This window comes from Macaca thibetana, chromosome 15, assembly GCF_024542745.1.
Source record: "Macaca thibetana thibetana isolate TM-01 chromosome 15, ASM2454274v1, whole genome shotgun sequence".
Lineage (NCBI taxonomy): Eukaryota > Metazoa > Chordata > Mammalia > Primates > Cercopithecidae > Macaca > Macaca thibetana.
In genome coordinates, this window is record NC_065592.1 from 24872047 (window position 1) to 25016225 (window position 144179).

The window sequence follows — 144179 nt, forward strand, 5'->3', positions numbered from 1 at the left end:
GTCCATGCAGAAAGGCTCCCAGGAAGGGCAAGGAAGGGTGGGAGGAGGGGCTGCAGGGATAAACAGAAGCTATCAAACACACCACTCATTCTTAGGTAGACAATCTGATTATTCTTCCTCATACATACCAACCTATTTTTTTTTTCTTCTTAGTAGTCAATAACATTTTTACTTCTACATTTATCTTTTTGTTTATGTCTATATAAGCACCCTCAGATTGTCAATTCCATGGCTATGAAGACAGAAACCTTATTTGGCGAGTTCACTGAAGCATTCACAGAATGTAGCATATAACAGATGTTGAATAAATACTTGCTAGTAAATGAGTGAACACACGGATCCATCAGATATGTAGACATGTGTCAATATGTGTGCGACACATATAATAATGCACACATACATCTCAGTTTCAAAGGAACAAACCTCCTCTGCAGAATTAAGAAATGCCAGAACATTTCACAACTAAATCAGTTAAATGAAAACAAAATGCTGCCTAGCATAGAGACTCAAATTCTAACTTCAAAGAGAGCTGATCACTTTCTGAGATGAGAAAACCTTTCCCATTAACCTCCTGTGAAACACGCTGAGCCAGACTAGATAAGCTATCACTGTATTATACAAAATTGCTATCTTCCCCAATACACATTGCAAATTTAAATGAGGTTAAGTGGGAGTATTCTCCTTAAACTCTGTTCTTTAAAAATCCTCAGTAGCTCCCATACCCAACTTTTTAGCTTCAAAAGATGGAAAGTACTAGCAAAACCTGAGTCCCATTCTCTTGAAACTGGGGTTTTACACATCTTCCAAAAGCCTACATTTCTCTGAGATCTTGCAGTAACATTACAAGGAATCCAGACACAACTTCTTTAAATCAAATTTTCCATAAGTTCATATTACATGGTAAGTATATTTTATAGACTGTTACATTTAACATTCAAACACAAACTTCCACATTTCCTTCTCTCCTCCCTCCCCAACACATTCTCACTTTGATGGGAAAGGAGGAAGTCTTTTTCCTTTAGCATTGTACACAGCATAATTCCAAATATTTTCCTTCAGTTCCTCAAATGTGTTATATGCCATGTCTTCTCCAACCACAGGGTCTTTGTACTTGTTCCTTTTTGGTAGGAGATGCAACTCTCTTTTCTCCAGCTAGTTTTGTCTTTAAACAAACAAACAAACAAAAAAACAGAAAGGGAGTAATATTAATAACTAGATTGTAGAATGACTGTAATGCAAACTTGTGCAACCCATAGCCTGCAGACCACATGCAGCCCAGGATGGTTTTGAATGCAGCCCAACACAAATTTGTAAACTTTCTTAAAACTACGAGGTATTTTGCAATTTTTCAGCTCATCAGCAATCGCTAGTGTTAGCATATTTTATGCGTGACCCAAGACAATTCTTCCAGTGTGGCCCAGGGAAGTCAAAAGATTGGACACCCCTGCTGTATGAAATAATCAAGATAATACATGCAAGGCTCATAAAACAGAGCCTGACACATAGTAAGGTCTCAATAAATGCCATCATCATTATCGTCATCAACCACATCATCAATTATTACTTTACTTCCAAATTATCTTTCAGATCTCTAAGCTAATGTTACTTGCTCCAGGAAGTTTTTACATACCCCAAATTGGATTGGATGCCCCGATCATGCCCATTCATATGACTAGTACCTTTTCTTCATAGCACTAATTATAACCCATAATTAAGTATTATTCAAATAAACACAAAAATAATGTATATGTTGTCAACTAAGAGAAAAAATTCCTTGAGGATGTGTGCAGCAAGCATGTTTGTTATTGTCCACCCTTGTGTCTCTAGTTCTAGAATAATGTCTTGCATTTAGTGCTCAAAAAATGTGTTAAATGAATGAACAGACAACCACTCTCCCTTTGTGCCACAGTAATCACTTTTCATAAATTTCACAACCATTTTCATAAATTTCCTTCATCCTCCTTATTTCAAGAGCTCTAAAGGTAGGCATTTCAAGAGGCTGGTGCATCAGGAAGACACATAACCAGAAGTCCCAGCTCCCAGATTCACAGGTGGGCCACAACCCAAATGTGCATAGTTCCAGTTGCAGAGTATCCTGGGCATAGGAAAGAAATGAAAGAAGCTATCTGTTGTGGACTGTATGCTTGTGTCCCCCCAAAATATATATGTTGAAGCCCTAACCTCCACTGTGATGATATCTGGAGGTAGGACCTTTGGGAGTAATTAGATTTACATGAGGTTGTAAGGGGAAGGTTCTTGTGTTGGCATTAGTTCCCTTACAAGAAGAGACCAGAGAGCTTGCTCCCTCTCATTCCACCATGTAGGATGCAGCAAGAAGGCAGCCATCTGCAAGCCATGAAGAGGGCCCTCATTAGAACTTGACCCTGCTGGCACTCTGATCTCTGACTTCCCAGTCTCCAAAACTGTGAGAAATAAATGTCTGTTGTTTAAGCACCCAGTCTAGGGTATTTTATTATAGCAGCCCAAGAAGACTAATGCAGTCTCCTACAGTGGATGGGAGTGGGGGTGGGGGACACTTTGCTGCACTCATGGATACTTCAATCTTACTTATATAGTTTCTTACACAATTGTTAAAGCATAGTTCTGAAAAGGTGTGCAAAGAAAATGCTTTATGTCCACCACATCATTTCCTCTTCCTGGACACACAAGAAGGACCACATTTCCCTTACCTGTACTTGGATGCAGGTCACATGACTGAATCCTGATTAATAGAATGCAGACAGCAGTGCTAGAGAGAGAAAGATTTTATATATATGTCATTCCCATGCCTGATCCAGAAAATACTCCATGTGCAATATTCCAGTCTTCCCCTCCATTACCACCCTGTAGGTACCAGGGCTACTTGTCACCTATTATACTTCAAACAAGTGAGAAATACATTTTTATTTTATTAAGTCCCTGATATTTCATGGATTATTTGTCACTGCTGCATATCCTAGTATTTTCCTGACTAATGCAAAGGGGTAGAGTGGAACAATGGAAAAAGAAAGAGATCAAGGGTTTGAGGCCTGGTTCAACCATCGGCTTGTGATGTGACATTGGAACATCATCTCCTCTGTAGCCCTGAATTTTCTTATTCATACTAATCAAATGTGAATAGATCACCATGAACGGTCTCTGATTTTGCCCATATCTACCTAGCAGCCAGATTCGATGCTTCATTATACCCCTTCCTCCCACACATACACACAGTTCTAAACACAGTGATAAATCACATTGCTTTTCACTGAAGAATTTCTTGAATGATAACAACAGGGATTATAGCTAGAATGACCTTATATGTCATGGTTTGGCTAGGAAAATCTCCATTTATGCCTATTGTCTCAGTGTAATTCATTGTGGTTATTAATAAAAGAGGCCCCTCTTTACCTCTTATATATCCTGGCTTAAACAATAAATTATAGGGTTAAGCTAGTTATATCATACACAATTCTTACCAGATACCTCTCTGCTCATTCTATTGTTCTCCCTTCACCTTGAGGCTTCATCATCCCCAAAAGTCTTCCCTGGAGTCCTTTACTAAGTAAAGTTTACTGGATCATCTGCCTGCAGCCATCTAGCTAGCTGAGAAATTGCTCAGAGAAATACCTAACTCACAACCACATTCCATGGCCTCAAACTGGCCACATGGCCTCACTCTAACTGCAAGGGAGACGGGTTACTGTAGACTTCCTGGTGGCTTTGTGTGCTCACGAACTTAAAACAAATTGGTATATGTAAAGTTTTTGTTTTGTTTTGTTATTATTATTATTATATTTTATTTTCTTGCTATAAAGACATAGGTATAAGTCAAGTTTTAATAAAATGCCTTTGCTTTCTCTGTAGGAAAATGACTATGGGGTAACCTTACAGCACTATTCCCTGGAAGCTAGTCCCTGATAAAGGTGGAATGGCATTGTTAATGAGGAAAATGACATCTGATTGATAAACTGATTCTACACCGGGCAAACTGTGAATGAATATGAATACCTGGAGGGAAGACATAGATTGAGGCTTCCCACAGTGCAAGAACTGGATGCTGTTATAACAGATATTGGTTCCTTTGGAGCTTTGAGTTTTTAAGCTAGGATGGTTCCCATATTTAATCCTGTAGTCTTTACAACAACACCACCTGTGTTGTTGGTGGGAGAAGGAGCCTGGCCCTTGGACTGCCATGAAGACTCACACCAAAAAGATGATATGCTTGATGCTGCCGTCTTGGCCTGCTGTGTTTCCTCTGGAACACTCTTCTAAGTGAAATTGACCACTGTGGTCATGTGACTTTGATTACCTTTCCTTGCTATTCAAAGTACACATCTTGGAGAAGCAGCATCAGCATTCTCCCAGGACTTGTGAGAAACACAGTCAACCTCCTCCCTACAGACCTTCTAAATTATAATCTACAGTTTAACAAGGTCTCCACGTGACTCTTATGTACAGTTAAAGTTTGAGAGGCAGCAGTATGAATGAACCAGGACTGTGGCTAATCAATTAGCCTCCAGTCCCAACACAGCCTAGACAACAATTTCCCTCAATGTTTTAAGTGTATTAACATTTAGGCTTTATTACCATCCCTCAAAAATGTTTACCAAGCTCCATCACATGAAAGAAAGAGAAAAAGACAATAAGAGAAAATCCATGTAGACTAGAACACAGGGCTCCCCTGGTCCCATGAAGTCCAGAAGAGCTGGGCCAGTTTTGCTCAGCCTGGATCCTCCAATAAACATCCACAGGGAAATTTAAAGGCAGGACTTCATGGGAGAAGCTCAAGGCCAAGAGAGTCCTTCCTGCTTTTCCAGCCATGCATGGGTTCCAGCACTCTGAGAGCAGAGGAACTCTCTTCTATAGTGCCGCCAAATTGGCACAGTGAGCCCTTCAGACTGATACTTTATTCTCTCCCAGTTCCCATTCTATCCAGCTGTTCATCAGCTACACTAACATTTTTTGAAGTGAAGAACCGAATGGGCTATGCCGGAAAGCAACTTTTTGGAGAACACAGAAAAGGGCACACAGGGCTGGGTCAACTAATCCGTGAGCTGGCTTCAGAGGGAGAAATTTAATTTTATTTTTATATATTCCACATTCCCTGGAAAGAGGTAGTGAGAAGTCATACATGGTATTTCGATAAGGAAATACTAGATTTTCCTACGAGAAATAGGAAACCACAGGTATTAAAAATGAAAACAACAGTACAACATATATTCCGTATGGTCCCAAGATGTTACTTATGTCTTCTCTATGGGTAAGGATTAGAGTTGTTTCCAGTACCTTCTTTATAAAAAAACACATAATACAATATAATGCATTGTGTTATAAAAATAATACAATCATACATTTTTCATTTGAAATGAAAATATATAAAATGTGAAAACAAAAGAGATAAATACAAGAGGTCTTCAAAAATTTATGAAAAATGCATATTGTGAACAAACTCCATGGAGTTCAAAAATGTTTTGCACCAAAATAAACTCATACTAACTTTTTTTTTTTTTTTTTTTTTTGAGACGGAGTCTTGCTCTGTCACCCAGGCTGGAGTGCAGTGGCCGGATCTCAGCTCACTGCAAGCTCCGCCTCCCGGGTTTACGCCGTTCTCCTGCCTCAGTCTCCCGAGTAGCTGGGACTACAGGCGCCCGCCACCTCGCCCGGCTAGTTTTTTTTTGTATTTTTTAGTAGAGACGGGGTTTCACCGTGTTAGCCGGGATCGTCTCTCGATCTCCTGATCTCGTGATCCGCCCGTCTCGGCCTCCCAAAGTGCTGGGATTACAGGCTTGAGCCACGGCGCCCGGCCTACTAACTTGTTATAACATGTCTGAAACAGATTTAGTTTGAGGCACTAAAAAGGAAATACAGTTTGAAAAGCTCCCATATCAGAATGAAGTAAATTCTGCTAGAATTGAAGCAAGAACAAACATCAAATTTTTGGTGAAGCTTGAGTGGAAGAATGGTGAAATCAATGACGCTTTACAAAAAGTTCATGCGGACAATGTCCCCAAAGAAATCAACAGCTTACAAATGGATAACTCAGAGTGTGGAAGATGGGAGAAAAGTGAAAAGATTATCTTGGGTGATTTGAGAAGAAAGAAGGAAGAGTTGTTCTTGTCTGGAGATGTAGCCCAGTGATTTATTTGGCTAGCTTGGAGTCTCACACTTCAAGTCAACATAAGAAAGGCTCACACCTGGCCAGGTGTGGTGGCTTACATCTGTAATACTAGCACTTTAGGAGGCCAAGGCAGGAGGATTGCTTAAGCCCAGGAGTTCAAGACCAGACTGGGCAACATAGCAAGACCTCCTCTCTACAAAAAATGTATTTTTAATTAGCCAGACATAGTGGCACATGCCTGCAATCCTAGCTACTTAGGGGACTGAGATGGGAGGATGGCTTGAGCCCGGGAGGTCAAGGCTGCAGTGATCATGCCACTGTACTCCAGTTTGGGCAACAGAACAAGGCCCTGCCTCAGAAAAAAAAGAAAAGGAAAAACAAACAGAAAAGGCTCAGATCCTTTCAACAAATGTAAATTAAGTGCCCGCTATGTATTATACAAGGAGATGTTTTCAGGTGTTTTAAACACACAATATCCATCCTTTAACCACTCTAAACGTGAAAATGATTATTATCATGCTACCAGTGAAAACAACTGAGACTTGGGGTGACTAAGTGCCCCCCCTAAAGGCTGCAAGCACCTACCTTATTGCAGGGCTTCATAAATGTTTGGTTTGGAGTAGAAGGCGGAAGGGGAGTTGAAGTCAGATCTGCATTTCCTAGACACTTCTTTGAACTATTCTTCAAATATTCAGTCTTCTATAGCTTCACTGAATACAAATTTCCCAGAGAAATTTGCTCCACTCAAAGTCATTTTCAACACCTTTTGCATCCCCCACATTGACTATCCCCTCTCTGGCCCCTCTGCCCATGGGCATCAAGCAAACACCCACACGTGGGCAATTACTGTCTTCCAATCCTCCCTTTCTTTGCACAGCTGAAAGTTCAATGTTAAGAAGGCAAAGTAATTAAAAGTATAAAAAGAAAAAAAATCACTGAAAAATGAATTGGTGCTCTATGCTGTGGTTCACCTGTTTCTCCTTTGCTTGTCTTTTCACAACTGAATACATGCACCACTGCACAGCTAATGTACCTGTTCAATCTGATATAGCTTACTCAATTGCCCTATCCATGCAAAGATACATTGATTTTTACTTCAAAACCAACACCACCAAGCTTTCTATTTCATAGAAATTGAAAAAAAAGAAAATGTTAGCCCACTTTAAAGAGAAAAGGTCACTTCCTGATTTTGCTAACATCAGAAAACAAAGCTTTAGATCTTTCAGTACCTGCCTCCACCCCCAGCAAAGCCCATAAATCTAGCATAACCAGAGGACAGATGCCTGATTGATTGTACATGTGAAAATTTTCAGTAACTCAGAAATGAGCCATTCTTCTTTTCAAAAAACTTCAGATATTGAACTTCTAAAATGTACTCAGATTCAGATCTCTCTCTTTCTCTCTTTCTTTCTTTCTTGAAATAGCATTTGTTCATCCAAAGTTTATGCACACCGATTATGTTCCAGGAACCATTCCAAGAAGGCACCAGTCCCCAGTCCCCTGAGACATCTATGTGCAACATTTTCTGTCTACTTCTGTTTCAAAAACATGTGTGAGTACATGCACTTAGAGGCAAAAGGCAGGGTGGGGAGAGACAGATATTTGGAGGATGGAAGTCAGCAAGAGGGAACCACAGAAAAAGCCAGGCCTGAGCTGAGATCTCTTTTCTGGGATGGTCCTACGTTTTTGGATTTCTGTAAAATGAAAAAAAGAAAAAACCTTAAAACAAATCGTGTTTTTCCTGATATTTTGTATTTAAAATTACTAGGTAAATGTATAGTTTAAACATTTATTGGGAGCCTGCTAGGCATGAACATGTACAAACCACATGCTGTATTCTCAAGGTGCTACAGTGCATCTGGGGAGAGCCCTACATTGCTGCCTTAGAATACAGGTCATATAATTCCATAGTTGTCACAGCAACTTTCTCTGGAATCAGGCAGACCTGTGCAACAATGCCAACTCCATCGATTAGTAGCAGTAAAAACTTGGAAAACCCATTTTGCAACCCCAAGTCTCAGTTTCTTTATCTGCCAAATAAGAATAATAGCATTAATGGGAATATTGTAAAACTAAGTGAAATGAGCATCATGTGCTTAGCACATGAGATCATAATACGAGCTCCCTAAAGGTAGGCAGTTGTTGTAACCGTAAAATAATAATTAATACTCTCAGCCGGGCGCGGTGGCTCAAGCCTGTAATCCCAGCACTTTGGGAGGCCGAGACGGGCGGATCACGAGATCAGGAGATCGAGAGACGATCCCGGCTAACACGGTGAAACCCCGTCTCTACTAAAAAAAATACAAAAAAACTAGCCGGGCGAGGTGGCGGGCGCCTGTAGTCCCAGCTACTCGGGAGGCTGAGGCAGGAGAATGGCGTAAACCCGGGAGGCGGAGCTTGCAGTGAGCTGAGATCCGGCCACTGCACTCCAGCCTGGGTGACAGAGCAAGACTCCGTCTCAAAAAAAAAATAATAATAATAATAATAATTAATACTCTCATCATTATTGATTGCAGGTAGAAGCATGATATGAAACCCTACAGAGGAAAGAGGGATTTATTTCTTACTAGAAGTAGAGGGAGGAAGCACAGAAAAGAGGCAGTATATGAGCAGTAATTTGTTTTTCCTTTTTTAATGAAAGATGTAAGAAATGGCATTTGATGTCGCAGTGAGGATGCCGCCTGCACAGAAATGGAGTCCGGCATTGGGGTTGGAATAAAGAAGTGTGCCTGGAGTCGAGGGAATGGAATCAGAGGCTGAAAACAAAGCTTAGGGGAAGGCCAGGGAGGCCTTCCAAGGAAACATGACCAGGATTTTGCGGGCACGGGGAAATGTTAAAAGATTTTAAACTGGAAGAGGAAGGGTGAAATGACCTAGAAAGAGTTTGGGGTGGAGTCTTACTCATCAAGCTAGTGTAGAGGTAGAAGAGTTAACCTCAATGAAGTCCCCTAGAGAATGACAGATCAGCTTAAGATTTCCCTACTGTGTACACATAACACCATGAATTGGCTATTACTATAAATTACGTTATGTAATAATTATTTATTTAATTTCTTGTCTTACCCACCTTACTGTAAATTACATGAAAGCAGAGATGTTTGACTTGCTCATTGTTATATGGGCAGCGCCTAGCACATATTAAGCTCTCAAATACCCAGTGGATGTCTCTTCCCACATCCATTATTAATCGATATGGAAGGACTTTCCCCAGCTTTGCAAAGAATGCAGACTCATCTCTCTTCTTTGAAAGACAATGGAGTTATTAAGGACCATGTAACTAAAAGAGTTTTCTAGCCATTCAGCTATACTGGAAGCCCTCAGAAGCCAGAAAAGTGATGTTCTTTTTTATTTTTTCTTTCCTTGAATCTCCTACTTCCCTAGTATTAGTTTATCATTAGTTCTGCATCACTGAAAATCGTAAAATTACATTAAAAAAATTTCAGTATTTCCACTTGGTAAAATCTGCCATTATCCTAATTCATTGCAATGGCATGCTTTAAATTCATAGATTACATTCATCTGGCATTTTGGAATATGTTGTATATCTCAAAGCACTTATATAATCAGCAATGTATCCATTTCTCCTTTTAACCTCATCTGCTTTTTATGACCAAAGAGAGTTATGCAATCCAATGTATCTGCTTCTTTTCCCTGGTTACCCGGAAACTCATAAGTATACAGGTTATGCTTAACTAACAAAACTATTATCAGACAGGATTTCTTAATACATTCACTTTACTCTCTACTTTTATATCTTGACTCCTACCTTTTATCTTGTGTTAATGGTTACAGTATATACCTGTGCATTTATTTTACATTGTCTCAAAACTTTTTTAAGGTTGACAAGAAGATAGATAGATAGATAGATAGATAGATAGATAGATAGATAAAGAGATAGATGATAGATCAATAGATAGATAGATATGGTATGATTTCAACACACACGTATATATATCACCAATACTGGAAGTATATCTATCTAACTCCCAGATGGCTTCTGTCCCACCTTTCTATCAGCTCTGTCTTCTTCAGTAATCTATTTTTGTCATCCACCAACCAGAACACATAGCTTCTCTACAATTAGTGAATTCCAAAAAGAATCTCACATGAAGCATGAGTTAACAATTTAGACATTAGGGAAGATTTTATAGAGGTGTCTTTTTTTTTTATTTGAACAAATTTATGGGCCACATGTGAAATTTTGTTACATGTATATATCACATAGTGACAAAATCAGGGTATTTAGGGTGTCCATCTCCTGAGTAAAGTACATTTTTGTTTAAATATAGTCATACTACTGTGAATTTATTTTTTCTATCCTCTGTATATTCATACCCTTTAACCCACTTCTCTTTGTCTTCCCACTCCCCCAGCACTCATCCTTCGCAGTTTATGTTCTCCACCTTTCTACTCTCTACCTCCATGTGACACAATTTTTTAGCTGCCACTTGTAAATGAGAACACGTGATATTTGTCTTTTTGTGCCTGCTTATTTCACTTAAGATAATGATCTCCAGTTTCATCCATGTTGCTGCAAATGACATGGTTTTATTCTGTGTTTTGGCCAAATAGTATTTCACTGTGCATATATACCACATTTTCTGTATCCATTCATCTGCTTATGAGCAACTTAAGTTGATTCCACATCTTTGCTATTGTGAATAGTGCTGCAGTAAACATATGAGTGCAGGTATCTCTTTGATATACTGATTGTTTTCCTTTGGGTAGAGACCCAGTAGTGGGATTGCTGGATCAAATGGTAGTTCTATTTTCAGCTTTATGAAGACTCTTCGTACTGTTTTTCATGGTGGCTGTACTGGTTTACATTCCCACCAATAGGGAATGAGTTCCCTTTTCTCCGCATGAAAGTGTATTAGGAAATAAATTTCTGTTCTTTTTCCCAAATCTCTTTCGGTTATCCTGGCTTGGGTCTATTTTAATACTCTAAACCAAGGGTCAACAAGCTTTCTCTGTAAAGGTCTAAATAGCAAATATTTCAGACTTCACCAGCTATGAGGTCTGTTGAAACCACTCAGATTTGCTGTTGTAGTGGAATTGAAGCCATAGATGTACACACAGATGGACATGATTACATCTCAATAGAACTTCAATTACAAAAATAGGTGCCTGCCAGATTTGGCCTGTGGTTCAGTTTGCTAGCCCTGTTCCAAATCTTCCTCCCACTGTCCCTGTCCTCACCGGGCCCTCTCAGTGAAGTGTCACTGTGGCTCAACTCCAGCGTCCAATCTCTTCAAGTTAGCCCCAGTAAGACAAAGAGCTCTGAAGTTAAAGGGACAGGACACTCCCACCTCAAAAGGCCATTTAGTTACGTGTGTTATTGCTTGAATACACCCTGGGAGAGTCTGTCCTTGTCTCACATATACCCATAGTTAAAAATATATATATATTTCTACCATGTACAGTGATCACCAAAAGAGAACCTTAAATGAATAAAATTATTAAGTTACTTTTTTTTTTTTTTTTTTTTTTTGAGACGGAGTCTCGCTCTGTCGCCCAGGCTGGAGTGCAGTGGCGCGATCTCGGCTCACTGCAAGCTCCGCCTCCCGGGTTCACGCCATTCTCCTGCTTCAGCCTCCCGAGTAGCTGGGACTACAGGCGCCCACAACCGCGCCCGGCTAATTTTTTGTATTTTTAGTAGAGACGGGGTTTCACCGTGGTCTCGATCTCCTGACCTTGTGATCCGCCCGCCTCGGCCTCCCAAAGTGCTGGGATTACAGGCGTGAGCCACCGCGCCCGGCAAGTTACTTTTAATGGCAAAAACTGCAGTCACTTTTGCACCAACCTAATGATTTTAAATGCAATAAAATATCTCCATTCTACTCCAAATATATCTGCATTCCAGAAAGGTTCTGAAAGTATTTCTAGAGCCTGCAGACATAGTCAAGGTTAGAAAGAGAGTTCAATCAAGGGAGCAGAAAAACCAGTCTGTAAACCAACATGACCCAGCTATATGACGCCAGACAATAACTTTATTATGCCTCAGTTTCCCTACCTGCACAATGGAGGTGGTAGTTTACCTGCCCAAAGGCTAAATTTTGGACCAATGATCTCTTGGAGATTGTTTCCCTAAATCATTGTTTTTCAAATGGTCTCAGGCATCTGCATGCCCTGGAGTGCTTTGTTAAAACAGACTACCAGACCCCAGCCTGAGTTTCTGCATTAGAGTAGGTCTAGAGGGTCTTAAAGTGCCACCAAGTTCCCAGGTGCTATTGCTGCCACTGCTGGTGTGGGCTTACACCTGAGGGCCTCTAGTCTCTACGACAGAGATCTCCCAGTCCCTTATAGAGGAAAGCAATGTTGGAGGAATGGCTACTGCTGGCTTCTCTTTATTTTTCAAAATGGGGTTCCTTCTTGAAGGGATGAGAGGTTAGTTCTATTTTCCCACTGAGTCTTAGGCACTGCAGCCACACCTCAGAAGCAAATTCCAGGCTGAAATGAGGCTGGGGTGATCACTCTCATGGTGCCATTCTCTGGAGAAGGATAGAGACAAGGAGTACAGTTGAGAAGAGAGAGGCAAGAACGCCACCACACAATTTCTTTACATAAGCCATCCTTCCAGAACTTTCTCTTTCCATAAACACGAAGCACAGATTGAAGGTCAACCCTACATATATGCCCAGCAGCAAGAAATGCAAGTTGACATGCAAAGACTTAGAAGACTAGGAAAGTGCAGACGGCCCTCAGGGACTCTCATCTCATGAGCCAGGCAACATTTACATGTGTTTACACACTTGGGTTCCACATGGAAAGAAGTAGAAAATTAGACAATTAGGTTATGTGGCATGAAAATAGAGATGTTCCAGAGAGACCGTGTTGGTGGACTTGAGAGATCTGGGCAAGCATTCCTGGAGACAGTGAGGCAGGTTGGCAAAGGCTAGAAGGGAGAGGAAGAACGGGAGCAGTGGAAAGCCAAGCAAAACGTGAGAGGAAGCCTGGATGCACCTGGAATATTAGCAGAGCTGGCATGAGAATGAGCAGAGGGGGCCGGGCATGGTGGCTCATGTCTGTAATCCCAGCACTTTGGGAGGCTGAGACAGGGGGATCACGAGGTCAGGAGTTCAAGACCAGCCTGGCCAACATAGTGAAACCCCATCTCTACTAAAGATACAAAAAAAAAAAAAAAAGAAAGAATTAGCCAGGTGTGGATGTGTGTGCCTGTAATCCCAGCTACTCAGGAGGCTGAGCCAGGAAAATCACTTGAACCTAGGAGGCAGATGTTACAGTGAGTCAAGATTGCGCCACTGCACTGCAGCCTGGGCGACAGGGCGAGACTCAGTCAAAAGAAAAAAGAAAAGAAAAAGGAGAGAGAGAATGAGCAGAGGGGACTCTTACACCTGTCTCTCTCCCTGCTGGTGTGTACTTCCTTTAGTTGTTCCCATTTCTGTGTCCCAGTTTCCTCCTTTTGTGGACTGAGGGATTCCAGCCAAATTTTCTGAAGTTTCTAAATTTTGTTCACCTTGGAGAGACCCCATGCCAGAAAAGGGCGAATGAGCAGGTGAAGCTTAGCCCTTCTCTCTGTCCCACCTGTGCTTCAGCCAAAGCAACCCTGTTTTCTTATGTTTTTATATTCCTTGTACAGCTTTGCTTCCGAAAGGGTTTAAAACTTACTCAACAAGAAATTCTGCAAAGGCTCCTTCCATCTGCACATCGTATGGCTTGACTAGAAGACAGAAAGAAGCCAGTTAGCACAGGTCATGGATTTCTACGTTGGCCAGGCTAGGATATAGAACAGCTGGAAAGCAGAGAGGGGCTTAGAGCAATGGGGGTGGGAAATAGGGAGCCATTGAAGGTTTGTGAGTAAAGGAGTGCCACAGCAAAAGAAATGAATTGAGCCCACAAACTACTGTACTAGGAACTGATCTGAAAATCTCAACTGCTCAGAAAGTTGAGTAAAAACAAAGGGTGATTTTTCCCCCTTGTCAGCCTTCCCTCCCAGGACATTGTACTGTATGCAAAACGGGTAACTGTAAGACAAACATTTTTTTCCACTGCCCTTCTCAGCCCCAAAGGCCTTCAGGAAGACCTGAACTTCAAGCAAAGCCTTTTTATTTTTCAACACCCACAGCTTCCATTCAACAATCAGAAGTTTTCCGCTTTGATCAAAGGGGCTGAACAAGAGGGCCAAGGGAGCAACTGGTTCTCAGCAGCTCTGGGCAGACCACACAGCCCTTGCTACCCACTCACTGTCCATGCCCACCAGAGGACACAGCCTTCTCCTGAAATCAGCCAGGTACATGCCCCAGAAAACACTGGCTTGCCTCTTTCCCACCTTAATTACAAGACCAAATGAATGTGAACATGCTGTTTTCAAAACTAAACTCAACTTGGGATCACGGGGGTCTCGGTTTCCTTGACTGTAAAATGGGTATATCTCCCCTACTCTATTTAGCCCAGGAAAACAATTTATCTCTTGATGTATCTTTCGTCTCCAGGATCCATGCTTTTACAGACTCACTGGGAAGAAATGTCTAGACCAACTCCTAAAGCCTGACCTAATTTGGGAGATGCTCAGAAGTTTTGGTTCTATGCAAGAACAGCAGTGGTAATAATCTAAGTTCGGCTTTAGACACAGGATATTTCCTTAGGGCATCTGGGATCTCTGCTGGCTCAAAGTGATGCACTGCAGCCAAAAAGTGAGCAGAAAGGAAAGGAGGTGCTACGCAGAATGAGCTTCTTCCAGGGTGATACCAAATGGAGCTATCAAAGACCCCCATCTGGAGGCAGCAGCTATGTGGTGATTAACATTTTAAATGGTGTTTTGAAATGGAGATCATTAGTAACCACAGATGTGACCTAACTCCGTCCCCCAGATAATCTGTCTGTTGTATCTAAATTCCAGACCTGGCCCAGTAGACCACTTGGTATGTTTAACAGGAATTGTCCGACACCATCCCCAAATCTATTTTTATTCATGGAGTACTCTGACATCATCTCGCTTGGTCTTCCTGACGACTGTAATGCAGATAGGGAACAGAGAGAACTATAAAGACTTGGATGAGGGCCCAAGGCTAAGAAGGGAAAGGGCTGAGACCACACTTCAGGTTTTTAGCTTTCAGTTGCAGTGAAGATAGAATGACTTAGCACGAGCTTTCAGCCAGGCAGGCTGCAAAATGCACCCAAGTTCTTTCAGTGGTCAACACTTGAGACTTGGGTTGAGATAGTTTTCATCCTCCCTGAGCCTCAGTTTTCCCATCTGCAAAAAATAAATATTGCCTGCCTCGGAGGGTGGAGGTAGAAGTGGAGTGAAGCCACATGTAACTCCTAACGCTGTGCCTGAGACGGTAGAGGTTCAATTATAGTAGTCATATACACACACAACACATACACACACAACACACAACCCACCACACACAACACATACATACACAACCCACCACACACAACACATACATACACACCACACATGGCATGCATCGCAGATCACAAACGTACACCACACACACACTGCATACATATACCATACAGAACACACAACACATACACATACCCCATACCACAAATACACACACACCACATAGTACACCACGCAGAACACACACAGCCCCCACATTTCCACACCACACCACCTCACTGCCAATTCCTTCCCCTCTTCATGAGTTTTATCGCAGGCCCAGGTTCATCTGCCGGTTTAACAGATCCCAAATCATTCTGCAGGAGTGTTTGTTCAAAAGATCGATGTTTCCAGATTCCTGCTCTCTGACAGTATCTTTGAACCCCAAATTTCATACTGCCATGAGCCAGTCCCCCTTTGGAGAAATGTCTCCATTTGTGCGCCCCTTTTCCCCCAGGTAGCCTGCAGCAGGTCCCTTTTTCAGCAGGAGCCAATATGATCAAACCGAACCCTTTGGAGTTATTCCACTGCAGTCCGAGGGATCCGGCCTCCCTGAGACCCAGCAAGGACTCATTATCTGGGGAGAGCTTCTGAGGCGCAGGCCTCGCTGAAAGAAGGTGCAGATTCTTGAACAGGAAGGCGTTTTGTGGCCGAGTCTAAACTAAACAGAAGTTGCTTTGTGTGTGTGCGCGCACACACACACACACACACACACACACACACAGAGTAGGGGAACCGTCATTTTCCTACGCGCCCTCTGACATCAGCCACCTTCTCTGTAGCTAGTTTCTCTGCACACAACTTAATCCCTGGCAATGAAAAATGAACCTCTCCCCCACCCTTGCTGCCGCCTCTCGACTCACGCCCCCAGAGAAGAGTTTCTCCGCCAGGCAGCAGGTGAAGGTTTTTTTCCAAGTCACATGATTCAGGATTCAGGGGGAGAATCCTTCTTGGAACAGAGATGGGCCCAGGACCGAATCAGATGAAGAGAGATAAGGTGTGATGTGGGGAAGACTATATAAAGAATGGACCCAGGGCTGCAGCAAGCACTCAACGGAATGGCCCCTCCTGGAGACACAGCCACCCATGTGCCGGCGGGCTCCGTGGCCAGCCACCTGGAGACCACCAGCCGCAGCTATTTCTATTTCACCACAGCCACGCTGGCTCTGTGCCTCGTCTTCACGGTGGCCACCATTATGGTGTTGGTAGTTCAGAGGACGGTAAGTGGACTCCTCTTCCTCCCTTTCCTTTTCTTGTTGTTTTCCCTAGAGAAAGAGCCCTGGGAACAAACGATATTCGTTTGTTGGTTAAGAGCAAAAAAAAAAAAATTAAATAAATAAACTCTCTCTCTATATATATATATGTATACTATAGTATATACTGTATAGCACAATATATTTATGTTACATTATATATATGTTATACAGTGTGTGTGTGTATGAGAAAGGGAGAAACGAAAGAGGAACTTAACTCTCTAAAATAATTTGGCTTGTTGAGAGAAATGTTGTTAGACCATCATCATCTTAAAACTTTGCAGACCTGTCTGAGCAAAACTGTGGAGGGAAGCTATTGGCCTTTCAAAGTTAAGATTTAAATCTTAATGAGCCAGGGACCCATATCAAGGAAGGAAGCAATAAAGAAACCTGATAACACATTTGCACAAGTTGCTATCGTGTCTTCAAGGACTTCAGACTGGATTCTGAAGTTCCGTATCCTAAGTCCAAGTGTCCTGGAGGTTTCTGAGGCCTCACCCATTGCCAAGAGTTTTTGGTTTTGCTTTTGTTTTATATAGGTAGCTAAGTTTCAGAGGCCAGGGTCTAGAAGGGAAGGAGGCAAAAGAGAAGACCACGGCTTCTTAGAGCTTTGGACATTTTGGTGTTACAGCCAGCAAGACAAATCGAAAGCTTCTTCTTAAGCCACAACTTTGAAGAAGTTAGGGCGTCACAAAAAAACAGCACATAAAAGCAGAAAGTTGAAAGGTTTTTAGCACCTGTTCTCTCTGAGGTTCCTCACAATACTAAGCAATTGTTGGGTGCACGCTGTACAGGGTCAGACTGTCTTGGGAGTTTTACTTTGAAGTAAATGGTAAGATTTGTTTCTGAAAACAGAAGAGGAGGAGAAAGAGGAAGCTTCTTCATATTTTAGGAAATTGGTGTTTACAGAGAATCCACCAGTATGTATTATGTAGAAAATGCTGTAGTAATAGCATATATTGCTCGTGAATTTTTTTTGATGAAGTAAAGTTGTTAATTTGGGTAATTTAAGAACTGCACCCACCCACATGACCTGCCAAAGTGAGAATATTTCTGTTTCTTACTTCATAGCTCCTACTTTTCATGGTACTATAATCCTGCAGAATTTATTCTGGTTTTTCTTCAGTTTTCTTAGGCCAAATACTCTACAGCTAATCAATTGCTGGAAAGAACTAGGCTTTAAAAGGCTTTGATATCTATTTCTCAAGGGTCATCAAGCTTTGAAATTAAATGGAAGCTTTGAAGCTCATGTCTCTACAGAAGTGAAAAGAAGGAGTCACAAATATTTGATTTAGATAGTGGAATTCTTAAAACTCATAATTTAATGGGTTTATCTACATCTACTAAGTATAATAATCTTGAAAACACTTTAGGGCATCTTTTCTTCTGTAGGGGCTCTGCAATTTCGGTAATTTGAATTTGGAGTAAACCAAGGGTGTGTCATTTTATAGCAATGGCCAAAGAAAAGAAATTGAAGTGTCCTTTAAGAAGTTCCTGGCCGGGCGCGGTGGCTCAAGCCTGTAATCCCAGCACTTTGGGAGGCCGAGATGGGCGGATCACGAGGTCGGGAGATCGAGACCATCCTGGCTAACACGGTGAAACCCCGTCTCTACTAAAAAGTACAAAAAACTAACCGGGCGAGGTGGTGGGCGCCTGTAGTCCCAGCTACTCGGGAGGCTGAGGCAGGAGAATGGCGTGAACCCGGGAGGTGGAGCTTGCAGTGAGCTGAGATCCGGCCACTGCACTCCAGCCTGGGCGACAGAGTGAGACTCCGTCTCAAAAAAAAAAAAAAAAAAAAAAGTTCCTTAGTTAAAGGATCCAACTAAAACTGCTGAGAGAGAGATGGTGGAAAAATGGTTGGTGATGGTGATATATAAAGCTAGAGAGAGCTTCAGAGCTCATTCCTATCCAACTTTTAGTTGAATTGATTTCTTCTATAAAAGAACCAGAGCAGATCTTTCTGCCTCATTTTTGTAAATGTGGAAAATGAGGTGCAGAGAGGGAACAGGGCTTGAACTACGTCACCGTGAGAAAGTGGTAGAGCCAATACTGCTTGATTGTTTGATGCCAGCAGCATCCCCTTTGCCAACACAGACAGCCACAGAAGCACTAAGAAACATTGCACCCACTCTTCTCTTGGGAGCTTTATCTTCTCGTGCATCCATTTCCTTGACTTACCCCTCATGTTTGGATATGAAAAGATTCACTGCAAAATCTGATTGTACAGTTTGGTGTGCTGTGATTTCTTAGCCCAGGAAATATCAGTTGCTTCCTTAAAACTGAGGCCTGCCATGTTAATAGCAGCTGTGATATATTAAGTGTCAAATGCATTGCACATATCATTTTCAATAAATTCCTCAGACGTTAACTGTTGTAAGATCTAACAAGAAAAAAAAAGCATCATTCCCATTAACTTGAGTTATCAGTAAGGGTTTCCTATAGGAAGATGGAATGTAGACTGACTTGAAAACAGGAATAACTTAGACAAGTGAAGAGACTGTAAAAGAAACTCTAGGAAATAAATCAATAGAAGAAAGCCAGGGAGCTTAGATTCACATCCCCATTATCAAAAATGTAATGAGTTAATGGTCAGTTAGCACTCTGTATGTGATGGGAACAGGGGTGGAGAACCATAGAATGGTTTTACTGGCATAAGAAGTCACACAATTCTTATCCCAAGACACATGTATGGACAAAATTTAAAACAACTAAGTCATCATATATAATAAGTGATGAAAGGGATACCATGAGAGCACAAGTTAAGGAGAGAGTGTATTTTTCCAGACAGGTTTAAGAAAAACTTTCCTGGGGACTAGAGTTTCAGGTTGGCTTGAGAAATGTGAACTATTTCAAACAGGCAGGGAAGGGAAAGCAGAGGAGAGGCACTCCTAGCCAGTGGAACAGCATGAGCAAAGAGACAGAGGAGAGAAGATATAGAGAGTGTACGGAAATCGACAAAGCTTGCCTTGAGGTTTGACTTGAAGATCAGATAACTCCAAGCTTAAACTCCTTGGGAGAGACAAAGGAGGAACTTAGGTTTCTGTCTCACGTATTTATTAAATATCTACTGTGTGCAGGACATTGTTCCAAAGCCTTGAAAAAAAAACAACGAAATCCCTGTCTTTGAGTTACTATGGAACTTACTTTCCAGTGATATTTTTAAAGTCTCAGTGGTGGTTGTATTTTGTTTTGTTTACATTTAAGCCAGCATATTTGTAAAATAAATATTATTTTATATTATATAATAATATTACTTTATATTATAAAATAAATACTATTTTATATTATAAAATAAACACTTTATATTATAAATATTATATTATAAAATAAATATTTTATATGATAAATATCATATGATATAAAATATAAAATATATAATATGATATTATATATTATATAAAATAAACATTTTATATGAAAAATATTATCATATATACTATTATATGATTTATATAATCATATATATAATATTATATATATCATACAATATATGATAAATATGATATTATAAACATTTTATATGATAAATATGATATTATAAAATAAACATTTTATATTATAAATATATTATAAAATAAACATTTTATATTATAAATATATTATAAAATAATATTTATTATATGCTATTTAATATTTTATAATATAATATATTCATATATTTTATAATACATTATAAAATACTATACTCACATGGTTTAAGAAAAGTAACTAGCAAATAAGAGAAAAGGAAGTAAAAATCTTCACACTTTCCCCACCCACCCACTAATCCCTCTTCACCTAGATAACCACCATTGACAGATTCTTGTGTGTCCTTCCAAAAATCTGTGCATCTACAAATACACAGTACACACATCATTATAATAAACCCATTATTTTGCATCTTGCTTTATTCACTTGACAACACACTGTATATCTTAGAGATCCTTCCATCTCAGTACATAGAAGTTCATTTCATTCTTTTGAAGAGTCGCATAGTATGAAGTGTAAATGCTTCATAATTTATCAGTGTCTGGTGAGAGACATCAATGTTTTCTCTAGAATTTCTGCCCTCTGTGCATGTCTGCAAGTATATCTGGGGAATAAATTTTTAGTGATAGAAATGGAATGCGCGTTTTCTTTCTTTCTTTTTTTTTTTTTGAGACAGAGTCTCACTCTGTCACCCAGGCTGGAGTGCAGTGGCATGATCTCTGCTCACTGCAAGCTCCGCCTCCCAGGTTCACGCCATTCTCCTGCCCCAGCCTCCCTAGTAGCTGTGACTACAGGTGCCCACCACCACGCCCAGCTAATTTTTTTGTATTTTTAGTAGAGATGGGGTTTCACCGTGTTAGCTAGGAGCAATGTGCATTTTCATTTCAATAAATGTCAGTCTGTCTCCAAAGAGATTGTACTAGTATACCCCTGAGGAAGTAAAAGTCCTACCAACAGACTCCTCTTTACATCAATATGGAAAGAAAAAAATGATTTACTGTTGAGTAAGCACAAGAGTACATGCAAATAGGCAGCCTGCAACAGACTACAAAGTCAGGATGAAATTTCACACAATTCATCTAGCAAAGCAAAAGAACAAAAAATAAAACTTCTCTTATCTCTCAAAGGACAGGAGAATACATAAGGAGATAGACTCCTACGTTAACACCAGAGGTAGGTGTTCGCATTTCAAAAAGGCTCTGAGGCCCTTAACCTTAGAGACAGCTTTGTTTTGTAAACCAGGAGACTGGGCTTCACTAGCCCCAGGGAAGAACGTAAAGGGTTACATTCCGAAAGGTTAGCGTAAAGGGTTCATGATTGGTAGGCTTTCAAGAAAGCAGCTGCCTCTTTTCCCTTTATAAGCAAAGAAAATTCTTTAAAAAAATAATAATAATACTAATAATACTCTTTTTAAATTATTTCCACACACCAACAGTGGAGCTGAGCACCTGTTTAAGGGTAGTGATTATTGGTGGTTGTGTGGTATTTTGCTTTTATTTTTAAGCTCAGATACAAAATAGAAGTGTAGGGTAAACACACCTGATATAGCAATAACTGAAGCATACCCTTAGAATAACCATGTATGGCAGACACGTCTGAATGGGTGTTCCAAACGAGAGAATCCAGGAGTGATCAACCTGGAGACTCATTCCTTGTCTATGAGGAACATCTGAGTCCCCAGCCCATCCCGTGGAACTTGGGTTGTACAAGAGATTGAGGCCTGAGTACGAGAGATTGGCCGTGGAACTTGGGCCATACAAGAGATTGAGATTGAGGCCATTAAGGGGAGGCTGTTAAGTGAGCATGCTGTAGAAACTGCATGCTGTATGAAAAGTGGTTGTGGTTTTCCTGCCCAGCCCACTACCACTGGACTGTATATAAGGTGAATATGTCGTCCACCCTGCTGCCATGAGATCATTTCTGTCCATAAAGCAGTCTTCCTGTTCAGCTCGCTGCCACTGGACTCCTCCCCTCTATGTAAGCCCCCAATAAAACCCCCATGTCTTGTTTGCTGACTCTACACCTCTTCTTTAGCCTCTTGAACATGGTGCCTTCCCTGTTGAGGCTAATAGGAGTTCGGAACAAGAAGAAGTTATTTGGAATGCCCCATGACACTTCTCTCTACCCAAGGTACTCCCTCCACCTGATATTCATCCTATTTAGCAATCCAGAAAAATCCACTGTAAATCTTCCCAGGAGCGAGCCCTGTGTGAGGTTATGTGGAGAGTCCCAAGTGGACTGGGCAAGACCCTGTCTTCTGGGAACTCTGTTAAATTGAGCAGATGAAGCCCAAACACCAAGTTCTTGAATTCTGGGCAGAATGGCACAGAATGCCACAGAGCAAAGGAGAAGTCATTTCTGCTTGGGATGAAGGAGGGGTTTGCGGAAGAGCTAGAACAAAAGTCAGGCTTCCAAGAATTACAACAGTCATGGCTTATTCCCAAAGTCTTATTCTGAAAATGTTCAAACCTACAGAAAAGTAGAATGGCAAATGCTCATATAACCTTGCACCTAGATTGGTGTGTCAGTATCTTGCTGTATTTTTGCTCTCTCTAGATAAGGATATGAAAGTAAGCTGTAGGCAGCATGACCTTTCACTCACATGAACTTCAGTACTCATCTCTTAACTAACTGCAATGCCACTATCATAGCCAAGAGAGTTGATACTAATTCATTAATATCATCAAATAATAACAATATATGGTCCATATTTTAATTTCTTTACTTGTTCAAAAATGTCTTATATGTATGGCTGTTGTGTTTTCGTTTGTTTGAACAAATCTAAGGTCACATACTGTGTTATGATAATATCTGTTTTAATCTAGAACTTTGCTCTTTCAAGTGTGGTCCTGGGTCTTGTTAGAAATTCAAAATCTCGGCCCGGCGCGGTGGCACAAGCCTGTAATCCAGCACTTTGGGAGGCCGAGACGGGCAGATCACGAGGTCAGGAGATCGAGACCATCCTGGCTGACACGGTGAAACCCCGTCTCTACTAAAAAATACAAAAAAAAAAAACAAAAAAAACTAGCGGGTCGAGGTGGCAGGCGCCTGTAGTCCCAGCTACTTGGGAGGCTGAGGCAGGAGAATGGCGTGAACCCGGGAGGCAGAGCTTGCAGTGAGCTGAGATCCTGCCACTGCACTCCAGCCTGGGCGACAGAGCGAGACTCCGTCTCAAAAAAAAAAAAAAGAAAGAAAGAAAGAAATTCAAAATCTCAGGGCTCACCCCAGATCTTCTGAATCAGAATCTGCATTTTAACAAGCTCCCCAGGTGATCTGTATGCACATTAAAGTTTGAGAAGCACTGAGCTAAAATCTCCTTTGCCCTTTGGTGTTTGTTTTAAATAACATTGACCTTTTTTTAAGGGTCCAGACCAGTTCTGTTGTAGAAATCCATTCATAGCCTGGATTTGTATTGGTATTGACTTATGGTTATACTTAGATGAAACATTTTTGATAAGAATAGTATATAGGTAATTCTATACACTTCTTATTGTAGCACAGCTAGAGGCATATGTCAGGTTGTCCCATTTTTGATGACTATAGGTTTGATCACTTGATTAAGGTGGTGACCACCAACTATCGCCTTTGTAAAACATTTTTCTTTCTCATTAATAAGTAACCTGGCCAGGAGCAGTGGCTCATGCCTGTAACCCCAACACTTTGGAAGGCAAAGGTGAGTGGATCACTTGAGGCCAGGAGTTTAAGACCAGCCTGGCCAACATGGCAAAATCCTGTCTCTACAAAAAAGACTAAAATTAGCAGGATGTGGTGGCACACACCTGTAGTCCCAGCTACTGGGGAGGCTGAGGCAGGATAATCGCTTGAACCCAGGAGACCAAGGTTGCAGTGAACAGAGATGGCACCACTGCATCCCAGCCTGAGTGACAGAGTGACATTTCATCTAAAAAAAAAAAAAAACAAAAACAGAAAGGAAGGAAGGAAGGAAGGAAGGAAGGAAGGAAGGAAGGAAGGAAGGAGGAAAGAAAGGAAGGAAGAAAGGAAGGAAGGAAGGAAATCTATGTATGGGATAATACTCTGAAGACATAAATACCCTTCATTTGGTGGTTTTGCCATTTCTGAATGATCCTTGTCTGAATCAGCTAATGCACTGAGGGTTAAAGAAAGGGAATGCCTAAGTCTGTCACTTCTTCCAAATTTATTAGCTGTTATTGTTATTCTTCTGTAGAGAAGAGCTCACCATTGGAAAGATGGTAGCAGGAGGAGGAGGAGGAGCAGGATATTCCAGGTGAGGCGAAAAAAGAAAGCAGTGGAACAGCCCATAGGAAGGAAAGCCCAGGTGTGAGGAGAGGAGTGGTAGGGCCAGAAGTCAGTCCAGATTGTACAGAGGAGAAGAAATGGAACTAGGTGACAAAGAGATTTGATAGAAAAGACTGAGAGGACAGGATGCCACTGCCATGTTCAAACTAGGAAGATTTCCTAAGCCCATATCTGAGCCCAAATCTACACTCAGCCTCCTACAGCCATCTCTCAAGACCTCACGTGTTCTGATTGCCTACTGAGTAGTGTATTTAAGACCTTGTTACTCAAGGTGTGGTCCATGGCCTGGCAACATTGGCATCACCTGGAAGCTCATCAAAAATGAAAAACCTAACGGGCCCTCCCTATTGAGTCAGAATCTGCTTTTACCAAAATCACCAGATGCTGGTCAGTCTTTTAAAGTGGGAGAAGCACTGCTTTAAGCAACTGTGGTCCAATTCTCACTTTGGCAGACCATGTGCTCCCAGTAAAAATAGTCTTCCCCTGAGGATTTTCCATGACTTCTATTCACTTTTCCATGAAACTTCAGGAGATTTTGCTGCTCAGCTTTATCCTGCCCTCATCTAGAGAGGCAATGTAGCAGGACATTGAAGAGCAGTGCCTTCAAAGTCAGACTCACCTAAGTTTGAATCCCTTCTGTGCTATTCACCACCTGTGGGACCTTCTGTAAACATTATCACATTATGAAATCACTTCTCTAAGTCTTGATGAATCCCTAACTCTTGGGGTCAAGTTAAAGGCCAAATGAAATAATGCATATAGAGTAACCCTCATTAAGTGCTCAATGAGTTAGCTTGAAAATAAGAGGTATTCTTGGCAAAAGTCTCTGTGGGCCATGAGCCAGATCCCACCTTACAAGACTACGTGAGGGCAGCAAGGAAAGGAATGTGGACTTCCCCCTGTCATTTTCCAAACAGAGTTGCCTTTAATCATTTTTGGTCCAAGAGGGCATTTTGTGTCCAAAGCAAATTCGGGAGCTGATTGCATCTGCTGATCATTCCTCTGTGAAAAGAAACAAGTCTTTCAAGGTATTGAGGCAAATTAAGCACATCGTTAACATCAAGGCAGTGCTCAAAATAGCTATGCTTTTCAAGTACTTGCTAATACTTTATAATATCTTATGATGTCCACAATAACCCAGTGGAAAGATGGATTATTACCAATCTAATCACTGATTAAAGGAGAGGAAAACACTCCTAGGCAGGGAAGATGATTGGGATGGGGTTCATTTTACCTGGAGACAAATAGGTTAGACATGACCATTCCCCTCCTCCATACATGAAAAGAACTTTATTATTGTTGGGAATACTCATCAGACATCTACAGGGGCCAAAAAAAGAGGAAGTACACTTAAGAAGTGTAACTGGTTGATAATCACAGAGACAGTTTCCTGAGCTACTCAGTGGAGCTGAGAATGAAAACCTGGGAGAGTCCATTTGTTTGTGCCTGCATTCAGCCTAGGCACTACCTTACTCAAAGCCAAGTCATCGAGCAAGAGAGTTCACATTTCCAGAGCTAGGACCCAGATCCCCAGACAAGATTAGGGAGAGAATTCTAGAACTGGGGGACATCTTGCCAAAGAGGAGTTGGTGAACAACACTTAGTATAATACCTGTTTATGAACAGTCTTCATTGAATTTCAACAGTCATCATCTCCTTAGACCCTGCTTCTCCACCTCCAAATACAAGGACTGCTTATAGGAGAGAGGAGGAGGTAGGAATGAGCTCTTCTATCCTTGGTTTCTGGAAACAGCATCTTTCCTGGGTCAGTGGAAAGGACACCAGAGAATTTCAGTCCAAGATCTGCCTCTGACTCATGAGTGCCTTGGTTTCCTCCTCCATAAAATTAGCCTGATGGACTGAAAGATGTCTCAGTCTCCCTCTGGCTTTGATTGTCTAATCTTGACTACCATGGTAGCTAGGAAAAGCTGTAAAGACCCTGTCCCAAGAGCTCTTCAAAATAGGAATAGTCACGCTTCTGTCGTGGATTTCCTGGGCCCTCGGTGAAGGTTTAAGCGACAGGCTTCTTTCCTGTTTGAAGTGCTCTGCTTTTGACATCTGCTGTCTGAAATTAGGAAACCAGAAAGCATTCAAGTGTTAGAGAGAAAAGAGGCCTTCCTTGACCCCCATATAAATTAGGTCCTCCTCTCTGATATTACTTCTCTAGCTGTGCTATTCAAAGTGTGTTCTGTGGGCCATGAGTATCATCAGTATTACTCGAAAGCTGCCAGAAATACAGAATGTTGGCCGGGTGCAGTGGCTCACGCTTATAATCCCAGTAGTTTGGGAGGCCCAGTGGGGGAGATAACCTGAGTTCAAGACCAGTCTGGTCAACATAGCGAAACCCTGTCTCTACTAAAAATACAAAAATTAGCCGGGGGTGGTGGTAGGCCCCTTTAGTCCCAGCTACTGGGGAGGCTGAGCCAGGGGAATTGCTTGAACCCAGGAGATGGAGGCTACAGTGAGCAGAGATTGCGCCACTGCACTCCAGCCTGGGTGACATCTCAAAAAGAAAGAAAGAAATACAGAATGTCAAACCCTCCCCAAATCTGCAGAATCAGAATTTGCATTTTAACGAGACTCCCAGGTGATTCGTATGCACGTTGAAGTTCCAACAGCATTACCTTAAAGCACCATGATTCTTTTCCTCCATAGCTCTTGCCACAACCTGCAATTCTAATTACACATTTATTTATATTTTTTAAAAGGCTGCCTTAATGACTAAAGCATAAAATCCATAGGATGTCTTTTAATGACTAACATAGTTCCTACCACAGACCAGGTGCTCATCCAAGGTGTGCTGCATGAATGATTCTCTAGGACTTCCCGAACTGCTAGCAGCCTCTGCAATGATGGCTCTACCAGGTTTGCTATTCTAACCTTTCTCACTGCCCCTGTATATGTCCCTGGGCAGCTGATGAATTTGATGGTTGTGGTAAGACATTTCAGTGCATATATTTTTCTTAGTGCATTTGCACATCACACTAATCAATGGTCACGCTTGGCAGTAAGTTGTTTATTAAATTTTAAAATGTTGTGTGTTGTCTCACAAGAGCAACATAAAGGGGAATTTTGTGATATCAAGTTTTCCTGCAAACTGCATGCATAACTGAAAGACTACAAAAACTTACAGCTTTGTTAGGTTAAAAGCTTTCAACTAAGGCAACAAAGTCATAGACTATTACAGTAGGAAGGGCCTTGCAGGACAAGTTTGCCTCCCTTCCCTTGAGAAGCTGGGGCCCAAATGTTTAAACTGACTTCCCCCATCTCCAGATTGGTGCTGTGCCAGGGCTTTGCCTTCAGGAGAAGTCCTTGACTCACTACCATCCTCTTGCACTAGAGAAGAGATCCATGCATAAGAAAACAAGCTTTCAGCGGAAGGCAAAGGACAGAGCTCCCAGGGAAATGTTACAATAGTAGGGGAACTCCAGATGGTCCTAGTGTTCATACAGAACACTAAGAAAATAAGCTGTGGGCAGCTGCTAATTTCTTGCTTTGGTAGAGGTTAGGAAGTTGGTTTTTTCGCATACACATGCTCACACCTCTCTAGGTCTTTATTAATATTTTAATTCAATGCAATACAGGAGATTCCAACCTGGGCAGGTCAAAAGATGAATAAGATACTTTATTCCTTCTCGGCAGAATGTTGTATGGATGTCTTCATGGCTGGGGAGAAAGGGGAGGGAGAATCAGGGTGCAAGTCAGTCTCTGAAGAATTTATTAGGGGGAAAGAACTGTGCCTCTCTGCTTCTGTTAACTCCTTGTTGAGAGCCCTTGAACTAGAACCTCCCTTAAATCACCTTCAATCCCCAGCCCAAGATTCCCTCCTTCGAAAGACAATCTGTTTCTCTCAACCTCTTATTTGTGTAAATATTTACATATATATTTGTTTGTTGCAGAATAAATAATACATAATCTAATGTAAATGTTTAAATGTATAATATGCATTTGTATGTATGTATATTACATGTATATACATATTTGTATATTTAAATATAAACTTGTAATAAATCCATAAGGGTGGGGACCCAATTTAATTATGGTGTCCTCGCAATGCTTAGCGTATAAACACACAACTAATTCAGAATTTCCAACCACAGGACAGATAGAGATGTACCTTCCCAAGTATGTTTACAACATACGTTCACAGATGAATCGAACATGGAAAAAAAAACCACATATACTTTTATAATATACTTGATTATTCTCATGTTGACCAAAAGGAAAAAGAAAAAGAAAAAAAAAAACCCCAAACGTGTGGAGAGGGGAAAAGCACCAGATTGGGAGTTGAGTCCCAGCTCTAGCCAAGTGATAGCTCACACCTGAAATCCCAGCACTTTGGGAGGCCGAGGCAGGTGGATCACAAGGTCAGGAGTTTGAGACCAGCCTCACCAATATGGCGAAACCCTATGTCTGCTAAAAATACAAAACTTAGCTGGGCGTGATGGCGGATGCCTGTAGTCCCAGCTACTCTGGAGACTGAGGCAGGAAAATCACCTGAAACTGGGAGGTGGCAGTTGCAGTGAGCCAAGATAGTGCCACTGCACTCCAGTCTGGCAACAGAGCAAGACTCCTTTTATAAGACTCCGCTGAATGTAGTGGTGTGCACCTGTACTCCCAGCTACTCAGGAAGCTGAGGCCAGAGGATCGCTTGAGCTCAGGAGGATGAAGCTGCAGTGACCCATGTTCATGCCACTGCACTCCAGCATGGGTGACAGAGTAAAACTCTGTCTCAAAAAAAAAAAAAATAGAGTCCCAGCTCTGGTCCCTGATCTTCTATAAATTAACTTTGTGGCCCTGGGCAAGTCATTTAATCTCACTCAACCCCATGTCTCTTGCCTGTGAAACAAGGACAGTATTGCATCTTGCATTTCTAGTAGTCAGACTGTCAAACAAGTGAACAGAAAGCCCATTGGAAACCACATCAGTGAATTAATTTTTAAAATTTAAGAGGCAGGCAGAGGGTAAATGGTAAATTGCACAGTACTCTAAGGACAACAAAATGAAAAAGAAAAAAAAAATTGTTTCAACTGAATGGCACACCTCATGTTGCTTTTTTCTTTCTTCTCTTCCAGGACTCCATTCCCAACTCACCTGACAACATCCCCCTCAGAGGAGGTAAGATCTTGGAATTCGGTGTAAATGAGTAGTAAGTCATCTAAATGAATGCCATAAAGTGTGAAACCTGATTATCAACCAGAAACAACTCTATGACATGGCCCAACAGTAAAGTGTGTAGGGATGGAGGCAAGGGCAGCTCAGGACTGAGGTGATGCACCTGAATTCATCTTAGTAGCTCCTGAACTCATCCCCACAAGTCTCCTACCAGCCCTTGACACTCCCACTAATGAAAATTCTACCTCTGACATAGGCAGGACTGCAAGGCAGTGTTTTGTTAAAAGCTTGAAACCTGAAATCAGATAACTGGGGTAATGAATCTTGGCTTGACTTCCCACCTGGGAGCCTCAACTCCTCATCTATTTAATGGGAATAATAATACTCACCTCATCAAGGTATTGGAGAAGCCATTCAGATCTCATCTGTAAATTGCTTGCCATGGCAACCAGCACATAGTAATCATTAAATAACTAATAATAACTAAAATGTATAATGAAGTCAAGGACTTGTGAAAACAGACTTCCTCCTCACTCCTATATTTCCAGTCATTGAAGTCACTAATTAACACGTCGTCTCTACTAGCCTCAGAGGGATGATATGCTGAGTTCAGTTAACATCAATGATGAGAAATTTTCAGATGACCTGATTAATGTTTTTATTGCTCAGAGAAGGAAAAGGAAGACCCAGAGAGGGAAAGTGAAGCATCTTGTCCAAGGTCATACAAAACCAAGCCTAGAACCCAGATGTCCTCATCTCTAATACAGTGTCTTTTCCACCCAAGAACACCAACCCCCATCTCAGTCCTATAACCTTTAGAACCTAGATGGCAAACACAGCTGGATAACCAGAAAGCTCAGAGCAAAAAGTAAGGAAGTGAGTTGATGTAGACACCAGGGTAAGGGCACAAGAGTGTCTTTGAGTCCAGAGGAAACAGATGAGTGGACACAGCTCCTCACACTCACAGCATCACACTTGGAGCATCCTTCAAGTTTCCCTTGGCCATGCCTTTCCTGTGGTTTATCACCCAGAGACTTCAAAAGTAGGGGCAAAAGTCCCCAAAATACAAGAATTCTGGATCTTTCAAGGCAGACTAATAATCACAGCCTTGTCAACAATCTCTCATTTTGGCTGGAATGACTTAGCATGTGACCTCAATTCCAATCATGTCTATGCAGACAGTCACATTAAGATTAAAAGGAGCATGGTAGAATGCAGGGGTAGGCAGACTTTTTCTACAAAGGGCCAGATAGTAAACGTTTAGGCTTTGGGGGCCACTATGTCTCTGTTGCAATTTGTCAGCTCTGCTGTTGTAGTGCTGAGCCCGCCTGAGTACATGCAAATAAGTAGCCACAGCTGCATTTCCATAAAACCGTATTTATCAAATGAGGTGGTGGGCTGGATTTGGCTTATGAATTGGAGGAGTCACTGCAGGCTTTGGAGTCAGATGTTTCAGTTAAACACGTAATGCATGTTCACACGGAGCTTTGGAAAAACCAAAAGACTCTGAGTGAACATAAACTTGCCCCTCCCCACTCCCACTGTTCCACCACCACCTCCACCCAGACTTTCCAAGAAAGATGGAAACTTTTCGTTTTTTGACAGGGAGAAGGGATTTTTAACACAAACACGGTCTCAGTGACTTGGATAGTTTTGATTAGGTAATAGGACCTTAGCCATTCTGGATCTCAGTTTCCTCGCCTAAAGAGCACTTCAATACAAAGTTGCCAAGTGCAGGGGCTCTAACTAATATTCTGGTCCCATAATAAAGTTGATAAAGTTTTCATCAGTCCAAAATGGAGTACAAAAAATAAGGACACAGTAGCCTCCTTTTCACAGGGCCAACTATATCTAATGTTAGAGGCACTCTTCCTCTGAGATGGTCCTTCAGTTTTGTGTGTCAAAATGTCCTTTCTTTTACAACATGAAGTTGATATAGACAGGAGTTAAGTTGGCTTGCTTTTTGCCAGAGTTATTTTATTTTGTTTGAATGATCACAATGGGCAAAATAAAAAGCTGTCCACTCCATATTGGCCTCTGAATTTTCACTTTGGGGACAAATTTCCTGGGTCTATAAAGTCCAAACTTTTGAGAACCATGGACTAAATTACTTATCAGATTTCTTCTTATCTGGACCGTGAATGGGAATATCAGAACACAAAGTAATCAAAACCAACCTCAGTTTACAATTCAATGTTTCCACAACCAGATTTTTTTAAATGCTAATAATATTAGGTTGGTGCAAAAGACATTGCAGCTTTTGCCATTATGTTCAATGGCAAAAACTATGATAACTGTTGCACCAACTCAATAATCCCCACTGGGACCGTGAAACTTTTGTTAAAGACCTTCCCTCACCTCCTTTGGATTCATTCTCACCTCAACCCTGTGAGCAAGCCACAGCAATGTGGGGAAGAGTCTTCCCATTTTGCAGATGAGGAGCTGAGGCCCAAAGAAGCCAGGTGATTTGCCCTAGGTTATACAAGGAGGGAATGGCCAAGTGAGAATCCAGGGCTCCTCCCTCTTCTCCCTGCATGACGGGCTTCCACCATGAGATGCCAGTGACCTGCTGGAGGTGGTACCTGACTTTCTCTTGCTTTTAATGCAAGTCGACATCCCTTTAACTCAGCAATCTGCAGACACTGCAGTAGGGTGAGGTAGAAAAAAATATTCCTGGGCTCCAGAACTCCACACCAACAAGTCTTTTCTCCTCTCTGAGTCTCATCTGTAATATAACAGCAACGTACTAAATGCCCTGGAGGAGTCTTTCCAGCTTTGACGCTTTATGAGACTATAATTCTCTTTTATTTATTTATTTATTTATTTATTATTATACTTTAAGTTCTAGGGTACATGTGCATAACGTGCAGGTTTGTTACATATGTATACTTGTGCCATGTTGGTGTGCTGCACCCATCAACTCGTCAGCACCCATCAACTCGTCATTTACATCAGGTATAACTCCCAGTGCAATCCCTCCCCCCTCCCCCCTCCCCGTGATAGGCCCCGGTGTGTGATGTTCCTTGTCCAATATGTAAAAATAGAAGAAAAAAAGCCTAACAAAAATCTCAAGGAAATCTGAAGCCACAGCTTCCTTCCCCAACGAACCCAGCTTAAACAGGCACAGAAGCAGTAAATTGTCCCTTTTGAAAAAAGCCATTGCAAGACATTCCAGGCAGAGGGGAAGCATCTTCCAGGTACTCTTGGGAGGAAGCTTCAGGGACAGCATGTGGTTTGTCACTAGACAGGAAAAGGGCAGAAGCCAGACACCTTCTAGGGAGCCAAAAATCTTCCACCGTCAGCAGAAAATCAGCAGTGGCTCAGAGCCTGGGATGTAGAGCTATGTGCCCACGCTAAAGAGAAACACAAGATACACTTCTCTACAGAGGAACCACTGAAAACCAAGTCCTTTTTGGTAATGAAAGGATTTCTAAGTCCTATCACAAGCTTCCCATTCCTGGCCAGGATAGCCCCCAGCCAACTACCACCTCACAGGCAGTAAACCAGGAAAAGCGCCTGGGAGGAGAACCTTTCCCCACACCCTCTCCTGTCTGGGTTTTAGTTTTCTCACCCAGAAGACAGAGTTAATAATGACTCTTGCATGAAGCCACCATGAGGATGAAATGGAACAGTAAATGTGACCCTCATCTGATACCTAGTTGAACCTATGTCCTTTGGGCATAGGATCTACTCTATTCTTTCATATGTAGATAAAATGTTCCCATCTCATTTCACAAATGGCATGGAACCAAGGAGAATGGTGTAAAGAGAGTGAAGCTCATCTTTCTCCTCATCACTCCTTGTTTCACTTTTCTGCTTCCACCAAATTTTGAATCTCATGTCTGCACATGGTTTGTGGCTTATTTGCCCAAATCAGAGAAGACAGCCACTTTTGCCTTGATTTCACAAGTTTGAATAGTAACCCACATTTATGAATAGCGACATCTACAGAAGGATTTGGGGTATGCAGAGAAGCTGGTAGGGCAGTGTAGCACATCCCAGTGCAGCCCAGCAGATGACGCAGAATTGAATATTAGGTCCCTCTGTTCTTGCAAGGCCTCAGCTATTACTGTCACTGGGAATTTCTCAAGGCCCAGCTCTCCTCCCTGGGATTCAGCCCTCCGACACCTGAGCTGACTCACTCTCCTTCCTATCTGTTTTAATGTCCTTCTCCCATTTCCCCTCCGCTTTCCACTTCCCTCACAAACTCTGCAGAAATTCAAATTGTACTGACTTTAATTTGCAGAATGATTCTGGTCCTTTGGTCTCACCTCTGGGCCTTCTCAACATACCCTGGTCCTTTTTATAATAAATCATCCCACCAAATGATAGCTCTTACCTGCACTAGAAGAATTATGTGGGCAGTGTTCTTTCTTATACTCCCTCGTTGCATCCATATAAGGCCATGGCAGAGTGAGAATAACGAACATTGACAGGTATCACTATGTGCCAAGAATTGGCTGAGTACTTAATAATTCACTCATGCAGTTCTCACAATAAGCCCCCAGGAATCATAATTAGCCCTATTTTATAGGTAAGGAAACTGGAGCACAGAGAGGCTTGTTGCCTTGCCTAAAATTTCAGAGCTGGTAAGGAGGGGCAAGACCTCAAATCCAGCGTATCCACCTTGCAGCCCTTACGCTTAGCTGGAATTGTATTGTAGACCATCTGAGAAAACTCACTAATGAGCATCCTTGCAGTGCCCCTACCTGGTGGTCCAGTCTAGGGACCCTTCCAGGGCTCTTTCAGCTCTATCACTTCCTCAGCACCTGCTGCCCCCAGCTCTTGGCTTTCATGTCTCAGAAGTGTACTCTCTGTTACCAAGCTCAGGGTCACAGAGGGCCACTTGTGGGGGGGCCACATGCATGGGTTTGAATGAGGTGAAGTGCTGAGGGGAAACATGGCCCATGGCGAGGGTTCTAGAGGCTGAATTTCAGCTCTGGCTTTGCAGCTGAAGGGTCATGTGCCTTGGGACAGTTCCTTCCCCACTGCCTACCAGTTAAAACAGATCTGCCTTTCCTACAAATGTAATGTAGCCTCCAATACCCAGAGGTTCCCGGAGGAAGTTGGAACAGTGGATAGACCTTGTGTGGGTCCTAACAACTCCACCCTCACCTGAATTCAGTCTCCAGCCAAAGTTGGGGTACCAAATGCAGAGGACCGGCCAGGAATTTGGAATGCTGACATTCAAGTCTTGGGACTTGAAGCAATTCACTTTCCCTCTCAGGGCCTTGGGTTTCCTGTTTTGTAAAATATCAGAAGTGAGGGAAACAAGCCAGATGTCCTAACCCTGAGATGGATTTTGCTTTGATTATAGCGTTCCATGAATCAAACAAATATCTTAGGATACTTTGACTACCTTAACATTCTAACATTTGCAATTTTATAAGGTGTAGCAGGCTACCCTCCTTCCCCCTCCCCTTGCTAAAAAGAAAATGGCATTAAAGAAGATGAAGTGAGGTTGGTTCTCTAATTTTACCAAATGAACCCACCCCAAAGAAACAATAAAAGCTGTGCCTTGAAGGCGGTGACACTAAACCAAGACTAGGTCCTCACCAAGACCCAACTATCCCTCATGTCCCATGGTCACAATGCAGACAACAGCAGCCCTAGCGGAACACCACGCTGGAAGCAGTCAAGAGGCAACATGCACTTTGGGAGGCCAAGGCAGGTGGATCACGAAGTCAAGAGATCGAGACCATTCTGGCCAATATGGTGAAACCCCATCTTTCACAAAAATACAAAAATTAGCTGGGCATGGTGGCACACGCCTGTAGTCCCAGCTACTCAGGAGGCTGAGGCAGGAGAATCGCTTGAACCCTGGAATCGGAGGTTGACGTGAGCCGAGATCAGGCCGCTGCACTCCAGCCTGGCAACAGAGTGAGACTCTGTCTCTTCCTGACAGCTCCTTCCCCTAGAAAGACAAAAACTAGCAAGCAGAAACATTTCTGGATCTAGAATGCCCAGTTCATCTCTCTCTCTCTCTCTCTCTCTCTCTCTCTCTCTCTCTCTCTCTCTTTCTTCACAGCAAGAGAGAGTGCTCCTGCTCAGAGGGAAAACTACTTTTCAGATAAGTCACAGGTTTCAAAAGCCTATTTGCTTCTCCATTTACTTTACACTCACTCAAAATCTACTCTTAAACTCACTTTTTCTTAAAGCAGAGCTAACAGGAATCAGAAATCTCTCACGAAAAGAAAAGAGAAGGAAGGAGTGAAGGAAGGGAGGGAGGAAAGAAGGAAGGAAGGAAGGAGGGAAGGAAGGAAGGAAGGAAGGAAGGAAGGAAGGAAGGAAGGAAGGAAGGAAGGAAGGAAGGAAGGAAGGAGGGAGGGAGGGAGGGAGGGAGGGAGGAAGGAAGGAGGGAGGAGAGGGAGGGAGGGAGGGAGGGAGGGAGGGAAGGAAGGAAGGAAGGAAGGAAGGAAGGAAGGAAGGAAGGAAGGAAGGAAGGAAGGAAGGAAGGAAGGAAGAAAGGAAGGAAGGAACTAGACAATGAGCTACTCAAAATAAAGTGGAATGGGATCCTGGAGAAGCCTTCAGAGTTCTAAAGCCATCTGCCCCTAATCCCCACATCCCTGCGACCAAGAGAAGAGAAGAGAGAGAAGAAGAGAGGAGGTGCAGGGGAGGGGAGAGAGCAAGAATAAAGAAAAGGAAAAAAATAAATCACTGAGTTACATGTGAAAATTTATACTTGAATTTAGCACATATAAATCACAAGTCTTTGAATCCAGAGGAAATTTCAGAGTTCCTCACAATTCAGATAACACTTTGGAGAAGGAGGGAGAAAAGGAAGAAAAGAAGGAGGGAGGGAGTAAAGGAAGGGAGGGAGGGAGGAAAGAAAGGAAAGGAATGGAAGGAAGGAGAGAGGGAGGGAGGAAGGGAGGGAGAGAGAGAGGGAGAAAGGGAAGGGAAAGAAAGCAGGCCCATTCCTTGAAATTTTTTTGTTATGCATTTCATTCAAACTATCTAGACACAACATGTGTTGGCTTAAGTTTCTACATTTCAAGCAGCACAAACCATGGACTAGGGCATAGGACTCAACCATTGTTTGGTATACTTTGGGTGGTAGACACCAGGCTCATTTTTATGCATTATCTCATTTAATCCTCCCAACAACTCTCCATGATAGTTATTTTATTATTCTCACTTTTAGGAAGAAAAAAGGACAATTCAAAGAGGCTGCATGGATTTTGCAAAGCCACACAGCTAGTAATGGCAGAGGTAGAGTTTGAACCCAAGTCTGTCTAACTTTTTTTTTTTTTTTTTTTTTTGAGATGGAGTCTTGCTCTGTCGCCCAGGCTGGAGTGCAGTGGTGCGATCTCGGCTCACTGCAAGCTCTGGCTTCCGGGTTCATGCCATTCTCCTGCCTCAGCCTACCAAGTAGCTGGGACTACAGGCATCCACCACCACGCCTAGCTAATTTTTTTTTTTTTTTTTTTTTGTATTTTTAGTAGAGATGGGGTTTCACCGTGTTAGCCAGGATGGTCTCAATCTCCTGACCTCGTGATCCACCTGCCTTGGCCTCCCAAAGTGCTGGGATTACAGGTGTGAGCCACTGCGCCCGGCCAAGTCTGTCTAACTTTGTAAACTTGATTTGAACCCAAAACTAACTTTCTAAAATTGCTGCCATACTTTTGCATTTTGAACAACTAGGGAGTGTTTTTTTTTTTTAAGATTATTAAAATGTTAGTGGATTTTATCCTATGTCTCCAGATTCAGCTTTCCCTTTAAATTATAGACTTTAAAGGTGCTTCTTACTTACCCACCGTAATGTCAATTCAACCTGTGTTTAGTATAAATGAATTCCAAGGAAATGCCCATAGAGTCAGATAGGTTTACTGACTGTTGCAGATACACTGAAACAAGTCAGGACTGAAAAGACCTTAACATCCCAAGGAAACTAGGTGGGGTGGAGGTGGAAGGGGGAAGGCAGGATTTAAATTATTTAAATTAATTCCAACTTGATCTTAATTTTATTTACTGATCACTTCCTATGTGCTCAGTCAGCACTAAGCATGCTCATATAGGCATTCCTCAAATCCTTTTGGAAATCAGGATCACCTAGTCATCCTTAGTTTAACAAAAGGTCCGTCCTGCAGTTTATCTCTCCATTACCAGTTGGCTTAGTGATATCAAGGAAATGGTCAAAAGCCTCAATTACTTTTGTACCAACCTAATAGTTGAAATTACCCTTGCTCAGGTTAAGGACTCACTTTGAATCCAAATTTTATCCAGAGAGGAGAGACTGTCCTCTAGATGTCACTGTTGGGACTCTCCTAGATATTCTCCCTGAAGCCACAAACAAAGAAGCCAGGGCATGGCAGATGCAGAGTCATTAGGATAATCCCTTTCCTTCTTGGAAGGATTAAAACATTTTTCAACAAATGTAAAGAGGATTCAGCACACATTCCTGGAAGCATCAGATAGACTTAAACACTTAGGTACTTAATTGAGAAGCTCGCATCCATCAGATAATGTCATGAGCTTCATTTTAATGAACATTTCATCTGCCAATTCACTCTGCTAAGTGGCATTGCTAAACTGTGCCACTATAACAACAAAGAAAAGAGGAGTAAGGCAGAAAGAATCTACTTTACTGAGTGTCTCTTCTAGCCACAGGCCACACTGATCACTTGATATCCACAGTCTCATTGCATCTTCATGACATCCATACATTTAGGTTGATTGTTTTAATTCTCACTTAATGGATATGGCAACTGAGGCTCAGTAAGGGGAAATGACAGACCCAGAGCTAAAAGCTCTGACCAGAACTCAGGTACTCTTTTTGCGATGCATCGTGTCTTCCTTGTTCTTATATCTAAGGTGCTGTACATCTGGAAGGTACCTGGCACTCAAACCACATACCATCTGGCCAGGATGGTTGGCTTGGTTTGTTTTGCTATGGTAGAGCCGCCTTGAGCATACTTGCTTCTTTACATGCCCATGTTGTAACTTGGCAGTGTTCAGTACATGGACCTGAAGTTATCTGCTGGCATTCTCCCACAAGATGGAACCCAGGAGCTCATTAGTACTTGTTTTCTCAGCACCTCCAGCTGTCTTGTCAGTTTTCAGTTCCAGTGTCTGTAGTGGCTGCAAACCCACTTCTTCCTGCATTTAGCCCTTCCTATTCCACAGGAAGACTGAAAGTCAGAGAAGAGTTCTGGATTAGGAGTCAGAAGCCCTGTGTTCTGAAGCCAGCTCCACCATTTACTTACTGTGGGGTCTTGGGCCAGACTCTAGTCTCTCTGGGTTCAGTCTCACCACTCCTAAAACTAAGATCTCTGTTAGCATGGCATTTAATGACCCTTTCTATCCAATGCTGTGAAATCTCAAGGTGAAAGCTAGTCTTAAGGTTGCCATAATCTTGACCTTCTAGAATATGGTCCTTTCAACCGCCTCGAGCAACCTCTCTTTCTCTCTCTTTCCTCTGTGTGAAACTGGCCAGGAGGGTTTTGTTGGCACATCTTTCTCTTCACCCTCTCAAACAAAACCACAGAAAGTCCCATGATCTTCCTAGAAGAGGCTAAAGCTTGGAAAGATGATTTACAAAGCCGATGCATCTGAAGGCTTTGGTCCTCAGGGAAGTTCACGCAGTGCTAGGGTTGTCTGAAAGATAGACTGCCCTACAGAAGGAGTAAGGAGTCCTGGTCTCTGGTCCTCTCTCTCACTAACTCTCTGGATGACCTAGGGCCAGCCTGCCATAGGGGCAACACTGAGGAGCACATGAGTTATGTGTTTACCAAGCCTGAACCAGGCGATCTCAGGGAACTTTCATTTCTCCAAACTATGCAAGTCCTTACAGAACCAGACTATTCATAACTTAGATTGTCCTCAGAGCTAAAATGTTCTGTTCTAGTACTGCAGGTGTCTGAAAACCTGAATGTGTGAAGACATAGTTTCCTACCTTGAGTAATGCAACATGCCCACAAAGATAGACAGGTGCAGCTGGGACTGACTCCCCATCCCAAACCTTCCCACCCCCACCACCAGCAGATCTGGCAGAGGATGGCTGAGTCTGTACAGCCTGCTGAAATAAGCTAGGTAGGCCCTTTTAGATAGATCGTCAAATCCACACTGCCCTTCATCTATTAGATTGGTGCAGAAGTAATTGCCGTTTTTGTTATTACTTTTAATACCAAAACCACTATTACTTTTGCACAAACCTAATAGGGACACTAGAGCCCAGAGAGGAGAAATCCCAGAATTCTAACTCCTAGGTCATCAGCTCAGCTGTGACTTGCAGACAGTTCTCATTTCCCCCACTCTGATGCTCTGTTCTTCAAACTAAACCTCTCCAGACATCACTTTTTGCTCCCTCTGCTCCCAGTCTTCAGAATTCCAGGGACATTGCAGGATTTCAGCTGCATGTAATGCCACCATTTATAAGTCACGTTTTTCAGTCTTCATAACCAGAAAAGAAAGTTACACCATAGACTCACAGGGTGATGAGAAGACTCAGACCACATGGCTGATGACCCGTGAAATGTTCATCTAGCTCTTGACAAGAGCCTCATGACCTCCAAAGCAGCCTACCTCTTTTTTGAGTGGCACTGACTGGTCAACTCTGTGAGCTGCTGGCACTGTGACTCACAGTGTGACGTAGGTGTTTTTGGTGTAGGTCTTTCCATTGCTGCATCTGAGAAATGGGGATTAGCAGTGTTAGCTGTTAGCTGAGGGCTTCATCTCCTTCCTCTTCCACTTGGAGGTTTAGTGCTTGGGCCCCGCGGCGTGCTGACAACTTCTTCAAGCATTAAAGGACAGAGGTTGTGCCGTCTTCTGGGGTCTTCTCCAAATTTAACAGCCCATTCCCTCAATAGCTCCTCTAGCTTCCTGCTTTTAGCTCCTTTCTGAACCAGCTCTAGCAACATCATTCCTAAAAGGGGCTGCCTGTGTTTTTCCCTTTAGCTAGAAACCATCTAAATGATTTTTAAAGAAAAACTAAAATATACCATGCCATTTGACTTCAGGAAATGCAAATGTTTCAAAATAAGGTGCTTTTTTTCTTTTTTTTTTTTTCCATCCTCGGGTTTCTCAGAATTACAACTGAGGTCACCCCACTAAACATTTGAAGACCAAAGGGGAAAAAAACAACAAAAGAACCAGAATGTGTGAGAGGCAAGCCTGGGTTTGCACTTCTCCAGCCACCTGTTTACAGCTCACCTGCCATAAGGAGTAAGGGGCAGAGTGTGAGGGGGCCTTCGGCCAATGAACAGAGCCTGTTCTTGATGTTATGTGCTGGCCTCAGCCCAAGGCATGAGTCTTATCTTCCCATCTAATCTAGCCTGACCTGCAAAGCCAGTGGGAGAATGAGGCCCCATGTTATTCTAGCCCTCAGGCAAAAGGCAAGTCAAGCATCCTGGTTCACCTGCCTGTTGCCCTAAGTACTTACTCAGTATCCACAGAGGGAAACAAGAAAGATGAACTAGGTGATTCAATTCAACAAACATTTACAGAGCATCTGCTAGGCTGGGCAGTGGGGGTTTATAAACAGAAGTCTCTGCCCTGAGGGTTCACTGTCTAATAGAAGAGGCAAATAGGCTAAGGGAAGTATCCTAGAGGAGTTGACTGCTAGGCTGTGTTTCAAACGAGGAATAACTTGTCTGGTGAAGGAGGCAGTCCAGGTAGAGAGCCCAGCAGGTGCCAAGGTGTAATGATAAATCAACATTCCTAAATGGTATGTTTAGGGGGACTGCAAAGTCCCAAACTCCAGGACAGCGGTCAGGAATCCACTCAGGCAGTGGTCAGGCAGCCTGAGTTTGGATCTCTACTCCACCCCTGACTACCTGTGTGAATGTGAACAAGTCACTTAACCTTTAAAAGAGTCCATTTCCTTATGTACATGATAGAATTAATTATGGTATCTCTCTCATGGTGTGGTTGTGAGAATTAAATGAAATAACGCATGCTTAGCAGAGTACCTGGAAAATGGCTGTCACTCAACATGCATTAGTTATGATCATTCATATTATTATCACTGCTCCTCCTCATTATTATTACTATTGGAACATAAAGGGAAAGGGGAGGAGGGAAGGTGAGGGGTGAGACCAGAGAGTTTAGTAGGTTCAGAGTGAGGGACCATGAAAGCCATGCTGAGGAATTTGGGCCTGATCCTGCAGGCAAAAGGAGTCAGAAAGGGCTTCCATGCAAACAGACTCAGCCAGATCTGTCTCCCTGACTTAATGTTCTGCAGCTTAGAGTAGGAGGTTAGGCCAGGAGGACTCTCTAACCGTAGTCACAATCCATTAGGAGCATAAGCAGCCATCAGTGTTGGGGTTCTGACTACACACCCCAAGAGCATGGGCTGTGGGCTGCAACAGGCAGGACCAGAGCACTGATCAGAGGATGCATGAGGATGAAACCAAGAGAATGACAGCTGACCCACTGGCCCTCACCACAAAGAGAGCTTTGGACCAGAAGCTCTATGTGGATGCAGCAGATAAGGAGGAAAACTGCCCCTGCTTCTGCCGGGGATGCCTCTCGCAGTGAGCTTGTTCAGACAGCAGAGGGAACTCTTCATTTAACTTTGAACCACTCCAAAGCCCCCATGAAGCTATGAAGGTGGCCAGGAGGGACTTTCTCAGGGCTGGGCAGAGATTGCAATGGGAGAGGTTGTGAGCCCAGCAGGTACTACTTGGCAATGTAGTGAGCAAACATCCCAGGGTGTGGCTGCTCCGTTGAATGGGCCTTTGGTTGCCTAGTCTCTAATGGATGGACTGAATGGTCATCTCTGATGACATCTTTGAAAAGATGTCCATGTCAGGTCAAAGATTGCCCAGTTTTACACTTGGGGAAACCAAGGATCAAAGAAGAGATTCACTCTGAATAAGTTGAATTCAAGAGTCATTGCAGGAAATGTATAATTTGAATCTTGGAATACAAAATATTAAGTAGTTACTATGATTTTTAAAAAGCTAAGCCACCATCACTAGTGAATATACGAAAAATATTTTTATTTCTTAAATACAATAATAAATAATAACATAATATTATATTTGCCTCTGCCAAGGAAGCTCCAAATAGTAGGACTTCTGCTAAGATTTATTTAACCCTGTGTCCTCTTAAAATTGAACACCAAGATGTTTTTATCTTTGTTGTCTAGCAAAATAGCCTAGAACAGGAAACCTGGCCTCTGGAATTAGCCATGGGCAATTCCAGCATTTACACAAACTTGCCTGAACTTAAGTGATGGTATTGACCATCTCTAGGCATCAAAGTTAACCCTGTAGGATTAGTCTGAGAACTAGATTAGCTGATACATTACCCAGCTGTAAAAGTACCCAGACTAGTTTCTGGCGTGTGGTGGGTAAGTTGACAGTATTTACTATCAGTATTATCATTCTCACTGCCACTGCCTGGCAAGGCGCCATGAAACAATGTATTTCACCTGCCTGGTCCCCAGATTTTTTTCCCATCTGTAAAAGGGACTTAATAATACCCCTGTCATAGAGTTGCTGCAAAGATTAAGGAGATGAAATACGTATAGTGGCAAAAAATGGCACCTGACACATTGTAGGAATGGATGTCATATTTGTTTCCTTCCCCGATGTCCACAGTCTTCCATAAAAGCCCAAGTGGTAGCAATCAATAAAAAAGAATTTAAAAAATTAAAATCCTAAAATACCTGATGGCAAAATGAGAAATAAAGAGCATTTCTCCGTATTCTCAAAATGGAAAACAGAATGGTAATTGTCTCCATCAAAGGGTCATAGAAAAAGATCTGGTATCTCCAGATCCCAGAACAGCAAAAGACATTTTAATATATCATCTCCTTATTTTTAGGAAATTGTTCAGAAGACCTCTTATGTATCCTGAAAAGGGCTCCATTCAAGAAGTCATGGGCCTACCTCCAAGGTCAGTAACCAAACCCGGGAAACCTAAACATATGAAAACCGCTTCTGTGGCTTTTCAGCAACAGAAGTCACAATTAGAGTCCCATGGTCAAATGTGACCTGCAGATGTGTACTGTTTAGTCTGCAGGATATTTTTTTGTAATTTGAATTTGAATGTCTTAGCGGGGAGAGTGTTATTCTCCAAAGCTACAAGTCTTCTCTTTCCTCGCCCCATTCACTCCTTTATGTTGCCTACCTGGCCTCTGTGGGCATTCATGGTCCCCACCATCACTGCCACCACCAGCCCCACCCCTCACCCCTCACCCTTTCTTATTCAGCTACCTACCAGTTTCAGCAGAGTACACAGTCCTTTTCCTAATGCAAGGGAGACAGGCACTTAATCTCTGCCTCTATGAAGTTATTCACAAGGGAACCATAAAATTGCCTTGTCCGCAGATTGACAACTTAATGAACATGTCAGCACAGGGACAATTTGCATATTGCAGTGTGCTTCAGGTAAGAGATCCCTTACAAATGAAGCAATAAGAGGCACTTTAGACTGCAGGATGAGAGAGAGATGGCCAAGATTCTCTGAATAGCCATCCTGCTCATTTTAAAAATTCAATTTTGTAGTTAGATTAGTTCTCACTCTTCGGTTGAATTGCAACAAGGTTTAAAGGGAAAGCATGGAAGCAATTAAAACTAGCATGCCAGCTTCCCGGCCCTGAAAGTCACCCTTACCAGTCAGTGCTAATTTTCATGTGTTAGGACTTGGAGACTCACCCTCCAACACAAACTTGTCAGTTTAGAGGGTCTGCTAATTCTCTGCTTTTCAATAAATCCCAGATGGCAAGAGCCCCTTAATAGGCACATGGGGGACCTACACGATTATTTTTGGCTGCTCTTTGAAGGAAAGAAGGCATTCAAAACTTCAGACAATGAACCATTAGAGGATACATCTTAATGTGAAAATTCATGGCGATTCTCCTGGAAATCTTCATACCTAAATTAGTTATTAACTGAATAATATTATTGAATGTCCTACCTTGCACTTTCTACAATGCCTATCAAACTCAATATTATTGAATTTCCTATCTCTGATACCTTCTGCAATGCCCATTCATGATAAATGAACAGGATAGTTCCGACTTTGTGGAGAACAGAGTCCAGGAGCTTATATTCTGAAAAGGGAAAGATCATCATCATCATCATAGAATAGTATAATATGATAATGATTCTGTGGAAAACCATTCTATAGGAGGTAGAAGTAAAGTATCATGTGTGTTCTGACCCTCCAGCTTTGAGTGTTGAAGAAAAGGAAGTGGGGTGGTTTTATACCTGTGCCTTGAGTAATAAGTAGACTCTAGAGGGAGTAACTTGGAAGATATTCAGATGATTGGAACATTACAGAAAACATGGGTCTTGAATGGGAAACTTTGAATAAAGACTTAGAGTTTTGCAATGCATACCTACAATCTTCTCAATAATTCTGTTTTCTGTACTTCTCTTTCTAGTGGCAAAGCATCTAAACAAAACCAAATTGTCTTGGAACAAAGATGGCATTCTCCATGGAGTCAGATATCAGGATGGGAATCTGGTGATCCAGTTCCCTGGTTTGTACTTCATCATTTGCCAACTGCAGTTTCTCGTACAATGCCCAAATAATTCTGTCGATCTGAAGTTGGAGCTTCTCATCAACAAGCATATCAAAAAACAGGCCCTGGTGACAGTGTGTGAGTCTGGAAGGCAAACCAAACACGTGTACCAGAATCTCTCTCAATTCTTGCTGGATTACCTGCAGGTCAACACCACCGTATCAGTCAATGTGGATACATTCCAGTACATAGATACAAGCACTTTTCCTCTTGAGAATGTGTTGTCCGTGTTCTTATACAGTAATTCAGACTGAACAGTTTCTCTTGGCCTTCAGGAAGAAAGCGCCTCTCTACCATACAGTATTTCATCCCTCCAAACACTTGGGCAAAAAGAAAACTTTAGACCAAGACAAACTGCACAGGGTATTAAATAGTATACCTTGCCTTCTGTCTCTTGGAAAGATATAGCTCCAGGGTTAAAAAGAGAGTTCTGAGTGAAGTATCTTTCAGATAGCAGGCAGGGAAGCAATGTAGTGTGGTGGGCAGAGCCCCACATGGGAATCAGAAGGGATGAATGGATGTCCCAGCCCAACCACTAATTCACTGTATGGTCTTGATCTATTTCTTCTGTTTTGAGAGCCTCCAGATAAAATGGGGCTCCAGTATCAGAGCAGCTAGCAACTCTGCCCTAATGGGAAATGAAGGGGAGCTGGGTGTGAGTGTTTACACTGTGCCCTTCATGGGATACTTCTTTTATCTGCAGATGGCCTAATGCTTAGTTGTCCAAGTTGCGATCAAGGACTCTTTCACACAGGAAACTTCCCTATACTGGCAGATACCCTTGTGACTGAACCATGCCCAGTTTATGCCTATCTGACTATCACTTTGGGACTGGGAAGCTGACCTTGTGCTCCACATGACCCTGCCCCTAGGAACCCCCAGGGAAAACCAGGCCTGGGACAGCCCCCCATTCCTGAGATGGAAAGCACAAATTTAATACACCACCACAATGGAAAACAAGTGTGAAGACTTTTACTTACAGATCCTGGACAGAAAGGGCATAATGAGTCTGAAGGGCAGTCCTCCTTCTCTGGGTTACATGAGACAGGAATGAGAAGTCAGAGAGAGAGAGCAAGGGAGTTAACAATGTAGGTAAATAAATAGGGTGTGGTCACTCTCAATTCACTGGCAAATGCCTGAATGGTCTGAAGGAAGTAACAGAAAAGTGGGGAATCCAGTCTGCTAGGGAGGAGAGATGCCTCTAGGTTCTTGTCTTGGCTAGAGGTCTGGTATAGAACTGGAAACCCATATCAAGGGTGACTAAGCCCAGCTTCTGGTATGAGAAAATTAAACTTGTATACAAAATGGTTGCCAAGGCAACAAAAATTATAAGAATTCACTATACCTTCCCCTCCCTGGAACTCAGGATCCAAGTCTAGAAAATGAAAGGAATGGGTTTGAATTGCTTCAAAACCTCTTCCATCTCAGAAGAGCAGCCCCTGGGAACTGAGATTCTGACACAATTTTGGAAGCTCTTCAACCAAGATAAGGCCACCCTACTCCAGTATACAATTGAAGACACTAGTAGCACCTGACTGCATCTCATCTCAGCAAAGCCAGAATATGGGAACAAAGTTCAGGGTGCCCTGCTGAATGGTGTCAACAGCAGGATCTCAAGGATGTAATGGAAAGAACTACCATGCTGACCATCCAGAATCTAAGAGACCATCTGGGTGTTTGGGAAACCATCTGACAAGGCCTGACTCTATTCCAGTTAGGTTGACAATAATTGAGCAGCAGGCATTTTTCATTTCTGGTCAGGATAGCGTTGTGCCTTTAGCAAACGATCAGTGTGCAACAGCCGGGGAATGGCTGCTGCATCTCCTGCAGATTATATTCCTGCTTCAAACACCTCTCAGAAAACCAGTTCCGTGAGGGTTTTTAAATCCCCACAAAGTTGTTGACAGATAATGATGACCCTGGAAGTGGGGAGGAGGACTTCTGAGAAACAGCAACCTCTCTCCTGATTGGGGTAGCCATGAGATTTCTCTAGCTATATCCAACTTGGCATCTGTACATCATCTTTGGAGGAACATCTTATTCATGGAAGGACCTTGACAAGCCGTTTGAGATGGAATGTAGGCCCTGAGGTTATGCTTCAGTAAAAAAAAGATGGAAGCTTCCCTGCTATACTAAAATTCGCAAAATTCGCATTTTTCTCAAGAAGGAGAGAAAAGGAGTAGGACTCCAGCAAAGTTTGTCAGAAGAAAAGCTAGAAAAGATTTACAAGAAAGAAAGAAAGAACAAATCAGCAGCGGTGTTATGGATGAGAGGGACTTGAGAGAACAAAAATGGCTAAGGGAAAAATTTAAGTCATCTGCTGAGCAGTGTGCTATGTCAACCTCCTCCTAGGTCTCCTCTTTGAAATATTCAGTAAAGTCTACATTTCTCTTTAACTCTTTCTGTGAGTAGATTCTTTGGGAGAAGCAGGCATTGGAAGAGGTGTTGAATTCAGCAAGCCAAGTGGTCTGTGGTAAAAAACAGACATTGAGACTCAAAGCTAAGAAAAACAGGGAAACGGCTGGCATTTGAGTTACACACTAACTGCGTAGGACAAGTGAATCTTGCTTAAACAACTCATGCATTCTTGAAAAGGTATATGCAACCCAACTGTGTGTTAACGAAGCAAATTTTCTGCCATCTCACATTCTAACTCGAGAAAGATTGCATTTTCATTTTTCACCAACTGTTCTCTAAGCAGAGGTCTCTGACTTTTGCACTGTGAGCGGTTTCTAATCGCAGTCTCTGTCAAGCAATGCTTAGAAAGCCAACACCTAAAGACACAAGGGGTACATCATTTAAATGAATAATGTAACCAAACAAAAAAAAAAAAAAAAGAGAATAATCATTCATAAATCAACTGATCTCATGTAGGAAGTGGGCAACCCAGGAAGTTTAAAACTAGATTCTGTTACTCTTGAGGGTTAACCAGCCCCTGGGAATGTTATGAGCAAATGATACTCTGCGAGTAAAATGATATCTATGCAAGTAAAATAAATAATTTATTTAACTGGGAACCCAGGCTACCTAACACATATGCCTCTTTGGTAAAAACTCAACTTGAGCTCCTTCCCTTCCTCCTACCCTCTGAACCCCACCTCCTCACCACACACAGACACTCAGTGTACTTGCAGAACTTGTAGAGGAAGATGGTGAGTGAGCTGATAAAAAAATAACAAGTCAAAGTAGATTCATCCAAACTGGAGTGCAGTGGTGCGATCTCGGCTCTCTGCAGCCTCCTCTTCTTGGGTTCAAGTGATCCTCCTACCGCAGCCTCCTGAGTAGCTGGGACTACAGGCACACACCACCACGCCCAGCTGATTTTTCCATTTTTAGTAGAGACAGGTTTTCACCATGTTGGTCAGGCTGATCTCGAACTCCTGACCTCAAGCAATCTGCCCACCCTGGCCTTTCAAAGTGCTGGGATTACAGGCGTGAGCTACCACACCTGGCCTCTAACCCTTTTCTGAATCATATATTGACCATGTACTGAGTCTATAGAGGATAGAGACCACCTGTGTCTCACACTCAAATCACCATCCTGGAGTCACCAGGGTGAGACCAGGGAAAAGCAGAGGAAACCTCTGAATGTGGGGGACTGTCCAATGTAAGGCTGGGAAGACGTGACCTGAGGTTTTGCAGAAAGGCTACAGGAGGCCCTATCAAGGCTGGTGGGAAATAATGGAGATTGGCATAGGAGACTGGGCTCAAATACCAGCTCTCTCACTAACCACACTTGAGGACTTCACAAGTGTCTGCTCCCTGCTGGGCTTCCATCCAATGGGACTTCCATCAAGTCTGGCAGATCTCTCAGGAGTGTTCTAGAGATGATACAGGCTGACTTCTCCATCCTTTTAATTTAAGGGGTTTGTCCCTTCCATCCCAGAGTAAGTGGTATTCCTGGGATTGTGGGAGGCTCCCTTGTTCAGCAGATTCTGCCACCTTCCCTCAGCACTTCCTCCTTTAGTACTTGTTCACATCGAAACCTCTTAGGGCACTAGGCTAGTCTCTGAGCCATCCTTTATGTGACTGGGGATTCTGAGAAGGAATTAGATAGTAGAGTTATGGTAGAGTAACTGCTATATATTTAATTGTTTGAATATACAATAGTTTGTCCATTCTTCTATGCTAGAACATTAAATTTGCTTTTAGGTTTTTGCTGTTACACACAAAGCTACAATAAGCACATCTTCTTCTTGCACACCTCCCACCCCTGGCTGCCATTTTTCTATACAGCAAAAATATTCTTGGAAAATTATAAATGGTGTCACAAAGACACTGAGTTAACCATGGCTCGTGACGGTTTAGACCCCTCTATGATCAGAGCTCATGACCTGGAGCTTAGTCTCTGGAATCTGAATGGCTCCTTCCATCCTTTCTAAGTACTTCTCTGCTCTGTACATTCATTCAACACACATGTCCCAAGTGCCAGTGAGTGCCAGGTCAGTTTACAACCCAACGTGGTGTGTGCTACAGCTCTGCCAAGCCACTGCAAAATCAGCCCTCATTAGCATGGGTTTGAAATATGCCTTTCAGTGCACTCTGGGGCTTCCCTGGATCTAGCTCTCTTCCTGGAGAGTAAACAAACACCAGAAAGCGTGAAGGACAAGCACAGCTCCAGAAGATTTCTCCCCCAAGATCAAATGTCCATATTCCTCATGGGCTCCTCTCACAGTTCTCTCCTGAAACTCTGCAATGGAAGATTGTCACTCAATGTCTAGTATAATGACTTCCCAGGTTTTTTTTCTACCATGACCCAGAAGAAATGTCATGTTGCCAACAAGGACTAAGGAAAAAAAAGAAAAGAAAAAACTTACTGTAACCATCTAAATTGATTTTATGATGCTCTCTTAAGTTACAACCCTCTGTTTCCAAAACACTGTTCTAGTGTGCCTTCTCCTGCTCCACATGTTGGAATGCTAAAAATATACTTTCCTTATTCTTTTGCAGCTCAGGCTCTAGTACTATTTAGTCTGAAATGGACAGAATTTTGGAATGTTTGTCCATCCAGCCAGCAAGCACATCTGTGAAGGTGATTGGTTTTTCTGCAGCTTCATTTGCAGAGGTTTTAATGTTCAAATACGAGCTTAGTAGTTGGGGTGAGCCTAGGTGGTGGGGGAGAAGCATCCATTCTGCTAATGTAGTCTGTTGCAGATGTGCACTGGTTCTGGAGCCCGGCAACAGTAGCAGCTTCCTGATTGTAGTGGTTTCCTGTTGGCGGCAGCAGTTTTGTGGTTGTAGAGGGGCAAACTTCCTGATTGCAAGATTATTGAAGAGACAGCAGCTACTATAGCAGCCCAGTTCCTAGGTGTCACATTATAGGTTGCTCCTAAAAGCTCAATCTCGATTCTGTTTCCTCAGACCTCCTGACAATTCTACAAGCCATTTAATATCCTGTGATAAACCCCTTCCTGCCAAATAAGCTAAAGTGAAGTCTCTTCTCTGCAACTGATTCCTCATGAATACAATAACAACATGTACAAACTGACCTCACCATTATGTACAAACCAACCCCACCATACTCATCCTGAACTTAACACTATTGCTACATTCCAAATATCAAGGACTAACTCAGTCTGTGAAGATCCTTCTTCTCATGTCCTACTTAATTAACATCCAACTAATTCCTCCAGTTTCCTAGTTCCAGCCACCACTCTGGATACCTCCTAAGCCACAGCATTGCCTCCAGTCTTACTCCTTAAAAATCCCATCTCCAGACAGCAATAGTATCCCCCCATTGTTCTTGGAATTGATAGTGATAATGACCATTTATCAAGCTTTTACATGTTATGACTTTTCCTGCACTCACTTATTTAATCTTCAAAGCAACCCAATGAAATAGGCATCATTGAGCCAGGCGCAGTGGCTCACACCTGTAATTCCAGCACTTTGGGAGGCAGTGGCGGGCGGATCATGAGGTCAGGAGTTTAAGACGAGTCTGGCCAAAATAGTGAAACCCCATCTCTACTAAAAATACAAAAAATTAGCTGAGCGTGGTGGTATGTGCCTGTAATCCCAGCTACTCGGGAGGCTGAGGCAGGAGAATCGCATGAACCCAGGAGGCGGAGGTTGCAGTGAGCCGAGATCACGTCACTGCCCTCCAGCCTAGGCAACAGAACAAGACTCCGTCTCAAAAGAAAAAGAAAAAGAAAAAAAGAAATAGGCATCATTATCCCCATTCTTCATATAAGGACATTGAGAGTCTGAGACATTGAGGAGCATGGCCAATGTCCCACAGCCAGTGGATGGTAGAGTTAGGATTTAAGACCGAGTTTGCCTAACTCCACACCCCATGCTCCAGTCACTATGAACATAGCCTTCCTAAACTCTAAGCTCTTTCTGCCATGCCTCTCCCTATCTATCTCCTGAATGTCTCTCTAGTTTTGTGCTCAGCCCCACCTCCTTGTGCTCTATTATCAAATCACATTGCACTCCTTCCAGTTCCTCCAATCTTCCATGCTCTGCCTGGCCACCAGAAGCTTGCAGATAATTTTTCTTCTTCCTAGGATACTGTCTGATTAACTCCTATCATTGTTCTGATTTCCATTTCAATGTCACCTCGTCAGAGAAGTCTTCCTGACTCTGCCAGCTTCACCTAATGCCTTGCTGTCTCCTTCCATATTTCCCCATCCTTAATTGCATGACACTTTGCCCTTCACCCCTGGTTCTTTCTATCATTCCTCTCCAACATTCAAATTCCCAGAAGGCAGGTACCCTATCAATCTTATTCAGCACTGGGTACACACAGCCCAGCCCAATTCCTAGGACATAGTAGAAGGCCATTCAATAAATATTTCTTAAATGAATTATCAAAGAAAACCACTTTCAACGTAAGTCCATTTTAAGGAAAAGATATCAAATAAGCCATACCAAAAAAAAAAGAAAAAACAGATATTTTCAAAATATGGAAATGTTCATTGAAAGCTCCTATTTTTCTTAGAAATAATTTTCAGGCTGGGGATGGTGGCTCATGCCTGTAATCCTAGCACTTTGGGAGGCCGAGGCAGGTGGATCACTTGAGGTCAGGAGTTCAAGACCAGCCTGACCAACATGGAGAAACCCCGTCTCTACTAAAAATACAAAATTAGCCAGGCATGGTGGCACATGCCTCTAATCCCAGCTACTTGGGAGACTGAGACAGGAGACTTGCTTGAACCCAGGAGGAGGAGGCCGCAGTGAGCCGAGATTGCATCACTGCAACTCCAATCTGGGCAACAAGAGTGAAAAACTCCATCTCAAAAAAAAAGAAAGAAAGAGAGAAAGAGAGAGAGAAAAAGAAAGAAAGAGAGAAAGAAAGAAAGAGAAAGAAAGAAAGAGAGAGAGAGAGAGGAAGGAAGGAAGGAAGGAAGGAAGGAAGGAAGGAAGGAAGGAAGGAAGGGAGGGAGGGAGGGAGGGAGGGAGGGAGGGAGGGAGGGAGGGAGGGAAGGAAGGAAAGAAGAAAAAGAAAGAAAGAATTTTCAGCACTCAGGAGATAAGAATGCCTATTAGAGAAAGGTGAAATTTTTAGAAAGCAGAATCTACCTGCGCCATCTGAGAACACAGAAGGAAAAAAAATTTTCTGAGCAAACTGTGGTATATTTGCTGTAGAATCTATTTCCCTTCCTACCTCTGAGATATCTATATGCTATTCTAGTCATTTTGTGGTTAGAAATAGTGAGATTAACCTTAGAAAGTTTTTTAAGTTTTATTTTATTTTTGATTGACACAAAAATAGTGTACATATTTAGGTAGCACAATATGATATTTCAATTCATGTATACATTGTGCAATAGTGAATATATCCCTTACTTTATTGAACATATCCCTTACTTTAAACAGTTATTTCTTTGAGGTGAGAACATTCAAAATCCTCTCTTCTAGATATTTTGAAATACACCAGAAAGTTTAAAACAAACCTCGGTATACCTGAGAATCCTGAAATCCCAGGCCACTTCCTAGAGCAATTAAATTAGAATCTCTGGATTTAGAACCCAGGTATCAGGATTATTTTGAGCTCCCAAACTTAAGCCAAGTATAAGAGTCAGTGGTTTAAATTTTTGCTGTCTAAGTTATGTCCTGGTGCCTGGTATCACCAGAGAGCTTGTTAAAAATGCAGGCATCTCATACATACCTAAAAAACTGGAACAGAATCTGCATTTTAATATGATCCAAGAGATTCAGGTGCACCTTACAATCTGAAGAACACTAGTTGGATGACTTTTTCTGGTAAGTGGAGAAGATTGCTGATAATCTGGTATGTTTCTCTGTTTCCCCAAGTGGACTTTCACGAATTGACCTTGTCTTCCTTGTCTGCAGCTTATGCAAACGTGAGGGTCTAAACACCACAAAACCATCAAGTCAACATGATGGTATTCGTTTGTAATGATCACCAGTGAATTTTTAACAACTGCTTGTGGTTCAGCTCTCTCCCTTGGGAATATTGGGCAAGCACTAGGAAGATTCTGGACAATATGTTGAAAGCTTTGGATGCAGTTTAGAAACTTCTATGGGGGCTGTACTTTCCCTATAGCCAAGGAAAGAGGAAAAAGCAAGTCTGAGGGTGGCAGATGGGAAAGAACAGTGGCCTTGGCAGTTGGAAACCAATTTGAATCTGAGCTCAAGCAATTACTAACTCTATGACCTTGGCAAGTCACAGGGACTTTCTAAACTTAAATTTTCTCAGCTGTACAATGGGATGCATAATTCTTCCCAAAACTGTTGGGAGAACAAACACATAGAATAAGCTTGGAAAGTGTTTAACTCTTGGGGTATTTTATCATATTCAGTATCTGTGAAGGAGTTAGACCTTGGAGAGAGGAGTAGGAAAAAATGAGTCAATGCAAGTTTGAGAAAAGTGAAACTTCCTCAAATTCATTGAAGCCTATGCCCAACTGCATTCAGAAAAGCCAGTCATTGGATCAACAAAGGTCTCTATGAGGCCAACTCTCAAAGGATGGTTTCATCCTGCAGGGAAAACTGGACTAGATAACCAACTGACTGTTTGGGAGATGCAGTATCGGGGTCCTCTCCCTGTGCCTCTCTAGAAGCAGCACTGATTGCTCTGACAATGAACACTTTTCCCACTTAGAAATGAGCACTTAGAAGACAAGAAGAATCCATCTCCAAATCCCAGCACCCAGATCAGTGTCCTACACACACAGTGAAGAACTGTGTGTGTCGAGAACATGCTGATTTCAAGGCTGATCCTCCTTCACAACCAGGAGACTCCAAGCAAAAACCAGCTGAAGTATTTCATCATTTCATTTCCATTGCTAGCAACGCAGATGACCTAATCTCCTTGACATTCTGACTATGCCTTCCATTCTCACAATGAGTCTCATTTTACCAGCTGGCCGGATGCAGTCAGCATACGCCACAGTACTCAAGGGAAGAAAGGCTACAATCCATCACAGGATCAATACAATGGGATGAGTAAACAGCAAGAAAACACTGAAGGAGGTTTCATTTCTACCACCAACATTACATTCATACACTCACACAGTCCTCAATTGCATCTGGTCTTTTCATTCTCCTCATGACGTGTTTACTTAAACCGCTTTATATTACGTAAATAGATATAATTACTAACACTTACTGAATGCTGGCTCACCAGGTTTCAGGCGCCACATGGAAGTTTTCAAATACTGTAGTCTACTTCATCCTGACCCTTATGAGATAGAGATGAACATTCCCATGTTGCAGATGAGGAAACAGAGGCTGGAAGAAATGCTTAAGTATCTCTAAGTTTCAGCAGCTCATGAGCTGAAGAGCTAAGATGTAACCACTACAGTCTGGCTCCAGAGCTATATTTCTAACCACACTACACTGCACTACCCTGAGGCTACTTCACACGGTCCCTGCTGATTCCTTTGTTCAAAAGGTCCTTGGCCTTCATTCACAGCTTGTTAATTTGACCTCATTCATAAAATCTCAACTCGGACATTATTGCTCAAGAACCACTCCCAGACTGAATTAGACATCCACCCTGGACCTTGATATTCTCCTTCTGTCTAAAAACCTATTACACTGACTATGATGGCACGATTGTATGTTTGCCTCCCTGCTAGACTGTGGGCTTCTGAGTAAGAACAATGTCAAAATGTGTTACATCTCTCCTGCCGGTATCTAAAAAGTAAAGTTATTCTTTCTTCCAGATTATTGTGGCATGATCCTCCACCATTCACACTCTACCCTGGCCTCTGGGAAGGGACACTGCTGCCTTGAGACTCTACAACCCTGAACCTTGATGCTGGTTGCTGCAGACACGAACTGCTTCTACCCTGGGTCACTGTCACTGCTAAGTGGAAAGTCATGAACTTGATGGTACCAGTCACTCTGGGTCTAAACCGACATAGCCAGGAAACAAACAGAATCATCTGGACCTGTCCATGATTTGAAATTGTGGCCCAACACTTCCTGGCCCCAGAGAGAGAAGTCTGACCACCCGCTACTCAAAGTGCCAACTCATTTCCTTCCCAGAATTAATCACTTCCCAAAATGTGTGACTGTGTGAACATCAATTCCCTTCAGGGGAAAACCCCACTCCCACCTTTCAGGCTGTCATCTTACCCTATGACCCCAACCTGACAATCATGCAACAGCCCAGTATTGGTACCTTTTCCAAAGTTTAGGTGACTCATTCTCATCTACAATCACTTTGTTGTTCCAGGAAAGTTTTTGACACAGCAGGCATTTGGTATATATTTCTTGATTAAATGAAAAGTTAAATGAATACCATCTTAGACGTCTGCATAGTGCTTTAAAGTTTACACCACTATTCTTTCAAATAGTACGAGAGAGAACTAAGCTGTACACTCAACTGGGAAGAAGCAGAACTGAGAGCGGGAGTTCTGATTTCTTGTCTAGAACTACACTATATTCTGAGATCACTAAACTACAACCTCAGGGGACTCTACATACTTTTTAAATAGAGTTTTATTGGAACACAGCCACATTCGTTCATTTATGTACAGTCTATGGCTGGTTTTATGCTATAATGGCAGAGTTGAGTAACTGCCCCAGAATCCAGGAGCTGTTTACATAAAATGTCTGATGGACCTACTATATATTGCTGGTGACTCCAGGTATGTTTAGACATACACACTTACAACACACACTCACACACACATACATCATAAATTCTCCCACAAAAAGAACCATATGATTACTGTCTCTATCTGAACTTTTCAATATTGTCAGCTGTGAGAGGGGAGTACAAACTTTGTTGGAATCATGTATAGAACCTGCCTCTGAGTGCTAAGAGATTCCATGGGCTAATGCATGATTTTTGATCATGGAATTAATAACATCTATCCTAACAATATGAAGAAGTAGTAAACTTAAAAAAGAAAAGGACTCAGAGGCAAGTCCACCAAAAGCAATGAGAAAGGAATAGCTTCCAAAAAGATCATGTTTTAAAATAAGGAGGTTAGAGATGTGAGGATTTTTTTCTTTACAACCAGTAAACCAGAGACATTTGAGGATTTGAATGTCTTCATAATAATGAAAATAATTTTAATCAAAATGTCTCTTTCTAAAATATAGATTTAGAATGTACTGTTCTAGGAAAATTGTTTGTTCTTAGATGCTTTTCTTCAATCAACCACTCAACGGAGTTTAGAAGAGATCAGACAGTGCCTTAGAAGGATATGAGGCCAGGCACTGTGGCTCCCATCTGTAATCCCAGCACTTTAGGAGGCCGAGACAGGTGGATCACTTGAGGTCAGGAGTTTGAGACCAGCCTGACCAACATGGTGAAACCCCATCTCTACTAAAAAAAAAAAAAAATACAAAATTAGCAGAGCATGGTGGCACACGCCTGTAATCCCAGCTACTTGGGAGGCTGAGGCAGGAGAATCACTTGAACCCAGGAGGTGGAGGTTGCAGTGAAGCAAGCCAAGATTGTGCCATTGCACTCCAGCCCAGAAAACAAGAGCGAAACTCCATCTAAAATAAAAAATAATAAGAAGAAAAAGAAGGATATGAAAAAAGGGAACTTAAGTGGATTCTAATGAATCACAGAACCTCATATATGGCTATTCTCCAGACTGAATTACCCAGACTTCTGAAAATATACTATCAGACATAATTTTAATATTCACAGATATCCTATGAGTTTGGTCCCTGCTCAGACATAGGGCCAAACCACAACACTATAACTTATACAACACTGTGAGTGGATAAGTATGGGATATGCCCGATAAGGCAAGGTATCATTATTACCTTCATCTAACATGGTGGATACTTATGAAATATTTACTTTTTAACAGATTTTGTTTATATATTTGTTTTCTCTTTTTAAAATTTTTAGTTGTTGTGGGTACATAGTAGGTGTATGTATTTATAAAGTACATGAGAAGTTTTGACACAGGCATGTAGGTGAAATAATCTTATGGGAAATGGGGTATCCAGCCCCTCAAGCATATATCCTTTGAGTTATAAACAATTCAATTATACTGTTTATTTTTAAATGTACAGGTAAGTTATTATTGACTAAAGTCACCCTGTTGTACTATCGAATAGTAGTTCTTATTCATTCTTTCTATTTTTTCTTTTTTTTACTCATTAACTATTCCCCACCTCCCTTTCAACCCCTCACTACCCTTCCCAGCTGCTGGTAACCATCCTTATACTCTCTATGTCTGTGAGTTCAATTGTCTTGATTTTTAGACCCCACAAATAAGTGATAACATGTGATGTTTGTCTTTCTGTGCCTGGCTTATTTCATTTAACATAATGATCTTCAGTTCCATCCATGTTGTTACAAATGACAAAATCTCATTCCTTTTTATTGCTGAATATGTATACCACATTTTCTTTATCCATTCATCTGTGGATGGACAGAAATCCCTTTCCAAAGATAGGGGAGCCCCACCCCAGGCCACGAGGAGTACTGCCAGACTACTGCCGAAGTGTTTCTTAAGTCAGCTTGTGGTGCATGCTGCCTGGCCTGGGACTCACTCATCAGGGCAGTGGGCTCTCCTCTGACCCAGGGCAGGTCCATAAACACCATCCAAGAATCAACTCCTGGAATCAGGGACCCCAGGAGCCCACTTGGTGTTCTACCCAACTGCTGGTATCTAAGGTGCAAGACAAAGTCCCCTTTACTTTTCCCTCTGCTTTTCTCAAGCAGAAGGAGTTTTGCCCCATATCCACCTCAGCTGGTAATGTGCTGAGGCTCACCTGAAGCCAGCAAGTCCCAGAGGCTTACCCAAGGCCCTCAAAGTAGTACCTGGACATCACTGGTGGTTATTCAGGGCCCAAGAGCTCTTCAGTTAGCAGATGACGAATGCTGCCAGGACTGTGTCCTTTCCTTCAAGGCACTGGGTTCACTTCTGGCCCAGGGTATGCCTCTAAATGTCATCTGAGAGCTAGGGCGTGGGACAAGGACCTCACAACTCTGTCTGGTGCCCTCTCCTGCTGTGACTGAGCTGCTATCCAATATGCAAGACAAAGTCCTCCTTATTCTTTCCTCTCCTCTCCTCAAGCAGAAGGAAGGGGTCTCTTCTGGAGCCAGGAGCTGTGCAGCCTGGGTCTAGGGGAAGGGTGATGCCAGCAGTCTCTTGGCTGATGCAGCTGATGTCTCAGTATGTCACATGCCACCCAGTCCACTGTCCCTGGCCCCAGTTCGGCACTAGGACTCACCTAAGAGTTGTGGCCCTTATGGCCTAGACTGCCTTTCAAGTTTATTTGGAGACACAGAGCACTGTAGCCCTCAATGGTGAGGTTTGCAGGAACTCAAGTTTGGAATTCTGGGATTCGTGATTCCACTCTGGCTAGGGCTGGTTTAAATGCTTCCTCGGTGGGTGGGCATCAGCTGAGTTTTGTCCAGTTTTCCTTTCTGCTCTAAGAAGACAGTGCTGAGTTCAATTGCCTCACAATTGCTGTGCTCTCCCTACCCCAGCACCCAGAGACACTCTCCACACCATGGCTGCTGGAGGGTGGGGGAGGGGTGGCATCAGCAATTCAGAGCTGTTTTTTCTATCTCCTCAGTGCCTCTTTCAGCAATTTGAGGTTAGAACCAGGTACTGTGAGCGCTCACCTGATTTTTGGCTCTAACGAAGGTATTTTTTGGTGTGTAGATAGTTGTTAAATTGGTGTCCTTGTGGGGAGGACAACCAGTGGAGCCTCCTATTCTGCCATCTTGTTCCACCTCCCTTGATTTGAATAGAAGCAGCAATTACCTTTAAAAAAAATTCTGTCTGAAATTTTGTCCTCTTGGTTCAAGCTCTTTTCCAAGCAAAAATATTGTACCCAAATACTCTTTAAATGCTCTATGTAGTTATACATTTTTAAGTAACTCAAGCCCTCTTTTAAATAAAGGATTAACAAGAATAGTGTTCTAGCTGAGAAAACATGTAGTATAGGGAAAAATTTGAGACTTTGAAATTTAGTGAGAGTACTGACTAGCTCATAAATTTTGGTTATTTTATGCTTTCATTGGCTCTGGGATTTGTTTTACAGCCCAGAAAGTTGCAGAAAATTGATAGTAATGCAAATAATCCTTGTCCGTAAAAATGCAACTTGTGTCCCATGTGATGCAACTGATTATCACTCTGTACATATTGACCAGTTTTGCAAGTTTCTGTCTATTGATAACCCCTATTCCACCCAGCAGCATCTATTACTATCTATAGAGAACCTTCTTTTGGTCCACACTGTTTTGTGCAGTTACTAACTCAACAATGTCATATACACACACATACACAAGCACATACACACCAGTGATTACAAAGTCAATGTATAGTGTAACAGTGGTCTATTTTTAAATAGTATTTTTATTAAGTAAATACAATTGTTTTGGTATTTGAATCTGAATATTGAAATGCAGGAGAAAACTAAATGCTGCATTAAAAATGAGACATTATTGTTTCCATTTCATTGATGTAGGGAAACAGAATCAGAGATGAAAATCATCTACCTGATAAATAACTGCAGTAACCAGGACACTAACCCAGATTTTCAGAGACCAAATTAGTTACATTCTATTTTTTCGAGGGAAGCTTTCTTTATCTTTCTCCAAATACTCAAGTAAAATCTCTGTAGGATAAAGATAGATCTATTATATCTAGAATATCAGCACTTCAAAAAGCATCAGACTAATAGTATTTCAGAAACACAGGTTAAAGAAAACACTGAAATTTCAGTATTATTGTTTTGCTGTGGTATTGCCCATAGCAAATTCAACTAGCACAAAGGAAATGCAACAAAAGCGCAAGACCCAGGTGTGTTTTTAATGAAGCTTAAAAACTAAGTTAGAAAATAAGTCATGTTTTATCACAAAACATCCTGATTAAAGTATAAAATAACATATTTAAAAGCCCAATAAATGCAATAATATGAGCTAATAAGAATAGCTAACATGTAGTAGGAGTTTACTGGTATATGGCACTGGTCTAAGTGCTTTTACGTTCAAATAACTCTCTCAACATTCACAGGTATTCTATGAGATTGATCCTATTATTATTCCCAATGCAAAGATAAGGTAAAGAGGACCTGAGGGGCTAATTTAATTCAAGGAATGTAATGGGAATGTGTAAGTGGTAGAACTCCTGTGGTAAGTCCAAGGAGCAATCCTGTGGGGTTTGGCTTTGGAGGGCTTCACCTGTGGTCAGCCAGGGAAGAAAGATCTATAGGAGAAATTAGCCATGCCCACCTGATGGTGCTGAGAAAAAAGTCTAGGACTTCAAAGAGGGAAGAGTACTGCATAGCTTTCTGTCAAGGATGAAGCTTGGCTAAGGTACAGCAGGAAGAACATGGAGAAGGAAAGGGTAATGGAAAGAGAGCTGGATAAGCAGAAGAGGAAGGAGGCTTAGATGGCCCATGAAGATCATACTTTAAAAATATATTTCCTTGACAGATGTTAAAAATTCTTTGTGACTAGTTTGTTTTATTTAATATTTGTTTTATTTTAAAATACTGAATATAATGCAACTAAAAAAGGTAAAAGTATCTCTTAATACCACTATTAAAATTTCAGAAGTGGTGAAAGTTAACTCTTTCTGCATTCAGGCTCTTGAACGAACTGAAGAGTAAAACAAATATTAAGGCAGATAGGAAATTAAAATATCAACTTCATGACTATGAAAGATTAAGTTGGAGGATGCAGCTTAGCTTCATAGCCAGCAAGACCAGCTTTGCTAGCTGAATCTCAGATCTAGATAGGCTTGCCTGTAATAGCATCACTGAATCCTGGGCAAGTACAGGGGATTCCTAAGAGGAAGATAAAGAGAGCAGTTGAAAGGAACATGCCTCCTTTTTTCCTCCCAGATTCTTGAAACAGATAAGTTATTCCACCATCCCTGTGACAGAGTGAACAAAAGCAAAGAAAGACATAGAGTTAAACGAACTGAGCTTCCTTCATGTGAAATAAACTGCTAGAAAACAGAAGAAGTGTTTCTCATCAACGGTCATCCCTCTTTAAATATTTTATACTAAGAAACAAAAGAACCATATTTATTAAAAACTTACACTAAAATCACACTCAGGGGTGAAATATAGTACACTTTCCCTCTGGTTAGGAATAAGACAAAAATGTCCGTTAGCATCAATCCTATTCAACATTGAACTGGAGGTCCTAGCCAGAGAAATAAAGTAAGAAAAAGAAATAAATTATATAAAGACAAAAGAATTAACACTTTTATATTAACAGATGATACAAATATTATAGTTAAAAAAATAAAATACAAAAGATTTATAAACAAATGAATTTAGCAAAGTTGCTAGGTACAAAGTAAATATACAAAAATCAATTCTATTTCTTTTTTCACTTTTATTTTCATTTCAGAGGTACATGTGCAGGTTTTTTATGTAGGTAAATTGCATGTCATGAGGGTTTGATGCACAGATGGTTTTATCACCCAGGTAACAGGCAAAGGTAGTTTTTAGATCCTTACCCTCCTTCCACCCTCCACCCTCAAGTAGGCTCCAATGCCCATTGTTTCCTTTATTGTGTCAATGTGGACTCAGTGTTTAGCTCCCACTTATAAGTGAAAACTTGTAGTATTTGGTTTTCTGCTCCTGCATTATTTGCTTAATTCTATTTCTTACACTATCAACAAAGAACTAGAAAATAAAACTTAGAAAAATAAACTATTTACAATAGCATTCAAAAATATCACATACCTAGGAATAAATCTAATGAAAAATGTAAAACGCTCTACACTAAAATTTATACAATATTGCTGAGAGAAAGTAGAGACCTAGTGGAGAGAGATGGCACACACGTGAATTGGGAGATTAAATAAAAAATAATGTAAACCCTCCCCAAATTGATCCATGGAATCAATGTTATCACGGTTAAAATCACTACAGGTTTTTTTGTATGGAAATTGACAAAACGTTTTTAAAGTCTATTTGGAAATAAAAAGAACCTAGGATAGCCAAAATAGGTTTGAAGAAAATGAGCAAATTGCAAGTCTTACTGTTATAGTAGGTAGCTCATCGGGCATGAGCAGGGTAGAAGAGGGCTCTCCCCAACTTCACACTACCCCCCATCCCCTGCCACACACATCAGGAATGTCAGGTGACAATCGGGTAATGGTCAATAATGGTCAGGTTGTTATTAATTGTCTCTCTGAAATAATAATTGGTCACAGCCGGTGCCAGGGAAAGGCCATCTCCTGATACATAGAAAACACCTGAAACTAGTGATCAGCAGCTTCCTGGAGTCGGGAAGGTGTACTCAGGCATGTGCATGCAGAGAGCCCAACCCAACGGAAGAATCAAAGGAGAAGTGACGCAAGACCCTGGAAGTATGCCAACATATAAAGCCAAAGTTAAACATAAAACCAAAGTATGCCAAAGCAAAACAACTTCAAAAGGTCAAACCATGCGCTTGTCTTTCAAGTTGCCAGCTTAGTCCTCTTCCAAGTGTACTTTTTTCCTTCCTTTCATTCCTGCTCTAAAGTTTCTTAATAAACTTGTACTCTTGCTCTAAAACTTGCTTTCCTGCTTTATGCTCCTCAGTTGAATTCTTTCTTTTGAAGAGGCAAGAATTGAGGATGCTATAGACCCACATGGGTTCACTGCCAGTAACATTACTATCAGATGTCAACTTAACTATACAGCAAAGATAATCAAAGTACTGTGACTGTTAACATAAGAATAGAAAATATAGTCAATGGAATAAATCAACACAAGTATTATCATCTGAATTGTGACAAAAGTCTCAGTGTAGAAACAATGCCCTTTTAAATAAATGATGCTGGAATAATTGTATCTGTAAAAAAAAAATCAACTTTGACTCCCCCACCTTACACCATACACCATATTTGAGATAGATTATAGACATAAATGCAAACAGCATGACAATAAAGCTTCTGAGATAAAGTATAGGAAAGTACTTTCATAATATTGAAATAGATACAATATACAGAATATGAAAGACACAAACCATAAAAGTAATGAATTGCTATTTACTACAATTAAGACCTTCTGCTCATCAAAAGACACCATTATGAAAGTGAGTAGAAAAGCCACAGATTGGAAAAATCTTTGTTCTGTGACAAAGGAGTCATATTCACAATACTATGTATAAAAATTCCTATAAATCAATTAAAAAGACAAATCAACCTAATTTTAAAATGAGCAAAACAATTGAAGAGGTCTTCAAAAAAGACACTATCCGTATGTCCAGTAGCTAATGATTCCCTGATAGTATCATTAGTCATCAGGGAAATGCAAATTAAAGCCATATAACCACCAAATTAAAACTACTACACACCCACCAAATTGCTAAAATTGAGATAACCGACAATATCAAGTGTTGGTGAGGAAGTGAAGCAACTGGAAACCTCATATATTGCTGGAGGAAGTGAAAGTGGTACAGTCATTTTGGAAACCTGTTTGGCAATACCTACTAAAGCTAAACATATGCTTGCCTTATGATCCAACCATGCTACTCCTAGGCATATTTGTAGAAGTGAGGTCATATGTCAACAAAAAACGTGGGTAGAAGAATATTTGTAGGTTCTTTATTCATAATACTCCCAAAATTAAAACAACCCTAATGACTATCAACAGAAAAATGAATAAAGAAATAGTGGTATATTCATACAATATAATATTAGGTAGCAACAAAGGGAAAAAAGCTACTTTTACACACAATAATATAAATGAATCTCAAAAACATTGTGTTAAGTGAAAGAAGCCAGAAAAAAAATACATTCCATTTGATAAAAGGAATTAATGTATGATTATATAATGTTTAAAACAGGCAAACTAATCTGTGTTGATAAAAGTCAGAATAAAATTTATATTGGGGAGATGAATATTGACTGGAAAGGGATATGAAGGAAACTTTCGGGTGATGGAAATGTCTTAAATTTGTTCGGGGTGGTGGTTATACAAGTACAGTTGGCCCTTCATATCTATGGGTTCTGTAACGAACCACAGATCAAAAATATTCAGAAAAAAATGAATGGTTGTATCTGTACTGAACATATACAGATGTTTTTCTTGTCATTACCTCCTAAACAGTAGAGAACAAAAACTATTTGCATAGCATTTACACTGTACTAGGTATTATAAGTAATCTAAAGATAATTTAAACTATACAGGAGGATGTACATGGGTTATATGCAAATACTACACTATTTTACATAAGGTACTTGAGCATCCATGGATTTTGGTATCGGCTGGGGGCAGGAGGCGAAGAGCTGGAACCAATCCCCCACAGATACCAAGGGCATTTACATCCATAAAACTGATTTTCATTGAATTTTATATGTAACCATAAAAATTAATCTAGCTCTTCACTCAATATTTTGATATTTTTACCTCAATTAAAACACTAAATTAAATTTTAGAATATTTTAAAGAAGGCAAAAAGAGCACTCACTGTAATTTCGATCTTAACCCCAAAGACAACTTCTAGTAACTATTTAATGGGTATCCTTGTTCCTATGCTCATACATTTTAATGCTTTTTTCTTTGTCTCTATTCATCTATTTACCTACCATATTTCAACACACCTAAGCCTCTTTCAATCCTAAAATACACCATAAATTTCTGTACCATCAAGAAATAAAGAAAAAAACTATTATCGATTAAACTATTACACATCACACATTGTAAGATACTTTCAGATTTCAGAGACATGAACATATGACAAAAGTATGTCCTAGAATTGATGAAGTATGGTATCTCTTTATATATAGATACAGATATGGACCTTGATATAGATATATAATATACAGATTTATATATACACATATAATAATATACATATGTATTTTCTTCAATAAAAATTCAATCATGTTATATATATTAGTCTGTGATTTTATTTGCTCAGTTATATAGCAAAGACATCCTTTCATGTCAATATGTACAGATCTGTCTTTGTTTCTCATTCTTTCAAATGGCTGTCTAGCATTTCTTTTCGTTATTTTTTTTAAGAAGGCAAGGTAAGCAAATAGCTTAAGTATTCTATTTGTTTGCAACTAAGCTTGTTAACACTATATAAACGAAAATGTACAAAGAATAATGTTGCAGTTCTTGGTTAGATTTAAGTCAAAGACATTCATTAATAAGAAATCTTCGAATGTGAATATTCCAGAAATTTTTGTAAGTCATCTGAGCAGAACAACTGTCTCTGAATATTATCTTATTTTGGAAGGTGTTGGCATACATGTGAATTAAACTCAGAATTTTTCAAAATCAGCCCTAATTTAAAAGACTATTCCATATATATTCTATATATATTCAAAGTAAAACAATATTAATAGAACTTTCCTTTGCAGAAACAATAAAGGAAACAAGGCATTTTGGAAAATGTGGTCCTGAACAAGTCACAGTAAAAAATAAATATATACATAACTTCCACCTCCTCAAAAGAGAGGCTACTTTCTGTTCCTCAGCTTTGGAAAGAAGGTGAAGAACAGCCTATATGTAACTTCGGACAGGGGGTTACCAAAACAAAGCTGAAGCAGTTGACCATAGACACCTCAAAAGAATTTCAGAGAACCTGACCAAAGGATCCAAATTCTATGTTGTTGTTGTTGTTTCCTGAGATGGAGTCTCATCTTGTTGCCCAGGCTGGAGTGCAGTGGTGCGACCTGGGCTCACTGCAACCTCTGCCTCCAGGATTCAAGCGATTCTCCTGCCTCAACCCCCCAGGTAGCTGGGATTACAGGCACCTGCCACCATGCCTGGCTAATTTTGTTGTATTTTTAGTAGAGTTAAGGTTTTACCATATTGGCCAGGGTGGTCTCAAACACCTGACCTCAAGTGATCCACCTGCCTCGGACTCCCAAAAGTGCTGGGATTACGCGTGTGAGCCACCGCGCCCGGTCCAAATTCTGTTTTTAATAACGAATACAAAGGTGAAGTGGCTCCTCCCAAGTAGCACTGCTGCTGGGGCCTGGCCCAGGCCTAGCCCCAAGCTCGACCCTCATGCTCCCAAGCAAACCCTGGTACTCCTGCTCCAAGGTAGACCTTTTCCCTTTAGAGGTTCAGTGTCCAGGGAGCTCTGTGATTGTGTGAATGAGGTGAGCACCTACTCCATGTGAGTATTTTAAGGCTTGGAGTCAAAGTATTTTCCTAACACGCCTAGGCAGAGTCCATGGCCCATCTCCAGTTTGTTCTAATTTCTCACCATGCATCTGTAGATCTAGGACCACAGACCTTCATCATGATCACATCTAACGTCCATCCTAACTTTTTTTTTTTTTTTTTTTGAGATGGAGTCTTGCTCTGTCACCCAGGCTAGAGTGCAGTGGTGCCATCTCGGCTCACTGAAAGCTCTCTCTCCCAGGTTTATGCCATTCTCCTACCTCAGCCTCCCGAGTAGCTGGGACTACAGGTGCCCGCCACCACGCCTGGCTAATTTTTTTGTATTTTTAATAGAGATGAGGTTTCACCATGTTAGCCAGGATGGTCTCAATCTCGTGACCTTGTGATACACCCACCTCGGCCTCCCAAAGTGGTGGGATTACAGGAGCGAGCCACCACACCTGGCCCATCCAAACTTATGATTCATATTCTGGACCTGGAAACAGTCCCTGTATTTAACAATAATACCTAAACATAAAAACAATCCACTGTTACAACTTATATGGTCACAAAACATTAATGATCTTCTGTAGACCAAGCAAATGTTCTTTTACCATAATTGTCGTGCATCAAATTCTTGTCTATCTAGCATTTCTCGGTAAAGACATAATTCTAAAACCATTCCTCCATTGATAGACACGCAGGCTATTCTCAATTTTTCGCCATTTCAACAGTACTATAAGCAACATTCCCCAAAATATAGCTTTATGCACCTAAAATACAATAAGAATTTTTTTGTAGATTAGATTTCTGAAAGTGGAATTCAGTGTCAATGGATATGAGCCTTTAAAATTGTAACAGATGTCACAAATTATCTTCCACGATTTTGAAACAATTCACTACAAATCCAGTAGTATATAGTGGAATCCATTTCCCACACCTTTATCAGCAATGGATGCTACCAATCTTTATTACTTTTCTAATCTAAAGGGAGAAATGGTGTTTCATTGACATTTTATTTGGCCTTTTAAAGATAACGTAATAATATATTTATGCTGGAAATTGCCAATGCTAATATGAACTACACTCTACTAATAATGTCACATTAATTAAACATGTTTAAACACAAGATACTGATCATGCTATAGAGAAAACTTCTGCTTTGAAAAGGGGTTGGAACTGGTTACATTTTGCACAGGAATTCATTTGCCCTAGGAGTACCTGCCCTGTCCACAACCCTTGCTGAGGGAAATAGTTCTGGGCAACTTCCTAAGTTTAGAAAGCCACACTCTATATTCACATCATTACTGCCTGACTTTTAGAGAATTTGACCAGAGACAGATTACTCCTAACCAATCTTACAGAATGGCCAGTTACCCATGAGTTAGTCTAGTTTGTAAGCTTGGTTCCACAGTGAAAACAATGAGTAAGTGGACTCATATCTTCATGCTGCTTTGTAACATCCTCTGACCTAATTCTAACTTAATGCAATTCCTCCCCCACAAATCCTTCCACTGTAACCCTCTGGATGCCTGCTCTGGGGTCGGCAAACACCCTAAATTTCCAACCTTTTCTTAATAAGTTATTTTTACATATTTTGCCTTAGTTGAAATCTGGCTGTTCTCTGAGACAGCATTTCTCCTACAGCCCTTTCAAAAGGAAGGTGGTTTGTTCTCTCATAACACAACCTCATAGTCTTGAGATGGAGTCGCTGTCTGTGCTCTCCATTTCTTCTTCCATGCTATCTCTCCCCCTTGCTCTTATAAAACACACAAGCTCTTACAAACTCACAGCCTCTCCTTGTTTCTATAAACTACTGACCTCCTGACTACAACCCCTAATCCTGACAACCTGAACTCTTGGCTCAGTTTTCTGTCCACCCCAACTCCTGTCATCATCATCACTAGTCTCAACATCCAGCACCCTGGTGTTGCCACTGCCACTTCACCTTTTCCTCCACTCTATCGCATCTGCCCACTCCCACAGTCACACCTTGAATTTTCTCATCAACAGAAACAATATCATCTGTGAAATGTCAGCTTAAACACCCCACTCCCTGACCACCACCTTCCGTCAGTCCAGATCACATGCTCCAGAACAGCCCCACCACTCCCACCACAAGTCTTTGATGTCATCCTCCCATCCCCACAATTTTCTCATGGCTCTCCTGACTTCCCTTTCCTCTTGTCCATCCTAGATTTCATGAATAATCATTTCAGTTACTTCCTGGCAAATCCTGCCAACTCATTCACTTATATCCTCCTCCATCATACTTTCCTGCAAACACCAGACATTTTCCTCCTTGAGGCTGTCCTCAAGCAGCTGTAGGTTGCTAGAGGACACAACTGCACAACTGAGATGATGGGTTTCATGTTAATGTGGTGATCCCAAGAATTAGTAGGGATCTGCCCAAGAGCTGATCATCTTTCTCTGACAGGCTCACCTTCCCACTCCCCAAGGTGAATAACTTCTCTCTCCCACACCTCCTCCTACATATATCATTTCTTTCCTCATACTTGAGAAGAAACAGAAGTCACCAGAAGCAAATTCTGAGCTTCTCACCACCCATGCTCATGCTTACAATATCTGTACTCACCTTCTCTTCTTTTTAACCTGTTGTGATGGAGGAAGTGTCCCCAGGCCTAATGAAGGCCAACTCTCCTCTTGGGCTCTGAATTCCATCCCATGAATTCATCCCTGCCTTCTAAAAGACTGTACCTCCTTAGTTATGTTCTCTCCTGGAATAGAGTCAGTCCTTCCTTTCTCCCTACTAAACCACTCCCATCAGCAAGCAAACATGCTCTACTGCCTAACTCTTTGAAAAGGCAAATCTTCACCCCTCCAGTTTCTGTATCATCTCTCTATCCCTTACTCACAGCCAAACTTACCAAGAGATATCTCTACATAATATAGGTAAATTCTCACTTCACCTTATTCCTCTTTGGCTTACTATGTTATTCTAGAAAATTTAAAAATACAGAAGGAATTGGGTATTTATCTGTGTATTTTTTGATAAATTTTAAAAAGACACACAAAATGCTCAACAGAGGTTGCCACTATGATAGGCACAGCAGAATAAAACTAGAAGCATGACACAGAAGAGAACTTCGACATCATCCTTTCATTCTTGGTGATGCTCTCTGCTCTGCCTTCCACCTCCACACCCAATGGAAACTGCTCTTGTTACAATTATCCATCAACAAACCTCATGTTTTCAAATCCAATGGACATCACTTGGTCTTTGTTTTACTCAGCATCCCAGTGTCTGTCACAGTGCCTAGCACATGCTTTTCTCTGGGCTTCCATATACCACCTCACTGGGACACCTTTCTCAGTCACTTGGCCATTTCCTCTTCATCTGCCTGAACTTAGTGTTCTTCGGAGGATTTTTCCTTCCATTGTCTCTTCTATGATCATGGCTTCCAGTGCCATCTACCTGTTATAACTGCTGCATTAGTCCATTATAACACTGCTAATAAAGACATATCCACAACTGGGTAATTTATAAAGGACAGACATTTGATTGACTCACAGTTCAGCATGGCTGGGGAGGCCTCAGGAAACACAACCATGGTGGAAGGGTAAGCAAACATATCTTTCTTCACATGGTGGCAGGAAGAGAAGAATGAGCAAAAGGGGGAAAAGAGCCTTATAAAACCACCAAGTCTAGTGAAAACTCACACTCTATCATGAGAACAGCAGTGTGGGGGTAAGCACCCCCATGATTCAATTAGCTCCCACCAGGTCCCTCCCATGACATGTAGGGACTATGGGAACTACAATTCAAGATGAGATTTGGGAAGGGACACAAAGCCTAGCCATATCAACTGCCAAACTTACATCTCCAGTCCAGATAACTACTCTGAGCTCCAATCTGCCTAATTCAACTATTTAACATTTTCTGGTGGGGCACAGTGGCTTATGCCTGTAATCCCAGCACTTTGGGAGGCTGAGGTGGGAGGATCACTTGAGGTGAGGAGTTTGAGACCAGCCTAGCCAACATAGTGAAACCCTGTCTCTACTAAAAATACAAAAATTTGCCAGGTATGTTGGTGTGCACCTGTGGTCCCAGCTACTCAGGAGGCGAAGTCATGAGGATTGCTTGAACGCAGGAGGCAGATGTTGCAGTCAGCCAAGTTTGCACCGCTGCACTCCAGCCTGGGCGACAGAGCGAGACTCTGTCAAAAACAAAACCAAAAACAAAAAACAAAAAAACTACTTAACATTTTCTTTCTGATATTGCCAATTTTAAATACCCAAAACTCATTATTTTAACATCTTCTCCCACTTACCTCGCTTCCTCTGGGTTTCTGCAGTAACTTTTATCACCATCGATTCAGTTGATCAAACCAGAAATCTCCCTTTTACTAATATCCAGCATCTAAGCAACCAGTAAGTGACTTGTACTACCTCCTAATGTGCTCTCTCATTTTTCCTCTCTTCATCATCTCTACTGCTGGCACTGTAATCCACACCACCATTCTCACCTGCACTGCTGGAATAGTCTCCTACCTGTTCTCATCTCTTTCTTGCTGCCTCCTGTCTGACTCCTGGTGTATTTTTCATACACCAAGAAGAATCTTCTTAAAACAAAAAACTGAATTACGTTGGTTTATTGGTTGGTCTCTCTCTCTTTCTCTCTCTCTCTCTCTCGTTCTCTTCTCTTTTTTCTCTTCTCTGTTATCTCTTACATACTCTAGGACCGACAATTCTCTCACTATATGTGGAATCCCCAGAACCTAGTTCAACATTGACACTTAAGAGGAGGACTTTAAATATTAGTTAAATGAATCAATGAAGTGGACAAATTAGGGTATCCTATGATCATTTAAAATCCGGACACAAAGGGCTAAGAAATCAGTAAGAGCCAGAAACCAATGCACATGAGTAAAGAAAGCTAAAATAACAGCCAAGGAGGAGTAAAAAATATGAAAAATAGAGAAAATTATTAGAGTTGAAAAGTGTTTGACATAGTGTCTGAGCCTTAAGAGAAATTGTTGCTGGTAGCTCACACAGTTGCAGTAGTCATGTAGTGTTCTGGAAAGGCCTTGAAGCTTCCAGTGCCCCCATATGATCCAGTCTTTTGAGGTACAGTTGTTTGAGATTCTATTCCTCCTTATTCCTTTGTTTATCTTTACAGAAGGCTGAAGGATCTTCTGAGTTCCTTGGTATATCAGTTGTCTACCCAAACAATACTCTAATGTTGATTATCTCCTGAGTTGACTGGGAGGGTCTCTGTTCTTACAACTGGAAAAAATGACAGATTAAGAGTCTGTCGGCCGGGCGCGGTGGCTCAAGCCTGTAATCCCAGCACTTTGGGAGGCCGAGACGGGCGGATCACGAGGTCAGGAGATCGAAACCATCCTGGCTAACACGGTGAAACCCCGTCTCTATTAAGAAATACAAAAAACTAGCCGGGCGAGGTGGCGGGCGCCTGTAGTCCCAGCTACTCGGGAGGCTGAGGCCGGAGAATGGCGTGAACCCGGGAGGCGGAGCTTGCAGTGAGCTGAGATCCGGCCACTGCACTCCAGCCTGGGCGACAGAGCCAGACTCCGTCTCAAAAAAAAAAAAAAAAAAAAAAAAAAAAAAAAGAGTCTGTCATCCCTCTCAGGGCTGGTATTCTGTCTTGTTCATCATAACTCTGTATCTGATGCTGGCACACACTAAGAACCTGAAAAATGTGTGTTGAAATGAATTCAACAGATCAGAACTCTCCAGTAAATTGAAAATTTTCTGGACTTTTTATGGCCTTCTCCTTTCTTTTAGCAGAAAAAGAGGATCAATTCTAGTGAAGTCCATTTCATGGCTAATGAAGATTTAGCTGCAATGTGTCCAAGTGTGAAGACAGTATTAGAGTCTGATATGGTTTGGCTGTGTCCTCACCCAAATATCATCTTGAATTGTATTTCCCATCATCCCCATGTGTCATGGGAGAGACCAGTTGGAGATAATTGAATCATGGGGGCAGTTTTCCTCATCCGGTTCTCATGATAGTTAGTTCTCACAAGATCTGATGGTTTTATAAGGGGCTTCACCCTTCGCTGGGCACTCACTTTTCTCTCCTGCTGCCATGTGAGGAAGGACTTGTTTGCTTCCCCTTCCACCATGATTATAAGTTTCCTGAGGTCTCCCTATAGCCTCTTAGAACTGTGAGTCAATTAAATCTCTTTCCTTTATAAATTACCCAGTCTCAGGCAGCTCTTTATAGGAGCAGGAGAATGAACTAATACAGTAAATTGGTACTGGGTAATGGGGCATTGCTGTAAAGATACCCAAAAATGTGGAAGTGACCTTGGAACTGGGTAACAGGCAGAGGGTGGAACAGTTTGGAGGGCTCAAAAGAAGACAGGAAAATGTGAGAAAGTTTGGAACTTCCTGGAGACTTGGAGGGCTCAGAAGACAGGAAGATAAAGGAAAGTTTGGGACTTCCTAGAGACTTGTTGAATGGCTTTGACCTAAATGCTGATAATGATATAGACAATGAAGTCCAGGCTGAGGTGGTCTCATAGAGAGATGAGGAACTTGTTAGGAACTGGAGTAAATGTCACTCTTGCTATGCAAAGAGACTGGCAACATTTTGCCACTACCCCAGAAATCTGTAAAACTTTGAACTTGAGATAAATGATTTCAGGTATCTCACAGAAGAAAGTTTTAAGCAGCAACGCATTCAAGAGGAAGCAGAGCATAAAAGTTTGGAAAATTTGCAGCCTGGCAATGCAATAGAAAAGAAAACCCCATTTTCTGGGGATAAATTCAAGCCTGCTGCAGAAATTTGCATAAGCAACGAGGAGCCAAATGTTAGTCACCAAGACAATGGGGAAAATGTCTCCTGGCCATGTCAGAGACCTTCACAGCAACCCCTCCCATCACAGGTCCAGAGGTCTAGGAGGTAAAAATGGTTCTGTGGGCCAGGCCCAGGGCCCTACTGCTGTGTGCAGCCTAGGGACTTGGTGCCCTGTGTCCTAGCCACTACAGCCATAATCAAATGGGGCCATGGTACAGCTCAGACCATGGCTTCATACGGTGCAAGCCCCGAGCCTCGGCAGCTTCTATGTGGTGTTGAGCCTGTACGTGCACAGAAGTCAAGAATTGAGATTTGGGAAACTCCACCCAGATTTCAGAGGATGTATGGAAGTACTTGGATGTCCAGACAGAAGTTTGATGCAGGGGCAGAGCCCTCATGGAGAACCTCTGCTAGGGCAGTGTAAAAGGGAAATATGTGGTCAGAGATCCCTCACAGAGTCCCCACTGGGGCACTGCCTGGTGGAGTTATAAGAAGAGGGCCACCATCCTCCAGACCCCAGAATGGTAGATCCACTGATAGCTTGGAACATGCACCTGGAAAAGTCACAGACACTCAATGCTAGCCCATGAAAGCAGCTGGGAGGGGGGCTGTACCCTGCAAAGACACAGGGGTGGAGCTGCCCAAGACCAGAGGAGCCTACCTCTTGCATCAGCAGAACCTTGATGTGAGACATGAAGTCAAAGGAGATCATTTTGGAACTTTAAGATTTAGTGACTTCCCTATTGGATTTTGGACTTGTATAGGGCCCATGCCTCCTTTTTTTGGCCAATTTCTCCCATTTGGAATGGGTGTATTTACTCAATGCCTGTACACCCATCGTATCTGGGAAGTAACTGTCTCGCTTTTGATTTTACAGGCTCATAGGTGGAAGGGACTTGCATTGTCTCAGATGAGACTTTGGACTTGGACTTTTGAGTTAATGCCAGAATGAGTTAAGACTTTGGGGGACTGTTGGAAGAGCATGATTGTGTTTTTAATTGTGAGGACATGGAATTTGGGAGAAGTCAGAGGTAGAATGATATAGTTTGTCTGTGTCCCCAACCAAATCTCATCTTGAATTATAGTTCCCATCATCCCCATGTGTCATGGGAGGGACCAGGTAGAAATAATTGAATCATTGAGGTGGTTTCCCCCATTCTGTTCTCATGATCTCATGATAGTGAGTGAGTTCTCACAAGAGCTAACAGTTTTGTAAGGGGCTTCCCTCTTTGCTGGACACTCACTTTTCTATCCTGCTGCCATGTGAAGAAGGACATGTTTGCTTCCCCTTCCACCATGATTGTAAGTTTTCTGAGACCTCCCCAGTCCTGCAGAACTATGAGTCAATTAAACCTCTTTCCTTTATAAATTACCCAGTCTTGGGTAGTTCTTTCTAGCCTCATGAGAATGGACTAATACAGAGTATTACTTGGATAAACAACCCAAGCTCCAGAGATGTCTTAATGGGGCATGTGTCCAGAGTACCCTATGCACGTTAGTGCAACAGTACCATGATGGAAGGAGGCCTTTTCTACCAGAAACAAGTAACAACTGTCATACACCAGGAAAACTAACCTGTCCAAAGCACCTCTCAATGCTACTTTCCAAAAACGGTCTTAAACAATCACCTATTGTTGTTCCCTTGTCTTATACAGGAGGGGACTAGCATTCCTAAAACTAAACCAAGTGATGCCAATCAAATCAAGTTAAATGTAATTGTTTAGGCTTTTCCATTCTTTCATTCCTATTCTATAACCCATGGACTCTCAGTCCTATAGCTGAATATTTCAGCACCAGTGTGATGAATCGGAAACCCCATGAGCATGAGAGCTAAAATTCTAATCACACATCTTTTATTTTGTTTTAAGGTCTTGAACAAGTCACTTAACCTTGCTGTGTCCATTTTCTCATCTGTAAAATGGGAGTAAGTTGGCAATAATGTGCGACTTTGAATTTTATTTGGAAGGATTAATCATAATACGGGTAATCCTGCTGCTTGGCTGACAGCAGACGCTTGGTACTGAGACAGTTGGGAATCCATTGTATACTGGAGACTACTTTCCTAAACTTGACTATAAGACCTCTGAGAATAATATACTTTTTGTTTTTCTGATTTCTTGAGTAGACTTTAGTTTATCCAGGTTTCGTACATTTATTTCTGTTTTTAAAAGTTTAGTAATGAAAGTAATTAGAGCTCTTAATTTTCTTTTGGGTAAATGCCATATATTTTGATATACAGTCATGCATCACATAATGACATTTTGCTCAATGATGAACCGCATATACAATGGTGGTCCCATAAGATTATAGTGGAGCTGAAAATTTCATATTGCCTAGTGACATTGTACCTGTTATAAAACTCAACATATTACTCACTTGTTTGTGGTGATGCTGGCATAAGCAAACCTACTGTGCTGCCAGTCGTATAAAAGTATAGCACACACAATGATATAAAGTACATAATACTTGATAATTATAATAAACAACTAAGTTACTGATTGATGTATTTACTATACTATACTCTTATTATTTCAGAGTGTGCTCCTTCTATTTATTAAAAAAAAAAAAAAGTTAACTGTAAAACAGTGTTAGGAAGATCCTTCAGGAGGTATTCCAGAAGAAGGCATTGTTATCACAAGTGAAGGCAGTTCCATGCGTATCATTGCCCCATGCAGACCCACCAGTGGGACAAGATGTGGAGGTGGAAGACAGGGCTGTTGATTATCCTGACTCTGTGAGGGCTTAGACTGTGTATATTTGTGTTTTGGTTTCTAACAAAAAAGTTTTAAAAGTTAAAAAAAAAAAAAAAACAGACCGGGCCTGGTGGCTCAAGCCTGTAATCCCAGCACTTTGGGAGGCCGAGACGGGCGGATCACGAGGTCAGGAGATCGAGACCATCCTGGCTAACACGGTGAAACCCCGTCTCTACTAAAAATACAAAAAACTAGCCGGGCGAGGTGGCGGGCGCCTGTAGTCCCAGCTACTCGGGAGGCTGAGGCAGGAGAATGGCGCAAACCCGGGAGGCGGAGCTTGCAGTGAGCTGAGATCCGGCCACTGCACTCCAGCCCGGGCTACAGAGCAAGACTCCGTCTCAAAAAAAAAAAAAAAAAAAACAGAAAAAAAGCTTATAGAATAAGGATATAAAGAAAGGAAATATTTTTGAACAGCTATACAACGTGTATTTTAAGCTAAGTGTTATTACAAAAGAGTAAAAAAGTTTTAAAAAATTAAAAAGTGTATAAATTTTAAAAGTTGCGATAAGCTAAGATTAATTTGTTATTGAAGAAAGAAAAAACATTTTTTATAAAATTAATGTAGCCAAAGTGCACAATGTTTATAAAGTGTATAGCAGTGCACAGTAATATCCTAGGCCTCCACATTCACTTACCACTCAGTCACTGAGACACCCAGAGCAATTCCCAGTCTTGCAAATGCCATTCATGGTAAGTGCCCTAGACAGGTACACAATTTTTTAAAAATGTTTTTATTTCCATAGGTTTTTGGGGAACAGGTGGTATTTGGTTACATAAGTAAGTCCTTCAGTGGGATTTGTGAGATTTTCATTCACCCATCAACCAAGCAGTATACACTGAAACCAATGTGTAGTCTTTTATACCTAACCCCCCCTCCCAGATTTTCCCCCCAAGTTCCAAAGTCCATTGTATCATTTTTATGGCTTTGCATCCCATAGCTTAGCTCCCACTTATAAGTGAGCATATAAGAAGTCTGGTTTTCCATTCCCGAGTTTCTTCACTTAGAATGATACTCTCCAATTCCATCCAAGTTGCTGCAAATGCCACTAATTAATTCCTTTTAATGGCTGAGTAGTATTCTAATATATATATACACACACACACACACACACACAGTATTCTAATGTATATATATTATAATATATATAGTATTATAATTTATATATACACATACATATTTTATATATATGTAGTATTCTAATATATATATACACACACACCCCACATGTTCTTTATCCACTCATTGATTGATGGGCATTTGGGCTGGTCCCATATTTCTGTAATTGTGAATTCTGCTGCTGTAAATATGCGTGTGCAACTATCTTTTTTTGTATAATGACTTCTTTTCCTCTGGGTAGATACCCAGTAGTGGGATTGCTGGATCAAATGGTAGTTCTACTTTTAGTTATTTAAAGAGTCTCCACACTGTTTTCCATAATGGTTGTACTAGTTTACATTCCCACCAGCAGTATAGAAGTGTTCCTTTTCACCGCATCCATGCCAACATCTATTTTTTTTAATTTTTTTGTTATGGCCATTCTTTTTTTTTTTTTTTAATTTATTTATTATTATTATACTTTAAGTTCTAGGGTACATGTGCATAACGTGCAGGTTTGTTACATATGTATACTTGTGCCATGTTGGTGTGCTGCACCCATCAACTCGTCAGCACCCATCAACTCGTCATTTACATCAGGTATAACTCCCAATGCAATACCTCCCCGCTCCCCCCTCCCCATGATAGGCCCCGGTGTGTGATGTTCCCCTTCCCGAGTCCAAGTGATCTCATTGTTCAGTTCCCACCTATGAGTGAGAACATGCGGTGTTTGGTTTTCTGTTCTTGTGATAGTTTGCTAAGAATGATGGTTTCCAGCTGCATCCATGTCCCTACAAAGGACACAAACTCATCCTTTTTGATGGCTGCATAGTATTCCATGGTGTATATGTGCCACATTTTCTTAATCCAATCTGTCACTGATGGACATTTGGGTTGATTCCAAGTCTTTGCTATTGTGAATAGTGCCGCAATAAACATACATGTGCATGTGTCTTTATAGCAGCATAATTTATAATCCTTTGGGTATATACCCAGTAATGGGATGGCTGGGTCATATGGTACATCTAGTTCTAGATCCTTGAGGAATTGCCATACTGTTTTCCATAATGGTTGAACTAGTTTACAATCCCACCAACAGTGTAAAAGTGTTCCTATTTCTCCACTTCCTCTCCAGCACCTGTTGTTTCCTGACTTTTTAATGATCGCCATTCTAACTGGTGTGAGATGGTATCTCACTGTGGTTTTGATTTGCATTTCTCTGATGGCCAGTGATGATGAGCATTTTTTCATGTGTCTGTTGGCTGTATGAATGTCTTCTTTTGAGAACTGTCTGTTCATATCCGTTGCCCACTTTTTGATGGGGTTGTTTGTTTTTTTCTTGTAAATTTGTTTGAGTTCTTTGTAGGTTCTGGATATTAGCCCTTTGTCAGATGAGTAGATTGCAAAAATTTTCTCCCATTCTGTAGGTTGCCTGTTCACTCTGATGGTAGTTTCTTTTGCTGTGCAGAAGCTCTTTAGTTTAATTAGATCCCATTTGCCAATTTTGGCTTTTGCTGCCGTTGCTTTTGGTGTTTTAGACATTAAGTCTTTTCCCATGCCTATGTCCTGAATAGTACTACCTAGGTTTTCCTCTAGGATTTTTATGGTATTAGGTCTAACATTTAAGTCTCTAATCCATCTTGAATTAATTTTCGTATAAGGAGTAAGGAAAGGATCCAGTTTCAGCTTTCTACTTATGGCTAGCCAATTTTCCCAGCACCATTTATTAAATAGGGAATCCTTTCCCCATTTCTTGTTTCTCTCAGGTTTGTCAAAGATCAGATGGCTGTAGATGTGTGGTATTATTTCTGAGGACTCTGTTCTGTTCCATTGGTCTACATCTCTGTTTTGGTACCAGTACCATGCTGTTTTGGTTACTGTAGCCTTGTAGTATAGTTTGAAGTCAGGTAGCGTGATGCCTCCAGCTTTGTTCTTTTGACTTAGGATTGTCTTGGAGATGCGGGCTCTTTTTTGGTTCCATATGAACTTTAAAGCAGTTTTTTCCAATTCTGTGAAGAAACTCATTGGTAGCTTGATGGGGATGGCATTGAATCTATAAATTACCTTGGGCAGTATGGCCATTTTCATGATATTGATTCTTCCTATCCATGAGCATGGTATGTTCTTCCATTTGTTTGTGTCCTCTTTTATTTCACTGAGCAGTGGTTTGTAGTTCTCCTTGAAGAGGTCCTTTACATCCCTTGTCAGTTGGATTCCTAGGTATTTTATTCTCTTTGAAGCAATTGTGAATGGAAGTTCATTCCTGATTTGGCTCTCTGTTTGTCTGTTACTGGTGTATAAGAATGCTTGTGATTTTTGCACATTAATTTTGTATCCTGAGACTTTGCTGAAGTTGCTTATCAGCTTAAGGAGATTTTGGGCTGAGACAATGGGGTTTTCTAAATATACAATCATGTCATCTGCAAAGAGGGACAATTTGACTTCTTCTTTTCCTAACTGAATACCCTTGATTTCTTTCTCTTGCCTGATTGCCCTAGCCAGAACTTCCAACACTATGTTGAATAGGAGTGGTGAGAGAGGGCATCCCTGTCTTGTGCCAGTTTTCAAAGGGAATTTTTCCAGTTTTTGCCCATTCAGTATGATATTGGCTGTGGGTTTGTCATAAATAGCTCTTACTATTTTGAGGTACGTTCCATCAATACCGAATTTATTGAGCGTTTTTAGCATGAAGGGCTGTTGAATTTTGTCAAAAGCCTTTTCTGCATCTATTGAGATAATCATGTGGTTCTTGTCTTTGGTTCTGTTTATATGCTGGATTATGTTTATTGATTTGCAAATGTTGAACCAGCCTTGCATCCCAGGGATGAAGCCCACTTGATCATGGTGGATAAGCTTTTTGATGTGTTGCTGAATCCGGTTTGCCAGTATTTTATTGAGGATTTTTGCATCAATGTTCATCAGGGATATTGGTCTAAAATTCTCTTTTTTTGTTGTGTCTCTGCCAGGCTTTGGTATCAGGATGATGTTGGCCTCATAAAATGAGTTAGGGAGGATTCCCTCTTTTTCTATTGATTGGAATAGTTTCAGAAGGAATGGTACCAACTCCTCCTTGTACCTCTGGTAGAATTCAGCTGTGAATCCATCTGGTCCTGGACTTTTTTTGGTTGGTAGGCTATTAATTATTGCCTCAATTTCAGAGCCTGCTATTGGTCTATTCAGGGATTCAACTTCTTCCTGGTTTAGTCTTGGAAGAGTGTAAGTGTCCAGGAAATTACCCATTTCTTCTAGATTTTCCAGTTTATTTGTGTAGAGGTGTTTATAGTATTCTCTGATGGTAGTTTGTATTTCTGTGGGGTCGGTGGTGATATCCCCTTTATCATTTTTAATTGTGTCGATTTGATTCTTCTCTCTTTTCTTCTTTATTAGTCTTGCTAGTGGTCTGTCAATTTTGTTGATCTTTTCAAAAAACCAACTCCTGGATTCATTGATTTTTTGGAGGGTTTTTTGTGTCTCTATCTCCTTCAGTTCTGCTCTGATCTTAGTTATTTCTTGCCTTCTGCTAGCTTTCGAATGTGTTTGCTCTTGCTTCTCTAGTTCTTTTAATTGCGATGTTAGAGTGTCAATTTTAGATCTTTCCTGCTTTCTCTTGTGGGCATTTAGTGCTATAAATTTCCCTCTACACACTGCTTTAAATGTGTCCCAGAGATTCTGGTATGTTGTATCTTTGTTCTCATTGGTTTCAAAGAACATCTTTATTTCTGCCTTCATTTCGTTATGTACCCAGTAGTCATTCAGGAGCAGGTTGTTCAGTTTCCATGTAGTTGAGTGGTTTTGATTGAGTTTCTTAGTCCTGAGTTCTAGTTTGATTGCACTGTGGTCTGAGAGACAGTTTGTTATAATTTCTGTTCTTGTACATTTGCTGAGGAGTGCTTTACTTCCAATTACGTGGTCAATTTTGGAGTAAGTACAATGTGGTGCTGAGAAGAATGTATATTCTGTTGATTTGGGGTGGAGAGTTCTATAGGTGTCTATTAGGTCTGCTTGCTGCAGAGATGAGTTCAGTTCCTGGATATCCTTGTTAACTTTCTGTCTCGTTGATCTGTCTAATGTTGACAGTGGAGTGTTGAAGTCTCCCATTATTATTGTATGGGAGTCTAAGTCTCTTTGTAGGTCTCTAAGGACTTGCTTTATGAATCTGGGTGCTCCTGTATTGGGTGCATATATATTTAGGATAGTTAGCTCTTCCTGTTGAATTGATCCCTTTACCATTATGTAATGGCCTTCTTTGTCTCTTTTGATCTTTGATGGTTTAAAGTCTGTTTTATCAGAGACTAGTATTGCAACCCCTGCTTTTTTTTGTTCTCCATTTGCTTGGTAAATCTTCCTCCATCCCTTTATTTTGAGCCTATGTATGTCTCTGCGTGTGAGATGGGTCTCCTGAATACAGCAGACTGATGGGTCTTGACTCTTTATCCAGTTTGCCAGTCTATGTCTTTTAATTGGAGTATTTAGTCCATTTACATTTAAGGTTAATATTGTTATGTGTGAACTTGATCCTGCCATTATGATATTAACTGGTTATTTTGCTCATTAGTTGATGCAGTTTCTTCCTAGCCACGATGGTCTTTACATTTTGGCATGTTTTTGCCATGGCTGGTACCGGTTGTTCCTTTCCATGTTGAGTGCTTCCTTCAGGGTCTCTTGTAAGGCAGGCCTAGTGGTGACAAAAATCTCTAAGCATTTGCTTGTCTGTAAAGGATTTTATTTCTCCTTCACTTATGAAACTTAGTTTGGCTGGATATGAAATTCTGGGTTTAAAATTCTTTTCTTTAAGAATGTTGAATATTGGCCCCCACTCTCTTCTGGCTTGTAGAGTTTCTGCCGAGAGATCTGCTGTTAGTCTGATGGGCTTCCCTTTGTGGGTAACCCGACCTTTCTGTCTGGCTGCCCTTAAGATTTTTTCCTTCATTTCAACTTTGGTGAATCTGGCAATTATGTGTCTTGGAGTTGCTCTTCTCGAGGAGTATCTTTGTGGCGTTCTCTGTATTTCCTGAATTTGAATGTTGGCCTGCCCTACTAGGTTGGGGAAGTTCTCCTGGATGATATCCTGAAGAGTGTTTTCCAACTTGGTTCCATTTTCCCCCTCACTTTCAGGCACCCCAATCAGACGTAGATTTGGTCTTTTTACATAATCCCATACTTCTTGCAGGTTTTGTTCATTTCTTTTTCTTCTTTTTTCTTTTGGTTTCTCTTCTCGCTTCATTTCATTCATTTGATCCTCAATCGCTGATACTCTTTCTTCCAGTTGATCGAGTCGGTTACTGAAGCTTGTGCATTTGTCATGTATTTCTCGTGTCATGGTTTTCATCTCTTTCATTTCATTTATGACCTTCTCTGCATTAATTACTCTAGACATCAATTCTTCCACTTTTTTTTCAAGATTTTTAGTTTCTTTGCGCTGGGTACGTAATTCCTCCTTTAGCTCTGAGAAGTTTGATGGACTGAAGCCTTCTTCTCTCATCTCGTCAAAGTCATTCTCCGTCCAGCTTTGATCCGTTGCTGGCGATGAGCTGCGCTCCTTTGCCGGGGGAGATGCGCTCTTATTTTTGGAATTCCCAGCTTTTCTGCCCTGCTTTTTCCCCATCTTTGTGGTTTTATCTGCCTCTGGTCTTTGATGATGGTGATGTACTGATGGGGTTTTGGTGTAGGTGTCCTTCCTGTTTGATAGTTTTCCTTCTAACAGTCAGGACCCTCAGCTGTAGGTCTGTTGGAGATTGCTTGAGGTCCACTCCAGACCCTGTTTGCCTCAGTTGAAAATGCAGAAATCACCGGTCTTCTGTGTCGCTCGCGCTCAGAGTTGGAGACTGGAGCTGTTCCTATTCGGCCATCTTGCTCCGCTCTTTCCCTGTTATGGCCATTCTTGCAGGGGTAAGGTGGTATAGCACTGTGGTTTTGATTTGCATTTCCCTGATCATTAGTGATGTTGAGCATATTTTTTTTTATATGTTTGTTGACCATTTATGTAGCTTCTTTTCAAAATTGTCTATTCATGTCCTTAGCACCATGTTTTTACTGTACTTTTTACACTTAGGTATGTTTAGATACAAATATTTACCATTGTATTACAAGGTCTACTGTATTCAGCACAGTAACATGCTGCACAGGTTTGTAGCCTAGAGCAAGAGGCTATACTACATAGCCTAGGTGAATAGTAGGCTACACCATCTGGGTTTGTGTAAGTGCACTCTTTGATGTTTACACAATGACAAAATCACACAAGCACACATTTCTCAGAACATATCCTTGTTGTTAAGCAATGCATAACTATTTATTATTTCAACCATATTTACTTCCCAGATATTATGACATTGCCAGTTTTGCTTTGCAACCTCTTTGACACAGAAAGATTTTGTTTTGTTTTGTTTTGTTTGAGACGGAGTTTTGTTCTTGATGCCCAGGCTGCAGTGGAATGGCACTATCTCAGCTCTCGGCTCACTGCAACCTCTGCCTCCCAGGTTCAAGTGATTCTCCTGCCTCAGCCTCCCAAGTAGCTGGGATTACAGGCATGTGCCACCATGCCCAGCTAATCTTTGTATTTTTAGTAGCGACAGGGTTTCTCCATGTTGGTCAGGCTGGTCTCAAACTCCTGACCTCAGGTGATCCACTCGCCTTGGCCTCCCAAAGTGCTGGGATTACAGGCGTGAGCCACTGCACCCGGATGACACAAAAAGATTTTTAAATAAGAGTTTATAATTCACATTTTTGTTTTTTAATTTCTAAGAGACTTGAGATTTTGCTATTATACCTTATGCTTTATTACATTGTAGAAAAGAAATATGACCCTCTAAAATGTTATCCAATAGAAATATAATGTAAGCCACAAATGTGAGCCACACATATAATATTAAATATTCTAGTAGTCACACTTAAAAAGCAAAAGAAACAGACAAAATCAAATGTCATATTTTTATACAATCTAACATGCCAAAATGTCATTTGAACATTAAAATATTAATGAGATATTTTACTTTTTCTGTACCAAGTTTTTTTTTTATTATTATTATACTTTAAGTTCTGGGGTACATGGGCAGAACATGAAGTTTTGTTACATAGGTATACATGTGCCATGGTGGTTTGCTGCAACCATCTACCTGTCACCTATATTAGGTATTTCTCCTAATGCTATCCCTCTCCTTGCCCCCCGCACCCCCACAGGCCCTGGTGTGTGATGTTCCCCTCCCTATGTCCATGTGTTCTCCTTGTTCAACTCCCACTTATGAGTGAGAACATGCAGTGTTTTTCTGTTCTTGTGTTATTTTGTTGAGAATGATGGTTTCCAGTTTCATCCATGTCCCTGCAAATGACATGAACTCATCCTTTTTTATGGCTACATAGTATTCCATGGTGTATATGTGCCACATTTTCTTTATCCAATCTATCATTTATTGATGGACATTTGGGTTGGTTCCAAGTCTTTGCCATTGTGAATAGTGCTGCAATAAACACACATGTGCATGAGTCTTTATAGTAGAATGATTTATAATCCTTCGGGTATATACCCAGTAATAGGATTGCTGGGGTCAAATGGTATTTCTAGTTGTCGATCCTTGAGGAATTGCCACACTGTCTTCCATAATGGTTGACAGAATTTACAATCCCACTAACAGTGTAAAAGCTTTCCTATTTCTCCACATCCTCTCCAGCATCTGTTGTTCCCTGACGTTTTAATGATAGCCATTCTAACTGGTGTGAGATGGTATCTCACTGTGGTTTTGATTTGCATTTCTCTAACGACCAGTGATGATGAGCTTTTTTTCATATCTGTTGGCTGCATAAATGTCTTCTTTTTCTTGGTGGGGGGAGGGGATAGAGTCTCGCTCTGTCGCCCAGGCTGGAGTGCAGTGGCACGATCTCGACTCACTGCAAGCTCCGCCTCCCGGGTTCACGCCATTCTCCTGCCTCAGCCTCCCGAGTAGCTGGGACTACAGGCGCCCGCCTACACGCCCGGCTAATTTTTTATATTTTTAGCAGAGACGGGGTTTCACCATGTTAGCCAGGATGGTCTCAACCTCCTGACCTCGTCATCCGCCCACCTTGGCCTCCCAAAGTGCTGAGATTACCAGCGTGAGCCACTGCTCCTGGCCATAAATGTCTTCTTTTGAGAAGGGTCTGTTCATATACTTTGCCCACTTTTTGATGCTTTTCTTTTTTTTCTTGTAAATTTGTTTAAGTTCTTTGTAGATTTTGGTATTAACTGTTTGTCAGTGGATAGATTGCAAAAATTTTCTCCCATTCTGTAGGTTGCCTGTTCACTCTGATGATAGTTTCTTTTGCTGTGCAAAAGCCCTTTTGTTTAATTAGATCCCATTTGTCAATTTTGGCTTTTGTTGCCATAGCTTTTGGTGTTTAGACATGAAGTTTTTGCCCATGCCTATGTCCTGAGTGGTATTGCCTGTGTTTTCTTCTAGGATTTTTATGGTTTTAGGTCTTATGTTTAAGTCTTTAATCCATCTTGAGTTAATTTTTGTATAAGGTGTAAGGAAGGGGTCCAGTTTCAGTTTTCTGCATATGGTTAGCCACTTTTCCCAACACCATTTATTTTATTATTTATTTATTTATTTATTTATTTATTTTCAGATGGAATTTCGCTTTTGTTGCCCAGGCTGGAGTGCAATGGCTCAATCTCGGCTCACCGCAACCTCCGCCTTCCAGGTTCAAACTATTCTCCTGCCTCAGCCCCCCGAGTAGCTAGGATTACAGGCATGTGCCACCATGCCCAGCTAATTTTGAATTTTTAGTAGAGATGGAGTTTCTCTGTGTTGGTCAGACTGGTCTTGAACTCCCAACCGCAGGTGATCCGCCCATCTTGGCCTCCCACAGTGCTGGGATTACAGGCATGAGCCACCTCGCCCAGCCCCCAAAACCATTTATTAAATAGGGAATCCTTTCCCCATTGCTTGCTTGTGTCAAGTTTGTCAAAGATCAGATGGTTGTGGATGTGTGGTATTATTTCTGAGGCCTCCGGCTCCATTGGTCTATGTATCTGTTTTGGTACCAGTACAATGCTGTTTTGGTTACTATAGCCTTATAGTATAGTTTGAAGTCAGGTAGCATGATGCTTCCAGCTTTGTTCTTTTTGCTTAGGACTGTCTTGACTGTGTGGGCTCTTTTTGGTTCCATATGAAGTTTAAAGTTGCTTTTTCCAATTCTGTGAAGAAAGTCGAAGGTAGCTTGATGGGGATAGCATTGAATCTGTAAATTACTTTGGGCAGTATGTCCATTTTCACAATATCGATTCTTCCTATCCATGAGCATGGAATGTTTTTCCATTTGTTTGTGTCCTCCCTTATTTCCTTGAGCAGTGATTTGTAGTTCTCCTTGAAAAGGTCCTTCACACCCCTTGTAAGTTGTATTCCTAGGTATTTTATTCTCTTTGTAGCCGTCGTGAATGGGAGTTCACTCATGATTTGGCTCTCTGTTTCTCTGTTATTTGTGTATAGGAATGCTTGTGATTTTTGCACATTGATTTTGTATCCTGAGACTTTGCTGAAGTTGCTTATCAGCTTAAGGAGATTTGGGGCTAAGATGGTGGGGTTTTCTAAATATACCGTCATGTCATCTGCAAACAGAGACCATTTAACATCCTCTTTTCCTATTTAAATACCCTTTATTTCTTTATCTTGCCCGATTGCCCTGGCCAGAACTTCCAATACTATGTTGAATAGGAGTGGTAAGAGAGGGCATCCTTGTGCCGGTTTTCAAATTTTCAGCCTTTTTGTGATGGTTTCTCCCCAGTGTCATAAATTTATCTACCTTTGGTCTTTGATGTCGGTGACCTTCGGATGGGGTCTCTGAGCGGATGTGCTTTTCCTTTCTGTTTGCTAGTTTTTCTTCTGTCAGGCCCCTCTGTTGCAGGTCTGCTAGAGTTTGCTGGAGGCTTACTCCAGACCCTGTTTGCCTGGGTATCACTAGCGGAGGCTGCAGAACAGCAAAGATTGCTGCCTGTTCTTTCCTCTAGAAGCTTCATCCCAGAGGGGCACTTGCCAGATGCCAGCCAGAGCTCTCCTGTATGAGGTGCCTGTTGGCCCCTACTGGGAGGTGTCTCCCAGTCAGGATACATGGGGGTCAAAGACTCACTTGAGGAGGCAGCCTGATCCTTAGCAGAGCTCAAACACTGTACTGGGAGGTCTGCTGCTCTCTTCAGAGCCATCAGGAAGAGACATTTAAGTCTGCTGAAGCTGCACCCACAACTGCCCCTTCCCCCACGGGCTCTGTCCCAGCGAGATGGGGGTTTTATCTATAAGTCCCACTGGGGCTGTTGCCTTTTTTCAGAGATGCCCTGCCCAGAGAGGAGAAATCTAGAGAGGCAGTCTGGCCACAGTGGCCTTGGTGAGCTGCAGTGGGCTCCACCCAGTTCAAACTTCCTGGAGGCTTTGTTTACACTGTGAGGGTAAAACCACCTACTCAAACCTCAGCAATGGTGGATGCCGCTCCCCCAGCCAAGCTCGAGAGTCCCAGGTCAATCTCAGACTGCTGCTGTGCTGGCAGCAAGAATTTCAAGCCAGTGGATCTTAGTTTGCTGGGCTCCATGAGGGTGGGACCCACCGAGCCAGACCACTTGGCTCCCTGGCTTCAGCCCCCTTTGCAGGGGAGTGAATGGTTGTCTTGCTGCCGTTCCAGGCGCCACTGAGTTATGGGGAAAAAAAAAAAAAACTTCTGCAGCTAGTTCAGTGTCTGCCCAAACGGTTGCCCAGTTTTGTGCTTGAAACCCAGGGCCCAGGTGGTGTAGGCACTGGAAGGAATCCCCCGGTCTGTGGGTTGCGAAGACCATGGGGAAATCACAGTACCTGGGCCAGAGTGCACGGTTCCCCAGGCTCAGTCCCTCATGGCTTCCCTTGGGTAAAGGAGAGAATTCCCCAGCCTCTTGCACTTCCCCGGTGAGGCGACAACCCACCCTGCTTCAGCTTGCCCTCCATGGGCTGCACCCACTGTCCAACCAGTCCCAGTGAGATGAACTGGGTACCTCATTTGGAAATGCAGAAATCACCAAAATTATCAAAAGTTTATTCTCTGTTTTTAGGGTTCAATTTATTTCTATAAAAATATCTTCTAAATTATATATTCACTTTCTCTTTATCTTGGTATCCACTGGATTTGCCAAAGTTCCAAAAAGCTGTAATAAATGTTTCCACTACAATATTGATTCTGTCAAATTTTTCTTATATTTTCTGAAGATTTTACTTCTAATATTTTTGTGCTATATTCATTGGTGCATAACCATTCGTGACAGTTATATTCCATTATGAGTCACAAGCTCTATCACTATACAGCATTTCTTTTTGACCTATTCAACACATTTGCCTTGAATTTTACTTTCCTGATATTAATACTGTGATCTTTCTATATTCTCTCTTGGGTTGTCTTAGCCCGTATGCCTCTGCCCCATCTTATAATTTCAACTTCCCATGTTTCTTTATTTTAAAGAATTTCATGTCTCTGAATCACTTTACTGAACTCAGTTTTGAATCTGTGAGTATAAAGAATCTGACTAAAGAATATTCTCTCAGAAGGGCACTGTGGCTCACACCTGTAGGAGGCCAAGGCAAGCAGATCACCTGAGGTCAGCAGTTCAAGAACAGCCTGGCCAACATGGTGAAACCCTGTCTGTACTAAAAATACTAAAATTATCCAGGTGTGGTGGCATGTGCCTGTAATCCCAGCTACTTGGGAGGCTGAGGCAGGAGAATTGCTGGAATCTGGGAGTCAGTTGCAGTGAGCCAAGATCATGCCATGGCACTTCAGCCTGGACTGACAACAGCAAGACTCCATCTTAAAAAAAAAAAAGAATTTTCTCTCTTCAACAGTCACAATATAATTGAGTCTTAGAGAACTACATGTTTACTTAGTGTATATTCCTTTTTAATAACATCAATTCCCTATATATTTATAGCATTCTGTAGCCTGAAAATCACTTTCTTATCTATTGTCTCCTTGATTTTTGCAGCCACCTTTGAAGTAGAAAGGGCAAAGATTGTCATTCATCCTGATTCTGAGCATAAGGTAGTGTAATCTGCTCAAGTATTACAGTCATAGGTATAAATTAGCTCAGGTAGTTAAGGGACAAACCAACAATTCAATGTAAGGAAGGTGGTTCAGGACAAATATGCAGTTTGGGAGAGTGGAGCAACCCCTGGAGTGCTGTACTTTCTTCTGTTTTTCTAAGTAACAAAATTTGGCCTTTTATTTTAAAATAAAAAAGCTTTCATTGATTATACTATATGCTTTTTTAAAATTTTTTCTTTTTTATTATACTTTAAGTTCTAGGGTACATGGGCTCAATGTGCAGGTTTGTTACATATGTATACATGTGCCATGTTGGTGTGCTGCACCCATTAACTCATTTACATTAGGTATATGTCCTAATGCTCTCTCCTCCCCACTCCCTGCACCCCACAACAGGCCCCAGTGTGTGATGTTCCCCTTCCTGTGTCCAAGTGTTCTCATTGTTCAATTCCCACCTATGAGCGAGAACATGTGGTGTTTGGTTTTCTGTTCTTGCAATAGTTTGCTGAGAATGATGGTTCCAGACGCATCCATGTCCCTACAAAGGACATGAACTTATCCTTTTTTATGGCTGCATAATATTCCATGGTGTATATGTGCCACATTTTCTTAATCCAGTCTGTCATTGATGGACATTTGGGTTGGTTCCGAGTCTTTGCTATTGTGAATAGTGCCGCAGTAAACATACATGTGCATGTGTCTTTATAGCAGCATGATTTATAATCCTTTGGGTATATACCCAGTAGGCAAAAGATATGAACAGACACTTCTCAAAAGAAGACATTTATGCAGCCAACAGATACATGAAAAAATGCTCATCATCACTAGCCATCAGAGAAATGCAAATCAAAACCACAATAGATACCATCTCACACCAGTTAGAATGGTGATTATTAAAAAGTCAGGAAACAACAGGTGCTGGAGAGGATGTAGAGAAATAGGGACACTTTTACACTGTTGGTGGGACTGTAAACTAGTTCAACAATTGTGGAAGACAGTGTGGCGATTGCTCAAGGATCTAGAACTAGAAATACAATTTGACCCAGCCATCCCATTACTGGATTATACTAGATACTAAACTATGTTAACCAGTGAGAATACAAAGTTGAATAAGGCATAATCCCTGTTTCATAGCACATAATAGTTCAATGGTTCTCAAATCTGGCTGATCATCAAAATTGACTAGAATTTTTTTTTAATTATGGTTCCTTTTGGTCCCCTTCCAAGTACACTCAACAATCTTGGGATTAAAATGCAAAAATTGTATGTTTTAAAACTCTACAGGCCCAGATGAATTGAGAACACTGACATTCTATTAAGTTGGTGAAAAATTAATTGTGGTTTTTGCCACTGAAAGTAATGGTAAAACCACAATTACTTTTGTACCAGCCTAACAGTAAAACAAAATTTTTGGCATAGGTATCAATTTTTATAATATTTTGCTTATGTCATCTCATTTAATTCTCATAGCAACACAGTGAAGCAAGATTAGATTATATTCACTTTATAAATGTGAGAATTCAAAAGCAAAGTGGTTTCCCAAATCACAACCAGTGATTGATAAAGTATAGTCAGGAATTGCAATTCATTTCTCCCAGTCCTATGCTCCTTCCTCTTCACCTCCACTTCATAAAATCAAAGGAAGGAAAGCAGTTCATAGGTAAAGAGCAGAAGAGGAAAAAGAGAGAGTCCTATTCTTATTACTGAGGGCTTGGCCAAGAGCCTAGCACAGTGGCTGGCTTCCAATAGGAGCTCAATGAATTTTTCCATTTAACTAAGCTCCTATGTGTACTACCAATGGCAAAAGGCCAAGATAGGCTGATGTTGTAACTCCCAAGCCCAGAATCTCAGCCCTGGGATGATGTAAACCGTCAACCAGTATTCACCAAATGTCAGACACTGTTAGTGTGACATCAAATGTATATAATCACATGCACACACACACACACACACACACACACACACACACACACAATTTAGTCCTCACAACAACTTTATGAAGTGGGAACCATTATCAACCCCAATTTATTGTCTAGGTGAGGAAGCTGAGAGACAGAAAAGTTAGTTAACTTGCCCAAAGTCACAAATACAACAAATGTTGGTTTTTGGTTTGTACCAGAGATCATGTTTTTAACAATTTCACCATAGAGCCACTTTGTACCATACTGGATTTCCAGCCTTTGTCTCTGTCTAGAACTGAATTATGACTCTTTGTGTCCATATTTTTTTGCAGTTACACCATATTCTCTACAGCCCTAGAATCATTACTCACCTGGGAAAATTATACCTTGCCACAGCCCCTGGGCATTGCCCTGATTTCAGCACACATTAGGCTATTTCACACATGTGGACAGGTTCTTACTTATGTGTGTCATGGTGCCTCTGCTTTTCTGCCTCAAGGATTTCTCCAAAACCATGGAAGTCTGCTCAGCCCTAATGCAAGTGTAGCCTGGAAGTTTGAAAATAGTGACATTTCCAGAGTCAAACCTGACCCAGAGATGGATGGCAGTTGATGGATAAATGCTCCAGGCTCATCGTTCTTCAGAGAGACAATTCTGAGGCATGGGCTACAGTTTTCTCAACCTTGGCAACACTGATATTTGGAGCTGGATTTTTGTTGTTGTTGTAGGGGTGGGGGCTGTCCTGTGCATCATAGGATGTTTAGCAGTATCCCTGGATGCTGTAGCATCTCCCAGTTATGACAACCCAAAATGCCCCCCACGCATTGTCAATGCCATCAGGAAAGAAAAACCACTCCCACTTAAGAGCCACTGAACAATACAGATTGACAGAGGGTCCCCAAAGGGATTGAGCTCCAGCTTCTCATAATAGTGATCAATTCAGTGACACACTCTTACTATTGGAGGTAGGGCCTGGTGAGTGGTGTTTGTTTGAGTCATGGGGGCAGATTCTTCATGAACAGTATGGTGCCTGGTGCCATTTCCACAGAAATGAGGGAGTTCTCATGATGCATTCCCATGAGGTCGATCATTAAAAAGTCCTTTCCCTTCCCTTCCCTTCCCTTCCCTCCCCTCCCTTCCCTTCCCTTCCCTCCCCTCCCCTCACCCTCTCCTCCCCACCCCTCCCTTCCCTCTCTTCCCTTCCCTTCCTCTCTGGCTATATAATGCTGGCTGTACTTTCCCTTCTGCCACGAATGGCAGCTTCCTGAGGTCCTCACCAGAAGGGGATGCTGGAGCCATGCTTCTTGTACAGCCTGCAGAACCATGAGCCAAATAAACTTCTTTTCTTTATAAGTTTCCCAGCCTAAGGTATTCCTTTATAGCAATGCAAAACGGAGTAAGACATCCTTTATTGGCTTTTTCCCTTCCCCCTCTTCTACTCCCTGGGTTACCTCTTAAGGAAACATCTCATCTAAGTCTTGCCTTAGGCTTTGTTTCCAGGGGACCCTAAATTCAGATAGTAGATATTAGCAAGCAGCTCTTAATCACATGCAAATATACCAATTGATGGAAATGGATGTCATTAACCTCCTAACAGTGCAGAAAGAGCTCACTTTTGGTTCCATCTGAAGCCTTCAGGCAGATCTTCATGGCCCACTGGAGACCTATAGGCAGAACCGTGGGCCTGGACAACAATTCTGTGCAAGAAGAAACTTGCTTAAATCCTCTCACGCTCCAATAGGTGGGTGAATGGTGCCACACAGCACACATGGAAGACATCTAGAATTATCTGCGCAGTTGCCTCAGGTCAAGAACAGTGATTCACAACTCATTTTGGATTTATCTGACCTAGAATCTCTGACAGTGAGGTCTGGACCTGTATATTTTTAATAAAATACCCTTAAGAAGTCCTAATGTATGGAACTACACATCCATTCTAACCTGTTGACTCAAAGGTCTGGGTTTGATGAGGCAAGTGACCCGCTCAAGGACCTAGGGAGAATAAGAGGCTGAAGAACAAGCACCAGACCCCAAGCCCTGACTCCCAGGCCTGACATATGGTAGCTATGTGGCAGCTCTGGACTCCTCACTGTCACTGCTCAATTCCAAGGGACTGGGACTGGGAAGATGGAGGAAGAGGGAAGAAAAGGCCCAGCTGTTGTCTTCTCTGGGAAACTTGCCTCAGAGAGAGCCCAAATGTTCTTGAACCTGAATGATTGAGGCCAAGGGTTTGCACAAAATGTTCTTGTTCAGGAAATGTAGATCATAAAGCATAGCACTGGGGGGTGGGGGAGTGTAATCCCTCATCCAGAGACCTAGATAAAGAAAATGATCTTAGGGAATATTTCATGAACCCAAGACCATACCACCCAGCAAGGAGCTGAATCAGGCATTCCCACGTTCACTGCAGCATTACTCACAATAGTCAAGATACAAAAACAACTGGCTGGGCACGGTGGCTCACGCCTGTAATCCCAGCACTCTGGGAGGCCGAGGCGGGTGGATCACCTGAGATCAGGAGTCCGAGACCAGCCTGACCAACACAGAGAAACCTCATCACTACTAAAAATACAAAAAGTAGGTGGGCATGGTGGCACATGCCTGTAATCCCAGCTACTCGGGAGGCTGAGGTGGGAGAATCACTGGAACCCAAGAGGTGGAGGCTGCAGTGAGCTGAGATCACGCCATTGCACTCCAACCTGGGCAACAATAGTGAAACTCGTCTCAAAAAAAACAAAAACAAAAAGTAAGCGTCCATCAATGAAGGAATATATATTCACATAACGGAATATTTTTAACCTAAAAAGAAAGAAATCCTGCCATTTGCCACAACATGGATGTACCTTGAGGATATCAAAAGTGAAGTAAGCCAGACACAGAAAGACAAATGCTTCATGACCTTACCTATATGTGAAATCTAAAAAAAAAAAAACAGCAAACTCATAGTAACAAAGAGTAAAAGGGTGATTGCCAGGACCTGGGAGATGGGAGAAAAAGGGAAATACTGGTCAAAGTATACAAACTTTCAGTTTTAAGATGAATAAGTTCTGGAGACCTAATGTACAGCACAGCAACTATAGTTAATAATACTGTATTGTATACTTGAAATTTGCTAAGAGATCAGATCTTAAGTGTTCTCACCATACCAAAAATAAAATGGTAACCATGTGAGGTGATGTATGTTAATTGGCTTGATTATGGTAATCATTTCACAATGTATTCATATATCAAAACATCAGCCGTTAAAGTACAATAATAATAAATAAATTTAAAAAAAAAAAAAAAAAAACATCAGCCGGGTGTGGTGGCTTATGCATGTAATCCCAGCACTTTGGGAGGCTGAGCCAGGTGGATCACCTGAGACCAGGAGTTCAAGACCAGCCTGGCCAACATGGCGAAAACCCATCTCTACTAAAAACACAAAAAAAGTAGCCAGGCACTGTGGCAGATGCCTGTAATCCCAGCTACTTAGGAGGCTGAGGCAGGAAAATTGCTTGAACCCAGGAGGCAAAGGTTGCAGTGAGCCGAGATCAAGCCAATGTCCTACAGACTGGGTGACAGAGGGAGACTCCATCTCCAAAGAAAAGAAAAGAAAAGAAAAGGAAAAGAAAAGAAAAGAAAAGAGAAAAGAAAAGAAAAGAAAGATCATATAAAAAACATTTGTCAATCGTACCTCAATAAAGTTGGGAAAAAATATTTTAAATTTTAAAAAGTAAACACTTAAACAGGCAAATAAATAAACAATGGTCAAGCTTCAGACCCTTCCTCTTTTTCAGTATATCAGTTATGGTTTCCTGAATGCTAAGGGCTGTTTTCTAAGTCCCTAAGCAGATCCTGTTCAGTTTGGCCACATAGTAAGTATAGTTTGTTCTTTTTTTTGTTTTTTAAGCTGGAGTTCAACCATTCACCCTTATACGCTAGGTGTCCTCTGTTTAGGAAGATGCCAGAACAATGTTATGACAGAGTCTTGTATTTTTGCAATGATCTAGGTGGAAAGGGCTCAACAGACTAAAGCATGCCTTTCTTTAAGCAGATAGGGAAGCTGAGTCCCAGAGAGAGCAGGTGACTTGTGCATGGCACAGAGCCAGCCAGTGACAGAGGCAGCCCAAATTTCATGTCTCCTAGTGTCTTGTCCAGATTGCATCAGGAAGAATAAAGAGATAGAGACAGAGAAAGCAGGCAGTAGAGCCAAGTGACCTCTCAATTGTCTTCTGGCTCTGTCACCTCCCCCAAAGTTGGAGTCCAAGATTTCATAAATTGAAAAATACAAACACTTTCTTCAGTGAAAATTTAGTTGATGGCCGGGCGCAGTGGCTCACGCCTGTAATCCCAACACTTTGGGAGGCCAAGGCAGGAGGATCACCTGAGGTCGGGAGTTTGAGACCAGCCTGACCAACAGGGAGAAACTTCATCTCTATTAAAAGTACAAAATTAGCCGGGCGTGGTGGCGCATGCCTGTAATCCCAGCTACTGGAGAGGCTGAGGCAAGAGAATCACTTGAACCAGGGAGGTGGAGGTTGTGGTGAGCCGAGATTGTGCCATTGCACCCCAGCCTGGGCAACGAGAGTGAAACTCCATATCAAAAAAGAAAAGAATTTAGTTGGTTTTCCTGTGGGATCAAACAGTACATACTTTGCATTTACTCAGAAAGTTATCTGGAACAATGAAAGCCCTGGTGTGATTTTGTTTCTCTGCTTCCTCTCCAAGTTTCCAGTTCAGTGGATCCATGAGGGCTATTTCCCACGTGTCCTTTGTGGGCTATTCTTAGCCTTTGCTGTGACCTGGACACACGTTTACAGCCCAAAGCAACTATGAATGTTTCCTGTTTTATTTCCAAAGCAAGTAGTCACTCTGCTGCTTCCCCCACCGCTAGTAATCACAGCCCTAGTTCACAGTGTTGTATTCTTGGCATCTAAAAACTAGAAAAACACCATTAATAAGGCCAGATGTGATTTTCCTAGCTAAGTAATGATTCTGGGGGTATGGAGAACATAGGGCCACTAAAGGAACAATTATAGATCAAAAACTTTTATAATTTAATTTTGATTATTGAGAGTTTATCTTCATTTCTATCATTCTGTTGTTGTTAAATTAGGTCACTGTGGGTAGAGCCTAAGCAATGGTATTTTTTAAAGTTTCCCAGAGTGCAGCCTCAGGGCGGGTAATGGGTTGCAATAGTATTTCCCAACTTGCCTGTAATTTTTAAAAAAGAAAATTACCTAGAGTGCTTGATAAATATACAGAAACCCAGGCCTCTCCCCTGATCACTGTTTCTGGAATCTGGGGCCCTGGAATCTGTGTCTCTAAGAAGTACTTCCAGATAATTCTTGTTATTTGGGAAAGTTGAGGATCTGGCAAGTTCGGAAAACACTGGGTGATAGCATAGACTTCCAAGCACACCCAAGAGAGCTGCTTTCCGGTAGCTTAGAAGACGTAATGAATGTTTCATCAGTTACAGAAGAAAACTCAGCCTTAGACTACAAGTTCCTCACCAGAATCCTCCTTCTCCATACAGGCAGGCCCCTAGATCCCTACACAGTGAGCAAAGATCTCATTTCTACCAGCTTTCTCATCTCTTCCCACACCTAGCCTGGCCTCTTCTACTCAACTTAACTCTCTTAAACTTGTCTGTCCTTCTGAGTTTAATTCCAGTCCCAGAAACCCTTCTCATACTGGCCTATGCTGATTTCTCCATCCTCTGAACTCCTTCATCCTGAGAGCTGTGCACAGTAATATCTAAGCTATATTCATTCTTCTGATTTGTTTAAAGATTCCACACCAGTGTCTTGCCTCCCTAGATTCAGAACTCCTTGGGGCAATACAACCACTGAAGGGAGAGCTGCAGGAGTGAATGTCACAGCCAAGCTCCATGAGAGCGGACTTTCTTCCCATGGTAATTCCAATGCTTAGTCCAGCATCTGGTGCACAAGTGCTCAACAAATATCCATCAAGTACATGAATAAAATGTCAAGCTATATGAACTAACTAGGTAAACTACATTTCAAGCTATAAATATTTCAGCACATATACAGAATTGAAATTATGATTTCAGAAACTGATCTAGATACAACTCATGACTTGGATTTGTCCTAGTTTCTCTGACGTGCAGTTCTCAAACTTTTTGGCTCCTTCACATTCTTGCAAATTATTGAGTATCTTAAAGAACTTTGTTTATGAGGGTTATGTCTATCAATATTGACTATATTAAGAATTGAAAATTCCAATTTTAAATAACTATAGTAAACTCATCATATGTTAATGGGTAATGCAAACAATGTACTTTTACGAAGAATAACTCTCTTTCCAAAACAAAATAATTTAGTAAGAAAACTGGCACTATTTTACATTTTTGCAAACCTCTTTAATGTTTGGCTTCATAGAAGTCAGCTGGATTCTCAGATCTGCTGCAGCATTTAACATGTTAACTGTATTATACCTTAGGTGGCCTCTGGGAAACTCCACTGTATACTTGTGAAAGAATGAGAGTGAAAAAGCCAGACAAAATCTTTGGGTTATTATGAAAGTAGTCTTGGCCACATGGACTCCCTAAATGGGTCTTAGGGATCCCCAGGGATGCACAGACACACTTTGAGAACTGTTGTTCTACACATTTCAGAATACAAGTTCTAGATGGGGTAGGTAAAATTAATCAAAGTCTTTGGTTTTCTGCTTTGAAAGAGATATATAAGGGTTTATCAGACTAGGATAAATCCTTGGATGTTAGAATGTTACGGCAGAGAAATTAGAATGTATATCCTCATGAAATGACATCATGGATGCTAAAATTCACAAATCATTTATCTTCATGAAACAGAATATTTATAGTAGCAGCACAAAACCTTAGACTCTGTAATGCTCCTTCTAATTTGTATCTTATCATTTTTCTGGATCTTTGGCTGTGCCTTTCAGATCAGCAGGTATTCTAGCAAAGAGACTACTAGTGACACATGATGGTAGAAAATGATCATTGTTCCTATCTCTTAGAGGTGTTATGAGGATGAAATAAATGCATATAAAGTGTTTAGAATAGTACCTGACACAGAGCAAATTGTCTTGGTTATTATATTATATGTCTTTTAAAGTTTCTTAAAAGCAACTAAAAAAGTAAATTTCTATGTTTGACTTCATTCCCCATAATTTAGTATGATTTATACAGACTTGTTTGTAGTAGTAATTTTAAGGCTGAATTCATTTAAAATAGTCCTCCCACAAAAGGACCGATTAATTGAGGTATCATTACAGAGTTGTCTTCTGACAAATCAAAACTAAGGCTTGAAAATCCATACTGCAAACAGACGACGGAGAACACTTCTTTCCCCCAAAGCTTTTGTGCATATAGTGGCAATCAGGCTTGCTCTAGAAACTGCTAAATGGCAATTAAATTTAAGTTGCCCCCTGGGTTAATTGTACACCAGGAGGAATTGTTAATGTTAAACATTTACTGAGCACTAATAGATTCAACAAGCACACACTGAACATTCACTACATATGAACCCCAGGAGGGAGGAGGACGCAAGCATAAACAAAAGTCCTGTCCTCAGGGCATGACAGAGAGCTCCACATATATGGAATAGTGATACAGGCAAGATGTCTCAAATACACAAACACAAACAGGAAAAAAGATTGACAGAGGGAAAAAAGAAGGTGATTCTGACTTGAGGCATCTAGGAAGACTTTGCCAACATGGTAGTTTTTGAACTGACCATTGAAAAATGGGTGGGATTTCACCAAGGGGACTTGGGAGGAAGGAAAATAGAACTAGCAGAAAGCAGGATTGGGCATGGTCATTTGATATAATGAGAACAAAAGGCAACAGTGAAAAGAGTTGTTTGGAAATGAATGAAATGGGCTTACATGATAGGATAAGAAGTTCAGATTTGATTTAGCAAGCAAGAGGGCAGCCTGAGCAACAATGGGTACAAAACTGTGTCATCCACAGTTTGGTGTTTTGGTAACATTAACGTCACCTAGGGTCTGCAGGAAGAATGAAAAGGAAGGCACTAAGGTGAGAAAACCAATGAGGAGGAGGCCGTGGCAACAGTCCAAAGGGCGAAGTGATGGGGGCATTTGCAATGGAGATAGGAAAAAAGAATGAGACATTTATTTTAAAAGAATAATCCAGAAGATTGGAGGATGACTAGTTAGTCAGTGAGTAACTATTCTGTGTTGGACCAAGGCTGTGTGTGTTTTTAGAGAAAGTTTTTGAGACATGTCCAAGAAGGTAAATTCGGAAAGTAGGTGTGAGAAAAATAAAGAACCCAGGATTACCTTATTCAGAGTAAAGGAATGAAGAAAGAAAAAACAATCCCACTAGAAAAATAATAAGGGCTCTTGCAAACCAACAAGAAAAATAAGCATATCAATTGACAAATCAGCCATGGACACGAGCTGCCAACTCACAAAAGAAGAACTAGAAATGGCCAAGCAACGTGGGAAAAAAATGCCCAGCTGAATTATAAAGCAAAAAATTAAAAATATAAGATCTCACTTTTGCCTGTAAGATTGGCAAAAAATATATAAAGATTGGTGAGGCAGACAATGTCAGTTGCCTATCCATCAGTATCCTTCCTTGCCAACAAAGCCCTAAATTTGGTTATCCAGGCTTTTTCAGTTTGCTTTGTTTTTCTAGGCGCCAGCCTAGCCCCAGCCCAGTAGGGAAGAATCTTGATTAGTCTGAACCAAAATTGGTGATTCCATTCTTCTTATCAGTGATTGACTTGGGAAAGGGGATATGTTCCAATTCTGGCTAAGATATGTAAGAGAAAGCCTCCCTGGAGAAAGATAAAGAAGGCTTGAGGAACAGTTCTTAGGTTTTATAAGAAGAACTCTAGGTATTGCAATACCCACTTTATTTGACCCTAGATATTGATGCATGAGGGTGCAAGGCCTGGAGCTGCTGCAGCTCTATTGAGAACATGAGGATACCCAACTGCTGAAAACTACAGAAAAGAAAAGTAGAAAGAATCTGGTATTTTATATGATTCACTAGTTGAATTAACCTATTCTGGAATCTCCCTGTCTTGGGATACCTTGTTATATAAGGATTTTTTTAAGTCTTATTATTTAAGCTACTTTTAAATTTGGATTCTTAGTTTCTTTTCTTATTATTTTAGGATCAGGGAATACACATATAGGTTTGTTACATGGGTAAATTGCATGTTGATGGGGTTTCGTGTACAAATGATTTCATCACCCAGATGGTGAGCATAGTACCTGACAGGTAGTATCTCCCCTCAAGTAGGCCCCAGTGTCTATTGTTACCTTCTTTGTGTCCACGTATATTCAATGCTTAGCTCCCACTTATAAATGGCAACATGCAGTATTTCGTTTACTGGTTCTGTGTTAATGGATAATAGCCTCCAGCTGCATCCATGTTGTTGCAAAAATCATGATTTTGTTTTTTTATGGCTGTATAGTATTTCATGATATATATGTACTACGTTTTCTTTGTCCAGTCTGCCACTGATAGGCATCTAGAGTGAGTCCATGTCTTTGTTATTGTGAAAAGTGCTGCAATGAACATATGGGTGCACATGTCTTTTTAGTAGAACTATTTATATTCCTTTGGGTATATACTCAGTAATGGGTTTGCTGTATCAAATGGTAGTTTTGTTTTAAGTTCTTTGAGAGATCTCCAAACTGCTTCCCTGAACTAATTTACCTTCCTACCAGCAATGTATAAGTGTTTCCTTTTCTCTGCAACCTTGCCAGCATCTGCTATTTTTTGACTTTTTAATAATAGCCATTCTGACTGGTTTCAAGTGGTATCTCATTGTGGTTTTGGTTTGCATTTCTCTAGTGATTAGTGATGCGGAGCATGTGGACTAGTTGTGAGAAAAATTTCTACCTACGCAGGACTACTTAATAAGTATTTGTTGAATTAATGAATCAATTAAAGAATGAATGGCTGAGGCCTAAGAGGATGACAATGCCTAGAAGGATTATAGACTTTGGGTTGGAAAGAATCTGGGGGATAGTATAGAGTTGGAGTATATTCAAGTTTACAAAAGGAAACAATGAAAAAATGGAAACTTGAGCAGATTTTGGACTTCCCCAGACTGGTCTCCACAAACTCCCCACCCTACTTTCCTCCAAGTTAGTTGCTCCAGAGGTCCTAGTTTCCATTTGGCACCAGCTGAGCTACAAAAATTTGCAGTCATGATATTTCCCCATGGGTCCCAAGATTGGCGACTTGCCTCAAAGACACTGAAGAGAAAACGGACCTCCACCCAAGAAAATTGAGCAGGTCCTCAAGAGAATCTCCTGCTTTGTTCTTCCCTGATTGTTGCAGCAGAACGAGGTGACAGAAATCCAGCTGGGAGTGTCCGGCCCTGAGGGTTTCTTCTTTCATTGTATAAGTTATTTGTTCACACCAATTTGTTAAAAGCTGTGGATTCCACTGGTGAGATCATGAGCACATTCATTTTCTCCTCCCAGAAGAAACTTTTTCTTGTGTCATCCTCAGCATTCTCGCCAGATGAAGCATCTTTTCTGTTGTCATTACTGCGTAATTACTCCTCTTGGATTCTGCAACTTGACATGAAATATTCTCTTTCTTACTGCCATATTTAAAATTCATGTGTTAGCTAACTACTGAGAAAAAAAAAAAAGGATCTTACCTTGTGTCATAAGTCAATATAAATCCTATGAGATTAAAAATTTAGGGTTAAAAAATAAGCCACAAAAGCAGTAAGAAAAGTATAAATGAGTATTCATAACACCTTATAGTAGTGTTGTAACTTCTAAATATGGCACTAAAGGTAGAAGCCATACAGGAAAAAAAAAAAATGAATGGATTCAGCTATAAAAAAAAATTAAACTTCTGGAGTGAAAAACTGAAGACTGGGGGTCAGAAGTGAGGAGGTGATCAACTTGTCATTATGCACCTTTTCGTACTGCTTTTGTGACTATGGATTTCAAATCCACAATTTTTTAAATTTGAAATTATTTTCAAATGAAATAATCATGTGAAAAATGTAAACTTCCATAGTCAAAACAATAAAAGACAAATAATAGAGTAAAAAGGAAAATGCAACATCTATCATAGACATAGGTTACTACATTTAATATGTGAGGAGCTAATAAATATTAACAATGCCATGTAACCTTGTGTTCAGAAATGGTCTTGGCAGACAGACAAATCAAGTCAGCCCCAGTGCTCCTTCTTGCCAACTGTATGACTTGGGCCATGTTCTTTCCTTGCCTCCTTCCTTCTCTGCAAAATGAGGGAAATGTCCTCCATGGTATAATAAGAAAAATAACTGGTCTTTGTCCCAGTTGCTGGCACAGAGATCCTTAGAATCCTGGGAATTTCTTTAGTGATGAAGGTGGTTGGAGCAGTTTCTGTTCTATAAGATGACCCTTGGTGGGCTCCTAGATAGCTTTGGGATGGGGGATGTTCACCAGGGAGACTCACCCTTGATTAAAAGATTGGAATTTTCAACCCAGCCTCCAGCGAGGGGAGAGGAGCCGGGGATTGAATCAATGGCCAATACATAATGATTTAATCAATCATGAGTACATAATAAAAACCTCCGTAAAAACTCATAAACAGTGGCGTTCTGAGAGCTTCCAAGTTGGTGAACACATCCACATTTCAGGGAAGTGGCACCCCACAACTCACGTGGACAGAGGCTCCTGCCATCTGGACCCTTCCAAACCTCATTCTATGAAGGTTTGGCTGCTGAATTGTGTCCTTAAAATAAATGAGTAACAGGCCAGGCATGGTGGCTCATGCCTGTAATCCTAGCACTTTGGGAGGCCAAGGCATGTGGATCGCTTGAGCTCAGGAGTTGGAGACCAGCCTGGGCAACATGGCAAAGCCCTCCACAAAAAATTAGCTGTGCATGGTGGTGTACACCTATAGTCCCAGCTACCTGGGGAACTGAAATGGGAGGATCGCTTGATCCTCCTTGAGCCCAGGAAGCTGAGGCTACAGTGAGCCATGATCCTGTCACTGCACTCCAGCCTGGGTGACAAAGTGAGACTCTGTCTCAAAAAAATTAAAATTAAATAAACCAGTAACAGTAAATAATGTGTTTTCTTAGGGGAAATATAGAAGGAAAAAAAACTACAATATACTGTTACAAAAGTATAGGAGAGAAAAAAAAAGTTTTAAAATAATAAAGTGCTTTCCTGAGTTCTGTGAGTCATTCTAGCAGATAACCAAACCTGAGGAGAGGGGTCATGGGAACGCCAGTTTATAGCCATTGGTCAGAAGTACAGATGGCCCAGTACTTGCAACTGCCATCTAAAATGGAGGCAGTCTTATGGGACTGAGCTCTTAAACCTTAGAGTCTGACACTAACTTCCGGGAGTTAGTGTCAGAATTGAATAGGATCATAGGACTCCCAGGTGGTGTCAGAGAGTAGAAGTGGTGTTGGAAAAGACACCACATACACAGTGTCAGGAGGAAGTAAGACCCCTCCTACTTTTTCACACAGTTACTATAAGGATAAGATAACAGAATTTAGCAAACAATGGGCCCCAGTATTAGTATTATCATTGCTACTAGAAAAAAAAAAAAACCACCAATTGGAACACGAACAAAGATAATTAATAGGTAATTCACAATAGAAGAAAAGCAAATGATCAAACAGCAGCTAGGATGTTCAATGTCATCAATCATTAAAGAACTGCATCTTAAAGTTAGATACCATTTTCTACTCATCTAATAATTGCCAAATATTAAAAATAATGGCAATGCCAGGTGCCAACAAGGAGTCACTTCAATAGGAGCGTAAATGGCATACTTCCTTAATGGCAAAGAGGCCATTTGTATCAAAAGTCATGAAAACTATATGTATGTCCTTTGACCTCACTATTTTATTTCTAGGAATACATCCTAAAAAGCAGAAGAAAAACATAAATTTGCACAAATATTAGCTGCAAAGATGCTCCTTATGGCATTACTCATACCAACAAAAGGAAAAAAATTGGAAGCCATCTAAAAACCCTATATCCAGGGAAATCATTAAATAGAATATGTTTTATCTTTAGTAGAATATCATGCAGCTATGAAAACAAAAATATTTAATGACAGGAAAGATTTTCATGATATAATAGGTGATTAAGGGAGGTTATAAAATAGTTTGTACAGTATTTGAAATTGCATATATTCATATTTGTTTGATGAAATGTAAGCAAATATGTCAAAATATTCAGTGTAGGTTGTCTCTAGGTGCAAATTTACAGGAGGTTGTACTTTGCTCCTCACTTATCTGTAAATTCTAAAGTATCTACAATAAACATGCATTACTTTTGACGTGATTGTTTAAACAATAAACTTTTTAATGCAATTTTATTACCCTATTATGAAGACTGAAAATCTATCAAGAAAATTTTCTCTAAAGTAGTCTAAGAAACTAAAAAAAATTATTCTAGTGGGCCTTCTCAGCCTACTCTCAGTTATTTTATTCACTAATTCATTTATTTATTCTTCCAATCTCTACACAACCATAGTGACTGGATTATAGACACAATTCCAGTGGGATTTCTGTCCCAGTGAGCTCCCAGGTTAGTGCAAATCTGAGAACTCAGGACAATAGAGGCAGGCAGAATCAAAGAAAGTCAACTGCTGGGAGGAAAAAGGTGAACATATGGGGAAGACCACAGAGAACAGCCCAGCCTGAGCCTATTACAAGGAACAGCCAGTGTAGGAGCCAGACTGGTGGAGAAGAGCAGGTAGCAGAGGGCAGTCCAGGCAGAGGGCCCAGCTTGGACAAAAGCAAGACGACTTGAAAGTACAGGCACATGTTAATTGACATGGCCAGGACATGGGGTGACTTTAAGGGAATAGCTAAAGAAAGCTGGTTTGGTCAAGATCTGGTTTGGCATTTTTCTTAATTTGCAAAAAAAGAAGTAAGGAAGCCATGCAGAGTTCTTGCCACCCCATTCATATTTGATGATAGGGTGACCCTGATCGTTCTAAATATAGTAGACTGGCCCCTCTGCCCTGAGCTGATGGCCACAATGACTTCCACAAAAGAGCCAGGAAGCCTAAGAGGTCTGAATTTCAGTAGGAACTGGATGGGCCAGTTGTCCCCAGGGGTTCCTTCTTTCTTGTAAAGGTTAAAGGCATAAAACTTTCTCTCTTGTTAAACATTGTACACACCCCAGTGTCAGCCACTCAGCTGAAAAGAAAAAAACCACAAGTAGAATTTTTGGCAGAGCAGTATTGCATTGAATGAAGAACTGTTGCACAACACTCCTTCCTTACCCTCCCTCCTTACACAAATACACATTTTTACTTTGACGGGCGAGAAGGTCGGGGGGAGTGGGGAGATTAAAATTGGAACAAGAAATGAAAGTGGGCTGCAAGAAGAAATGTCTGAAATTTCTCAATCAAGAGGGAGAAGCATCTCCCAATAAGGACCAAACATCTGCAGATTCTTCCTGTCTGTTTCTCTTGAGGTTCATCCCTGTGGTCAGAACCCAAAGAATAACCTCCCTTGCCCTTCTGCATCTATCCTTTGACTGTCAATTATGTGCCAGGCACTGTGTCCAGCCAAGGATCTCTCCAGTAAGGACTCTGGGAAAATTCAGAGAAGAATTTCCAAAGCCTCCAGCTGCAAACAGTGGTTAGGTTACTAACCAGCACATTAACGATTCAAAAGTGATGCATGATAATCAAATCTACCCTTTACTCAGCTCTTACTATATACCAAGCATGGTGCTGGATGGTCTACAAGTTTATCTCATTTAATCCTCACAACAATGCATGCATCAGGGTCTATTATTATTGTCCCTACTTTAAGATTTAAGAAAATCTGAAGCTGGGAAACATTAATCCCAGTTTATTCAAGGCTAGTGAGTGGCAGATCTAGGATAGTTATCACCTCCCCACCTCTGCTACCCCCCCTCCTCCATTCCAATCTGTTTTCTGGTCTGACTGAGCAATTTGTATTTTCCTGAAGGGACCAGGCATCCACTTCCTCTGAACCTTTGTTCAGGATATGGTTCTCACTCAGAGAGCCCTGCCCCTCTTCCCCCTGATTAGCTGGCAGTCACCCCTATCTCTTACCCATCAGCTCAACTGTAACTTCCTCCAGGAAACCCTCCTAGACCTCAAAGGCTTCAGATTACATTACATTCAGCACAGGGATCCCCTTGTCCTTCTCTGAAAGTAAAACAACCATGCTTATCTCTAGGCTTTTTGGACATGGTTTCCCTTCCACTTAAAATGATCTTCATTCACATGTACACACATGCACACACATATATACACACTTGTTCACATGTATGCACATAAACACCTCTTTCCTCTAATCCCACTCATCCTTCAGGTAGCATAAAAGTCAACAACTCTGAGAATCCTGGTCTGAACCATTCCCACAGCCCACCCCCTCAAGACGGAGGTGCCTCTGCTCCTCAGTCCTGCAGGACACAATGCTTGCTGTGAATCATACTCTTCACACCGTTTTGTCATTGTTTCCATGGCACAATTAAACTTTAGGGGAGCAAATGCCTCTTGCCTCAGAGCCAAGCACATAATAAGTACTCAATAACTATTTTTTTAATAAATGAATGCTTACCCTGCCTACTTCCTTCTTGTCTGTGCCACTCAAATGTGGAAATAATTACGTGCCCCAATGTCTTGACTTGGCTTTGGTTGATATTTTCATTGTAACCAGAGATCCCATGCTTCTATGACAAGAAATGAAGAATCCTGGAAGAATAAAAACAAATCCTTGCTATACGTGTTTTTGAGAACAAACCACATTGGGGTATGTAATATCATTTTTCCAAAGGTAAGAAGTAACTTGGAGTTGGGGAGGGGAAGCCATTAGTTAAGAGGAGGAAAGACTTTACTGAAAATCAAGGCTCTCATCCTACATCCAAACATTATGAAAATGAGTCAATTATTTGTAAGGAACTCTCACAAGATATACTTTCTTTTGTTTAAAGTGACATTTATTTAATTTAAGAGGTCTATATTCAGATAGGTCATTCCTACCTCTATTCTTATCTACTCCATTCCATTCCCGAAGCCTCATTTTGGTAAAAACTTACATAACTTCCTTTAGTATCTGTCCAGTGTTTCTTTAATGTAAATATAAGCATAAATTTATTTGTTGGTTCCCACCCAAACTCTTTTTTTTTTTTCTTTTCTCAACTTTTATTTTAGGTTCAGGGGGTACATGTCCAGATGTGCTGTGGGTAAACTGTGTGTCGCCGGGGTTTGATATACAAATGATTTCATCACCCACGTAGTGCGCATGGTATCCAATAGGTGGTATCCCTCATCAAGTAGGTCCCTGTGTCTATTGTTCCCTTCTTTTTTTCCTTGTTCACAAAATACTTTATTATCTAGTGGTGCATACTGAGAACATACAGAAATCTGCATGGCCCACTTCACATGCAGTAGAACAATCTTCACTTTACAAGAAGTGAGTGTCAACTGTTTTATGCAATAGACAACACTTTAAAGTCACATTCTTAAAGAAAAGCTTCATTTACAAAAGAAATAAAAAGTAAAGCAGCAATTACTGCTTTTAAAAAGTAGCTGCTTTGTTCAAGAGTGGAAGGTTTATGCTTGTATTGAAAGACAACATGATCACAGATAATGAAAACAATGAACACATGAAAACGCTTTTACCATAAAGCAGTACACTTTCAAAATGAGATACACATAGTTAAAAATTTCATTACGCTGTCTATCTAACCTTTAAATATGAGGACTTTCAGAATTAGGCCTCAACATTTGTAATTAGTAAATGAAAACTATGCAGCGTTTCTATGTCACTAGGAACTGTATTTTACAAAATGTATATAAAGTCTATAGCAAGTTGATTTTTAAAAAGCAAAGTTAATAAGAAACAGTACACTGAAGGCGCTCTATCCATTAAGCGCGTTCTCTTCCAATTTTAAATGTGATGAACAGAACAAAAATTGTAACTATGCCACAGTTGCAATGCCAAAAAAAAAAAAAGATCAATTATCACACACGCAAGTAATTCTGCCACAAAGCTAACATTCCCCATTTGTCAGTTGTTCCAATAAAATGACATCTTAAAACACCAGAGCTGTCAATGGTGTAGCTTACCTTCAGTGTACTGAATGCGGTACACAACCTGCTTTTTCTTTTTTTTTTTTTTCTTAGTTTTACTTTACTTGAAGTCTGGGATATATGTGCAGAACGTGCAGGTTTGTTACATAGGTATACATGTGCCATGGTAGTTTGCTGCACCTATCAACCTATCATCTAGGTTTTAAGCCCTGCATGCATTAGGTGTTTGTCCTAATGCTCTCCCTCCCTTTGTCCCCTACCCCAACAGCCCCGGTGTGTGATGTTCCCCTCCCTGTGTCCATGTGTTCTCATTGTTTAACTCCCACTTATGAGTGAGAACATGCGGTGTTTGGTTTTCTGTTCCTGTGTTATTTTGCTGAGAATGATGGCTTCCAGCTTCATCCATGTCCCTGCAAAGGACAAGAACTCATTCTTTTTTATGGCTGCATAGTATTCTGTGGTATATATGTGCCACATTTTCTTTAAGGAGACCATCCCTGCAGGCAGGCTCAAGAAGGAACAGACCCCTTTCGGCACTGAATACATCAACGGCATGCTGCACCTAGGAAAACATGAATATAAACAGCATTTATGCTGGCCATTTTATCTGAAGACCAAAATGAAGCCAAGTCTGCTAAAAACAAATCAACCACCCAATATTACTACTCGTTTTATAACAGATGCTTTTGTCTTTCATGTGAACTGCAACCATAATCATTAGCACTGTAATTTTCTTCAGTCTTGGCAATTTAAAACAGTTCTGTGGTGAAATTTCACATAAGACACAAAACAGATTAACTAACATTTCTAAAAGAAATTCAAATATATCATGCTTCCTCAAATCTGCTGGAGAAATATTTATAAGTTTGTATTCATTAATAAAGTGCTGTGAAATTTCTTCAGTCCCTGTATTTACTCAAACCCTTGGAGTTTCTTCATCTTGCTTAAATTTTGTCCTGGATGAAGGCATGCTGTAGGGCCTGGTTGATGCTAATTCATTTAGCTAGGCCCAACATTAGAATCTGGTCCAACAAGTCCTTTAGCTGGTATACTTTTTTACATCAGTCTTCAGGAAGTGTCTGGCACCCAATCAAGTCAGCCAATAGGTCCTTAGTTGGATTAATGGTGCTCATAACAATAACTTTCTCCCTGTCTGTTACTTTATCAACTTCTATGTACATGAAGTTGAGATTTTGATCAAAATGCTGATCTTTGAATGCACCTTTTGAATCATCGTATTTGGCATCTTTCCTTTGAGATTCATCACAAGCTTCAATATACAGTTATTAGTTTTGCCAGGAAATAAAATTTTTCCAGTATAGAGTCCATTTAAGGTGCAACCTACTGACCACATATGTATACCATAGTCACAGCTTTTACCTATAATGATTTCAACAGCACGATAAAATCTACTGACAAGATAAGGTATAACGTCATTATCCGCAACATGTGAAGCCAACCCCAGAGCACAAACTTTAAAATAGTTTCTGATGATTAACCAGGATATTGTCTGGCTTGTTGTCTACATGTAGGATATCGCATATTTTGAGGAATTTCAATGCCAGGAAAAACTGCTGACTATGGGATCTTACAGCTTTAATATGAAAACCAGTATCTTTATCATATTTTTTAACACCTCTTGTAAGTTTATACTGAGAGGCTCGAATATGAGACAGAGATATTTGTGATAGAAGCACCTGAAGAGTCGCAGACAATGAAGTTTGTCATCAGGATCGGCATCAAATTCTTTCAAGAACTCTAGTTCTTTTAAACCAGTCTTTTGCATGAGCTCATTGTTTCTGATGACCTTGACAGCCACTTCTTGGCTGGCTCTTGCATTATCTCTGGCTCATAAAACATTACTGTATATACCTTGCCCAGTGTAGCCATACACATTGTAACATTTATCTAGGACTTCACCTATGTTCACATGATAATAGCCTTCTGAATCAGTCCAGTTATCTCTGAGGTTGGGATTCTTTTTGAATCTTATCCATTGCCAGCAGCCCAGAGACAAGCACTATCAAAATCATCAGCAAACATATCATCAGATTCTGTAAAACATATCAAGTACTAACAACTTCTTCTGAGATGAACCATTATTCTGTTCAACTGTCATTAGATTATGCTTGGCTTTCACTGAGGCCTCAAATGTATCAACATTTTCCCATTCATACTCTTTAACAACAGCAGCTACTCGCTCCAGAAGGATAGGTGATCATGTTTTCGTACTGCTCTGGGGGATGCTTGGTTCAGATGACACGGACATATTGCTATCTTCAGCAAGATATTTATATTTCTGAACAATTGCCTGCCTTTGGATTCTTCTCTGTTCTATTAGGGCTTCTTCATCTTCTTCCTCCACATCAAAATCTTCAAGGTTATCATCAGACAAATATTTCTGTTCAACTTTCATTTCTTCAGAAACACTTCCTTTAAATTTATCTTCCTTTACTTTGCTTCTGCTCCTTCATCTATGACCACCCCATGACTGAGACCACCTTTTCAAGCATGATCTGCTCCTCCAACCTCTGTCCCTTTCCCAAGGAGACCTGCATCTTCTTCTTGGAGACCCAACTTTTTGTGCTACGTCTGAGTGGGGAATGAGACTTCCTTTTAATGGGAGATCTACTTCTTCTTCGAATTGGAGACCACCTATTAATGGGGCTGGCATCTTTTGATCTTTCATATCTATTGAGGATATCATCTCAAGGTCATGTTCTTGAAGAAGAAAGTTGTCCTCTCTCTGGTTCTCTTCATTTTCCTTCTAAGGATCGGCTCAGCTGTTCCACCAGGAGACAGTGTTCAAGAGGGAGATTTGCTCTGCTTAGATCTTCTATCATTTAAAAGTGGAGACCTACTTCTTCTTGATTTATCACGTGGTTTTGGAGACAAACTTCTTTTAGGACTACAACTAGGTCTTCTACTGGGTGACCTATTTTCTTTCTCAGATGAAGTATCTTTTTTTAATTGGGTTCTTTTCTTTACCAGCTTCAGACTGTTTCCATTTTCTCTTTCTGGACTGTGACCTTCTGTCTTTGGATTTACCTCTTAAATCAACTGGGGATCTCGATTTTTTACCTTGATCGTGACTTCTACTTTCATTTACAATTGGGGATTTGTCTTGTTTTTTTATTTACTCTTATCTTCAGTTTTAACCTTATCATCAGCAGGAGATCTGGCCTTACCAATTTTCTCTTAAGATCACCTTCTAAGGGTAGGGGATTTTAATTCTCTTGCTTGATTTTGAGACTTACTTCTTTTGATTGGCTTTTAGACTTTTTCCTCTCCTTTGACTTGCTCCTAGTTGTTTTCTGTTTAACTATTTCAATACCCCCCTTACTTTTCTTCTTATCAGACCTACATCTACTCCGTTCTTTGGATCTGCTTTTACTTCGTTTTTTGTAGTACTTTTATTGTCCACAGTTCAAGTTTCCCCTTTGTACTTGAAGATCTAGTACTAGATCTATTTCCATTTCTTGCCTTTCATGAATCTCCCCCTCTTCTTCAGAGCCAGACTCACAATCTTGTAAAATGAACCCCATACCAGATTGGACCTTTCCTTCCATTAACTCACTATCAAGTTCAGCCTTAATCAAGGCTCTCTGTTTTTCCAAGTCTTCTAGCAAAGCTAAATCATCAAGTTTAGTTCTTTTTGCTGGAGACATACCCTCTTTATCAGAAGCATCCGTAACCTCTTTTCTTTTGTGTTTCTTGCATTTATGCTTATGCTTATGTTTTTTATCCTTGTCTTCTGAGGAATGTTTATGTTTCTTATGTTTACTTCTGTGTTTATACTTTTTTTACTTATTTTGTTCTTATTTTGAGATTGGTCTTCTGATACTTCTCCATTTTCTTCATGTATACTCTTTTCAGAATTATCAGCATCTTCCATCTCCGGCTGTTCCCGCAGCGTCTGGGTCTCCGCCGGGGCCATCTTGAACTTCCTGACTCTGCCGCCACTGTGATGGTGGCTTCCTGGACCGTGAAAGGCAGTGGAAATGGAAGAAGGAAAAGAGCTGCTGCACATGTGCCTCTTGTTCCCTTTTTAGTGTTCATGTGTACTCAATGTTTAGCTCCCACTTTTGAATGAGAACAGGCAGTATTTGGTTTTCTGTTCTGCATTAATTCACTTAGGATCATAGCTTCCAGCTGCATCCATGTTGCTGCAAAGACCATGATTTTGTTTTTTATGGCTTCATAGTATTCCATGGTGTATATGCACTACATTTTCTTTATCCAATCTAGGTTGAGTCCATGTCTTTGCTATTGTGAATAGTATTGCAATAAATATACGGGTGCATGTGTCTTTTTGGTAGAATGATTTATTTTCCTTTGGGTATATACCCAGTAATAGGATTGTTGGGTCAAATGGTAGTTCTTAGTTCTTTGAGAAATCTCGAAACTGCTTTCCACAGTGACTGAATTAATTTGCATTCCCACCAGCAGGGTATAATTGTTCCCTTTTCTCCTCAACCTTGCTAACATTGTTGTTTCTTGACTTTTTAATACTCGTCATTCTGACTGGTGTGAGATGGTATCTCATTGTGGTTTTGATTTGCATTTCTCTAATGATCAATGTTGTTGAGCATTTGTTCATATACTTGTTGCCACATGTATGTCTTCTTTTGAGAAGTGTCTGTTCATGTCCTTTGCCCATTTTTTAAAGAGGTTGCTTGTTCTTCACTTGTTGATTTAAGTTCCTTATAGACTCTGAATATTAGACTTTGTCAGATGCATACTTTGCGAATGTTTTCTCCCATTTTGTAGGTTGACTGTTTATTCTGTTGATAGTTTATTTTGCTGTGCAGAAGCTCTTTAGTTTAATTTGACCTCACTTGTCTGTATTTGCTTTTGTTGGAGCTGCCTTTGGAGACTTCATCATGAAATCTTTGTCAAGGCCTATGTCCAGAATAGTAATTTTTAGGTTTTCTTTTACGGTCTTTATAATTTTAGGTCTTATATTTAAGTCTCTAATCTATTTCAAGTTGATATTTATGTATGTGGTAAAAGGAAGGAGCTTGGTTTCAATCTTCTGCATATGGCTAGCCAGTTATCACAGCACCATTTAATCAATAGAGAGTCCTTTCCCATTGCTTGTTGTTGTCGGCTTTCCCAAAGATCAGATGGTTGTAGATGTGTAGCTTTATTTCTGGGTTCTCTAACCTGTTTTATTCGTCTATGTGTCTGTTTTTATAACAGTTCTATGCTGTTTTGCTTACTGTAACCTTGTAGTATAAAGTCGGGTAGTGTGATGCCTCCAGCTTTGTTTTTTTACTTACGATTGCTTTGACTATTCAGGCTTTTATTATTCCATATAAATCTTAGAATTGTTTTTTCTAATTCTGTGAAAAATGATTTGGTAGTTTGATACAAATAGCATTGAATCTGTATATTGCTTTAGGATGTATGGCTATGGTTTTTTGGTTTTTGTTTTTTGTTTTTTGAGACATAGTCTTGCTCTATCACCAGGCTGGAGTGCAGAGACACAACCTCGGCTCACTGCAACCTCCACCTCCTGAGTTCAAGAGGTTCTCCTGTCTCAGCCTCTCAAGGAGTTGGGATTACAGGTGTGTGCCACCACCCCCAGCTAATTTTTTGTATTTTTAGTAGAGAGGGGGTTTCACCATGTTAGCCAGGATGGTTTCAATTTCCTGATCTCGTGATCCACCCGCCTCGGCCTCCCAAAGTGCTGGGATTACAGGCATGTGCCACCCTGCCCAGCCGGCCATTTTAACATTGATTCTTCCTATCTATGAGCACGAACCATTTCTTCATTTGTTTGTGTCATCTCTGATTTCTTTCAGTGGTGTTATGTAATTCTTGTAGGATATTTCACCTCCTTCTTTTAGCTGTATTCCCAGGTATTATTCTTTTGTGGCTATTGTGAATGGGATTGCATTTTTTATTTGACTCTCAGGTTGGACATTATTTGTGTATAGAAATGCTACTGATTTTTGTGCATTGATTTTGTATCCTGAAACTTCAGTGAAGTTGTTTATCCATTCCAGGAGCCTTTGGGCAGAGGCTATAGGGTTTTATAGGTATAATAGCATCTGTGAAGAGAAATAGTTTGACTTCCTCTCTTCCTATTTGGATGACTTTTATTTCGTTCTCTTGCCTGATTTCTCTGGCTGGGACTTCTAGTACTATGTAAATAGGAATGGTGAAAGTGGGCATCCTTGTCTTGTTCTAGTTCTCAAGGAGAATGCTTCCAGTTATTGCCCATTCAGTAGGATGTTGGCTGTGGGTTTGTCATAGATGGCTTTTTTTCTTTTGAGATATGTTTCTTCCATTTTTAGTTTGTCGAGGAATTTTAGTATGAAGAGATGTTGAATTTTATCAAAAGCCTTGTTGTTTTTAGCCTTGTTTATATAATGAATCACATTTAGTGATTTGCATATGTTAAACCCAACTTGCATCCCAGGAATAAAGCCTACTTGTTTGTGGCCAATTAGCTGTTTGATGTGCTTCTAGATTTGGTTTGCTAGTATTTTGTTGAGGATTGCTGCATCTATGATCATCAGGAATACTGGCCTTAAGTTTTCTTTTTTTATCTTGTCTCTGCCAGGTTTTGGTATCAGAATGATGCTGGTCTCAGAGAATGAGTTATGGAGGAGTCCCTTTACTTCAACTTTTTTGGAATAATTTCAGTAGGGTTCATACCAGTTCTTCTTTGTACATCTAGTAGTATTTGGCTGTGAATCCATCTAGTCCAAGGCTTTTTCTGGCTGGTAGGATTTTTTTTTAATTACTTATTCCATTTCAGAACTTATTATTGGTCTGTTCAGGATTTCAATTTCCTCCTGGTTCTATCTCGGGAGGTTGCATGTTTTCAGGAATTTACCCATTCATTTTTCTTTATTTTTGTCTGCCTGCATTGATTCAAAGGAACAGTCTTTGAGCTCTGAGATTATTCCCTCAGCTTGCTCTGTCATTAATGCTTCCAATTGCATTATGAAATTACTGTAATGAATTTTTAATTTTCTGAAATTCAGTTTGGTTCTTTCTTCAAGTGGCTACGTCACGTTTCAACTGTTGGACTGTTTTACTTGGATTCAGTTTCAACTTTCTCTTCTATCTCATTGAGCTTCCTTGTTATCCGGATTCTGAATTATATGTCTGTCATTTAGCCATTCCACTCTGGTTAAGAACCATTGCTGGGGAGCCAGTGCAGTCATCTGGAGGTAAGAAGACACTGGCTTTTAGAATTGCCATAATTCTTGCACTAGTTCTTTCTCATCTGTATGGGCTGATGTTCCTTTAATCTTTGAAGTTGTTGTCCTTTGAATGGGTCTTTTTGCTTGTATATTCTTTGATGTCCTTAAGGGTTTTATTGTGGCATAAGTTGGGTCTAATCAATTGGCTTCATTTCTGGATGCTTTCAGGAGGCCAAGGCTCTGCTCAACACTCCTGAGCTTCATGCTCTCATCCTGAGGAGCTGGCAACAAGCCTACAGCTTTGCTCTCTGGCCCCTCTAGGTCAAGCACCTGTTGCATTGGAGAAGCTGAGGTGTTCCCAGTGTGCTAGCAACAACATTCAGATGGGGGCTGCCAACAAAAGTGCTGTGACAGGATGGTGGTGGGTACACAAGAGAGTACACTGTGACAGGGGAGCCATGGATGACAGGGGAGCCATGGGCAGCAGGGCAGCAGGGAGCTGCCAGCAAGTGCACACCAACAGGGCAGCAGGAGGCCATGGGTGAGCAGGGGGACTACATATGTGTGCATGCTGGCTGGGCAGCAGTGGGGCTGTGGCAACATGGCTGGGAAGAGTCTACAGGTTGGTATGTACTAGTGGGAATCTCTGCAAAAGTATTCCATTGGGAAGGAGGGGGCTGCCAGTGAAAGAGATTTGATGGTGGCTGCTGGCAAGCATTTCAGTGGAGCAGCTAAGGTTGTGCTGCAAGTGGGTGTAGCCAGGCAGGGACCCTAGGAGAGGCTGGCAGATGGGACGTTCATTTGAGACTGGCCCCATCCCACAGGAAAGATAGCCCTGCTGTCTCCAGATCCAGCAACTAACAAAGGCTAAAGTCACCTAGAGGAATATGGGTGCTCATGGGATGGGTGACCATGGCTTGGGATGGGTGCTCATGGCTGTGTGCTCCACTGCAGCCTTTCCCATGCCAACCCTCTGGGCTCCACACAGACAGGAGTTCTGTCTCTGCTAATTCTCTGGACAGTTCTCCCTGCCAACTCAAATGTCTGTAAGGGTTGTGGGTGTCTTGTAGCTAAGATCCCAAGGTCTGTGGCAAGAGTGGGCCTCTTCATGCCTATTTCATTCACCCTTCCCCTAGGAGCCCCTCAGGGCCAAGAACAGTTCCAGTGGTCAGCAACCCTGTGCAGGTTTCCCACCTTCCTCCCCTTTCAGCCCCAGGGCTTGCATCTTCCCTGTATCCACTCTCAATTCCTTCTTTTCAAAGATCTGTTTGGAGTATGCCAGTCTGCTTGATGTTCTGGTTGCTCTTGGTGGGAGAAGCTCTTCCTGGCTGTGTCTAGTTGGCCATCTTGGCTCTTCTCCCTGAAATACTCTTTCAACGCTAATGGTTCATATTTGATATAATCTTTACCTTGAAACGAAGATGTTTCCTTTTTTGTTTGCATTGGGAAATTGTATTTACTGCCTGTTGTGGTTTCAATGAGCTCTCCAAAGTTCATGTGTGGGAAACTTTATTCCTAAACCAACCGTGTTAAGAGGCAGGACCTTTAAGAGGTGAGTAGGTCATGAGGGCTCTGCCTCATTAATGGATTAGGGCTGTTATCATGGGAGTGATTTCTTATAAAAAGATGTTTTCAGCCCCCTTCCCTCTCTCTCTTATCGTCCATCACATGATGCTACAAGAAGGCCCTTACCAGATGCCAGCACCTTGATCTTAGACTTTCCACCCTCAAGAAATGTGAGGAAATAAATTTCTTTCCCTGAAAAATTACTCAGTTTTGAGTATTTGACACAGAATAGCAGCACAAAACAGACTAAGAACTCGCCTTATATTTGTTATGAGAAATTAAACTTATTTATCATGCTTATAATAGTTAACCCATTGACTTAAAATCTCATACATCTTCATGCATTTAATCCAAGTAACAACTGAAATGGTACAAGGTCCCTTGGGATTAGGAGAATATATTTGTAAGTTTATCCCCCATTATATAGTTTATACAATTAAAAATAGAGTTTTATATAAGATTCATTTTAAAATCCAATGCAAGTGAAAATCAACAATGATAAGTCATGTTAATAGCATGTACCCTTGATATAATATACTAAAAACGAACCTCTGTGGTCTTCGCCCCCCAAACGCATAACTCCAGTCTAATAATGAGAAAAACATCAAACTCCAATTTAGGGAATTTTACAAATTACCTGAACAGTATGCCTCAAAATTGCCAAAGTCATTGGGGGGGAAAAAAAAACGTCTGAGAAACAGTCACAACCAAGAGGAGCCTATGGGACATGACAACTAAATGTAATATGATATCCTGGATGGGATCTTGGAACAGAAAAAGGATATTAGGTTAAAACTATGGAAATCTGAATGTAATTTAGATCTTCCCCACAATCCTAGTTGAACCAGCTTAGTTCAACCAATAGTCAGCCTACTCCTAGACATGTGATAAAGTTCATCCAAGATAAACATAGCTACATAACTGACTCATAGCTGTCCACAAACACATCAGCGAGCCCAGCCAAGACCAAGTCTAGTCCAGATCATCTGAATCCCACTGAATCCTAAGTTAAATAAATATTTTGTGGTTGTTTCTTACACAGTATTTTTGTGGCAATCTACAGTGGATTGCCCAACTGGAACACGATTATTGGTACATCCTAACAGGAAAAAGATATTTTGGTGAAGAAGAAAGAGGGGGAAAATTCCAGGAGATATGGAGGTTTATGTACTCCAAAAATCTAGTATACTCACTAAACTCTAGTATAGTGATTAAGCATGTTGAGCTCTTGCGTAAGACTACTTGGGTTCAACTCACCATCAACTACTTGGTTCTGTGACCTTGAGCAAGTGACCTGAATAACTCCTTTATATGTAAAATGGTGATAACAATAGTACATATCTCCTGTGTACAGAACTGTAAAGTTCAAAAGAGTTGTAAGTATAAATTTATTACAACAGTGTCTGGTACATATAGTACATACTCATTAATGTTATCTAGCAGTAGTGATACTAGCAGTAGTAATAAAGTAGTAGTGGTATCCTCAAGTGAATCTGTCTACCCAGAATGTCCTTTCCACACTTCTTTACCTGAATAATTTCTAATCCTCATTAAAACTCTTGTTATCTCCCCCAAGGAGACTTTCCTTTATATCTTTCCTTTGGATTTGCATAGAACCCAGTACTTTTCCCTTTCCCTGTAGCTTGGGACATAATTTTGAAATTTTCTTTCTATGTATTTGCCTTTTCCTCTAGACTTTAAGTTTCTTGAGGATACATTCTATACCTTGTTGTTATCTTTGTAACCCAAATGTGAGCTTCATGCCACAAGCATATGCCCCTTAAGATCTAGACAAGATAAAAAATGAACAGCTAAATAAAATGTGATCAACGGACCAAGATGGCCAATTAGAAGCAGCTGCAGTACATGGCACTAACGAAGAGGAATAAAAGTAGCAAGTGAATTCAGCACCACCAACTGAGATATCCAGTTTCTTGTACTGGGACTGACTAAGCAAACAACTCAACCCACAGATAATGAAGAAAACCAGGGTGGGGCAATGGCCCAGCCAGAAGCTGCATGGAGCGAAAGGAACCCCCACCCCCAACCAAGAGAAGCAGTGAGTAATTGTGTGACCCTGCCTGAGAAACCACAATTCTCACACAGAACTTTGCAACTTGTGAATCAGCAGATCCCCTCGTGAGCCCATGCCACCAGGGCCTTAGGTCTGACACACAACGCTGTGTGGAGTCTTAGCAAAGCAGCTGCTCAGGCATGCACAGAGACCTAGGAGTGTTACATACTCCAGCCCTAGGATCCTGAGCAAGGCAGGATACCTGTTCATACCCCTAGGAAGGGGGCTGAATCCAGGGAGCCAAGCAGCATCATTCTGCAGGTCCCTCTTCCATGGCACCTCATACTGGCTTGGAATTCCAGCCAGCCAACAGCAACAGGTTGGAGTCTGCCTGAGACAGGACCAAGTTCCTGAGGGGAGGGGCAGCCCATCTCTGTGGTTCAGTCACCTCAGCCATTCCCGCCTCCTGGCTGTGGAGAATCCAAACGGTCTAGACAAGGAAGGGTCCCCCTATGACACAGCACAACTGTTTTGCCAGATCGTGGCTAGACTACTTCTTTAAACAGGGCCCCAATCCATTCCTCCTCACTGGGTGGGACCTCCTTGTGGGGGTTTCAGCCACTCCAACCAGGGTTATGCAGACACAGCTCTGATCTCTCCCTGGGATGGAGCTCCCAGGGGAGGGGCAGCCACCGTCTCTGTCGTTCAGGCAACTCAGCCATTTCAGTCTGCCAGCTTTTGAGAGTCCAAATCGTCCAGACAAGGAAAGGTCCGCCTCAGTGCAGCACATCTGCTCTACCAAAAAGCAGCCAGACTGCTTCTTTAAATGGATCACTGATCCTGTTCCTCCTGACTGGATGAGACCTCCCAACAGGATTCTCCAGCCACCTCCTACAGGTACATTCAGGCTGGCAACAGGTCAATTCCACCCTGGGACAGAGCTTTCAGAGGAAGGAGCAGGTTGCCATCATTGCTGTTTCACAGCCTTCACTGATGATACCTCCAGGTACAAAAAACACTGAGGCAACTAGGGTCTGGAGCGGATCCCCAGCAAACCACAGCCACCCTATAGAAGAGTGGCCTGACTGAAAAAAAAAAAAAAAAACGAAAACAACAACATCAACAAAAATGACCCCACAAAAACCCCATTCAAAGGTCAGCAACCTCAAAAACCTAAGGTAGATAAGCCCACAAACATGTGGAAGATTCAACACAAAAATGCTGAAAACTCAAAAAGCCAGAGTACCTCTTCTCTGCCACATGACCACAACACCTCTCCAGCAAGAGCACAGAACTAGATAGAGGCTGAGATGGCTGAATTGAGAGAAGTAGGCTTCAGAAGGTGGGTAATAATGAACTTCAATTAGCTAAAGAAACATGTTGTAACCCTGTGCAAAGAAGCTAGGAATCATGATAAAATAATACAGGAGCTGATAGCTGGAATAGCCAGTTTAGAGAGGAACATAACTGACCTGATGGAGCTGAAAAACACAAAAAGAGAATTTCACAACCTACAACCAATTGGCATACCTGAAAGAGATGGGGAGAATGGAATCAAATTGGAAAACATACTTCAGAATATCATCCTGGAGAACTTCCCCAACCTAGCAAGACAGGCCAACATTCAAATTCAGGAAATGCAAAGAATCCCAGTAAAATACTGCACAAGAAGCTCAACCTCAAGACATGTAATCTTCAGATTCTCCAAGACTAAAATGAAAGAAAAAATGTTAAGGGCAGCCAGAGAGAAAGGCCAGGTCATCTACAAAGGGAAGCCCATCAGATTAACAGCAGACCTCTCAGCAGAAAGCATTTAATCCAGAAGAGATTGGGGGCAAATATTCAACATTATTGAAGAAAGGAATTTTCAACCCAGAATTTTTTATCTGGCCAAACTAAGCTTCATAAATGAAGGAGAAATAAGATCCCTTTCAGACAAGCAAATGCTGAAAGAATTTGTAACCACTCAGCCTGTTTTGCAAGAGCTTTTGAAGGAAACACTAAATATGGAAAAGAAAAACTATTACCAACCATGACAAAAACACACTGAAGTACACAGGCAAGTGACACTATAAAGCAATCACATAAACATATCTGCAAAATAGCCAGCCGGTATCATGATGACAGGATCAAATTCACACATAACAATACTAACCCTAAATGTAAATGGGCTAAATGTCCCAATTAAAAGACACAGAATGGCAAGCTGGATAGAGAACCAAGACCCATTAGTACGTCATCTTCAAGAGACCCAATTCACATGCAAAGACACATGTAGGCTCAAAATAAAGAGAAGGAGGAAAATTTACCAAGGAAATGGAAGACAGAAAAAATCAAGGGTAGCAATCCTAGTCTCTGACAAAACAGACTTTAAACCAACAAAGATTAAAGAAAGACAAAGTAGGGCATTACATAATGGTAAATAGTCCAATTCAACAAGAAGAGCTAAATGTCCTAAGTATATATGCACCGAATACAGGAACACCCAGATTTATAAAGCAACTTCTGAGAGATCGATCTACAAAGAGACTTAGATTTCCACAGAAAAATAGTGAGAGACTTTAACATCCCACTGACATTATTAGACAGATCATCAAGGACAGAAAATTAACAAAGATATTCAGGACCTGAACTCAGCTCTGGATCAAGCAGGCCTGATAGATATCTACAGAACTCCCCACCCCAAAACAACAGAATATACATTCTTCTCATTGCCACATGGCGCTGACTCTAAAATTGATCACATAATTGGAGGTAAAACACTCCTTAGCAAATACAAAAGAACTGAAATCATAACAGTCTCTCAGACCACAGTGCAATCAAATTAGATCTCAAGAAATTCACTCAAAACCACACAATTACATGGAAATTGAACAATCTGCTCTTGACTGACTCTTGGGTAAATAGTGAAATTAAGGCAGAATCAAGAAGTTCTTTGAAACTAATAAGAACAAAAAGGTAATGTGTCAGAATCTCTGGGGTGCAGTTAAAGCAGTGTTAAGAGGGAAATTTATAGCACTAAATGCCCACATCAAAAAGCTATAAGGATCTCAGGTTAACAACCTAACATCACAACTAAAAGAACAAGAGAACCAAGAGCAAATAAATCCCAAAGCTAGCAGAAGACAAGAAATAACCAAGGTCAGAGGGGAACTAAAGGAGACAGAGATACAAAAAATCCTTAAAAAAATTAATGAACCCAGGAGCTGGTATTTTTTGTAATTAACAAAATAGATGGACTGCTAGCTAGACTAATAAAGATGAAAAGAGAGGAGAACCAAATAAACACAATAAAAAATGATAACGGGGATACTACCATTGACCCCCCAGAAATACAAACAACTGTTGGCGAATTCTATCAATACCTCTACGCACATAAACTAGAAAATCTAGAAGAACTGAATAAATTCCTGGACACCTTTGCCCTCCCAAGACTGAACCAGGAAGAAAAGTGAATCCTTGAATAGACCAATAACAAGTTCTGAAATTGAGGCAGTAATAAATAGCATACCAACCAAAAAACAAACAAACAAACACAAGTCCAGGATGAGATAGATTCACAGCTGAATTCTACCAGACATAAAGAAGAACTGGTACTATTTCTACTGAAACTATTCTAAAACATTAAAGAGAAGGGACTCCTCCGTCATTCTATGAGACCAATATCATCCTGATACCCAATCCTGATAGAGATACAACAAAAAAGAAAACTTCAGGCCAATATTCCTGATGAACATTGACGCAAAAATCCTCAGTAAAATATTGGCAAACCAAATCCAGCAGCACCTCAAAAAGCTTATTCACCACAATCAAGTTGGCTTCATCCCCAGGATGCAAGGTTAGTTCAACATATGCAAATCAGTAAATGTGATTCATCACATAAGCAGAACTAAAGACAAAAACCACATGATTATGTCAAAAGATACAGAAAAGGCCTTCAGTAAATTCAACATCCTTTCCTGTTAAAAATTCCCAGTAGGTATTGAAGGAACATACCTCAAAATAATAAGGGTCATATATGACAAACCCACAGCCAATATCATACTGAATGGGCAAAAGCTTGAAGCATTCCCCTTGAAAGCCAGCACAAGACAAGGATGCCCTCTCTCATCACTCCTTTTCAACATAGTATTGAAAGTTCTGGCCAGAGCAATCAGGCAAGAGAAAGAAATAAAGCATATTCAAATAGGAAGAAAGGAAGTCAAATTATCTTTGTTTGCAGATGACATGATCTTATATCTAGAAAAACCCATCATCCCAGCCCAAAAACTTCTTAAGCTGATATGCAACTTCAGCAAAGTCAATGTGCAAAAATTTCTAGCATTCCTATACACCAAGCAACAGGCAAGCAGAGAGCCAAATAATGAATGAACTCCCATTCACAATTGCTACAAAGAGAACAAAATACATAGGAATATAGCTAACATGGGAAGTAAAGGACATCTTTAAGGAGAACTACAAACCACTATTCAAAAAATCAGAGAGGACACAAACAAAAGGAAAAAAAATTCATGCTCATGGATAGGAAGAATCAGTATTGTGACAATGGCCATACTCCCCAAAGTAATTTATAGATTCAATGCTATTCCCATTAAACTACCATTGATGTTCTTCACTGAATTAAAAGAGAGTGTTTTAACATTCATATGGAACCAAAAAAGAGCCCAAATTACAAGACAATCCCAAGCAAAATCAACACAACTGGAGGCATCACGCTACCTGACTTCGAACTATACTACAAGGCTACAGTAACCAAAACAGCATGGTACCGGTACACAAACAGACACATAGACAAATGGAACAAAATAAAGAACTCAGAACTAAGGCTGCACACTTACAACCATCTGATCTTTGACAAACCTAACAATATAAGCAATGGGAAAAGGATTCCCTATTTAATTAATAGTGCTGAGAGAAATGGCTAGCCATATGCAGAAAATTGAAACTGGACCCCTTCCTTTCATCATATACAAAAATTAACACAAGATGGTTTAAAGACTTAAATGTAAAACCCAAAACTATAAAAACCCTACAAGAATGAAAACCCAAGAGATAGACTAGAGGAGCCCTAAGGTATCCATTAAACATTATTCATTAACTTCTCTCCTCTGCATCCACAATAGTCCTAGTTATGAACCACCCGTGGGGGAAATGACAAAATAATCACTCAAATTATTTTCTGTGTCCGTGGCTCAAATGAGGCTCCCAGCTGAGAAAGACTGGAATAGATTGAGGCAGGTCTAAGGACATGGAGTCGGGGTTCCTAGAAATATGATATGAGAAGGAGGGTTTCTTGGCTATTTCAGGCCTGGGAGGAAAAGAATGACCCAGAACTTTAAATATTAGAAGACTCTTTTGATCTCCTTATGTGGCCTTCTCCTATGGTTTCTCTTTTCTCAGGAAACCACATCAAGGTCCCAACAAAGGGGCCTCATGTCCATGGAAGACTCAACATTTAAACGTTTCTACCTTAATTCTAATTATGGTTATACATCACAGACTTGTGATGTCAGGACTGAAAGAAGCATTCATCATACACCTTTAAGCTTGTGTCCATAACCAAACAACATCTCCTAGAAAGTCCAATGAATGATATGTATGCCCAAATGTAAGCCAACTCTATATGTAGGAATAAGTCCCATTTTTCCTATCAGAATACCAATTTTAAGAAAAATTCTTGGCCAAGCCAAATATTAAAGCTTTTAGGAGTACACATAAACTAGTCATATTTTTATTCATAGTATTTAATATGGCCATTAAGTTATACAAACACATCTAAAATAACCTAATAAAAAACTATATTATGCAGAAATACTGCTTTTTCCCATTCTCATGTATATTACAATGTTTATTCAAAATCTTTATTGTGTATCTTCAACATCTTTATAATCATTAAATCAGTTTTCCAGAGTGTATCATCTATACTTCTGTGTAAGTTAACCCATGAATTGTACTCATACTGCACATGTAATCTCAAGCAACAGGTGCCCATTTTTATAACATGCAAAGATTTTGTTTTCATTTGTCTTCTGGTGCATACTTGTGATCTTCAAAGAGTAACCACTTAAATTTATCATTTTATAAAGCCATCTGTTAAAAACTTATTTACACTCCTACCTACCACTTATATTTGGGAAACTGTGCCTACCCCAAGAAAAAGATTGAATCTGGGTTAGAGACCTTTGCTGCATTCTGACTATACCATGTTATTTCTGTAATCATCTAAAACTAGTGTTGCTTGAGATCATTTCAGGTTAGTTGTCTTCCTCCATCATTATACTGATGATTGAAAAAAAATTGTTAAGATAGCACATAATCAGACACTCCACAAGGATTTGAATATGAAGAAACTCCCTCTTCTCTTTGAAGTAATAACAAAGTGAATTGAGTAAAGAACTTGCCTTATATTTGGACATGGAGAATAATACTTTTTATTATCTGTTTCAGCCTATGAATATCACAAATATACTGCAATGTACTTTTAGTGTTAAAAGTTTTAAATTGTAAGTGTTTTTCATTTAAAATAATATATATAAATGCTATATTTTATTTTGCTGATTTTTACGTAAACTGTAAGGCTCTCAAAATATAAATGAAGCCTGCTTACATTAGTTCCTCTCTCCATATATCTTGTTTTGTCTGTAAGCTTTCTCATTCACCATCCTGAAATCCATTTATTTACTCAAGGAACACTTTGTAAGCCACTGCAATCATCAGGTTCTACTAGTTCATGAACATCAAAGGGCACAGAATGATCTCAAGTTGTCAAAAGTCAATGGTATAGAACACAAATTCATTTCAAAATATTTGTTGTTTTCCTTAAATTTACATTTTTTGTTTCAATTTGAGAAGGGTTGAGTAGTTTCTTTGCTGTCTTTACTGAATTTAATTTAAGTTCCTTTATTTGTCTCTTGACTTTTCAAATAGCTCTCACCACGACCAAAATATGAAGGCTTGAATGAACCAAATATTGAAGGGGATTCCAAGAGTCTGACCTGGCCCAAGCAGCAAGTTCATTCTAGAAAATGGTGAGAAGAATGTACAACAGGAGAACTTGACCAGGTATTTCCTTTTAGATAATGGAGAGTCACTGAATATTTTTTAGCTAACAGCTGATGCTGTGGTTTGAATGTTTGTGTCTCCTCCAAAATTCATGTTGAAACTTAATCCCCAATGTATCTGTATTAAGAGGTGAGGCCTTTAGGAGGTGATTATGCCCTGAGGGCTCCACCCTTCTTAATGGAATTAGTGCCTTACAAGAGGGCTTGAGAGGGCTTGAGAGGGTGACTTCAGCACTTCTCTTTTTCCATGTGAAAACACAGTACAAAGGCACCAACTATGAATCAGAGAGTAACCCCTTATGGAACATCTAATTTGCTAGCACCTTGATCTCAAACTTACCAGCCTACAGAACTGTGAGAAACTGATTTCTTTTGTTTATGTTTATGCTATTTTGTTGCACTTTAAGGAACTAGAAGAATAAGAACAAACAAAACCCCAACTTGGCAGGAGGAAGGAAATAATAAAGCTCAGAGCAAAAGTAAACAAAATAGAGATTTTTTTAAAACTCCAAAAGATCAATAAAATGAAAGTTGTTTTTTTGAAAAGATAAACAAAACAAACCTTCAGATAGACTAAGAAAAAAGAAGACAACTCAAATAAATAAAATCACAGATGAAAAAGATATAACAACACAGAAATACGAAGAATCCTAAGAGACTATTACGAAAACTATATGCCCATAAATTTAATAACATAGAAGAAGTGGATACATTTCTGTACACACATGGCCCATATTAACTTATGAAGAAATAGAAAATCTCGGTAGATTGATAACAAAGGAGAAAATTGAATCAGTAATTTAAAAGTCTTCCATAAAAGTAAAGCTCAGAACATGATGGTTTCACTGCTGAATTCTACCAAACATAAAGAATTGACACCAATTCTCAGCAAACTATTCCAGAAAATCGAAGAGGGGGGAATTCTTTCAAACTCATCTAATTAATGTGGCGTTACTCTAATCCCCAAACCAGAAAAGGACATACCAATAAAAGAAACTACAGGCCCATGTTCCTGATGAACATAGGTACCAAAATTCTCCAAAAGATACTAACAGACTGAATCCAACCACGTGTTAAAAAATCATACCAGGGATGCAAAGTGGGATTCATCCCAGGGATACAAAGATAGTTTAGCATACACAAAACAATAAATGTGATATACCACATTAACAGAAATAAAGACTAAAATTATATGATCATTTTAATATATGCATAAAAAGCATTTGACAAAATTCAACATCCCTTCATGATAAAAACTCTCCACAAATTGGATAGAGAACATATGTACCTCAACATCATAAACCCATATTTGAAAAGCCCACAGCTAATATCATACTGAATGACGAAAAGCTAAAAGCTTTTTCTGTAAGATCAGAAACAAGACAAGGATATTCACCTTCACCACTTATATTCTACCTTATATCAGAAGTCTTAACCAGAGAAATTAGACAAGAGAAAGAACATAAAGGCATCCAAATTGAAAAGGAGAAAGTCATATTGTCCTTGTTTACAGAGGACATAATCTTATAAATAGAAAACTCTAAAGACTCCACCAAAAAACTGTTAGAACTAACTTAAAAATTTGATAAAGTTGCAGGATACAAAATCAACATATAAAAATCCATAGCATGTCTATATGCTAATAGTGAAATGTCTGAAAAATAAATCAACAAATCAGTCCCATAGTATAATAATTTAAAAAACGTAAATAAAATATCTAGGAATAAACTAAACTAAGAAGGTGAAATATCTCTACACTGACAACTATGAAACTTTGAAAAGAATTGAAGAGGACACAAATAGAAACATACCCTATGTTTATGAATTGAAATAATTAATATTGTTAAAATGGCCATAATACCCAAAGTGATCTGCAGAATTAATGCTATCCCTATCAAAATACCAATGGCATTCTTCACAGAAATAGAAAAAACATATGTAAAATTTATATGAAACCACAAAAGACCCCAAATAGATAAAGCAATCCCGAACAACAACAAAGTAGGAGGCATCACATGACCCGACTTCAAAATATACCATAAAGCTACAGTAACCAAAACAGCATGATGCTACCATAAAAACAGACCAATGAAACAGAATTAAAAGCCCAGAAATAAATTCACACACTCATAGCCAACTGATTTGTCCAAGATGTCAAAGACACATACTGGGGGAAAAATAATCTCTTCAATAAATGGTTCTGGGCACGAACATAAGGAAGTGAACAATAGACACGGGGGACTACAAGTTGGGGAGTGAGTTGGCGGGGAGCAAGAACTGAAAAACTACCCATTGGGTACTATGCTTACTACTTGGGTGATGGGTTCGATTGTACTCCAAACTTCAGCACCACACAATAAATGCCTATAACAAACCTGCACATGTACACCCTGAATCTAAAATAAAAGTTGAAAGTAGAAATAAATAAATAATGAGTAAATTGTGCTGGAAAAATTGGGTATTCACATTCAGAAGGATGAGGCTAGACCCTTACCTCTCAGCGTATACAGAAATGAACTCAAAATGGATTAAAAACTTAAATGGAAAACCTAAAACCAAACTACTAAAGGAAAACATAAGGGAAATACTTTATGACACTGGATTGGGCAAGGATTTTTTTTATGTAAGACCTCAAAAGCACAGGTAACAACAACAACAAAATAGACAAATGGAATTACATTAAACTAAAAGGCCTCTTTGCAGCAAAGGAAACTGTTAACAGAGTGAAGAGACAACCTACAGAATAGGAGAAAATATGTGCAAAACATACATCTGGCAAGGGGTCAGTATTTAGAATATATAAGGAACTTAAATAACTCAACAGCAATGCATAAATAAAATAAAATAACCCAATTAAAAAATAGGCAAAAGGCCCAAATAGATATTTCTCAAAAGAATACATACAAAAAGCCAAAAAGTCTTTGAAAAATGCTCAACATCATTAATCATCAGGGAAATGCAAATCAAAATCACAATGAAATACAACTCCACTACAGTTACAATGACTATTTAGAAAGAAAGAAAAGAAAAGAAAAGAAAAGAAAAGAAAGAAAGAAAGAAAGAAAGAAAGAAAGAAAGAAAGAAAGAAAGAAAGAAAGAAAGAAAGAAAGAAAGAAAGAAAGAAGGAAGGAAGGAAGGAAGGAAGGAAGGAAGGAAGGAAGGAAGGAAGGAAGGAAGGAAGGAAGGAAGGAAGGAAGGAAGGAAGACAAAACAAGAAAACAAATGTTGGCAAGGAAGTTTGTGAAGAAAAGGAAACAGTTACACACTGTTAGTGGGATTGTAAACTAGCACAGCCATTATGGAAAACAGTATGGAGAGTCTTCAAAAATTAAAAATAGAACTACCATACAACCCAGCAATCCCACTACTGAGTATATATCAAAAAATAAAATGATTATGTCAAAGAGTTATCTGTACTCCATGTGTACTGCAGCACTATGTACTGCAGCACTATTTACTGCAGCCTAAGATATGGAATCAACCTAAGTGTCTAGCAGTGAATGAATGCATAGAGAATATGTAGTGTATAAACACAATGGAATACTCTTCAGCCATAAAAAAAAAAAGAATGAAATGCTATCATTTGCAACAATGTGGATGAACCTGGAGAATATCATGTTAAGTGAAATAAGCCAGACACAGAAAGATAAATGCCATGTGATTGCACTGATACGTGCAATCTAAAAATATATATATTGGTATCATAGAACCAAACAGTAGAACAATGATTACCAGAGAATGGGGATGAAAAGGAGAATGAAAGGATTGGGAGAAGTTTGTCAATGGGTACAAAATTACAATTAGATAGAAGGAAAAAATTCTGATGTTCTATTGCACAGCTATGGGAGACCATGGTTAACAGTAAAACATTGTATAATACGAAATAGCTAGAAGAAAAGCTTTTGAATGTCTTCACCACAAATGATAAATGCATGAGGAGATGGATACACTAACTACTCTGATTGGATCATTATACAACATAGATATGTGTCAAAGCATCAAATGGCATTTCTATAAATGTGTTCAGTTACAATGTGCCAATTAAATAAATAAATATACTGAGTTTTGTTGGGCAGTAGAATCATATAATATTAATAGTAAAACTTTCTCTGATGGAGAAGAGTTGGGGTCTGCTTGTGGAAGCCAAGGGAAGAGGGATTTCCAAAGTTGTGGATGCAGTCAAGAGCAACAAAACGGTTAAGAAGTCTGTAGAACAGAAGCACTGCCACTCTCTGCATGTAGTTCTAGCTTGAGGAAACAGCCCAGTTGGCCTAGATTACTAAAACAGGACCTCTTTTAGGGGCTCTTATCAAGGAGGATCTAGCCATGTCCCTAATGGAAGGGAGAAGGCAGACTGAGGAGGAAAACCAGGTTAGCTCAGATCACATCTGCCTCTGCAGCACTTCCCTGCCAGGTGGGGACTCTCCATGCTCACACCTCACCAGCTCTGCGGGGTGCTTTCCTTTGTTTCATTTCTAGATTTCCAGCCTGGCATTTTCTAGTGCCAACGTGTCATTCTCTCGCCATCCAACTGGAATGAACGCCATCTTCTGGGCATACTTTTCAAGTACAATCAATACCTACCTCCCTTAGAAACATCAAGAGGAAGAAAGAAGGCAGACATGGAAAGCCCAAATCTTCAGATAACTGAAAAAAACCATATTTGAATAAGCTTATGGTCAGATACGTTCAACAATCAGGTTTCCCAAGGGACTTTCCTCTGTAGGCATCCAGCCTTTTCAAGAGGTCTCTACTACCATCACAATATGGGGAATAACTCCGGCTAGCCTCAGGAAATCAACCTTATGTAGATCGAAGTAACTGCACCCCTTCCATCGGCCAAAAGAGTTCTACTGTCTGTCTCCCAGGCAAAATATAGACTTCAGGAAATATTGCCATTAGGCAATCTGAGGGTGGCTGCAGTAAAGCATTCTAGAATGCCTGAGATTGCCCTTAAAAAAAAAAAAATACTACTAGCTTTGCTTCCCCTCCCTGGAGACAAGGATGAAATAATAAATCAGACATCCCTGCCCCTCTAACATCAAAATGTATTTCATAGAGTATGGAATGAACCCACCTGCATGGATTCACTGGTCTGTGGCAGAGGTGGCTGCCAAAATTAGGGATTTAAACCACAAACCCAAACAGAAAACCACACATTGAGAAAAGCATGTGCACATCCCTCTCCCAATCCTCTTGCCCCAGAGGGGGAAACAATCTGTGGACAGTGTCCAGCACCACTTTTCCTTCTCTGCAGAAGTAGCAACTTTGACAACTGATAATCACTCTTGTTTGAAAGAGGGGAGAGAAAGGGAGTTTTGCTAACCCCAGAGGCAGAGTTTGCCAGGCCCAGGCAAGGTCTGGTGACAGCAGAACACATGATTCTTACCCAGTTTGCTGGGTATTCCAGTCATTCTAGAATGCTTTACTGCAACCACACTCAGACGGTCTATTGGCAATATTTCCCAAAGCCCATATTTTGCCTGGGAAACAGACAATAGAACTCTTTTGGCAGATGGAATGGGTGCAATTATTTTTATCTATGTAAGGTTGCTTTTCTTAGGCTAGCCAGAGTTATTTCCCATATAGTGATGGTAGTAGATTAATTTTAACAAAAGACGTCTGGCATATCAGCAACGAAAGCACTTCTGGAGAAGGTAACAAATGTGCAGAGTTGGTCCATAGAGTTCTGATGACTTCCTTTCCCACCAGTATTTCAGAAAGAGCACTGATTTTGGGTTGGACAGATCTGGTCTCAAAGCCTGACTGGTAAATTCGTTCTGGTAAACATGCTGGTAAATTCCAGATTCTGGTAAATTCAGGCAAGTCATTCCACCTCTCAGAGCTTCAGATTTCCACCTGTAAAATAGAAACAATAACGTCTTACATGGCTTGTGTGAGACTTAAACAGACAGGGTAAGTAAAATGCCTAATACATCACCTGGTCCATAATGGTCTTAAGTGTCCTATATCATTGCTGGTATTGTCATCACCACCAAGGTGGAGGAAGAGAGAACAAGTAATGAGTTACCTCCTGATGTCTATTATCTCCATTCTTCTCTAGACACCCTTCCGCCTTCTGCCCAAGTTCATGCTGGCAGAGAACCAGGCTTGGCATTCAGGAGTCTAGAGGCCCAATTACCATAAAGCTTGATGTATCTTAGCCCGTGGTTGGCTGGTAAATGTTTAATGAGGGAGAAAGAGGAACTTGATTTGTAACTTTTGCTGATTTTCATGGTGTAAATATTCTCTCTGTGGCAAATTTCAAGCTGCCAATGGGATGTCACTAAAAATAGAGTGGGAAAGAGATGAGCGACAACAGAGCATTATATGGCATTTTCCTCTTTTGGATACAATACATGGGAATAACTTCAAGAGTATATTAATTACAGTAATAGTAAAGTCTAGCAAAATAAGAAGTAATGAGTTTTGAATATCCCTTACCTTTGTTTTCAATATAATTCACTTGATTATGAGCTTAAATAACTTTCAGTAATGGTTGTGTTTAACAGCCAGCTCAAAGAATTCCTGAAATTTTAACCAGCAAGCCAGTATATGTGAGCTCCAGCTCACTGCTGATTCTAGCCTGCTGGTTTGTACCCACAGTATCAGTATCATCAGAATGGAGTTTGAACATAGGCAACAGGCTTGGCCATTAAAAGATTCAAATGACTTAGGATGGGACTTCCCCAGAATTCAAGACAACTGTCAGGGAGACAAATCCTCTTTTAACTCTAAAAATCTCTCCTAGAGAAAGTAGCCACCTTGGGGTCCTTAAATGAGGGGATCACTTGGTTTTCAACATTCAGGGCAAATCCAGTGCAAGTCAGCACACTGGAATGCCAGGGATTTAATCTGTAAAGTTGGAGTGGTGAATGGAGAAAAACCCATGGGCCATCATTGTGCCTCTGCCCCCGCGTGGCTATGTGACTTTAGGCCAGTGACTTCATCTCCTTTAGGCTCATTTTCATCATCTGCAGAATGGGGACAGCACCTACCTGCAAGTGTGGTTATGAGGTTGATGAGATAATGTATTCCAGCTGGCATTGTGAACTGCCAACCATTATAAAAATGTAAGGCATGGCTTCTATGTGGGGAATGAGACAGAAACCTGGAGTGAGAAAGATCTAGGTGGGGAAGGAAGGAGGAAGGAGGTAGTCAGCTTAGCTAAAGGACAATGGAAGAAACTGGGGAGAAGAGGTTTGGAGTAGGAGGAGGATAAGGGAAGTGAAGGTAAGAGAGGGTAGTACACAGCCCATTGCATTTAAAGTCATTGCCTCAGTGTTTTTCCAACCCTCTGGTCACACTCACTGCAGCAATTTCTTCCTTATTTCTTAACAGCTCCCATGTACATCGTAGTGATTGTGATCATACATTCTAATGATCATGAGTTTATGCTTGTATTCATGCTTTGACATCATCCCCACCACCTAGAATAGATTCCTGTTTTCTCAGACTCCACCTTGTGCCCCTCCTCCCCACTATGGCCTCCTCCATGAATGGAACTATCTCAACTGTACTGTTGGCATTTTATTTACCTGGCTATCAGAGCTCCATTTTGACAAAAATCCTTCTTGAGCTCTACCATGTTTCTGTCTCTGTTTGACACGCAGCTTGAAATACTATTGGGCCTCAAATGAGAAAAATTGAAAATCAATTTCAATCAAGGTGATGACTTGCCTTTTTCATGCCTTCATGTACTGGGTATTTTTGTGCAAGGATTCTTAACACAGTCTCTTTCAAAGACACTCTTTCCTCTGGCCAAGGTGGAGCAAAAATGGGACAGATGTGTTGATACACAATTTGAAACTTCTCAGCAGTGGAACACGCTATCCAGGAGGCAAAAGTCTTCTCATTACAGGAGAGATCCAGAGACTGGACAGTCTCTTGGTGAGCAGGTTGTAGAGGTGTTGAGAGCACCCAACAAGTTGGCTTCCAAAGCTCTTCTAACTCTTGCCACCATTCAAATATACCTAGCCTTAGAACCCATCATTCAAGGTCCATAGCATGTTCTTCACCATTTAGGACTATTATAAATATTGAAACACTCACTGCACACCCCCATGAAATATATCTAGCCAATAAAACAATAGGGAGTCTACAAAATCTTATTCCAGGAGTCCACTCATTTCCCAGGGATCCCAAATCCTAGTTGTAGTTACACTCTATTCTAGCTTTGAAGCCATCATAGAAACTTTGGTTCTGAAATATTCAACACAGATAGGGAATCTGAGGCCATGATGGATCATATCTCTTAATGTTATTTTCACCTATTCCTCCACCCCATCTATCTGGCCCCTGCCTTAAGCATCTCTCACCTGGACAAAGGCAACTTCCCTCCATGGGGGGCCTTGCCTCCAGCCTCTCTTACCGCCAACTCACCTTCACACAGCTGCCAGAATGATTATTCTGACATGCAGATGTGATCAAGTCCCTCCTCTGCTGACAATCTACAATCACAGGTATAAAGTCCCAGTGAGCCTGGTTTACCAGGTCTTCATTATTCTTTGTGCCCTCCTTTCCTCCCGTTTCTTCTCCAGGCAGCCTGTACTCTAGCTGTGCCAAGTGGATTACTGTGCAGGTGCTTACTCCCCTTGAATGCTTTAGCCCTTTTCATCCTCTGCTTGGTTCCACTCTTGCCAGTCACTGAGGACCAAAAGAATTGGGCTGGATTCAGTTCTGACTGGCCACACCAAGTCAGCCTTTGTCAAGCAAACACCATGGTGATACCAGGTTATAGATAATGCTATATACCAGGTAACCTAAAATACCTGCTGCCAAATCTCTGTGTGAAACTGGGGAGTCCTTTCCCTTTCTTGGGCCTCAGTTTCTCTTTCTGAGGCTAGGTGGGTATCAGTCCAAGTGAGTTTTTTGCACTCTAATAGGATAAATATTTCTGGACCCATATTCATTTTTCCAGTAGGTATTTGTTGAACACCAGATATCACCTGTCACTGTGTCAAGTGATGAGGACACAGCTGTGACTGAGACAAATACAATTCCTACCTTCACAAACTGATTATCCTGCATTTCTCCTTGAAGCACAATAGAGTTCTTTTTCTCCCAAAGGTTGTTTATTCTAGCCAAGAAGAGCAACTTATGGTTCTGCTATAATTTAGTAACCATCCGCTTAGACCAAACTCAGCAATGCTACGTGCTTTCATAGGTAAGACATCCTTAAATCTTCACAACGATCACATTGCTGTCCCCCATTTACCAATAAGGAAACTGAGGCTAAGAGAGGTTCAGAATAATATCTTAATATAACCTAAGATCAAAGAACTAATAAGTGCTGAGATTCACATCCAGGTCTGTCTGCCTCCATTGCCCCTGCTTTTATGCCATAGGCAGTTTTCTGTTTTTCTTTTTAACCAGGCATTTATCAGGGCCTACAGCTTGGGGCACTATATTGGGTCTTATAGAGACAAAGAGAAAATGAGCTTTCAGTCTGATAACTTTGATCTGAAATATGTAACTCTGACCTCACCCAGCTTTCCCATACTTGCAGACATAGCTTCGGAGAGAAGAAATATTTGAATCAGATGAAGACAGAGCTGGACTGGATTTGGAAATGCCAAGCAGAGGAGTAGGGGCCTGCCTGGCTAAAGGCTTCAGAGGGTCCAGGAAGCTGTGAGTCACAGGGGGCTTGAAGAGGAGAGGATATGCTGAAAAATGAGATCAGCCAGGTGCTTTGGGGCCAGATCATTAACAACTTTAATTAGATCTCACTCCAGTTCAGCTGAAGATTAGTCTGAAGTCCTGAGGAGGTAATAGGTACACTGGAAGAGGGATGGAAACAAGTCTAAATTAGAAATTCACCAGGAATAAGCAAGAAATGACTCCAGCATCCTCAAGACTTAATAGAACTCAGATGGTCCTCAAGGTACTAGCTTCCTGAACAGGAAAAGATCTACTACTTAAGATGAGAACTTGGTTTATTTTAGTTTGTAAAGGTGCAAAGCATGCTAATGGGATAACTTGGGGCAGCTGAGATTTTCTGAAGGTTTGAATAGTTAGAGGGGGTGAGCATGGCCCAGGGCCAAGAGTGTAGCTTTGGAGTTAGCCAGGTGTGAATGCAAAAGTCCTCAGTCTGCCATCTCCTCCCTGTTTGAACTTGCACAGTTTCCTTCCAGCTCTCTGTGCTTCCATTTTTTCAGTGAGAATATGAAGTAAATAATACGAACTTCATGTTATTTTTGTGAATTACAAATGTAAGCTCACTTAGCAATGTGCCTGCACCAAGCTAGCACTTGTTAAATCATAACTGACAATTAGCTAACTTTAATAACTTGTGCTAAAGAGAGAAGACTAGGTATCTAGTAAACAGACGCTTGGTGCCACGTGCTCTGCAGGCATTACTTTATTTAATTCTCAGAGCAGTTTTTCTAAGGAGGTATAATCCTCCCAACTTAGCCTTCTAAGTAACTGAAGTTCAAGAAAGTTATGCTATACCTAATCATTTTTTTAAATCTGATTTTAATCGTTTATAATCCTGAGCCAGATTGCTTGGGGTTCAACTCCTGGCTCTGATACTTTTAACTTTGTTCCTGAATGTAGTAACTTTGTGTCTTAAACTGTCTGCCACTTTGTATTCTCTTTCATAAACTGTAAACCCTTCTTCTCACAGTCCTTATAAAGTATATTAAAGTAATATATAATATAACCGCCCACAGTGACTATTCAAAAACATGGTGTTACCTTTGTGGTGAATTCACATAGCTATGAGATGATGGAGCTGGAATCTGAACCCATGTCCAAAGCCCAGGCCCTTCCCTCCAAATCACATGATGGGAAATAACCCCAGTGTGTAACCCTATAATGGTAGACTAGATGGCTTCCAAGAATGGGGGAGTTTCCCAAAAGGGCCTAGCTGCTCCAAAAGTCTTTCTGAACCTAGCTAAGTGCCTCAAAGTCTTACCATTAGTTTCGCTTCATTGGATTAAAACTCAATTAAAAACCAAATGTTGAACTAGGGATGTAAAGTAAGCCCATTATTTCTTGCTAAAGTGTTACAGTCCTACTTTCACATAAGATGGCTATCACCAAGCAGAAAGCAAGATGCAGGTAGTGTAAAACTAAAGACATGTGACTTTCAATTAAATAAAAAGAAAAGTCTACAATTAAAAGTTCCACCAAGACATGGGAGTGGGCTCCCACAGTTAGGTAGCCCAGAGTCAGAGACAGAATACCACACTATGAATTTTAAAACTTGGATAAATAAGGGGTCTTACTCTAACTCACTATATGACCTCAGCCAAATCTCTTCCCTCCTCTGAGCCTCAGTTTGCCCTTCTGTAGCAAAGGGCTGATATCAAATGTTTCTAAGCACATTTCAGCCCTGACAGCCTGAACTGTTAGAAAAAAAAGGGAAGCCCGGAAATGACTGGGTGAGACAGAGTCCTCCCTGGGACATCTGGAAAAGCCCAAGGAAGAGAGCAGAGCTAGCCTGTGGAGACAAACCATCTGGAGCCAGCAGGGGCCTGAATCTTATCATCTGACTGTGGTTGCCAGGCCACCAATTCCCATCCTGAGGTCTGAGCTCACCCATCCCTGAGATCACTCCTAAGACCAAAGCTGAACTCAGAAGTATCAACAATATTCTGGACTTGCATTATTCTATTACCTGAGATGAGAAGGCTGCTACCCAGCAGGTCAAGCTGTTTATCCAGAGTCAAGCAGCCTGACCTTGAATTCAGATAGAACTTAAAGAAAACATCTTCACTAAATGGCAGAGTTCGCAATGGACTTCAAACTCAACCCTCATCCAGTGCTTCTTTGGTTCAATTAGATGGGCTCCAATTCCTCTAGGACAGTAATTCTTAACCAGGGCTGACTTTGTCCCCACAGGGCAATGTCTGAAGGCATTTTCAGTTGTCACAATAGGAGTGGAGGGAGTTCTACTGGCATCTAATGGGTAGAAACCAGGGATGATGCTATGCATCCTACAATGCACGTAGCAAGTCCCCACAACAAAGAATTATCTGGTCCAAAATGTCAGTGGTGTCAAGGGTGGAAAATCCTGCTCCAAAGCATACCAAAAGCTCATCCTGTTTTTCAAGTTACCCCAGCAGAGAGTCTTGTTAATAAATTCTTTAACATCCCAGCTAAGAATGAATCATATGTCCTATAGCTCCTGGTTCTTGAACCTCCCCATCTGACATTCAAATCACACAAAAGGAACACAGCTTTCTTGTCAGGTGCAAAGATGTTTTGGTTTTGGTTTTGGTTTCTATTTTTCATTTTCAACTTTTATTTTAGAATCAGAGGGTACATGTGCAGGTTTGTTACAAAGGTATATTGCATGATACTAAGGGGTTTTTTTTTTGTTTTTTTAAATCTTATTTTTGGAAGTCACTTTATTTTTTTAATTTTTTTTATTATATGTTAAGTTCTAGGGTACATGTGCATAATGTGCAGGTTTGTTACATATGTATACATGTGCCGTGTTGGTGTACTGCACCCATTAACTCGTCATTTACATTAGGTATATCTCCTAATGCTATCCCTCCCACCTCCCCCCACTCTACAACAGGCCCCGGTGTGTGATGTTCCCCTTCCTGTGTCCAAGTGATCTCATTGTTCAGTTCCCACCTATGAGTGAGAACATGCGGTGTTTGGTTTTCTGTTCTTGCGATAGTTTGCTGAGAATGATGGTTTCCAGCTGCATCCATGTCCCCACAAAGGACACAAACTCATCCTTTTTTATGGCTGCATAGTATTCCATGGTGTATATGTGCCACATTTTCTTAATCCAGTCTGTCATTGATGGACATTTGGGTTGGTTCCAAGTCTTTGCTATTGTGAAGAGTGCCACAATAAACATACGTGTGCATGTGTCTTTATAGCAGCATGATTTATAATCCTTTGGGCATATACCCAGTAATGGGATGGCTGGGTCAAACAGTATTTCTAGTTCTAGATCCTTGAGGAATTGCCACACTGTCTTCCACAATGTCTTCCACAGTCCCACCAACAGTGTCAAAGTGTTCCTATTTCTCCACATCCTCTCCAGCACACTGTTGTTTCCTGACTTTTTAATGATCACCATTCTAACTGGTATGAGATGGTATCTCATTGTGGTTTCGATTTGCATTTCTCTGATGGCTAGTGATGTCGAGCATTTTTTCATGTGTCTGTTGGCTGCATAAATGTCTTCTTTTGAGAAGTGTTTGTTCATATCCTTTGCCCACTTTTTGATGGGGTTGTTTTTCTCTTGTAAATTTGTTTGAGTTCTTTGTAGGTTCTGGATATTAGCCCTTTGTCAGATGAGTAGATTGCAAAAATTTTCTCCCATTCTGTAGGTTGCCTATTCACTCTGATGGTAGTTTCTTTTGCTGTGCAGAAGCTCTTTAGTTTAATTAGATCCCATTTGTCAATTTTGGCTTTTGCTGCCATTGCCTTTGGTGTTTTAGACATGAAGTCCTTGCCCATGCCTATGTCCTGAATGGCATTGCCTAGGTTTTCTTCTAGGGTTTTTATGGTTTTAGGTGTAACATTTAAGTCTCTAATCCATCTTGAATTAATTTTTGTATAAGGTATAAAGAAGGGATCCAGTTTCAGCTTTCTACTTATGGCTAGCCAGTTTTCCCAGCACGGTTTATTAAATAAGGAATCTTTCCCCATTTCTTGTTTTTGTCAGGTTTGTCAAAGAGCAGATGGTTCTAGATGTGTGGTATTATTTTTGAGGGCTCTGTTCTGTTCCATTGGTCTATGTCTCTGTTTTGGTGCCAGTACCATGCTGTTTTGGTTACTGTAGCCTTGTAGTACAGTTTGAAGTCAGGTAGCATGATGCCTCCAGCTTTGTTCTTTTGCTTAGGATTGTCTTGGCAATGCAGGCTCTTTTTTGTTCCATATGAACTTTAAAGTAGTTTTTTCCAATTCTGTGAAGAAAGTCATTGGTAGATTAATGGGGATAGCATAGTGTTGGAAGTTCTGGCCAGGGCAATCAGGCATGAGAAAGCAATAAAGGGTATTCAATTAGGAAAAGAGGAAGTCAAATTGTCCCTGTTTGCAGATGACATGATTGTATATTTAGAAAACCCCATCGTCTCAGCCCAAAATCTCCTTAAGCTGATAAGCAACTTCAACAAAGTCTCAGAATAAAAATCAATGTGCAAAAGTCACTAGCATTCTTATACACCAGTAACAGACAGACAGAGAGCCAAATCATGAGTGAACTCCCATTCACAATTGCTTCAAAGAGAATAAAATACCTAGGAATCCAACTTACAAGAGATGTGAAGGACCTCTTCAAGGAGAACTACAAACCACTGCTCAATGAAATGAAAGAGGACACAAACAAATGGAAGAACATTCCATGCTCATGGATAGGAAGAATCAATATCGTGGAAATGGCCATACTGCCCAAGGTAATCTATAGATTCGATGCTAAGGTTTGAGGTATAACTAAATCCATCACCCAGGAAGTGAGCATAGTGCCTAATAAGTGGTTTTTCAGCCCCTGCTTCCCTTCTCTCTCCCCTTTAGCAGTCCCCAGTGTCTATTGTTCTCATCTTTCTGTCCCTGTGTACCCAATGTTTAGCTCCCACTTGTAAGTGAGAACATGTGATGTTTGATTTTCTGTTTCTGCATTAGTTTTTTTTTTTTAATTTCTCTTAATGTCAGAGATAAGGTTGCCTTGAGTCACACTTCCACAAATAGGATAATTTACCTGTTGAATTCCTGGAGATTTCAAAATGGGGTGAGGGGTTGCTGAGCCAGTTTCAAAACTGGTCACAACTGCTTGTTTGTCAGAGTCCATAGCTTCCTGCCTTGGTTTCTTCCCACCTCCTTATGCTACTCTTTAAGTCATGCAACACCACCTGTCATCCATTTGTGCTACCAACAATGATCATAGCAATGCCTGTTCTGGGTTCTGCGGATTGTAGAAAAAGACATACTTGCTCCTCTCAAAAAAAAAAAAATCTCAGTCTGGTGGGGGATACAGACATGTCAATGGATGGTTATTGGCACACAAGAGTAACTACCTTAGTGGGGAAGCCCTAAGTAGATACAGTCACACGCCACATAAGGACATTTTGGTCAATGACAGACCACATGTATGATGGTGGTCCCATAAGATTATAATGGAGCTGAAAAATTTCTATCACCTAGTGACATCATAGCCATCACAACGTTGTAGCACAATGCATTACTTACATGTTTATGATGATGCTGGTGTAAACAAACCTACTGTGCTGCTAGTCATATAGCACATGCAATTATGTGCAGTACATCATACTTGATAATGATAAGAAATGACTATGTTATTAGATTATGTATTTACTATACTATACTTTTTATCATTATTCTTCACATGTACTCCCTCTTCTGAATTTAAGTTAACTGCAAAACAGCCTCAGGAGGTTTTCCACAAGAAAGCATTAGTATCATAGGAGATGACAGCTACATGCATAGTATTGTCCCCATAGACCTTCCAATGGGACAGCATGTGGAAGTGAAAAAACAGTGATATTGATAATTCTGACCCTGTGTAGGCCTAGGCTGATGTGTGTATTTGTGTCTTTATTTTTAACAAAAATGTTTAAAAAATAAGAAATTTTTTAAATATTTTAAAATAGATAAAAGCTTATAGAATAAAGATATAAACAAAATATTTTCATACAACTGTACAATGTGTGTTTCAAGCTAGGTGTTACAAAAGAGTCAAAAATTTAAAAAATAAAGTTAATAAGTTAACTTTTTAACTGAGTTAAAAAGTTAAAGTTCATAAAGTTAAAAAGTTACTGTTCACTAAGGTTATTATTGAAGAAAGAAAATGTTTATGTCAATTTAGTGTAACCTAAATGTAGAGTGTTTATAAAGTACAGGAGTGTACAGTAATGTCCTAGGCCTTCACATTCACTCACCACTCACACATTGACTCACTCAGAGCAACTTCCATTTCTGCAAACTCCATTCATAGTAAGTGCCCTATATAGCTTTTCCATTTTTTAAATCTTTTATACCACATCTTTACTGGACATTTTCTATGTTTAGATAGACAAAATTTCCCACTGTGTTACAATTACCTAAGTATTCAGGACAGTAGCATGCTGTACAGGGATACAGCCTAGGAGCAGTAGGCTCTACAGTATAGCCTGGATGTGCCATAGCTGTACCATCTGGGTTTGTGTTAAGTACACTCTATGATGTTCACACAACAACAAAATTGCCTAACAACACATTTCTCAGAATGTATTTCTGTCATTAAGGATGCATGACTGTACTTGACCCATGTTGAGGGATCAGAGAAGGCTCCCAAGGGGAAGTGAACTCTAAGCTGACGCTTAAAAGAGTCATCTAAGCCAAAGCAAAAGTAGCAGAGAAGAGCTCTAGGCTGGACAAAAGTATATTCTGATGGCTAAAGAGAAGAGAGAGCATGATGCCTTCGAGAAACTGTGAATGGTCCCCTAGGACTGAAACAGAAAATTAAGGGGAGAGAGGCTGAAGAGGAGGGTGAAGAGAAGACAAAGCCAGAATGAGAGGGATTTTATGTGCCAGGTAAGGAGATAAGCTTTATCTTGGGACAAGGAGGCAGAGACCTGGTCAGATTTCCAGAGGAGAAGGATTGTTCTGGCAGCACGGTCAGTATAGACGGTGAGGGCACTGTCAGGATAGATGGTGAGGGCACTGTCAGGATAGATGGTGAGGGCACTGTCAGGATAGATGGTGAGGGCAAGAGGGGAGGCAGGGAGACTAGTTAGAAGGCACTTTCAGCAGTCCAGGTGAGGGGTATGGCAGCCTGGCCCAGGGAAAAGGCCACAGGGATGAGACACGCAGACAAATGCCAGTGGGGCTGCCTAAGTACGGCAGACAGTGCCTGGCTATGGAAGTGAGGTGTTGGGAGAAGTCAAGTATGACTCCCAGAGTCCTGCCTTGGGACCTCTCTGGTGGTCACTGAGAAAGCCACAGGGGAGTTGCAGATTGGGGGCAATGTGCCTATTTCAGTTCTGGTTATATTGAGTATGAATTTTCCAGCAGCCCACTGTCTATGCCGGTACGGGGCTCAGAAGAAAGCCTTCAACACCCAAGGGACAGTGGTACCAAGATGGGGGTGATACACTGTGTCATGAGGTCTTCATCTACCCCAGGAGAGCTGACACCAAATGTGGGATGGTGGGGAAGGAACAAAAGCAACGTTCACAGAGCTCTCCATTGTTGTCAAGCATATAGTTTACCTGGAGAAGAGCCTGATATGTCTGGTGTCCTACAGCCTTATTCTATCCTCCAACAGTCTGCATGGCTGGTATTACCCCCAATTTAACAATGGCAGAAATGGGGGTCAGCGTGGAGACAGTGATAAGCTCATCAGCATGGAGTTGAGATTCCAAGTCAGGTCCACATGGTCCCAAATCCTATGCTTTTACTACATCAAACATTTTGCCTTGGTCTTCAAAAGACCAACCCTGTATTTCAAAATTTTCAGAATGGTGAAGCTCACGGGCTCTGAAGTCAGGAAAACACAGATACGAATCCCAGCTTTGTGATTTATCAGCAGCTCATCACCCTCGTTTGCAAAGCAAAAGATAATTACTGACTTCACAAGGATGTCATGAGGATTGATTAAGATTAGGACATGGAAATCACTTAGCACAGTAGCTGGAATAAAGAAGTACTCAGTAAAGGTGTTCAGCATTGCTATGTTTAAGTACTCTTAAATCATGGTTTTCAACCAAGGCCATTTGGCCCTCAGGGGATATTTGGCAATCTCTTGCCAAATTTGTGGTTGTCACAACTCAGGAGAAGGTTGCTACTGACTTCTAGTAGGCAGAGGCAGGGATGCTGCTAAATGTCCTACAGTGCACAGATCAACAAAGAATTACTTGGTCTGAAATGCCAGTCGTGCCAAGATTAGATGAGAGGCACACATTTTTTTCCCCTTTATTGACACAGGGCCTCACTGTGTTGCCTGACCTGGTCTCAAACTCCTGGGCTCAAGCAATCCTCCTGCCTCAGCCTCCCAAGTAGCTGGGATCACAGGCACATGCCACTGTACCCAGAGATAGATTAGGAATGATCTAATCTAATTTATTCATTTTACAGAGGAGAAAATGGAAACCCAAAAAGGAAAAGTGGCTTGTGTCTCAAGGAACGTTTGGATGGAGAGGAAGAAGACCCTGAAAATTGCAAGCTGGCTGTCTGGAACCTTATCAGTAAGGATGTTTCTGTATCCTTCTTGCTCTTTGTTCAGGGAGAGTTGCTGGGGTGACTATTTTCTAACCACTTTCAAGGGGGAAGAGGCCAGTCAGCGGTGCCCTGGGTGAGGGCATCCTGGCCCAGTCCTCCTGGCGGTCA

The 144179-nt window shown here is 40.9% G+C and overlaps 1 protein-coding gene, 2 long non-coding RNA genes and 1 pseudogene across 5 annotated transcripts; 1 reads left to right on the top strand and 3 right to left on the bottom strand.

Moving 5' to 3' along the window:
* Window positions 1-344: 344 nt before the first annotated feature.
* On the bottom strand, window positions 345-48270 carry LOC126938010 (uncharacterized). Its single transcript, XR_007719928.1, has 3 exons — window positions 46025-48270; window positions 2691-2749; window positions 345-1162 (listed from the first exon to the last, which is right to left on the bottom strand). It is a non-coding gene; the product is annotated as an uncharacterized LOC126938010 (long non-coding RNA).
* Window positions 16116-55966, top strand: TNFSF8 (TNF superfamily member 8). Of its 2 annotated transcripts, XM_050762040.1 has the most exons (5): window positions 16116-16672; window positions 29527-29569; window positions 43340-43411; window positions 44904-45002; window positions 55178-55966. In XM_050762040.1, exons 1-5 carry the CDS (start codon window positions 16478-16480, stop codon window positions 55261-55263), a joined length of 495 nt encoding a protein of 164 aa, XP_050617997.1. In that variant the 5' UTR covers window positions 16116-16477; the 3' UTR covers window positions 55264-55966. The 2 variants fall into 2 exon arrangements, with proteins under 2 accessions (XP_050617997.1, XP_050617995.1); XM_050762038.1 differs by lacking the exon at window positions 55178-55966 and having other exon boundaries at window positions 44904-47440.
* A 44121-nt stretch (window positions 55967-100087) lies between these two features.
* On the bottom strand, window positions 100088-130568 carry LOC126938012 (uncharacterized). Its single transcript, XR_007719930.1, has 3 exons — window positions 130467-130568; window positions 106656-106740; window positions 100088-101632 (listed from the first exon to the last, which is right to left on the bottom strand). It is a non-coding gene; the product is annotated as an uncharacterized LOC126938012 (long non-coding RNA).
* LOC126938011 (serine/threonine-protein kinase PRP4 homolog) lies at window positions 108966-112018 on the bottom strand (annotated as a pseudogene). The gene has a single exon (XR_007719929.1). The product of XR_007719929.1 is annotated as a serine/threonine-protein kinase PRP4 homolog (transcript).
* Window positions 130569-144179: the final 13611 nt, after the last annotated feature.

What these genes read in the sequence shown, in the direction of transcription:
- TNFSF8 (XM_050762038.1), top strand. Translation starts at nt 16,478, where the DNA reads ATGGACCCAGGGCTGCAGCAAGCACTCAACGGAATGGCCCCTCCTGGA. An exon ending in TGTTGGTAGTTCAGAGGACG is followed by an intron (nt 16,673 to 29,526) that starts GTAAGTGGACTC and finishes CTTCTCTTCCAG; the next exon opens with GACTCCATTCCCAACTCACC. An exon ending in CAACATCCCCCTCAGAGGAG is followed by an intron (nt 29,570 to 43,339) that starts GTAAGATCTTGG and finishes CCTTATTTTTAG; the next exon opens with GAAATTGTTCAGAAGACCTC.